Genomic DNA, 144,179 nt, shown 5'->3' with positions numbered 1-144,179 from the left:
GTTTCCTTCACCTATATGGGAAAGTGGCTCCCACTTTCTGTCCTCCTAGAAGTTTGGGCAGGTCTCCCCTGAAATCAGGAGCAGCCTGCCTGGAGGGGAGCTGTCTGTTGCACAAGAGGGGAAGGATAGGCAGAAAAGTGAGGCAGAGGAGAAGTTCATGGGAGGTAGCAGGAAGTCCCCCTTTCTGTTCCTCCAGCATTTTCTCGGTAGCTCCTCTTGAGCTGCTCATTTCTGGGAAGGGATTGTCCTGCTCTACTCTGTGCTGATACAGCCTCTCTTAGAGCCCTGTGTGCAGTTTGGGGCACCACAATATCAGAAGGACATAAAACTGTCAGAGAACACACAGAGGAGGTCTACGGAGATAGTGAAGGGTCTGGAGGAGCATCTGAGGTCCCTTGGTTCATTCAGCTCAGAGCAGAAGAGGCTGAGAGGAGAGCTCATGGCAGCATGCAGCTCCTCACAAGGAAGTGGAGTGGCAGTGCCGATCTCCGCTCTCTGGTGACAGTGACAGGACCTGAGGGAATGGCATGAAGCTGCATCATGGGAGGATCAAGTTGGGCGTTAGGGAAAGGTTCTTCATCAGAGGGTGGTTGATCATGGAGCAGGCTGCCCAAGGCAGGGAGCATGGCCCCAACCTGCCAGAGTTCAAGCACTGCTTGGACAGTGCACTCAGACATAGGGTTTGAATTTTGGGTATTGATCTATGGAGCAGAGTTGGACTTGATGATCCTTGAGGGCCTCTACCAAGTCGGGATCTTCTATTGTTCTGTAATTCCATTATTCTATGAAAGGCAGATCCAAAAAAAAAAAAAAAAAAAAAAGTCTTAAATGCTCCCTATGGACCATAAATGCTTAAGCTTAAAGATGCCACCCTGGATTCCTAAATAACAAGGTGCCTCAACAAAGAGATGCCCAAATTCTCTAGGACTGAGAGATTTTCACCTCAAAGCTTCTCCTTTGTGATCTGATGTTGTGATTTATATGCATGCTGTGCTTCCAAGCTCAAAACAGCCCTCATTGGACTCGCTGCAATCCCATCCTCATCTCTGTGTTTTCCCATATATTCTCTGTATTATGCTTCCTCCTTGGACAGGCACTGGTGTTTGTTTGACCTCACAGTAAGCTGGTTCAGGAGGTAAATGGGATGCACATTTCTTCATAGGATTAGTTTCTGCCAGCTTAACATCCTGAACCAGCTGACTGGCAGATCAGAAGAGACTTGGGCTGGGGAAGGAATAGGAATGGAAGTCTGGGGACAGACAAAGCAGCCAGGACCTGCAGGAATGCACAGCCTCAAGAGTCCAGCAAGAAATCACTCCTCAGCTTGGTACTCCAAGTATAAAAGTAATCTACTTTGGGCATGTGTAGAATGGAGATCACTAGATCTACTGCCAGATGACCAATGTTTCCCACTGACTCTTATGGCATGAGCAGAGTGAAGCCTGTACTGTTGGGATTGCTGTCACCATTGCATGGCACTAAAATGCCAGCAAAAGCAAAGGGAGCAATGGGCACCACGCCTTGCAGCTATGAACACCTTTCTCCTCCTCTGGTAATACTCTGAAATCTTTGCCTTAAGGTCAGCCCATGATCACTTCCAAGATTCCTGGGTGAATGGGGTTTCCTCTTTGAGTGTGAGTTGTGTGACACACACGCTTCATGTAGCATCAGTAGCATGATGTGTGGAGAGGACCCTATCTTTCAGCATCCAACCCAGCACAGGCAATTGGGGTGCCAGGAGGAGCTGTACTTCAGTACCAACCACTTTCAGAGCAGCTCGAACCCCATCTAAAATCATTCTTCCGAATAACTCAATACGGAGGGCTTATAATCAGACTGTGATCCAGAATATTCATTCTCCAGAAACCCACAACACCTCAGAAAGATTGTGTAACATCTGAAATGGAATGTGGTGTGTTCATCTGATTATACAGTGTGAATAATTTGCTTAAGTGTCGTCCACTGGGAGAGTAAGAAGGATGTCTTCGATAAGTTATACTGAAATTCCCTGAAAAAACTATGCCATTTCATATGAAGAAACACTCATTCCTCCTGTACACATGTGTAGGACCTCATTTTACATGCCAGGGTTGTATATGTATGATCTACTAAAATCACTTGCTATCTTCCATAATCTATGCTGCTGTTCAACCTTAGCAATGTGCATAAACTTCAGCAATGCACTGTCACTCCTCTCTACATCATTGTGAAAGATCACCTGAAGAGCAGCCCTGGTCGTGGGGCGTGATGCATGTGTCACCTGCTCTGCTTTGGAGAGGCCAGATCTGAAACAGAATGACACAGCAGAAGAGAAATCACAGTCAGCAAGGTGTGAAATTCCATGTGTGGCAGTAAGGCATAAAAATAGGTAATGGGCTGGCAGTTGGCACAGATATTCAACCTGGTGATATTATCCTGGGAGCAGTGTGTTCAAGGGGGACCCAGCTTTCTTGAAGGGAAATGTTCTCCTTTTTGTTCAGTCAGCCTTTTCACAAAAACTCACTATGGGCAAATATATACAATAGCAAGGGGAAGGTGCGATGGTTAGCCTTTAATTCACCAAGGGTTTAACATTTGCTATTGTCATGTGGTCCTGCACTGAACTTCTTTGTTTCCTATTGTATAATCCATTTATAACACAGGATGCTAATCCACAATTTGTAATATCACCCTTTGTTCTGCTATGAGGAGCTTCCTTAATTACCTGAGACTTTTTGCAGGTTTGAAAGGAGAATACTGCAGCACAACTGTGTAACTGTGCTGGCTTGATTATGCTTACCAAGATTAACCTTGTCCTTGGTTGCACGCAGTGTGCAGCCTCAGCCCTGGGGTCCACATTACCTGTATTCATTTATGACTGCTGTTTTGGAATAGGGAAGTTCTCTAGTCTTGGGAAACACCCTTGTTTTCTTATAGTAGAGTTTCATGTTCCTGCCAGCAGCTATATTCTGAAGTTCAGTTCCTTCTGAACGCTCCTGGATTACTTTTAACTTCATGAACTTGGTTTTCTCAACTTGATCCAGTACTTCATCTTCAGAAATATTTATCTTTATAATATCACACTCATAATTTCCATAAACTTCCAAATCTCCCACTACAGCGAAAACAAATGCAAATAATAAATTCAGCTTCTTGAAAATGTCTTAATCCTTGTTAATTGCCTCCTTAATTCCTTAGTGACCTGGAGGGCCTACAGAGACCCACATGCAGCTTTATTTATGTTTAGTCTATTTGAATAATTATGGATTGTTTATCTTAATATCTCTGGCTATTTGTTCTCTCTCCTCCCTCTGAATTGCTATCTATTTACAGTTTACTTGTGTCTTGTGCTGAGCTGGTTTGGGCAGAATTTCTAACATGTCTGTGTGAAAGCCCCTCTGGTGTTGTCCTGGAGGCAGCGTCTCTGAAGTTCACAGCAACACTCTCTGCTTTAGTTCAGAAACTCCTGCTTTGAAAGAGCCTTTAAGGCTCTGGAATTTCATACAGAGTTTCCCCTTGCCTTTGTCCGGTGTAATGATACACCTTTTTATTAGAGAAGGCATGTAATTTTTTTTTAATATAACATTATTATTAATGAAGATATTAGCCAGGAGAGCAACTTATGGTTGTCAGATACTGTGCGCAGTTTTAACCACTGCAGATGGTTTCTTCTGTGATCTGTTTCAAGCTCATCTATTAAAAATGTTTTTGTTTAAGAAGGGGACTGGGGAATTCTGAGGAGGATATGTGCTGGTGGGTGAAGGAGGGGTGAGAGCCTGCGGGAGCACTGAGCCTGCTGACCAATGACTGGAGCTGAAGCAAGACACCTGCCTTCCTCAGCTGCCTGCTTCAGTGGCTCATAGCATGCCATTATACAACTTGTGATTTCTACAAATGAGAATCAAGATGACCCCACAAGCTCAATTTATATATGTGTTGTGAACGAGAATTTAAGAAAACCCATAAAGGTTCAAGGCTGGTTCACTAACTTAGGCTCTAATTCCAAGCAATTTTCAAAATGAAACTTGCTGCTGAGAATGTCATGAGAGAAAAACCTTTTGACGAGGTTATCTTTGCCTTCTTATTACTGCTTTGGTTCAAAATGGATTAATTAAAAAGAAGAGAAAAGTAATCTCTTCCTTTCTCTCATCAGAAGAACCACATGTGCTGTGTAAAATAGAGAAAAAAGAAGTGCAGCAAGTACTGGACTATATTATGTACTTCATGAGAAAATATTAGATACCTCATTTCAAAGCAAACTATGCCTACAGTAGTTTAAAGGGAAGTAGGAAGAAATAATAATAATTATATCTGAGTTGGCTTAGGGCTAAATTCCGTAAATGAATATGGGTGTGACTGGGCAAAACATCTTGAAGTTAACCTGAAGGAAAAATGAGCCTATCAAAATCAGGTTTAATTGCAGAAAGTATTCTTTATGTTATTGTGTATCCGTGTGAGGATATTTGATACTTTATTTTCTTAGCTGAGTATGCAAATTAGCATACTCCTTATTAGTCTTTATAGGAACATGTTCATATAAAAAATGATGACAATTAAATTTCAGTGTTTCAATTTTCAAAACAAAAATGGCCAATGTAAATGGTAGCAAGAAATTAATTAAGTTTGTTTGTGGGTTTTGCTCCAAAGTAGGTAGGAGAATGACAAAGTGCCAAGGGATGGAATGAGGAATAAATTCAAATTTATCTTCCTAGTTAATGATATCTTTAGGGCAGAAGAGATTATATTATTGATTAATACCAGTAACCTGGGTCATAAGAAACAATAAATACAAAAGTTACTAAAGGGAGCTTATCATAGGAAAACTTTGGTAAGCAGGGCATCATAAATGTATGACTGAAAGGTAAAGAGGATATGGTCCCGTGTAGTGGAAAAGAGTTCTCTGCAGCCATCTTTTCTCTATTTGCCTAAATTACCCTCTGCAATGACCGCAGAAACTGGGTTGTCCAAAAGTGACTCCCTTTCTATCTCTCCATGAAAATCTCTCTGGGGAGGTAATGTGTTGTGAGACATCTTTGAGACTTTGCATCAGGGATTTCCCTGACTAGAACATCACGAAGGTTGGACGAAAACCTTGTGGGTTTACCTCTCCATCCTGTTCCCAGTGTTGACGATTCTGGAGAATAATATCCTCCAGGACGTCAGGAAGGAGTCCACATCTTTGGAGAGTCTCATCATGCCTGCCACCTCTCCTGTCTCCGTCAAGGCCAGCTGCAGTCTTGTCCCTCTTCATTGGCATTGCCCTGCTCGAGAGATGGCTGGTGTGTTTACAAACTTTTCCTGGTGAACAGTACATTGCACAGAAAGTAGCCCAAGTTTGCTCAAGGCCAGCAAGTTGTACAGTCCCAGCAGCAGATCTTATCATCTCCATGAACTTGCCATGAAGAAAAGAAAGCAAACTCTTGCAAAGGCACTGAATAAAACTACATTAATGATGGTCTCTAGAGAAACCTTTCTCTCACTGAGCAGGTAGGAAACTCCTGCACTGAGTTTCAAGACTGTCTACCTTCCCCAGGCTGCAACTGCTAAGGCAGCATAACTTGCTAATTAAGACACGTTGATCTGTTCCTTGTTCCCCCCTCAAGGATGGTGTACTAGAGAAGGCAGATCGAAGCCTGGGAAGTGTGGCTCATCCGTCTGACTGGTGGGTAGCCTTGAGCTATCACTTTTCCCTGGGAAGCAGTTACAGCAGTGGAGGGTTATTGCACTGCTTGGTGTTAGCAATCGCTGGCTGAGAGGTGAGGAGGTATATCTGTACTTCAGCTTCTCTTAGACAAAGTCCAGTATCTCACTGCATATCCACCATGAACAAAAGCTCAAGTTTAGATGCAAGATTTTGCACTGTACTTGTGGAGAAGCAGCTAAGTAAATTTTCTCTGTAATGGAAACTGCCTCCAATTCGACATGTACTGCTGGATAACGTCCTTTACAAGGATATTATTATATTATTACTTGTTAGTATTATCCAAGTCCTGGCACAGTGGGAAAAAATATAAGCTTGAAACACTTTAGATCTGGAAGTCAAAGCAAAATAATCTTTTTGCTTACCAAGAATAAACAAACTACCAAAAACCAGAAAAGGCAAGAGAATGCTTCAAGGTCTCATGATACACAGAAGTAGTTCTTTCAGCATCCAGAAACTTATGAGTTAAAAATTCTTTCTTACCTGACAACGGCTCAGCTAAACAGATCAAAAAGAGAAGGAAAACCAAAACAACAAGCTCAGAAGTTGCCTTTGCCGTGTACTGGGAGTCAGAAAGTGTCAAAAGATGTGTCATATCTTAAAAGGCTAAATGGAAAGTTATAGTCCCTCAGTACATGAAGAAAGAAAAGCTTTATTGGAATAGTTTCTTTGTCACATCCTATAAAAATATTATGAGGACAGCATGTTGAAGAGAGAAAAGCAGAGGTAAGTGGAAATTCATGTAAAGGCGAGTATCTCTGTTTTATAGTATAATGAAGAAGAGCAATTACTTCCATTACTAGAGTTTCTAATTATATTATTTTTTGTTGTTGTGGCTTCTAGCCTTTTCTTCCAAAATACTAAAGCACTTTCTGAAAACAGACTGAGGAATATTACCAGAATAGTCAGATAACATGGCTGTCTTTCCTAAATCAGAATAACAACTGGGAAAATTAATGTTCTCCAGAAATGAAAGAACTCATATTCTCTGGAAATGCATTCTCTGAAGTCAAGCACTGGGTTTTCTCTGATAGGTTTTGATAGAGCATCCAAGAGAGGTGACATGTTAGTTGGGCCACTCAATTCGAACACTACGTGAGCCTCCTCCTGTGCTGTGGTTGTGGCTGCAGAGCTGCAAGGATACTCATTTTTGCTGTGGCTGCTACTGTTGGACCAGTTTTCTGTCATGCCAGACCCTGAAAAAGACTGAAGGAAATGTGTTTGTTCTGGGATTTGCCGGCATTTGGAGGTCCTTGAGAATCTTTCTGCCAGCTGCAGAAAGCTGAAGTTTCAAAAGTTCCAGCAGATTTCTTTCTTTCCCATTCCCTGTGCTGATTTCTGCCGGATGCCAGGTCTGGATGAAAGTGGTTGATAGAGCAGGTACATAATTACTTCTATAAATCCTGGAGGTTTTCATACTCCACTCCTTGCCCTGATGGAAGTATGAGTACTTTTTCTGGAGCAGACATTGATGTATTCTCTGCTGAGACACAAGTTACAGGCGTAGGCTAGAACATCAACAAATGAACTTACCTTCGGTTGATTTAAAATGCAGTGAAATTCCTGATCTGTGACTATGCTATGGGGCTGAAAATGTCTCAGCTCAATTGCGCAGGGAGAAACTCTGTCTTTGATTAGATAATATTAACTTTCTTGGGGAAATTCTTCATAGCTTTTTGCATTGTGTGCTCACAGACAACAGCACAAATACAGTCTAAGTCACTTCTGAAAAGTGATTGATTTGTACCAGCCATGTGCCCACGGGAGACTACATCCTATCAATTTCACTGGCAATTATGTGACTGCCACTGAGACTGTTGCTGATCCCAGACAGGCTGGGGGACATCATCCATTTGCCCCATTGGCTGCTATGCTTTATTAGTATCTGAAGAAAATGGGATAGGTGTTCACAAAGCTGTATCCAAAATACCATGTTTCTCCTCCTTGTTCAGGCACCACAAGCTCTCGTTCTCTTCTTCTCAGCCAAGGAAATACTGCCAGAAGGCATAACTGAAACCAAGTATTTCTGCTATTTTTATGCTGCAGATATGTACTCAAGGAATAATTGCTGCATGTCTTTCTCACAGTTGAAAATCAAGTAAAAGAAAGCCTTGACCATAATCTTGATAAATAACTAGCTATGATTTCTGCTAACACTGCTTTTATCTCACACAGTGAAGAAGCAGCAAAGTAGGAGTGTTCTTAGCAACATATTGTGTTCTTACTATTGTTATAGTGGCATATCATCACCTCTTTCTTTTTTTTTTTTTTTTTTTCCATCTGTTTCATGTGGGGTTTGCTGCAATGCTACTTTGAGGATACTGTGATCATTTGTTTGCACTGGTATCAGAAACAAATATAAAATGTTTTTGAAGGCACCATACGGATGGAGAGTTTGATGGGATTATAGTAGAAGCAAGCAAGCTGTGAGCAGAGAGAATCTGTAGCGAGGTGCAGAATCCTTGGAAGAAATGAGTTAGAGGTTATTAAGGGAGAAGGAGAAGAAAGATGTTCTTGTGGCTAAGGCACTTGTCTGATACTAAAGAGATCTGGCCTTTATTCCTGGATGCATTATTGGATTCCTTTGCAACCTGTGACAAGTCACTTAATCTCTCATTGCCTCAGTACTTCACCAGTAAAATGGAAGCAAATAAAATTTCTTTACCTCACCAATCTGCTTCAGAGATAAATCCATCCAAAAGTTATGAAATGCTCAGCTGTTAAAGTGATGAGCACAGAGGAAAATGAGTAAATCAATGAATTCTAACTCACTGCCTGTGATGAGTTTCGCAAGTCATTTCTCTGGCCAGTAAACCTGATATGGTGACAAATGCTGGCTTACTCCTCATCAGAGAAACATCAGTGACCAATATTTTGTGTGGAGTTGTAATGAGGTCTGAGATATTTTTAATGATAATGTGTCAGTTAAAAAAAAAAAGAAGAAGAAAAAAAAGATGAGAAAGCCTTTTTTTCTTAGTACATCAAGGAAGGAAAGACCCAGGAGAGGAAATGATAGATGTCCTAACCACAGAAAATGAAAGCCTGAATAGAGAAAACGTACGGCTTTCCTATCAATGGGAAAGTTTTAAAGATTAAAACATGCATGAGCTTGACTTTTTACTGCTGGGTACCTTGCACAGTAAATTGCATCCATGAATAGTGAGAATAGAATGCTTCACATTTAGTTGGTCGCACTTCATATTCCCCTTTCACGTGTTTAAGCAACCACACAAGGCAGTAGCATGGAGAATCCTTTTCCCATACATTTATAGCATATGCTAACCTGACAATGTTGCTTTATTCTTTGGTACAATGTTTGTCACCAGTGCTACAGTGATATTATGTAAATGCTATCAGTGAATCACACCCAGAAAGCTTCCTAATCCTAGATAACTGCTGTGTGATGCTGTATGTGTGTGGAACTGATAAGGAAATCTTTTACATTTTCTATTATCTTTGATTAGATATGGATTTTGGTTTTGATTTAGTGTTAGGCACCTACCGTGAGGAACAAAGGGGGTGTCACAGAGAGCAGTGAGATAATTGTTTTAAAAAGCAAAATCCCTGAGAGAATAACAAGCAGGTTGTTGAATTTCTTCTCGTCTTATTGATTATCCTTTCACTACGATTATCCATCTGTGGAAACATATGCTTTCAAAGAAGTTAATCTTATCTGTGAGATGACTAACACGCATCTAAATTTTCTATTGTCGCACATTAGTGACATGTCTTTAAAACAGGCCCTTCTCCTGAATGTCAAACACCAGCAACACTTCTCCTTTAGGATCAGGACAAGCAGTTTCCTTTGAATCATTATGTTCTTCCTTCATGGCTCACATGTGGTTGAAAATTATTTGTAGGCAGATGCTGACAATTTCCTGAAGAAACTTCATGGTTCATTACCTCCCTTTATGATAGCAGCAAAATAAATTGCTGTAAAGTCAGTTAATGTGATAGAAAACGTTCCAATTTCCAATAATAATAATAATAAAATCTCAATCCCGCTTTCTAAACTCTTCCAAAATACTTTCCAAATCACCTCCTCTCTGCAATTGCACACAGATACTAAGCGGTACTTTGTGCTGGGTAGAACAAAGGTTGTCTCTGCAATGCAAATACTGCTGTTTTATGAAGCTGCTTAGAGATATTCTTCAGGAGAAACACAACGTGCATAACGGCGCAGCTGTGAAGTGATCAGGAAGAAATAAGAAATGGGGCTCATTGCTTCTGCTATGTGTTGCTTGCTAGGTCTAACATGTGTTAGCATTACAGTAAGCTACTATATGTTGGTTAAACACACACTCACATATTTCCATAGAGAAGGATGAAATATATATCATAAGAAGCATATTGCTCTTGTGCATATTCTGGTGATCATAAAAAGAGTAAAGGCAGTGAGGTGGGCATAAAAGCAGACAATCGGGAATTTCCAAAGTCCAGTGCCTTGCTATTAGCACTGTGCAGAAATATCTGTGCTGTTTTACATCTTGCTGAGTGGCCTGCTGACCAGGTTTCCAAAGAGGCTTTCACTGAGCTGGTTCCCATGCCCTCTGGGGAATAACAGCATGGGTGCTTTGGGGCTCTCTCCTGCCAATCAAAGGGAGATTTTCTCCACGACTAAGCTGGGATTCTAGGACCATGTTGGCACGGCCCCTGAGTATTATCATGGCACATGGCTCTCCAAAGGCCAAGATGAAACAAGGTGAACAAAAAATAGGAAGCTGCAAATGAGGGGATAACTAAAGTGGATTCTCTTGATCAGCACAGGACACGCTCCACAAACCTAAGGAAGAAGGTGGTGTAGCCAAATGTGTTCTGCCTGGAGGCAGCAGAAATGCCTTCGAATGCTAGCGCTAAAGAACTTGCTTAGGAATCAAACAAATGATGTTCCTTTGTTTCAAATGATTAAGCAGCAGATTCTATAAGTGACAGTGGCTGCACACGCGGTGGGCGGGTGGTTACAACCTTGATAACGTGTGTTTGTTTTGATAAGGCGCTAAGGTAGCAAATGGTAATCTCATAGCAAGCAAATCATTCTAAAGAGGAGATTTGCATCCTAAAAGTGTGCCCTAAGCCAGAAGATAAGTCTTCCAAAGCCTGTATTTACCACATGTAGCACATGTTTAACTCTGTGTGATGTGATTTCTCTTACAGTTGAAGTTAATGCCACAGCTCAAACTCCAGGGGTATGCGGAAAGGAGCAGTGTTTAAAAGTGCCCAACACTGGACAAACTAATGATTTCCAGTGCAAAAAAGAAATAGTTTCCAGGGACCGGGTGAAACTGGGGGTTGGATTGTGTCCTGTTTCTTATTTTCCCATTAAGCCTGATCAGTCAGTAAAAGAACAGAATCGAGATGCAGACCTATAAGTTCACTGCTGAGATGAAAGAAGACACTCGGCGTGAAGGCACAAAGGCACAAGAAAGAAAGGCAGAGAAGTAAAAGAGGGAGCAAAAGGGAAAACTACAGTAGAAAAATCCAAAGCAACGGAATGGCTGATTTCAGCTTCAGAGAGTCGCCCTGAGCATACATTAAACTGGGTTCAGCTGCTCCATGTACCATCAAATATTTCATATTAATAATTAACAAGTCACTGGCTGTCAGAGCAAGATTCAAATGGATGGAAGGGGAGTTTGGGTCACCTTTCTTAGAACTGAGAGTCTTAATGAAGGGATAGCTTTACTGCACTGTTGAGGAATGATGATATACTAGACAGAAGGATTAAGGGATATACATCTTGAAGGCTCCCTCTATGTTCACTCCCCCATAGGAGAGTATTTCGTTTCTTCATTTTATTCTTCTCCTTGTTGCAGTGCCACCTTGTATGCATGAAGGGCTTGATCTTGCCTGCCTCTGTGTGATGCATCCCAGTGTGCATTCCTGCAAAATTAGCTGGTGTATATGCAAACTCATCCACAAAGGTGCCATGTATCAGGGACATGACTGCATTCAATGACTGTTATAAATCAGAGTGCTTGGTGTGTCTTTGCTAGACATATCCTCATTTATCAAGGCAATTTCTAAACCTGTGCCTAATTCCCATTTGTGAGAAATGGGAATTCACTGAAATTTCTTGCAATTGCTCGCTGTGGATTTAGGTTTTCTTCTCAACCTTCCTGTTCACCTTCAAACCTACTAGACCATGAACACAAATGACACAGTATCAGGCACTGGGTTTACTGTCTTTCTGTTGAACTCTGATGACTGTTACAACTCATGCCATTAAGTGAAGAACTCAGAATAGCACAGACAAACCCCAGGTTTTATTTGCTGCTCTCATGAAGCGGAGAAGTGAAATAGGAGTTCAGAGAGGCACCAGAAGGCCTGAGCAGGGTTGCCTGCAGGACCACGAGAGACTGAAGCTAAAAAGAACAGCTCTACAGAAAGTGGCGAACGAGATTTAACAGAGAAATTGAGGAAACAACAGTCCCTCCAAGGTCAACTGGAAATGTTCGTGAAGTCAAGCTGCCATTTGTGTCTCTGGCTTCGGATTAAAAGCGAGCATAAAAGCTGTGCAAAACTGCAGTTGTTCTAGTCACACAGAAGGACAGACAGACACACTAACAAACTATGAAAGCCCAGAGAAAGAAGTGGCACATTTCAAAGGGCTAATTACGATTTTTTCCCTTGGAGATTAATCCACTGAGTGTAATTAAGCTCCTTCTATTTTTTGAGATCTTGGCAAGATCTAAGAAAAGAGCAAGAGAGTGAGACTGCCCTTGCTAGCCAAGCAGATTTTTTACTAAGCCCTATCAGCCCTAATTAGTAGACCTTTGTGTGAGACCAACAAGAAATCACATTTTCAGTGGTGCTGAATCAAATGGCCTTGGCTACCTCTGCACACATATTTGTTTGGAGCTAGTCTGTGGTCAGGATTTACACATGCCGAGGATGAAAGAGAGGCACAGAGGGGGACAGGATGAACAAGCTTTCACCCCCTAACTCCTGCTTCTCCTTTTCTGCTGCTTTGTTCTGTCTGTAATCTTACCAGATGGCTAAGGCAGCCTAGAGAAGAGATTGCCTGAAACAGGCAGGTGATGAGGCCAGCAGCAGGGACTCCAGCAGCAACTGAAGAAACTGATACAGCTCTCTAACCCTTGCTGTTAACAAAGTGCTTTGTTATTCTTCTTTTGCTCATGGCTACCTTGCATTTTATGCTTCTCTGATGACCATGAAAGATGCTATAAGCCAGATCCTCAGCAGGCACAAAAGAAGATAGTGTCACTAGCATCCCTAGAGCATTACTGATCTGTGCTGGCTGTGGATTCAGCTCTTAATTTCTGCACACCCCAGCTCTTCTTTTCTTATGGATTCTCCTGTGAGCGTATAGGCATGCTCTGCTCAGAGCAGGGAGAACTAGCCCTTTCCCACAGCTGTACCTGGCAGACAACATGTTTTTCTTTCCACCCACATCAGGGTAACGCTACGGGCAAATAGTGGTGCAACAGAGACAGTTTCAGGTCACAGAGATCCCCAGAAATTTCTAGAGAGATTAAATATCAACCATGCCAACATTACCCTCAAGAACAGACTTGACTGCTTTCCATCTTGCTAGTAAGAGCAATCCTTACCTGGGTTCAAGGTGCACACTTCAGCAGCAGCTGTGAGGACCACACTTGTCTGAGCTTGCTTCATAGGTCAGGATGCTCCCAGGTGCACTCAAACAACCCAAGGGCAAGCTATTCACAAGACAGCTCTATGGACTGAAAGTGGGTGGGATGGGGGCAAGTTATGCTCAGGGCTGTTCTGAGGTTTGTTTTCAAGCCTCTGGATCTGTTCATCTCCACTGGTCCATTGTAACTGGGATTAAAATGGTCCCAATTTCACTGCCAGGAAATGTTGAAGAAGTGCATCTTCTGGTTTGTTGCTGCTCCCAGCAAGTCCCTCTGAAGTCTGACAATTAAGAAAAAAGTATTTCATGTGTTTAATTCCATGCAATATGTAATATGATCCTATTCTCATAAAAGTCAGTAACAAAAATCCTGTTGAATGAAAAGGGAACAGAGCTGGGTCCTATTACTGCACCAATGAAACTATAATGACAGAAGAATGCTCACAACAGTTTCTTGCAATTGTACAGTGTAAGAATCCTGTTGAAGACTCAACTTCGTCAATTCTCTAGTATTATTTTGGTTTATGGTTTGTAACAACGTAAATTAAAGTACATTTTAAGTTCTAATATTCATTCACCATGATCTAAACAACAATAGTCTTTGTAGTAAAGAAATAAACAAAAAGCTACAGAACAAAAGTTGAAATACCATAAAAATAAACTAGATGTATTTTCCATGGTTAAACTTATACGCGCTATAAATAACTTTTTTCTCTTCTGCTCTCCTCTCCTCTCCTCTCCTCTCCTCTCCTCTCCTCTCCTCTCCTCTCCTCTCCTCTCCTCTCCTCTCCCCTCCCCCTAGTTTGTTTCATTTGAAGCAATAACTTTTGAAAATTTATAGTTAGCACACAGATATCTCATACAGATTTTTTTTTTCCCTGAGAATTTGAGAACTTTGATCTAAAAATGCAGCAATCAGGATCGGAAGAGTCTTACCAGTAATTTTGATCTGTGTCACATATTGCACATATTCTCTCCTGAATGAAATTGCTGTTGGTCTCCACGAAGTGGGAATATCAGACTTTCTACAGAATGTAGTCAAAAGTCTTATGGAAAAGCTGGCCATTTTCCTAAATAGGCTTTCTAAAAAACTTTCTCAGTTTGGCCAGTATTATGGCAGATCTTTTGAGCTTTGGCAGTGAAGTTGAGTTGCTGAGGGAACATTAGCAACAAAGAAAGAGGCTGGCAGTTTGTCAGAAGAACTGGAATGTTATCTTCACATCTGGAGGTATCAAATCACCACCAGGTGCTAGCTGAATCAGACATCTCAGATGGAGAACCTGCAAGAATCAACTGGAGTAGAAGACACACAAATGGTGCTTGTCTCAAATGGGAAAATCTCAGAAAATTCCTTAAGGGCCTCGCAGCTGGTCCAGGTAGTCCACATAGATGGTGCAGCTGGTCATCTCTGTGATACCAACCAAGAGGTATGGATCTTGGAAGTATAGGTGGGTACTGTGGAATTCCTCTGGTTTTCAGAAGAGAGAGTGAAGGTCATCAACACAGCAACAAAGGACACTCATACGCAGGAACCATGTACATATGCTGGAGATCTACATTAGTTTCACCCAAGGTACTGTCCATTAAGGACATTACTACTTTCTAAGTGGTTATAGATTATCACAGGCTCTCTGAACGTTTAGAAGTTAGACTTCCAAGTGGTAAGTTAAAGAGGTGTTAGCGTTCGTATTTATTAAAGTGCATCTCATCTTATTTGCCCTTAATCTTTCTCTACAATGTGCAGTAAAACTGTATTATTATGTACATCTTTCTCTCTGCACTGGCTAGACTCCTTTAGCCAATAGCAACATTTCCTGAGTTTCCAGAAATGACGAATGCTTTTTTAATGCATAAGTGCCATGGCTTTACTGCAGTCACAAAAACAAATTAAATTAGTATTGACCTCCATGCTGCAGTAGCTGTGCGGTATTAGTAGAACATATGACAACTCTGCGTACTGGTTCGCATTCAGCTTGACAAAGATGAGATCATCACTGACCTAAAAATTGGCAGCTACCTCTGCACCAGGGAAATCAGCCTAGTTTCATTGACCTTGTAAAGAAAGTACCAACATCTATCTGCACATTTGGAACTTCAAAAGGGAGACTTCTCCAAAACCTCAAACTTTTTGCTGACATAACTGATTTGTAATGTGGGAAGCATTACGTCAAACTGAGAACTGTTCGGTGCTGTCCTACTGGTGTTCCTCAGCCTTGCTTCTGCAATCACAGAGGGAAGCTGAGCTGCAGGAAAGATTTCCAGGCTAAGGGATGGAAGGACAGTGAAACAAATAACTGTAAATAATGCTCAGTGATGAGGAGAGCTAAAAAGTAATCATTCACACAGCTTTGGATTTAATGGTTAAAGGCAGTAAGAAGATATTTTTGTCCTAGATCCAATAAGGGCTCACTGCTGCTTGCAAAAGGTAGGTGTACGAAGAGGATGTAGACAAGGCAGATGCTTTCAGGGATTTCTATTCTGTAGGCAGAAAGGGGCAGGTTAGCCAGAAGCAGAAAACTTTCATGTACAGAAAAATATGCATGTAGCAGCATCTGCAAAAGATCAAAATTTTCAAATGAACTTATTCAGATTACTCCTAGCAAAGAGACTGAAAGGAATGAGTCAAGAGTCCTCAAATCTTTTAAAACTTGGATCTACAGTCAATGAGTGAATGGTGTGATTTAGGGAGGTATAAGACCCTAATGAAGATCTTGGTCAACAGTAGAACAGTGAACTCAGGATTCTATGAAGAATAAACTCAGCTGTAACTGACAGCTAAAATTGTAACAACTGTCATCCAGAATTGTTTCAGGAATGGTTTCAGGCATGGTTTCATCACACAAACCTCTTGTCTTTTTTTGTCAGGAATACTTTGCTTGCAGGTTTGCAATGATATGTACACTTACACTTCTCAAAGCCATTTGACTTAATACCACATCACCTTTGATTGAAAAACTTGCACAGAAAGAGGAGCACTTTCTTGAAAAGTGGTACTGAACAGAAGGACACAGAGGTCATTGCAAATAATTACCCAACCACAAGCACTTAATGCAGTGCTGTGGGAAAAATTGGCCAATGCAACACATAGAAGTATAATAATGGAACATGAAGGAAAAGAAGGAAAGTGATTTTGAATTAATGACTGCTACTGTGATACTTTGTCCACTTCTCATTTTCATGCTTCAAGAAAAATGTGAAATACTGCAGAGAATTCAAAGGAGAACTACAAAAGTGACCCAAGCAATGTAAAGAGAGCCCCAAAGAAAAGTCTTATGTAGAATGAGAAGTGACTTGATCTGCATTTATAGATATTTACACAGACGAACAAGATCTGGGACAATGTTTTAATGCCATATATGAAGACATAACAAGATCTAAGGTCTATTAGCTGAAGTTAAATGAACTGAACCTTGAAATAAAACCATCTTTCTAGCTATGGTGGTAAATGAGTATTGAAATAGGTTACCCTATGCTGGTGGGTTTGAAATTACTTCTTGTCTTTAGGGTGAAATCAGTTGCCTTTCTGAGTGGTATGCCTTTACCCCATTACTGCCAAAAAGTCTGCAGAGATAGGACTATTTCTAGCTTTGGAAATGAGGAACCTGGGACCCACAATTCTCTAAGTCCTTCATGGACCAGTGGCAGAAATGCAGAACTGCCTACCTTGTCCTCAGGTGCTTTTGTATGTGCAGGTCCCTGATAAGGCAGTGATTACAGCACATTCTGAGTTCTTCAAGGAATGTCTTCATACACTAGAAAATAATTTTTTTGTTTCTGCACAATTTATCTGTGTTCCTCTCTAGGCAACCTGAGACCAACAGGAGTCGGAATGGAGGCAGGGCAAGGGAGGGATGTAACTCTTGGGTTTCTTAAGAATCAGGTGTAGGTTGGAGCTGTGCACCAAGGTTTGCTGCTGGGTATATCTGGGCATTTTCCCCCTTTCCACAGCAGTGGCCACAGGCATTGTGGCAATCTTTAGTTCTCCTGCTTGGGCCTGTGGCTACACAGGGGCTGTGTACTTATCTTACCTACCTTTAAATTATCTTCCCGCCTCTAGACCTGGCCTTGTAGTTCCACTGCTCTGCACACCATTACTGAGGGAATTTTGCTGACCTGACCAAGACAGAGAGCCTGTAGGATTGTAAACACACACAACTAAGTAAGTTCTTATCTAATGGCTCAGCTCCTGAACTGGTGAGCCCTGAGCTCAAATAAATGTTAGTGCCATTAAGAAGTACACAAATAAGTCATGTCAATGAAAGCGAGGTGAAGGAAAAGGGTTACTTGTTTTGGTGGCAGTTTGGCTTAGATATGGCATCAATTATTCTCAAAAGCAACCCAAGTTCACCCATCAGAAAATCCCAGATCTTGTTATAATGGGAAAGAATGTCAAGACCCCCCCGTCCAAGGAAGGGTGAAGATAACTGGACAAAGCAATATTTTCTTTGTCCTTTCCAATCTGACTTGGTGTGTTTCTACAGTTATGACACTAAAAATCAGGCAACAGAGGGAACATGGAAGCAGAGGCAAGTACAAATTATGATAGTGCCACATCAAATACTGAACTGGTTGTCTCTGGCAGTGGGGAAATGGTAGCAAATACCATTTGTCCCAGTCCCCATTGGCCAGCATGTTGTGACAGTGCTGGCTCAGTTAACTACATTTCTTTTTTTTTTTTTTTCTTTTTTTTTTTTTTCTTTTTTTTTCTTTTTTTTTTTCTTTTTAACCACTTGTTCTATGAGTAATGAAAAAATATAATTTTAAATTAAAATGACTGTTGAATAATTTGTTATACAAGTAGCTGGTGTTTTTACAGGCTGCATTCTCTAATCCTGACATAGCCAGATTATTGTCACAAAATTTTAGAAAAGGCAAATATTAGAAGCCTACGGTATACAAGAAACATTGTATACAAGAAACACGATATTATCACTTAAAAACCATTAAGATTGGCATTAAAATTAAGAATAACAAGTCACCAAGTTCAGGATTGGCCACCTTTCGGAACAGTCAATGTACAAATCTTTATCTTCCTCTATTCCAAGTACGTATGTATTGTAGGTGTGCATATAGATTATGTGAGGAGAGAACCTAATGATCCTATCAGCCACATAGGCTGTTAGATATATCCATGGTTGGATCTGCTCTGTTTGTCAGCAATACCTATGTACACATAAAAAAACAAAGACATTTTTTCTATTGGGACCATAAATTTATATTAGAGTACTTTTAATACAGTCTGCTTTTCTTGGCTTGAAAATATCAGAGTATAATACAACTCTCCACACTTGCTGCCCATGTTTTCTGCACCTCCCCTGAGGAGGCTGCTGAAGGGAGGGAGCTTGCAATAAGTGGTGGGCAGGAGATGCCTCGAGGAAAACAAGGTGCTTATGAATAGGAAATGAAACACAAAGTTGCAACCATGAAAGAAGAGCCTATGAGAGATTTTAATAACATTCTTCAAAAGGTGTCTTGTGAACACTCACCAGCATTTACTGCTCAAATGATTAAGTACTCCAGAAACCTACGTATTTTAAAGGGGGAAAAAACATCATCTAGTGTTTCTAAGCTCCATCATTTTTCAGTGCACTGTCTCATACAGCAAGAACATTTAAAAGGGAAAGCAGTTCTTTCTCCTTGCTAAAGCAGGTACAGTTATATTTTAGTGTGATTTGCATTGCCACCGGCCCGTGCTGCTGGTGTTGTTGTTGTTAGTGCTGCTTTCCTGCAGGCAGGCAGAGCTGCCCTGGAGCAGCAGCTGCTCCTCTCCAAAGGGCTGACTGGGACACATTTAGTCGGTATTTCAACGCAAATGCTGCAGGTCTGGCTGTTTTACGATTTGCTACTAAAGCTGCACAGCCACATTTTGCCTCCAAATACAACTGGACTTGCTGAGTAAAGGCTTACTGTCTGAAAAATTAACTTCTAACTCTGATCTTGCTGCTCCCAAGGACAGCACATGCTCTGGGAAGTCAGTGGATCTTTCCCAGCTCCAAAACACCCAGGGTTTTGAGATGGGAATCGCCTCGAGAGATGGACTCCCCAGTTCTTCCACCCCACAGGCTGCAGGACAGAACAGCCCTCTCATGGGAGGTGTGCAGTGAACTATCTGACTGCAGAAAGCTACTCCAAAGTGCAGGAAGCAAGCATGTACTGGTCAAGGAATTAAATTACTTAAGGCGATGACTCATCCAATAACTATTCAGTGTTTGCAGTTAAAAGAGAAACCTCTGCCAGGGAATGACTAAAATCCATTGGCATGAGCTTTAAAGGAATCATGACTGGGCCTAAACGACCATATACGCAAGTGAATTATTTTTCCACCCCTTTCTACTGAAGTGAGGATAAAGAAAACACACCGTCCCTGTGTGCGCAGGTTACTGCCGTGCCAGAGCAGCCCCAGGGCCTTTCCAGCAGCCGTTCTGCACAGGGCCAGACCCAGGCTTACATTCCCGTGTTCAGTCTGGACTGTGTTTTTGTGCTGTTTTGAAGGCTCAAGCTGGCAGCATGCAGCTAGCTGCAGGGCACTCATTCGTGCTTGGTTGAAGGGTGGATTGAAGGGGAATGAGTGAATTCCAGGATCTTACAGTTTGGCCCCAGAAACGCAAAAAAAAAAAAAAAAAAAAAAAAAAGCAAACAAACAACCGAAAACCAACAGTGTGACTGGTTTGTGTGGGCTGTGCTGGGATAACCTGGGCCAGATCTCAGCCTCTTTGCTGCAAGTGCCTGTCACTCGGCAGCTGACAGGATCATAGGATCCTAGAATCATCTGGGTTGTAAGAAACCTTCAAGATCACCTAGTGCAACCCTCAGCCTGACCGAGTTCTGCTTCTAAACCGCGTCCCTTAGTGCCACTCACACACTTCTCTTAAGTACTTCCAGTGATGGGGACTCCTCCACTTCTCTGCGCAGCCCATTCCAATGCTTGACCACATTCTCAGTAAAGAAATTCTTCCTAATATCCAATCTAAACATTCCCTGACACAACGTGAATCTGTTTCCTTGTATATCCCATCACTTCACCTGACAAAAGAGGCTGACATCCATCTCGCTGCAGCCTCTTTTCAGGTAGAGGCAGAGAGCAGTGAGATCTTTCCTTGGCTTTCTCGCTTCCAGAACAAACAATTCCAGTTCCTTCAACCACTTGTCATATATCCTATTTTCTAGTGCCTACAGAGAAGCATTCTCGAGTAACTCAGAGAAATGTGTTGTTAAAGTATGCAAAAAGCAGGAAGGATTCAGTGCAATTGATAGACAAACAAGATGCCAAGTTTTGTTCCCACTGGCCTCCAAATTGGTTTTTAAATGAAAAATGCCCTGTGATGTTTTTGGTTTTTTGTTTGTTTGTTTGTTTCCCTACTGTCTTGCAAGCCACTGTTATTGCCTTTCAAAGGTCAGCAAAATATTTCAGTGGCATGAGCTGTCAGCAAACACACTTAGAAGAAACTGAGAATATTTTGCTACTTTTTTCAGGTTTCTGTGGCTGTAAGGAAGCAATGTAGTAAGGGAATAGCCTGGCATGCACACGTGTATTTCCCTCCAGTAAAGGTTAAAACACAGCCCTGGCATCATTCAGAAAAGCCTTCCTACACCTGCTTTTCATTTCCTCTTGCTATTTCTGGTAATGAAAATTGGAACTATTACTATAGATTTGGAGCATAGAAGGCCTTGTATATATTTCTTTTTTCTTAAAAGCAAGCCTGGCAGTAAATGAATGTCTGAGACTCTAAAAGATTAAACCAGAGAATTTCTAGAAGGAGGAGAAGAAAAGGAAAAAGCTTCCCCTTCATTATTATTTTTTACTTCCCATCCAGCTGGGAAGCTCAAGTTGCCTTTCGTCCTTTTCAAATCTTTACTGTTTCTGCACCAGACAATCCGCAGCTTGCAGGAGCTGCCCTCTTTGAAGGTTTAACATGGAAACAACAGAACTGCAGTCTGTTTTATAGAAAGTCATTGAGCTTCCTGTAGAAATAAATTCCTTTCCAGCACTTTCTTCTCCTGATCACCAGTCAGCCTTTTGTTCCCTGCCTTTGCAAAAGCTTGGCTGTGTTGCCTTGAGGAAAGGAGTTTTCGTGGCCAAATGCACTTTTTTTTCTTCTCCCTCCACCCCAAGTACTACTGAGACACCACCAAAGTCCTTCTCCCCCAGTAGATGCTGGCAGCAGCTGGGGTGCTCTAAATCCTCCGGGAAATCCTTGCTCATGTTTCACACACTGCTGTCATCACTTGGCTTCAGTATGACCTCTGGGTGTGCTCTGTTTTTCTGGGTGGGATTTCAAACCTCCCCAAGGGAGCTGAAGTACTAAATTCCCACTGGCCCTGACAAGAGAAGCTGCTGCCTTAATAGCTTTGTAAACAGTGTGGACAAAACCCTCAGAGCAGACAGTAAGTTCATATCTCATCCAAGTGTTCAGAGTCCCCAAAGCACACAAAGCCTGGGCTTCACTTTTGCTGCTTAATTTGGAGAAAGCACTCTGAATGCTGCCTTGCCCCAGGCCCTATCCAAACTTACTCCACCCTACCCTACCATACCCTATGTTAGAACAACTGGAATGTCCCTAATAGAAAAGTCTTTCAAGTTTAAACTAGAGAATTATCTGAGGTGGTCATAGTTTGGTAATGAGGGTAGTCTGTACTTAGTGGGAGTCTCTCGATTCATAACCTGTTCCCATCTGATTTGCAGAGCTGTGAGCGCAGCTGCTTCCCCAGCTGGTGCTCTGTTTGCATGCTAATGAGTGTACAAGGCTGGGACAGAGCAGGAAAGCTCTTTGCCTCATCTAAACAATGCCTGGGCAAGTTTTGGTAGCCAGTTCCAGGAGAAAACACAAAGGACTTCCCTTCTTGGAGGGTCTTTGTTTAGTCTGCTCTCAGCAATAACGGAACCCTAGGTTCACACAGCTGGTTGCTAACTCCTCTCACCTCACCAGCTTTTCAAGACCCCACCGTCCTGGTTTCTGATCCTCTGCGGGCACTGAGTGGAGAATATGTGTTTCTGCCCTGGAGCTATGTTTCCTACTGATCTGAACCACTAAATCGTGCAGCACTGAGTCACTGGGGAGATTTAGCCCTGGGTGCTCCAACACCCTAAGGCATGTTTGCACATCTCAGGCTGTGACTCCAGTCTCCTTTTTTCCTGACAGTGCTTTTGCTCCCTCAGGAGGTTTGGTCAAATGATAAGGATGTTGTTAGTGCCTGTTAATGCCATTTTGAGCATATGGGAACGTGTAGATCCAAGTGTTTTGCTTTGAGATTTGCCAGACTATCTCCAGAGATTGCTTGGTGTGTGTAACCTTACACACACAGTGACATTCCTACCCTTCCCTCTCTCCCAAATTTTAAATCCCTTTTGCTGCCTCTCCCTGCTTTTGCATCCCATTAAAGTAATTAGCAGATACTTAGGCGAAGCATAGTTTGCCCTACTCACTCTGAAATCATCTCTCTAAATGGAAGCTTTATAGGCAGGTTTCAAACCTCATAGGACAGTTGAGTGTTTTCCATGCATTGTACGTTCCTTTTTTAGCATTCATCATGCAGGCTGACTCCATCACTATCTCACAGCTCAGGAAGACAATCTCTCTGCTTGCTGATATGTGGATTTTAGCAGATAGGACAGAATCCCAATTGCTATATACAAAAACTGAGACTGAAGATGATGGACTTTGAAAAAAAAAACGAGCAGGATCTGCTCCTCAGTTGAGTGCAGCACTCAGAGCTTAGCTCCAGGGAGAGCAGGGAGGATGCAGGAGAGCAATTTCCACTAAGATATTCCCTTACTTAGCATTTTGTATCTCATCATTATTCTCCATCAGAATTTCATCTGTGTTCTATAAACCACAGTGGAACAAGCGTACTTTTTGGGAAGATGTAATTGTTAATTGGTGTAATTGTTAATTGGTGTATGTTACTCATAAAGAAATGTAATAGCTCTAGACTTTCACATTGGCAGTATTAAAGTTTGCTGGCTTACCCATCATCTTGTATATTTTTTAGCAATATATGCTGAAAGTGCTCTAACATCCCCCGTTACCTTGAATATTCCTTAAAACAGTAATCTTACCCTTTCTGCTTTTGGGATTATTTGCTGATTAACCACTCACTACCATCGAAGTCCTAGTGAAGAAATGAGCATGTGGATACAGGGCTCAGTGAGCAAGTGATGTTCGAAAATATGCAGACATACCAGAAAAAACATCCCTGGAAAGACCACCATCCCATGCTTTGTGATGCAGGCTGAGCAGAAGCACCTAAACTCTGTGAGCTGCAAACAGCAATGATGAGCACCACCACCACCATCAACCTCAGCTTCATAGATAAAATGTCTTCCTCACTGTGGGGCACCTTATGTAATTGGTTTTGCTAAGGTTCAAATATCTTCAAGTACATTGGTTATTTATTTCCACTGAAACTACAACAGGTATAAAGAGCACAATAATAGTATTAGATGTAGCAAATTTTTAGCTACAAAACACTACTTTTCAACATAGTCACCACCATTAGCTGTGCATTTTCATCAGTGATGAACAAGAGCCTACACTCTGCACTCATAAAACCTGCACCGGTGGAGGTGACCTACTGTTTCACAGCTGTATGACAGCATCACTGCTAGGAAGTCGTTGCCCATGCAGTTGATTTTTCATTGGCCCAAACAGATAAAAGTCAGAAGATGCCAAGTTCAGACTATTTGGTAGATGTGGTAGGACAGTCCAGCCAAGATTGACAATGTGCTCCATGGTCTTCAAGCTGGTATGGGGCCTGGTATTACTGTGCTGCAAGAGAGAGGTTGTCTTCTTCTGTGGCCTGACTCTGTCCTTCAGCTTAGTCAGTGTCATGATATAGCAGTCAAAGTTGATGATTTGTCTGGGAAATCCAGAAGGATCACCTCTTTCCTATCCCAAAAGACAATGCATATCACTTTATCCACACAGGGCTCTGTCTTGAACATTTTCTTTGATGGGGAATTCAGATGTAGTGACCATGAATGGTCATTTTCACTCTGGCTCATAATGGTGATGCCACATTGCCAATAATGATGCAGTCCAGGTCACTGTCACTTTCAACCTCATATTGGTTCAGTGGGTCTTGACAAACTTGCATGTGGTGTTCTTTCTGCTCCTGTGTGAGCATTCGTGGAACTCATCTGATATAAACTTTGCTACCCTTGTTCTCAATGCACTGAAGCTGATATTGAGTTCTGTACACAGTTCCCTAGTTGTAATCCACTGATTCATGTGGATGAGCTGATGGAGATGCTCTTCATTTCGTGGTGAAACAAATTTACATGGCCATCCAGTGTCACTTATCTTTCATATCACTGTCAACTCTGCTGAAACGCATCACCGCCCCACTGTGCTCACATCCACTGGTCTCTGATGGATGTTGGTTTCCATCAGCGTTCAACAAGCAGCAATGAATGTCAATGGATGCCACTTTTTCCACGTGGATGAATTCAATTCCACATCTTTGCTTCAAATGCACTTTCATATCAGATGCCATTTTGTCAGGCTGCCACTCTGCTGCTATCTGTAGCACAACAATAAGATGTAATGGCATACTGGATGCATATTAGATGTAACCTCTACTGCCATACCACCAACATCCACCTTTGACACTTTGGGCCAACAAAATAAAACAGGAGGCATTACTTTCAGAGCAGCAACTGTATTAAAAGAAGCTTCTGTATTCTGCTTTTGAAATCAATAATATTTGCAGGAAAAGATTGATATGAATATAAATGATCTGCTCTAAATTTTTAGGAGGAGGGATGACTGAACAATCAGGAAGGGCTACTTGGTCAAGAACACTTGTGCAAACAAAGATGTGCCCTGTTTGAAAGAGAGCTGATCTTCTGCAGAACATTGTTAATGCTCATTTACTTTAGGTTCTTGCTGGTGTTTATCTGCTATGAAGCTCTTGTTATTTGCTGCAAGGAAATAACTGTTTGTCTGCCTAGTGATGATACTCTGGGTATGATGTAATAACAGCAAAAACTCCAGCACCTCAGAATGAATAAAGACTCTATCATTGGGGACAGTGACTGTTTTTGCCCCACTTATGCAGAACGTGGATAGAGCTTGGCATTTTGGATTCCTTCTTACACATGTTGCTTTTCCTGCTTCAGAGTTAGGGAGGGTGGAGGCAGCCTGTTGAAGCAACCACATTTTGAGACTAAAAGCCATAAGCAACTTCCCATTTGAGGCTCAATCTGGATGCAGCTGGCTTTGGATTGAACTGTGGCAGCAATATTCGGATGTGCAGCAGTCATGTAGCAAACTGGGACAGGGAGGGGGACCCCTGCACCCACCTGAAATTACTGTGAGAAGTCTAGTCGTTGTGCTTGAGCATAGCATTTAAACTTGCTACTGAAAGGGAACCTGGAGCCCCTATTTCAGTTGCTTGTTGGCTCTTAACAAAATAAGTGTTGCCTCCCCTGTCCTTCACAAAACAAGAAAACAGAAATCAAAACAAAGCAGGTAGAAGACAGCAACAACAAAAATTCCCCATGAAGTGATTAGATAAAGATAGATCCCTGGAACACATGGGCAATGACAAAAACTCAGCACACGCCCTAAGTCTGCAGAAGTGGGCTCATGAATTTTAAACAATCCTCCAGTGCTTTCAGTACTTCTACCTGAGACTGACGCTTTATTTCACACAGATAAAAGCCATGCTTATAGCATGGCTGGGTGACAGTACAGCAGCCAAGCAGTAGAGACAGTTTTTACATTGCTATACACAATAGTTATTGCCATTATGGGATAAAAAGACACAACAATTGCCCTTAATTTAGAAACAAAGATCAGAGGGATGCTTAGCAGCTGCAGGAATCATATATGCACATGCTCTAACAGAGAATCTGTACAGCAGGAGCAAGAGGGTACGTTTTCAAGATGACATGGAAGAAGCCTACTTTGAAGTTCCCAGGCTGAGTAAAATCAATATCTAAACACTTCAGTGAAATGTGTTTGATGTTGTCTACATGTAGAAGCCCAGTAGAGGCCACTTATTATTGAATAGTACTAGACTGAGCAAAGTAGGTCATATTACAGCTTTGTTTGGGAAGCTATACTGTATTTGCCAGAACAGCATCCTTAATGCATAGTGTCTGGCACTGGAGGTAGGTAGGTATGCACCCAAGCCACCTGCAGGACTGAGTACGCAGACAAACAGATTGCACTGATGTTTGTTCTCTGAAACATTCATTGGTTCAATTGCCAGATTCTGTCAAGTGTCTGCTTGAACCCATCTCGCATGCCAGACATTTTGCAAAGTCTATTTATAAAGTCACTGTGACTGTGGTGGTGCTGAAGGTCTGTCAGCATTTCCATTACGAGTTCCTGTAACTTGGCAGTGTGATATCCACTCCAGGCTAGAGTCTGATTTGAAGGGGAATTTTGTTTTAAAACAAACAGTACTCCTCCTTGCTCTAGGGTTCCTTTCCAATATCAAATACTGCTGGTACCTAATGGATTTTTGAGTTCTTCTTGCTTTAAAAAAAAAAGAAGCTTAAAATTTCCTAATTTTTAAATTTTATTTTTATTTTAAACGAACAGAATATATTTTTCTGTAAGAAAAGCAAATATCTAGAGAACTAGAAATAGCAAGTATTTACCCCCGTGCATTATTTGCAGCCTCGTTGGCTGGTGGCTGGATGTGATGTTAGACACAGGGATGTGGTATCCTGATGAATGTGTGTAATGCTGCTCTAGCCACAAAGAGAACTCTCAGGTGTTTCTCATAAGAGCTGCAGAGCTGCCCTGCTGTTATTGAATCACAGAATCTTTAGAGTTGGAAGGAACCATTAAAGACCATCTAGTACAACTCCCCTGCAGTGAACAGGGACACCACAGCTACATCAGCTTGCCCAGGGCCTGATCCAGCCTCACCTTGAAAGTCTCCAGGGACGGTACATCCACCACCTCTCTGGGCAACCTGTTCCACTGCCTCACCACCCTCACTGTAAAAGACTTTTTCCTTATGTCTAACCTGAATCTACCCTTTTTAAGCTTGAAACCATTTCCCCCTTATTCTATCTCCACAGACCCTGCTAAAGGGTCTGTTCCCTTCTTTCCTGTAGCTCCCCTTTAGATGCTGAAAGGCCATTGTGCCTGACACCAGCGAACACTGTCAAACATTTCCAGGCACATTCATTCACAAACAGTAGTCTGCCCACATATGGGTGCTGGATAGTGTCAAGAGAAAAGCTTGTCACTGCTCCTCTCATTTCTTAAGACCCCTCTGGACCCCTTCAGACAGAGTCTGGGAAGGCGAAGGCCCAGTTAGCTCAGTGTTTTTGTGCTAGGCTGGTTCCATGCATATGAATGTGGATGACCTCAGCTGTGGCTTAAGTGCTGTACTCACGAGCAGGATGGAAACATCCTATACTCACATGTTTGGCAGCTGCTCTGCCTCTGAGCCTGTACATGAAGCATGGTGGAGTCATCTTCTTTGCAACTGGGGCTCAACTCCAATGGGAGGTGGGATTTCAGAGCAGAGAGTACATGACACCTGGTGCTGCTGCCCTTCACCACTGCACATGGGGTGAGGGAAGAGGCATTCTGCAGATATGCCCTTCCTTGCCCTCCTCCTTGCTCCCATCCTATGCTTGCAGCAAGGCTCAAGAAGAGCACAGTGCCTGGCAGCCACAGCTTCTTACTGCCCTAATACAGAGTCTGAACGTGCATTGATTTTTCAGTTTTTCTCAGACTGCACTCATCCGTCATTTTATATTACTGGAGATGCCATTAGCAATAAAATAGAGGATGAAAGGTACAGAACCCATTAGAGTGCTTACTTCATGTGTATGAGAGAGTGAGTGAAACAATTAAAAGCACATCAGCTTATAAACATGCTGATACAGTTATTAGCGCAGTGAATAACATTCAGAGCATGATACCAAGACATGTAGATGAAATCTCTCCTTTCCTTTCTTCTTCTCTTCCTAGGATGCAGAAAGGGGGATAGGATATTTCATAACTGTGCCCAGTGTGTGCAGCCCTAGATATTGTGCATGAGCAAGATGAAAAGAAGATTAAATAATAAAATCAAGGAGCACTGCACAACAGCCACTCCGCAGTTGGCTTATACTTGAGTGAATTTCAGTCCAGTGTTAAAACCAGAGTGAACAGGGAGGTTAAATGTAAAAGGAGAGTTGTACAGTCCTGAACCTATCTTACAGTAAGCTGGGAAAAGCAGAAGTGTTCAGCACAAGAAAAAAAATGAGTTTTTCTCTTTCATGGAAATATTCAGACAAAATCCTTCTGAGATCTTGACACTCTGTGAGAATGGTGTGAATAAGAATAAAATATATATAAATATTTGGTGATTAGCAGTCACTCACCTTCTTGAACACTCAAGTGTCATTTGTAAGGAAAAATATTTGATGTTTGTCTTAGGCAGGTTTTTTTCTATTATTATGTGTGTTTTTAAGATAGCAGTCTTGGGAGATGCGCCTGGTTTCTGGAGCCCCAGGTACTTTCACTCCCATCAGCAGAAATGAGCACATCTTGCTCATGACATTAGGCCTCTTCCTGCAGGTTTTAGACTCACTTACTCCAAAAGTTAGTGCGGTTGATGCCTCTGTGGTTTCCTTTGTGAATGGCTTCTAGCTCTTCTAGGCAGTGTCCCAGGAAAAGAGCTCCTCCTGCTCCACTCGTGAGCTCTAAACAGTCACTTTGTTTTCTATCAGAGAGAAAAATGAGCTCTGGAGGGGTCTCTGGGGATGCTAAAACCCAGCACTTGGGTCTGGGATGCAGAGGTCCATGACGATGAATGTGGCTCTAGTTTATCTCCCTCTGGCAGCTGAGGATGGTGTTATGACTGCAGGGAGAAGCAGTCCTTATTAAAATACATTGGTCATAGGTCCAAGAAGGCAGAAGTAAACAATAACAAAGAGAATGAAAAAAGTGATCTTATAAGCATGGCCAATTCTTCTATGTCAAGAACTTTAAAGGAAGAACTTGGATTAATCTACACCTGTTTAAGAGAGCCTCAGGCTATATGTAACAGCAAGGGTTGTGTACCTTCTATTAGGATGTTTTTGCCCTTATAGGACTCTTCTATCTTCTCTGCTATCAGAAAACCACTGCCATGATACATGCCTCCTAGCTGGGCATGATAATGTCCCAGTGTAGGGTGGGCAAGTCAAGTATGAGGAGGGTGAAGAGGTGGCACAATTAGCCCAGCCCTGCCATGGGACTTGCTCTCCATGGTCTCCACATGGCCCTAGGTCCTGTTGATTGCCATTGCTACATGCAAAACAGCCAAGTCAGCCAAGGTGAACTCACTGAAGTGTAGCACTGTTCATAAAGTGCTATCTGGAGTAACCAGCTTCTTTCTTTCTAGAAAACGGTGCCTATGAGAACAGAGCTTAGCTCTGTGGACAGACTGTTGCTAGAGCTCAACTGCATTGTGTGTGAAGTTAGGGAACTTGTCTATACCTGTACTTCCTCTAGTTTGCTTGTATCAGTGCAAATCTTTGGACTGATTTGGGTTGTGGCTATCTGTGCCCACTGACCTGGTTATATGTGCAGGACATATATGTCTGAAAGACATTCATGAACAAAAATCTACACTAGGTTCAGTGACAATATGTATTCATTCAGCCTGTTCAAAATCTGCTTAATATGTCACCTTTGAACTAAATGAAAACAACAGAGTGTTTACATCAGGCTTAATAGTTCCCCTTGGAGTAAAACTGTGGTGCTGTGATGCATGAGCTCAGTCATGTTTGTGTTTGACTAGGATATGGATATCAGAAGTTGAAGGTGAAATAAAAGAGAACAAAATTGCCCTCGATCAAAGTTGTTAGTTTGGTAAAAGTGGATCAAGGGGGGGGGGGGGGGGGGAGAAGAAAATGGAAGTGATCTTCTCATTTTTTCTTCTGTAGTTTTCTAATTCTGCTTTGAACAACTTTGAAACACTGCAGTACTTGAGCTTTTGATTCAACACCAAGTTTAGAGCTCAGGTAAGAAAATGCAAGATGGATTCTACGAGCCTGAGCATGCTATAAAGAGACATGTGGTGTCAGGGCATTTCCATGGCCAGGGGGCAGACGGCAGGGTTACAAGCACACGTTTGGGCAGCATGAAGGCTTTCTCCTTCCCCGGTGAGCAGGGGGTAAGTGTGCATAGGGAGGGCTGAGTGCAGCACTGTCGTACACACCCCTCCTGTCGTGGGATCAGGAAGGAAATGCTGACTAACAGAAAAGCTCTTAACTGTTTTGTGTTGTTTTTTTTTTTTTTTTCTTTTCTGTTTTTCTTTTTCTTCTTTCTTTCTTTTATTTTTATTTATTTATTTATTTATTTTGCCACTGATCCCCTAGCATTAAGCAATAGTAACTTTGCATTGACTCATTTCAGATATTCCAACTACGGAAAAATAACTGAAAGATCCCAGATCTGTCAGAAAGCTTGCTTTGATTCAGGTCTTTGCTTACCCAAATATGTAACTAGATCACATCAGAAACTAGATCACATCAGAACAGCAACGTACCCATTCTGGATGCCTCAGCTTGTGCTCTAAGGGAAACTGCCAAATGAGATTATGATTTCCCTTTCTTGTGTAAAGCACCAGTGCCCAAACTTTTTAGGTCAGTGCACCACGTGACTTACCACGGTGACAGTCAAAGCTGTGCCGTGTGCTGCCTCTGGCCGAGCACAGCCCAGGCAAGCTCCTGGAGGCCCAAGTCCTGGGAGCTAGCAGCTTGTATCTGAGCAGCTCATGCAGTTGTACCTAGACTCAGGCAGTGGGTGAGATAGATGATTTTGGGGGTTCAAGAGCCTGATTTATCTCCTGGAGAGTCTGGGCCCACAGGAAAGGTGCAGGTCAGGAGCTGGCTGTTGTCCCTATAGAATTTGGATGAATCTTTAGGTTTCTGAAAAGAGGCTATGTAATGTAAAATGAAGCTGTGGCCAGCCAACTGCTGCTAAGCGAACTGAGCAGTGAACAACCTATAGGTCTGGTTAAAATGAATTCTTCAGCACAGATTTTAAGAGTGGATTTCTGTGGTTCCTAAATCCCAAGGGCTGGGAGACATTTTTGTGACTGAGAAGATCCTTTATTTGCTTCATTTCCTTCTTCTTCCAAACAAATGAGGTTGTTGGAAGTAGAAGACTTCCAAAGATAAAACCTTGTGAGTGTGAAAAGATAGCTTAAGAAATGATTAGAACAAATGTATGAGAATGAATTAAAGACACTCAGCTCTTTGCTTTGCCACAACTATTTCCTGGTCTGTTTATTGCAGTAAGTGCCTGTTAATGAGTTGACTTGAGCTCTCAGATACATATGAGCTCTTACCCCAAAAGCTATGTCCTGGTAAAAACAAAGTGCTAACAACAACCCCAAGCCCTGCTCAACCAATTCTTGGCGCTGAAAGTGTTAGTAAGAGCTAATGTAGTAATTAAATGTACCCAATGCTTTCTTACTTCACAGATGACAGTCTGTGGTTTGTCTGCCCACCCAAAACGCGTGGGAGGGCAAACCCAAGCCTTAGAGCTATAGCTGCACTGAGTGTCTCGTCACTTTCCTTATCAAGATTTTCACAGTCACTGGGAAAGGGTTGCACCCATCAGCATGAGACATTCCAGCCCAGGAGATGAGATGACTTTCCTACAATTCCAGTTGCACAGGATTCCTGCATAATCATCCTCCATATCTCATCTCCTTCTGCTGTGCACCTTTTCCCTCCTGTGAAATTTCACATCGCTTCTTCATCTGAATCTTCATCTGAAGCATGCAAGCTGCAGGAGAAAGCAGGAGTTTAAATCAAAAGTTTAAAAAATTGCCTTTCCCCAAAGACCTTAGAGGTATGGACAAGGTTGTTCTGCAGTGACCCAGGCAAAACTGAACACCTGGACTTCCAGAAAGTCCACGACAAATACCTGACAAAAATTCCTTGACAAAAAGCTATTACATCAAATAGCTGTAGGAAGAAAGGAAACACAGTTGAGGGCTGAGAAGCACAGGGCATCCAATAGGCTGGCAGTTCTCAGCACGGCTAAGTGCTAGCAAGAAGAAGTTCCAAGCACCTTATCTAGAGCAAGTATTTGAAGTATGTCAGGATGGAAAGAGGGGAAAACCACTGTGGCCACAAAAGTGTACGCAATCTGTAATTGGTTCGTGAGACAAGAAGGAGCTGTGATGAGCAACTAAGAGACTGAGCAAGATGGAGTGAGCTGGCAGGAGGGAAGCTGCTGTTGGCAAAGGTGCAATGTTAGAGGCTTGGGTCTGTTGCCCTTGAAAAGTGTTTGCTTGACAGCTGCATGGGGAGGTGAATGTTCTTCATCCATGTCCTTAGCTTTTATAGGTCAAGTAATTTAAATACTGTTCTAGCCCTGGTGTTATAGGCATGCAATGTCACAAACGTGCAGATACATATAATTTGAATTTCTTTACCTCTATTGTTTTGTTCTCTATTGTCTTGATGCTACTGATAGATACCATCACATTCCATTTATCCTGTCTCTCCCTTCCTCCTCTTGCTCTTGCTGCTGTCTGGGACTCTCACCCTCTCTGAAAAGAGCTGCCTCAAGGGAATGTCAGGTTGGGTGTTAGGAAAAGGTTCTTCCCCAGAGGGTAGTAAGGCTTGGAACAGGCTCCCAAAGTCATGGGATCAATCTGCCAGAGTTCAAGGAGCATTTGGACACTGCCTTCAGACTTAGGGTTTGAAATTTGGGTGGTGATGTGTGGAGCTGGGAGTTGGACTTGTTGGTCCTTGTGGGTCCCTTCCAAGTCAGAATATCATGTGATTCAACAAAAAGAACTGGAAGGATTTGTGAGCATCTTTTTAAATGGCAGCATCAATGCACCACACAAAATACCATAGCTATTAGAAAACAATCAAGATACTTCAGATGAATACAAAATGAGTAAGAGGATACTGTTTACATCTACAGAGGCATTATAAGGTAATATATAATGCTCACTTTAGTAGTAGACCACTCTTTCTAAAGAGGATAGAGAAATCTGTTGATAAAACGCCGAAGTGAGGGAGGGCTGGGGGGGCTTCTCAGTGGAAAGTCAGCAAGTGGGCTGGGCTTGCTCATTTAGACAGAAGGTGAATAAAAGGGAGCACAGAAGAGCATCCTCTGGCACACAAGCGATGAATATTGCACTGAGTTAAAAATGAAGTGAAACTGAAAGCTAACAATTTCCAGTAAATGGTAAACATTTTTTCAAAAATCTGACAAGTTAGTTTCCACAAGGTATGAAAAAAGCAAAGGTATTATTTGGCATTTAATCATTTACATCAATAAAAGTATATCTATTGTTATTCCGTGTAGGAAAACCAGAAAATCAAATCGCCTAATATTACAGGTTATAAGCCACTTTCTTTTCATGCTGCAGGTAAACTGAAAACTATTCTGGAGATCACGCTGCTCCACAATTACTTAACAAGATCTTGGCACCTTTCTCAGAAACATCTATAGTTGGCCAGCCTCAGGCAGGGCGCAGAATGCTTTACCCTTCTATGGAAATCCTGTTATTCCTAGCACAATAAGGAAATCCCATGTGAACACAAATGCACTGGACGTTGGTAGCTCATTTTTCTGACACTAAGAATCAGGAATGTTTGAAGGAATGGGTAATGGTGTGACCCCATGTGCCTATCTCTGTCTCCAAAAAAGGCTATTGCAGGGTGCAGAAACAGCCTCTGAATAGCCATATAAAGGCCTCCAGGGCAGGGAGCAAGAGCCACCCTTCTTCTTCTCAGCTTTTACTCAAGAAATATTCAGCAAATCATATAACCCAGAACTATAACAGATTGTCTCAACAAATGGTACCATGGGCCTGTGTAAAGATCTTCTTGTGTGTGTCACTGTGGAGGCTAAGAGAAGAACAGCATCTACACATAAACAGGGTGAACCAGGAAATCAAAATTAAGAAGCTTGTTTCACATTAGATTAACAGCTCTTAATGGCTTTTTGATCTGTAATTCTGTATGAATTTATAGTAAAGAAACAGATTTGTTTTGGACCAGATAATCTTGCTCCTCCACATACATGAGGATTTTGCAAACCTTTCATAAACATCACGTCTTGTTGCATTTGGGCACAGAAATTAAAGTTGCCTAGAGGCAGCTTTGACTTGTATGACCGACACTTACAAAGCAAATCACAGTAGGTTTTACTGACCTTGGCAGAATCAGAGGTCACATTTTCACAGATATAAGCCCAGTTAGATATATTCCCCTGACATATTCATTGCAAAAAGGTTTCTTTCTCTACCTCTACAGAATGTAATGCGTGTCCTCACCTTCATTCTTCTCTCTTCAAAGTATTACTGAGGCTATCGAGAAGGAAATTGAGTTCCTTTTAGAACATTTCAGAACAATTATTCAGGGCAGGATTTTCTGCCATGCTCTTGAGTATTTTTAAATTTATGAGTTCTCTTTAAGGCTTATTAAAGCCCCCCATTAGGTGCAGCAGCTGAAGCAAGATGAACCAAACAGGATTCTTAAAGAAAGACTTGATACATTAGGGGCAGATTCTTGCTCTCATTAGCCTAATAATTTTTAATCCTGTAGGCAAGCTGCAGTTATTTGAGTGAGATACGATGTAGGGTGAATCCAGTTGCCATCATATGACCCTTCCTTATTCCACTAGAAAATCTAAAATCAAACGTCAGTAAATTCCTACTGAAGAATAGCTAATGGAAGAGAAAGGCTGTAAAGTCAATATCTTCATTTTCCCAGTGAAGGAAGCATCGCTGCTGACATTTGAGGTAAAACATATAAAAAGACAAAGCATGGAAAAAGAATACGGTTCAGAGGATTTGTAAAAGCCTAAGACCAAGTACTCTGCTTCCCTTCATGCATACGGTGAATCATCTCTTCTATTTCAAAGTGAGCTATTATAAAATTATGGTAGATCTGAAGCAGCTGATGCAGATTAGCACTCAGTGAAAAACAACTTTACATTTAACACAGCCTGAGAGTTGTTCCTGTGGTTCAAATTCTGCAGTATGAGAGGGGTCTACCACCCAGACCAAAGGCCCAGCTAGCTCAGCTACCAACAGCTATCTGCAGTAGATAGGGAAACACAAACAAGATGACAGTGATGTAGATACATACACAGATCCTGGCCATCTCTAAACTAGATATTTCCTGAGCCAGAGGTGGTATCTTTGAGCACAGCAGCTCATGATGATGTTTCCTTATGACTTTGTCTACTTGTCCTTGGGAAACCACTGAAGGTTTTGGGACAAAAAATCCTGTGGCAGTTCCTCAGTGTGATCTTTGCTTTGCAAAAAAAGTGCCACAATTATGTTGAAACAAAGTTAGAATCATAGAATCATAGAACCCTTAGAGTTGGAAGGAACCTTTAAAGGCCATCTAGTACAACTCCCCTGCAGTGAACAGGGACACCACAGCTACATCAGCTTGCCCAGGGCTTGATCCAGCCTCGCCTTGAAAGTCTCCAGGGATGGTACATCCACCACCTCTCTGGGCAACCTGTTCCACTGCTTCACCACCCTCACTGTGAAAGACTTTTTCCTTATGTCTAACCTGAATCTACCCTCTTTAAGCTTGAAATCATTTCCCCCTTATTCTATCTCCACAGTCCCTGCTAAAGGGTCTGTTCCCTTCTTTCCTGTAGCTCCCCTTTAGATGCTGAAAGGGCCTACTTCTGGTAGGTTAAAAATTTGATACTGTATACATCCTGTAGTATAGGAAGAGCAAATAATCATTCCCTTTCCTGCTCCTCCATGCTATTCAAGATTTCCTAGATACCCGGCACCTGACTGCTTAGTCAACTTTCTGTCTAGAAGAAAGACTTCTGGGTTGCTTACTTGCTTCTTGAGTCTTTTTCTAGACTTGTAATCACTTGTGTTGCATTTTTTTGTCCTTTTTCTGTTATTTCACTACTATTTTATTTTATTTTATTTTATTCTTTAAAGATGGGAAGACCCACAGAGGATTCAAGATATGGGAATAACAATAATTTTTGACCTCTGTTCCTTTCCTGAGATGCTATTTGCCCTTTTTGGTGTTGTTAAACCTGAAGCTAATGTGCTTGTAGAAAGCTTAATTTTAACACCAGGATAAATTATCTGAGGGCTAAGAGCTAGCTCAAAACCCACCACACACCACTGTGCCTCTGAAATTAGGGTTGCCTTTCCCTGAACACAAAGATATTGTGTTCACAGGCACTGAATTTTGCCTGACATCTTATTACCCTGCTGTTTTGTAGCACAGAACTAAATTGTGATTCTACACAGTCATCATTCATTTTTACAGCTTCAACAGCTTAGTATCATCGATAAACCTCATCAGCTTCTCTCCATTGCCTTCTCTAGGTGGTTAATGAATATGCTTAACAAGAGAGAAGCAGAACAGACCTCCACAGGACCTTAACATTTATCTGTCCTCTTTGTTTCATTTAACTTTAATCCCTGAAAAACTTTCTCTCTAGTTTAACATCTTAAAGACTCCTTAGTAAGCATGATTGTGAAAACTGCTTTCATATCCACTCCTACTTCATCAACCAAATGAATTATGTCTACATGCTCATTGCCTTCTCTAGCAAACAAGTAAATGTGTGAGAAATGGTTTCCCTGTACAACAGCTATTATGAGTCTTCTCCATTATATCATATTTTTTTTCCCACGCATTTACTTGATCTGTGCTTTTACAAAAGTTTCTATTGATTTGCCCAGTCCAGCTGCCACTCCTGCTGATAGGGCAGCTCCCTGCTTGCTCTGCCCTCACTTCTTAGAGCCCTGTGCCAGGCCATGATACCCAAGCTTGTAGGAAGAGAAGCCTATGAAGCAGAGTATTTCTGAAATGTCCAAGGGATGCAAAGACTGTTACACAGACATTTTCAGGCCTCCTTCCTGGAACTGCCATCTGCTAGCAGATATGTTAGCATCAGTTGCTATGGTAGCACACAAAATACTTTGTTCAAACTCTGGAAACACAGAGTATAGGTCTAGAGCTGGGCTATGAACCAAGAATCTCTGTAAGGGCTGCAGGAGGAGAGTTTTATCCTCTTTCTAGCCTGTGCAAAGAAATCTTCCTACAGTTATACAGACTTAAGGCTGACATGGCTTCAGTGGCAAAGGGACCTCCTGTTGGCATGTGACAGTATGCAGGGCTCCTTGCAGCACAAGCCTTACCTTTGTTTTACAGATCTCCCAGCAGAGTGGCCTGCATGGAGCAGCAACAGGCTGCGGAGGGACATCGGAGTGGCTGTTTCCTAGTGAACATACGTAGCATCCATTGTGCTTGTGCAGCCTGTTGCAAAAAGATGGATGCCATCCCCAGAATGTCAGCTGAATATTGATTTTGTGAATGGGGGTGGAGGGAAAGGGAATGAAATAAAAGGCCATTGTTGTCGGTACTGCATATAAATAGCTGGGAGGTTAATTTATGTTATTTATGGAAATTTGGAATACTGGGAATGCTCTAATGCTTATTCCAGCTAGACTATTAGTGCAGCTTGAGTTCTTATAGGCATGCATCACTGTGTTATCTGGATGTCTCCAGGCCCTCTTTAAAGGCAGCCAGGCAAGGCTTTAAACAGAATGGAAAGGGGACTGTGGAAGAAAGTATCATTTCTGCAACTATTTATAACCCTGAAAGGATGAGTGCAATACAAGCGAATGTAAGAAATGCTTTTGTTTACCAAACGCTGGAGAAAACTACAATAAAAGTAGGGAAAAAAAGGAAACCTCCTCCAAAAGGACAACTTTTAAGGATGATTTAAAAAGAAAAAAACAAAACAAAACAAAAAAACACAACAACAACAAAAAAACAATATAAAGCTCTTTCATATTTTGTTCTTCCAAAGATACATACATGACTACCAGAATCTCCCTTAACCAAAGAAAACACTCCAGGCCAATTTATGTTTGACACCTCACAACCTTGCACAAAACACACACTTATCACCCACTGGTGTGTGCAAACTAACACAAATTAAGAAAAGGAAAAAAGCGAAATGTCTCATCTTTTAAGGGGATGATGAGGGGACAAGGAGGATGACTGTGACGTGCTCGCAAACCTTCCGTTGTGATGGCTTGTGCAAAAGGTGTGACAAGGAGACCCGGTGGTGGAAGGCCTGTGCTCTATCAGCTGAACATACTCCCGTGGCTGAAGCAGAGAGCAAATGAGAGTGTGCCAGAGGTGGGGCGGGGGGTGAGCCCGGTGCTGATAAACAAATGCCCCAGAGCCAGCGGGACTGTAAGCAGAGCCATTGTCTGTCATTTCCTACGCCTTTGGGGGCTCATTCTTCTGCTGAGATGCACAAACATAGATGCTTTTTTTTTTTTTTTTGACAGTGTATCGCAAAGAGTGTAAAAGCAAAAGCCACCGCTAAATATAGAAGGCTGTCACATGCTGTGTTTAGTCACAGCGCGATTCACTGCGAGCTGCAACGTGCCTTGCGCCGCAGCGCTTTTACCTTGGTTGTATGTGTTTGAGGCACTTATTGTTGGTGCGCATCCCTTCCCCCTCCCTCTAATTCGGAAGTGCAAATGTGGATGAGCAGTCAACAAGAGGCAGTTCTGGTGGTCCTGCTCGGCTCTGAAGTGTACAGGCATGTCTGAAACAGCATGGAAAGAACTGGTGTAGGGGGAGCGGATGAGTCACTGTTAAAGCAAAGCAGCAAACTGGAAAAAGAAAAGAAAAAGAAAAAGATCTATGTCTTGACTCAGTGCCCAAAAACCTTCAGCTGATGCTTCGTTGCAGACTCTGAAGTTCAGCTCATTTTTCCTCTCATTTGTTCTCTTATTTTTATGCCTTACATAATGGAGCTTTGATTCATAGAAATCTATTTATATAGTCTAGGATTTGGGCCAAATTCTGGAGTCCTAACTCTGTCCTTACTCAGGCAAGATGGCCATTGTGGTTACTGGTATGAATGAGGTTTACTAACCATATTTGTTCAGGGGTGGATTCCTGGGGGCAAAGCTGGATAACCCTACAATTCCTTGTATTCTTGCCAGGGAATTGATTTAGTGTGAGGAAAGCTGGTCAGCACTGCAGCCACAGGGGAAAGTGCACCTTTTGCTCTGGGTGGGTGGGTATGATGGGGCAAAGTGTGCCAGGTCTGTCTGAGGAGCTCACTGACCTTTATCTGACAGGCTGGTAGAGAGGGGACAGCTGCCAGTGAGAGAGCTCCCCGCTGACATCAGAGCTATTCCTGGGGCTAGCTGCAAAACAGCATGGGAGCGTGCACTGCTGCAGTGCTGAGGCTGGTTTCAAATCCTCCCCATTTAGCAGCTCAAGCCCTGCTAAATTAGTTAGAAGAGCAGACCTGAGGCAGACCCCCGGGGGCTGGGAGCTTTTCACCCAGATAAAAATGTGAACCCCAAAAGAAGCTCCTCCTGAGACTGGATGTGCCCAGGTATATTTTGGGCAGTCTGCTGATGCATCAGCTCACTGGCCACTCTTATTTCAGTGCAAATGCTCTTATAATCCTGTTTTTCACGGCTGCACATGACAGTGTAGTATCTCTGAGACTGCTGCCTCTTGGTCGTGTTTGATGACACCATGTTTGTATTTTTAGCCAAACTGAAAGAGATCGCTGTAATGATTCAGGGGGAACTAGAGGAAGTGCTTTCACTTTATGCTAAAACACATATATGCATACATACTTATATATAGCTATAGATATATTTGCCTACTCGCTGATTTCTCACAGTTCAGCATACAAGCGCCATAGATAAGGTGCTCCAGTTTTGGGCAATGAAATAGCCACGCATGCACACTCTCCCTTTCCCTCCCTCAGCTATTATTCTGTGAATGTCGGAGATAAATGTCATTTGTAAATCCCACTCACTGCTAACATTAGTACTATGCATATGTACTTCCTTTGACAAGTAACCCTACCAGTAAAATCTTGCAAGGCAGCAAACTACAAGCAATTTCTTTTAAGCATGGATAATCAGTAACTGGGGGCATCATCTGTCTCTGCTGAGCACCCACACCTGCTCTTCTTCTAGGTGTTTCAGGTTGGGGTAAGATATGCAGTCAAGGTAGAAGAGCCTTGAAATATTTGATACTCTTTCTCCTTGTTATAAACTCCATTATCAACCTTCTCTCTGCTTTTCCTTTCTTTCCCTTTCTCCTTCTTTTTCCAGAGTTGACCCATGTAGAACACAGCACAGCCAAGCACGCACTCTGTAGAGCATTGGCTCCTATTGCTAGGGGCTGCTAAGCCGTCCCTACAGATGGGAGCTGCGTGCTGGGCTTCTGCTCCTTTTCACCTGCACCTCAGCTTCTGCTGTGCTGGACGCTCTCCAGATGTGAAGTCTGTTAAGGTCTCCGCCCAGCTGCCTTTTAGAGGTGCCTCTTCCTCCTGTATCTCTAGGGCAGGCCCTAAGAACACTCACCTTTGAAATCAGGCCTGGGAGATGGTGAGAACTGGTATCTGCGAACACCTTTGTCCTTTGTCTGTCCCTTCCATCTTATCCAGGTATCTTGAAACCTTGAAGCCATCACCCGTGAAAAAAGGATGGAACAGAACACCTGAAAGATAAAAAAACATTTCACTTAAAAACCAAAACCAAAACAAACAAACAAACCCGAAAAATGAACAGCTTTTGAAATGACAATGCTAAAGCACAGACTTCAGGAAATAAATATGCTTCCAGGCTGAGATTTTTATAAGTCAGCCTTAAAAACTTTGCTAATAGTGCCATGGTTGCCAAGCTATAAACTTCTAAGACCAAAAGTTAATAACAAAGACACTGTCACTAATAGACATTTAACTGCAATGACACTAGTAGGTGATACAGCAATAACAAAATAATGGTCCCTTGCAAATAAAGGAGGGATGATGCCTTTCTATGATCGCTCTGCACCACACTGAGCGCAATCACTTTCCCAGGGTTTTATGAGGAGCAGGCAGCAACTCACCAGTCATTATGTCTAGGTTTGTCTACCAAGGCTGCAAAGGATTCAGGTACATCTGAAAACCCTGAGAAAACTGGACTTTCTCAACAACAGCCTTGCATTGTGGACTGGTGTATTGGCCAGGCTGCTTGTACACCTTGCCCCACAAGCAAGCTCCTCACCGTCCTGTCAGCCTGGGCATGGGGAGCATGGAGGCACAGAGATGGGATCCCTGTGCCACACAGACCTTGCATGTCCCACATCAGCCTCTTCCAGGCTCTTCTTGCAAATGACACAGCACCAGCACAATCTACCCTTGTAGATCTCCCATAGATGATTCCTCCCAGTCTGGCACAGTGCCTTTGTATCATCCTGGAGATGGACTGAAGAAGAGAGCTTCCAAGAAAACAGACTTTCCAGAGTTAAGCCAGGAGGAGAGAGCAAGGTAAGAAGAACCCTATGCTGCTCTATCTTGCAATAATATGCCTGGCCCAAATAGTAACCCACATGTACACTGAATGCATATGCACAAGATGGAAAGGCTGCAAAAAGGTCTGCATCCTTCAAGCTTGGTGGAACCTGAGAGCAACAAAAAACTGCCTCCTTCACCCCAAAGTGTAACCATTGTCACAGGCAACTTTGCTTTTGTTTTTAGCAAATGAGGTTGGTCCTATGGTGTGCTGCAACTGGATACTGGTGTTAGAGCTCTTTTGGGAGCATGACTTCTCAAGAAAATAATGTCTGAAGTGAAGACTTGTGAAGCAATGACTTATATTTTCTTCTTATGAATGCTTGTACATATTGTTAAAATGTGGCCACAAGGGTTGGCGGAAGACAAAACCAATAGGAATATAAACATAGCTTTTAGATAACTATTCTAAAATATACACCTAATAGCCACAAAGTGTTTTGCAACTTTCTCCTCTGGTCCAAAACAGATACTCACTGACATCAGCAGGATGGGCTTGGCCTTATAAAAATCCACAGCCATGTACATACTTGGCTTTGCTTTTCCATTTATCCCTCACCACTGTTACACTCATGTTTTATCAGTAGCAATCACCCCAAGCTAGGCCATGGCCCTACTATATATTTTTTCCCAACAGGGAGGAGTCTTTTGATGATTCCAGGAGGAGATGAGTGTTAAGTAGCTTTCGGGGATGGCAGAGGAATTCCTGCTGGGTATTTAACCTACATTTGTTTTCAGCTTACTGAAAGCATCTGGATCTAAGTCTGCTGTTAAAGATGAAAAGGAAGTAACTCCAGTAATTCAGTAGGATTTATCTGAATTACTGAAAGGACTATAGGAGCAATCTTTGTAGTGTCTTTTCACTGAGACCACAAAGTCTTGAAAGAGGAAGGAGATTACTGGACAAGTCAGATTTCCTCACAGCTGACAGCCTACCTTCCCCAGCCAGCAGCTCATTTTAATTGTACAAGATGTTCTCTGTTCTATGCTCAGCATTGGGCTGACGAATTCAGCACCATGAGGGCAATGTTAGCCCCTGGCAGCCCTCAGCAGGTTGATGAGAGAAGCAAATTCTGCAAAACAAGGAAACAAAGGCAAGCAGCAAGCTGCACAATGCATTTTTTGTCTGCACGTATGTGAAGTTCATTGTCAGAAGGCACCCTTTCCTTCACCCGCAGCAGCAGAAGGCTGGGACTGTGACTGTTGCCAGCCATGGTTTTGAAGTGACTGGGGCTCCAGCACAGCCAGGCGGAGCACTGGATGTTCAGAGGACAAAAGAGAAGGCCCCCTAAAGCCCAAGAAACTGGAGCAAGGCAGGGGAAAGGGAAACACACCGTTTGTCTTTAAAAAGCCAGCTACTGAGCATCTGCATTTCCCTCGTCATCCCCAGTGCTGTGAACTGCTGTGGGAGCTGCTGCATTTTAAATTCAGTGCTGATCTTGTAACCACGATCTGGTTAAATCTGCAGCAGCATTTTAAAATTCTGCTAAAGGATTTTGCCCAGAAGTTCTCTGCTTAGGAGCATGTTTTCATACTCTGGTCCTGTCTGTGCTCTTAGTGTGAGTCTGCAGTTTCGCATACAGAGCATACAGCGAGGCATGTGTAGGCAGTGAAGCTGACAGCAGACACAGCAGTTGCTTGGGTGAATCAGGTAATTGCTGGGCGAGTTACCCAAAAGCTGACCTTTCTTTCTTGACAAGGGCAAAACAGTCCTGGCACAAGGATTTTCAGATGTTATTGTAAAGACTTATTTCTGGTAACCCAAGTAGTCAGTATTTTCTCTTTACGTACACATGCCTAGTTTATGTCTTGTAGATTTCTTGTTCATACTCCATTGATGTGTAACCTTTCCAGGCTGCCTGTATAGCTCCTTAGCACTCAGCAACTTAACATTTTTATGGCAGCAGGAGCTTTGCTGCAATGGTCATTTCCTTCTCCTGTCGCTTGGATTATTCCATCATGACTTTTTCACTGCCAGCTCTTTTCTCTTTGTGTTGATCACATCCCTGTGCTGGCTCTCATCTCTGTGATATCAGGCAGAAATAATTTCTCTTCACTTGCAAGCTCTATTGGAGCCTATCCCAACCCTGTCCATAAACCTTCATTCACAGTCAGGAGGTTGAAATTCCCTCTCCTCAGCCATAAGCAGCACCTCTGCTATTTTCTCCCCGGGCTTGGGAGGAACCGCTCATTAGAAGTGTGCAATGCTCTCTCCCTTTTCTTCCAGCCTTTGTTTTAAGAAAGAATTTGTTTTGTACGGGGCAGAGCAAAACCTTGCAGTTACTTTGTCTGACCTGCTTTCCACCAGGATGGCTGAAACTCCCATGTGCTTGCTTGTGCACTCTGTTTCTGGTTCTAGTTTTCATGTCTGAGTTGAAAACAAGGACTGTGATCTGGTGTGCTGAACAATACAGTGGGGATCCTAAGCCTGTGACAACCACCAGTGACTCATTGTGCTGGAGCGTGCTTGGGCAGAAGGAGATGAAGGGAGGGGAAGGTACATGGCGTTTTAAAGCTCCTTTCCCTCCCTTCACACACTTTCTTTGATACACCTTGCACTGTCCCTACAGGGGAATGCTGTGCAAACCTCCTGGGCCTGTACCCAACCTCCAGCTACCATTTTGAAGGGTGTGCTCCAGTTTGGCTTTCTCCAGGAATGCGAGCTACACAGGATGCTTTCAAATACTGCATTATGGTCTGAAGCCAAGGGAGTGCTTTTGAATGGAAAACCCAAGTCAGCCTCAAAGAATTGGGAATTTGGTTGACATCCAAGTCCTTCTGTGCAGTTCTGCTTTTCACATTGTCCTGCCCTCTCTTTTCTTCTGCACTGAATTGAAAGTTAGGTTCTTGCTTTCCCCAAGCTTTTTGCTATTCTGCACAGTGCTGTGTTTTGCCATCAGATGTGTCCTCCCTCTGAGATTACCCACAAGAAGAGAAGCATCGCACATAGGAGAGAAAAGAGCGTTGTAAAGGACAGCTTACAAATGACTTCAGTGAGGCAGAGTGATGTGTCACGGCACATGGCAGAGAGCCCTTTAAAGAGGAAGCGTTGCTCTTAAATACATTCAGCTGGGGTTTCTGAGAACTCCTTTGTACCCAGTCATTATCCATTTCACATTCTGGAAGTGGATGGTTATGTTTGCCTATGTGACGCAGATCTTAATAGTTTTCTGCAGTACTACATCATTTAGCTCTCTGCTAATGCAAAGCCAAGCTAGTAATTAACATTAAATGCTGAGAAACAGATGATATGATGAACATTCAGAACATAATGAGAACACAGAGATTTCAAACTTGGAAGCCGTAGTGGTCTTACAACATAACCAATGGTTTCAAATGCCCTGACAGAGCTGGGATTAACAATAGGATATGGTTACACTTGCAAACCCAATTGTTGCTCGTCTGGTAGAAGTGGCACTTTCGGGCTCCACTTCAACAGTGGATAACAGCTCTGGCATCTTTTGTCATTTCATAATGGTGTCATGCTATTTATTCCACAGAAATCCCAGCTGAGCCATGAATTATACGCAGATCAGGCACACCACTGAAAATGCACTGAAAATTCAGCTGCGTCTGGGGATGAGGCTTGCAAGGAACTGCTCTGCAAGGCCAATTCATGCGCTATGGAGTAGGACAATGCAAGTCAACCAGAATAATTAATAATTAAATGATTTGTTAGGACAGTGAAAAAAGGGCCACCAGACTGGAGCCAGACACTGCAAAACCAGCAGCTGGTTCCTTCTGGACAATAAGACAGATAGAACAAAGCAAAGTTTAAGAAAATAGCACAGTAGGATGGCCTCTTTTGCCAAAATGTCTTCACCTGGCTGTGGACCTGGGTAGAATTGGAAATGCAAGACAACATTCACTCATACAAAATAATATGAAGGCAGTGAAGACAAGAGTAATTGCATGTTTCCCGTGTAATTCTTCTTGTATTTTGTGTGGGTTTTTTTTGAGGAAAAGGTTGTCTCTTGTAGGCTTGTATATCCAGTTAGGAAGAGGCAATCCAAGTAGAAATAAAAGGTGAGCAGGAGGATAAGGTAAGGAATGAGAATAGGGGAGATATGGGCAAGGAGAGAAGCGCAGAGTGAACCCAAGGTGAAGAGATTGAAAATGATTTACATAGATTTGACACAAAGAGCTGATGAACCCAAGGCAGAGAAAACTCAGGCTGTGCTGTGGAAAAATGTGACTGCACTGTATCAGACTTTATCCTCACCCTGACAAAGAAGTTCCTCATCTGTATCAAGCATATAATAATGAAAGTTCCTGTAAGAGTTCACATAGAATAGTGGCTTGGAAAATTCAGCACTCTGAATCTTGGAAGTGTGAAAATAGGTAGAGGACTGACAGGTATTCGCTAGATTTATCTTGGAAAATTATGTGTGTTATGCAGATTCTACTAAAGTTTGAACTTAACTTAAACCTGAAGGCTGGATCACAAAGTGTGCAGCCCTGGCAAGCACACAGCTCTTCCTCGCAAGTAGCCACTAACCTGTGGCTTACTGTGAAATATTTTATTTTGCCCTTTCTGATAGAAGTATATTTTTAAACTGCCTTTAATGGAGCTGAATAGAAACTTTTCTACCAAAACAGGATGTTTGGCACTGAGCTTTTTACTTCATGTCCATCTCCCTTGGGCTTATTCTTTTGCTTTGTGTATTTTTAAGGTCTTTAGAATAGCCTACAGTTGAAACAGCAGGCAATTCTAACTTAGCCACAGTCACCTCCTTGACTAGACTAATCTCAGATTACACAGAGACGGGTTATCAAGGAGGAATTTTTCACATACCTTTCAGTCAGTCCTTCTTTTCTCTCTGCTTTTATTTATTTATGCATTTTTGTGTAAAAATGCCACAGTCACAATCTTGTGTGGTGGCAGTTTCATTTCCTAGCTTTGTTCATCTCCCTTTACGCTCTTGGATCTAAAATCTGCAAAGGAAAAATAAATATATTTGAGTATAGTGAGATAGGATCAGCACTGGGCCTGCAGTAGAAATGAGGAAAGAGTAATCTCTATGAATGCATCTTCATATGCACATTCTGCAATGGCATACATTAATTTTTAATCTATTAATTTTCTAAATTATTCATATTAGAGAAATAGAATAAAGAAAGGAAAAGGAATGACAGTTGGTACTTAAAATCTATGTTCCTGTGCATCTAATGTCTTTTTCCTCATTTTGTATGCTCTAATTCTCCTTCTCTCCACTCTGGTTCTCTTGCAGACACAGCTTTGAGTGGGAGCGAGTTAGCTGGCAGCAGCAAGGGTGCCCACACTGATGCTCCTGAGGCTGAGCTTTACATACACCCCAGTGCTGATGTCAGGGCCAGCTTCAGAAGTCTCTGCCCAACGGACCCCCATGCAGGGCTCCTTCCCTGCTTGCAATGGTTGTGGGTTCACACTGTGAATTACATCAGGCATCTCTCCTGTTCAAAAAAGAAAAATTATAGAATCATGGAATCAGAATTGCTTATGTTGGAAGGGTCCTTAGAGCCCATCTGGTTCCAGTGCCCTTGCTATGGCCAAAGTTGCAACCTACTAGATCAGGCTGCATAGGGTCCCATCCCATGTTTTTTTTTCCACAAAAGAAGCAGACATATATTACAGAATCACAGAAGTGTAGATGTTGGAATGGACCTCTGGAGATCACCTAGTCCAACTCCCCCTCTAAACCGGGTTCTGTAGATTAGGTTGCATATTTTGGGGTTCCTAGGTCTAGAAAAGGACACATGCTATGATGTGAGAGTGGGAATAAAGTCTGAAGACGGAGCAGGGCTGCCCTGTAGCAGCATTGCTCTTGAAGCCTCAGCCTGAGTCCTTCCCTGCATGAAAAGTGTGAAGCACCTGAGCTCTGAGGGATTTGAGTAGACTCCATGTTTTGCAGCTTTCTTACATGCTCCTTGGTGGCTGGCTCATGGCTCAGATGCCTCCCCGGTAGAAATGATCAAGGTCACGTCTTGACGTGTTACATGTGGGCTGAGCAATTTGAGAATCAGTTTGGAAACAAGCCACAGTTTAGCTGAAAGTGCTTTCAGAATGGGTGTGACACATGGACAAGTCTCTGATTTGGAGAATCAGATGAAGTTTTTCTTCAACATTCCGTTGTTTTACTGGTATCAATTGTGCACACGCCTGTGGATAACAGTGGGCAGACCTGGCCTCTGGTTTTTTGGTCTGCTCCAGCTGTCATGTGAAAGCTGCTGTTACCTCAAGACACTCTACAAATCAAAAGCAGCTCATGAAATATGCCTGCAGGTTTTCAGACTCTCTGAGTATTTGCGCCACACACAACACAATTGAGGTTGATCTTGATTGCACCTTTTTTGCATTACTGTCAAACAAACAATGAAAAAGCTCTCAGCAGCATCCTCCAAGGTATTGCTGTCTGTGTGTCATCTCCTCACTTGATTTCTTCAGGTCGGCAAGACTGTACAAGCAATCCTCTGCAGTAGCTTTTGTTTTAAATTAAAGATGCTACAAGACTATTATGTCATGAGGCATCATGAAAAGTACCCTTTCAGGAGATCAGATTGACACTTCCCCCCTGCAAGTGCACAGTGCCACAGCTCCATGCACTGCTGATATTTGTGTAGGCACTGCATGAGGTCTTCAAGGGCAGGCAGGGATGTACTGCTTTGTTCTCTCACCTGCACTGAGTAAAGGCTGTTATCAGTGCTCAGTTTTTGTTACGCTTGGAAGGAAATTAACACGATGCATTACAAGTCTGCTAGGTGATAAGAAAAGAAAATGGTTGTGTTCCTTTGTTTTAAATAGGAGTTGTTTTGTTGTGTCTGTGTCAGGGCATGCAAAAGGGATGAATGTAGCCTGATAGTGTGTAACTGTAGTGTTTAGGGGCCGTAATTCCAATGACATTCTCTACCACTTTAACATGATCTTTGGATAAACACCACTGAACAAATAGTACTGCTGGTGGCAAATTCAGGGCCACTTTTCTTCATTGAGACCTATCTGTCAAAACAAGATCCAGCAAGCAGGTAGTAGGTAGTATCTCTGGGGCTGAGACTTAAAGGAACCTGGCCTTCACAGCATCTATTCTTGGAAATGTATGGTTTTCTGCAGCATCTTTTCCTGAGATTGTTCAGAGTTCTCCCATGCACAGCCATGAATCACAGAATTACAGAATCACAGAACTGTAGGGGTTGGAAGGGACCTCCAGAGATCATCGAGACCAACCCCCCTGCCAAAGCAGGTTCCCTACACCAGGTCACATAGGTAGGCGTCCAGGCAGGTCTTGAACATCTCCAGAGAAGGAGACTCCACCACCTCCCTGGGCAGCCTGTTCCAGTGCTCCGTCACCTCACTGTAAAAAAGTTCTTGCGCACATTCATGAGAAACTTCCTATGCTGCAGCTTATGTCCATTTCCCTTTGTCCTGTCTCCACGTACCACTGAAAAGAGACTGGCCTCACCACTATGGCCCCCACACCTCAGATATTTATAGACCTGGATTAGATCCCCTCTCAGTTGTCTTTTCTCAAGGCTAAATAGACCCAGTTCACTCAGCCTTTCCTCGTAGGAGAGATGCTCCAGGCCCTTCACCATCTTTGTGGCCCTCCACTGGACTCTTTCCAAGAGATCCCTGTCTTTTTTGTACTGGGGAGCCCAAACTGGATGCAGTACTCCAGATGAGGCCTTACCAGAGCAAAGTAGAGGGTGAGGATCTCTCCCTTGACCTGCTGGCCACGCTCTTTTTAATGCACCCCAGGATGCCATTGGCCTTTTTGGCCAGGAGGGCACACTGCTGGCTCATGGCCAACCTGTCATCCACCAGGACGCCCAGTGAAGCCATTGGGAAAGTATGTGACAAGATCAATTGCATCCTCATGCATCTTCTTATAGTTTGCCTCTGAGGTGTGAACTGAAGGTATGACCTGGCTGGAGTCCTGTGTTCTCCTATTCATACTGTAGGATTACTAGGTTTACTGCTTTGGTACACCTATTGTTGTATGGCAAATGGGGCTATGGGTAAATTCACACCACAACCAGTACCACAGAAAAAGGGAAAAACTAAGAACAGCTAACTACAAATCCAGAGATTAGAAGAGCCATAGGAATGAAGTAATGATGTGGGTAGGTAATTCTGCTTCAGCTGTGGGGTGTTCCAGATAGCATAGAGTTCTAACTGCACATAGCTCTGGTTAGAGTGAGTGGCACAGCTGACTTATCTGCAGGGTTGCAGTCCATCTTCTGTTACAGCAGCACCACTACTTCCCAGAGATCTCCAACAGCCAGTGCCACATATCCGTCTTGGTGAGGTTACCTACTCATCAGGAACAGGATGTCTTCTGACTATCTCGAAAGGTCAGGTCAAATGCACAGAATAAAAGTCCTCCTGGCATTGCTGAGAAGATCTGGAAGGAGTTTCATTTGGAAGAGATCTCCTGAAAGTCAAACATGGGCTGCATCTGGACAATTAGCCTGCTCAGTAAGACTACATCAGAGGTGGTTAGACAGGCTGCTCATGGTACCCCAGCTTGAGGCCTTTGTCTGTGGGATGATGACCTCTGAGAGGCACGAGTAAGCTGGCAATGATGGACTAGAGTAGTGAAGGACAACATGAAAAATAAGAACAGAACCTAGGGGAAGGCCACCAGGCTTTTTTTCCCCTGGATTTTCCATTCGTTTGGTTTTCTTTTGATAGAGTAAACTGTCTTGTCTCTGTTCTTTTATAGACGATGATAACAGATCCCCTTTAACAAGAAGATGGATGGATAGCTCATAATCTGGTTTTGAGACCTGACACTGTAAGCCAGAAAGAGCTAGTGGCTCTAATTTTTTATTTATTGCACTTCTGCAGACCCCATATAACTGCTGAAAGGGCAGACCATATTTCTTTTCTTTAATGTTTTCTCCACATTATGTTTTTATTCTTTCTGTTTTTCTGCAGTAACCTCTTCTGGCCATAAACCAGCAATAGTCTGGGCACATTTAATCTAAGGAGGTTGAGAGTAACCAGCATTTCAGTGCTTAATCTGAGCTGGCCTAAGTAAGAAGGCGATATGAAAATGCCTCTATATCTGTGGATTCCCCAGTGAGGAAATTTGGAAATTCTAAAAAGGTTTTATTGTATTCTTACTAATCAATGAAACAGTTATTAAATGTGGGCTGGCTTTCACATTTTCCCTTTGCCCACTGCCTTTCTGCAGGAAATCATTAAAATTTTCTTGCATCTGAGATCAGAGGAAGTTCTTGCATTTGGCAATTGCAGAAGATTTTTGCTCTTTACAACATCCGCTTGTCATTTTGACTAAGGCCTTGAGCAAACTCTTAGTTTACTCTGTCTTCTACCTCATCTTTGCAAAAGGAAATAAAATTCATGATAGGTGCCTTGAACATAATAGGTCCAAGTTTTGTAGAAGAAGCATCTAGAGATTTTCAGAGCCCTTGGCACAGGGGAGATTGGCCTGCTTGTGCCTGTAGGATAACCAGGGCACAGTGATCCTCTGAGACAAACCAGGTGTGTCTGATCACAGCACAGGTGGTGTTACTACTTCCTTTTCTAAAAACTCTCTTTCTGCTCACACTTATCAGACTACCACAGCGCTGCGATGAGGGGAAAGGTGAACATTGCTGAGGTTGGCTCCTGGCTTGTCTGCTTTGTTTACACTGATCCTTCTCAATAAAGGGGTTGATATCAGAGGGTGTAAGCAATGCGGGCAGGACAGGTGAGGGGCAAGTGTGAGAAAGACCCTTTGAGGCTGGCTGTTTGGTCAACCATATGCTTGTGCTGATGGCAGCTGGCATGTTCTGGAGTTTTGCACCATGGTGGTGGCCTTTAGGAGTGACCTTACCAAACTCTGGGTGCTGTCTTTATTTCCTGGGACCTCTGTTCTGAGCACAATGGCAGGCAACAATGCTTTTGTGTTTGTAGGGTTTTCTACAATGGCAGATAAGTAATTATCTGAATTATTCTAAGGGAAACTAATATATCTGACATAAGTAGATGAATCTTCTCATTTGGTTTGCTTCATCTCTAGCTGGACTGACTCCAATCTCCAATTGCAATTCCCCCGCTCCTTAAAAAAAATCAATACTCCACTAAATCATTGTCTTTTTCAACTCCAAACATGAACATTTTATTGCATGATAACATCTATCTCAAATCCAGGAAGTCATTCACCCTGGATGCCCATGAATTTTAGGGGCCAATTTTTGATGATGTAGAAAATGAGCATAAATGAGTTACTTTATGTATTTTGCTCTAGGAGTTCTGAAAAACTCACTGTTTTCAATAAACTTGAAATAAATATTTTGTCAAATGTAGCAGGGAGAATACAGTAACATGACATAAACACACCTCCTACTCTCACTGGAAGTACGACATGACAGTTTAATAGACTAGCATAAGATCTTTTCATATAACCAGTCAGTCTGGACTGTATAGGAGCCACCTGTCTATATTTTAATTACATCTTCTAATCTGGCACCAGAGCCAACATCATTGTGCGTCAGTAAGCAGCTCATTTTCCTGTGTTGTCAGACCTTATCTGTAGAAAGGAGGAAGTGGTGGAAAGTATGTGCTATGTACTGGCAAAAGATGCCAGAAAGCCGTGATGGGGACTTGTGGGAATGTTGCTGGCAGACTTCCACGCTCACAGTCCTGTATAGTTAAACTCCAAACAAACCAGGTTGGATGGGACTTTAGGCAACCTGGTCTACTGGAAGAGGTCCCTGTCCATAGCAGGCAGGTTGAAACTAGGTAATCTTTAATATCTTTTCCAACCCAGGCCATGATATGATTCTATGATTCTACGTCACAGGGTGGGACAGAGGCAATCACAGGATGGGCAACAAGGGCACTAAAGCAAATGCCAGAAATTCATTCAGACATGCAAGCTTGAGTTGGATAGTCATCTGCCTCTGTGTGACCACCATGTTAGTGCAGAGTGATCTGAGAATCACTTTAAGTGGTTCCCCTCAAAGATAGAAATGTACAGAAAGTGGAAGCAGGGTTGTGTATCCTGGGAGGAATACAGGGCTATTGTCCGTGTGTATGGAGATAGGATTATGAAAGCCAAGGCGCAGACGGAGCTGAACTTGGCAGGGGATGTGAAAGATAACAAGAAGGGCTTCTACAGGTACATAGGCAAGAGGAAATAAACCAAGAGAGTGTTCCCCCTCTGATGAAAGGTAATGGGGAGTTGGCTTCCTCAGACATAGACAAAGCTGAGGTACTCAATGAGTGCCTTGCTTCAGTCTTCACGGGTGGGGAGGCTTCCCTTATCTGCCAGGACCATGAGCCTCTAGGTGAGGATGTGGGGAGTGGTTTCTGTCCCATTGTAGCAGTGGAACAAGTCTGAGCCCTCCTCATGAAATTGGACGTGTATAAGTCCATGGGGCCAGATTATTTCCATCCTACGGTTCTGAAAGAGATGGCCGATGTGGTTGCCAAGCCACTCTCCATCATACTTGAAAAATCATGGCTGTCTGGTGAAGTCCCTGGTAACTGGAAAAAGGGAAACTTTACTCCCATTTTTAAGAAAGGGAGAAAGGAAGACCCAGGAAACTACAGACCAGTGAGCCTCACTTGTGTGCTTGGGAGGATCATGGAGCAGATCCTCCTAGAAGCTATGTTAGGGCAGATCTTGCCTGACCAATCTGGTGGCCTTCTATGATGGAGTGAAGGCATCAGTGGATGGGGGAAGGATGGTGGATATCATCTACCTGGACTGGACTTCTGCAAAGCCTTTGATATGGTTCCTCACCACAACTTTCTCTCTAAATTGGAGAAGTGTGGATTTGAAGGAATTGGCTGGCTGGTCGCAGCCAAAGGGTTGCGATCAATGGCTCTGTGTCAGGGTGGAGGCTGGTCACAAGTGGTGTCCCTCAACAGTCAGTCTTGGGACTGGTGCTCTTCAACATCTTCATCAGTGACATAGATGATGGCAACAAGAGCACCCTCAGCAAGTTTGCAGATGACACCAAGCTGAGTGGTGCAGTTGATACATTGGAAGCCATCCAGAGGGACATGGACAGGCTGGAGAAGTGGGCCCATGAAAACCTAATGAGGTTCAATAAGGCCAAGTGCAGGGTGCTGCACTTGGGTCGAGGCAATCCCAGGTATTTATACAAACTGGGGGAAGATCTCCCTGAGAGCAGCCCTGCAGAGAAGGACTTGTGGGTCCTGGTGGACGAGAAGCAGGACATGAGCCAGCAGTGTGCGCTTGCTGCCCAAAAGACCAACTGTGTTCTGGGCTGCATCAAAAAAGGGGTGGCCAGCAGGGAGAGGGAGGTGATTGTCCCCCTCTACTCGGCTCTTGTGAGGGCCCATCTGGAGTACTGCATCCAGACCTGGGGCCTCCAGTACAGGAAGGATGTGGAGCTCTTGGAGCGGGTCCAGAGGAGGGCCACTAAGATGAACAGAGGGCTGGAGCAACTCTCCTATGAGGAAAGGTTGAGGGAACTGGGATTGTTTAACTTGGAGAAGAGGCTCTGGGGGGGACTTCATTGTGGCCTTCCAGTACTTGAAAGGAGCATATAAACAGGAGGAAGAACGGCTGTTTATGAGGGTGGATAGTGATAGGACAAGGGGGAATGGTTTTAAAATGAGACAGGGGAGGTTTAGGTTAGATATTAGGAGGAAGTTTTTCACACAGAGGGTGGTGACGCACTGGAACAGGTTGCCCAAGGAGGTTGTGGATGCCCCATCCCTGGAGGCATTCAAAGCCAGACTGGATGTGGCTCTGGGCAGCCTGGTCTGGTGGTTGGCGACCCTGCACATAGCAGGGGGTTGAAACTCGATGATTACTGTGGTCCTTTTTAACCAGGCCATTCTATGATTCTATGATTCTGAGTCTGTCACAATGAAAGGTTTAAACTTAGGCTATATATTTGGACAGTACTGACTGCTGCTGGCTTTAGTCCAATGGCCCAGTGAGAGTCTGAATGAAGTGCCCTTCCTATAAGCTATGTGACATGCCAGGACAATGGCTTATTTGCATTTTTATCCATTTCTTTACTTATAGATGAAAACTGTATTCAGTCAAACTATTAAGCTTTTGTTCAGAGTGGTGTTGTCTCTACTTGACTTAAGGGAAGCTTTGCCAGAATAAATCCTGAATGAAAAAGGAAGAATGGCTTCATATTTTGATGGTATGTTTTAACCGACACTTTATGTTAAAGCACATTTGCAAGAGGACTATGAGCATAAGAAAGTTTTTGTGGTAAACACTGCAATTTTGGTTTCAAACAAAATTGCAAAATTGGTGCCATGTGTGCAACATCAGATGATCGTATCCTCTGATGGAAGCCTTCATATAGGCTCTGCCTGGTAGTGTGGGTGAGATTAATAATGATTTGAGTAATCTTTTTGTGGAGTTTCTGTACATCCTACAGATATTTCAGCTGGACTTTTAGCTGTGGTGTCTTGCAGTTCTGAATACATGATTTTACATGCATGAACTTGAAACAACTATGAGATACTTTTTCATGTTCTTCACCCATTAGGATGCATCCACTATAATTTAAACTCAGGGCACACGGCCTCCTTTCATAAAATGTCCAGTGCAAATATCTTATGAAAATAAAGACATAGTGAAGGCTCTATTATTTTCTCTTCACATCATTTGAAAATGCTACAGATACAGAATGGAGGAATATTTACCAAATAAGAGGGAAAAGGGAAAGTTCTGGGTAGGTCCCAAGTGGGTTTCTTTTTCAAATGGAACTCATTTCTCAGCGCATTAACATAGAAAGAGAGAGCAAGGTGGGATCACGGGGCAGCCCTGCCTCTGGGCATTTCTCCAGTTAGAACTGCCACAGTCCATCTTTGGGCTACATGTGCAGCAGTAGGTGGAGGATGTGGTACTGACACAGACTCAGCCTGAAAAGGTGAGAGGAAAGCCTGAGCCAACCACAGACACTCCGATGGCTCACACCATCCATCCAGATGGACCACTTCAGGGCTCTGGGCTTTCTACTTGTGCTGCTCACAGAGACTGCCACAAAGTGGCACGTGTGTTGCTTTCACCTCCTGTTTCCCATCAGATGCTTAAGATCTTTGAAAGAGGAATGTGTTTCTTCTCTGTTACACGAGTGTAGTGTCTCATCGTGTTATGCTGTGGTTCTCATTAGCCCATACAAATCCAACTGCAACACAAGTAAATCTTCCTACTGCTGTGCATGAGAACTCCAGCACAGAATCTCAAGTCAAAAAGGTAAAGGTTAGATGTGGGCCACTTAAACAACATCTCAGACATCAGAAAATATCTAGAGAAATGAAGGCTGCTGCATCCCTGTGAGAAAGCTTTGTCCCTTCCCATCTTCCTTGAGTCCTGGACTGGGGGGGACTCTAAAAGACCTACAAGAAAGGGTTCAGTGAAAATAAGCAAACATCATTAAAATTATTGAGTAAAAACGTACAGAGCTGTCCTGGCTGAGAGAGACATTTTTCACACTGTAATAGCCACACTACTCCCTAAGTGGAAAAAAGAAGGTCATTTACTTCACAGGAAAAAAAAAAAAAAAAAAAAAAAAAGTCTATGAGATCATTTATAATATTACTCACAACCATTATCTATCCCAAATCATTCTTATGCCTTGTCTGATATTGGCTGCCTTGCAGTGCTTTGAGTCTCTCTTAACATAAAACTCCTTCTTATTCTTTAATGGCATACCAGCTGAAATATTTAAAGCATTTGCAGACAAATGTACCTAATTGTATCCTAGATGCACGAAGGCTCCTGGGAACACTAACTGCTACCACAGTCACATTTACTTACCCTCAGGGAGTCTGTTGTTTCAGTAAAAAACCCTGTCAAATACAGGTTGGTTAATAAGAAAATGCTTTTCCACAAACAGAGTGTATTTGGGCTCACATCCTGTACTGACTCATTCCTTCACCTGATAAAAGCTTCCTGACCTCTCTTACAACCCACAGTTCACTAGACTCCACTTTGAGGGCCTTGCTGCCCAGGGGCTGCAGAATCTTGCATACCAGTTCTTTCCTCTTTGCCTGAGGAAAGGTGGGCTCTGGATTGTGCTCTGCTTGCCAGAGGCCTCCACCTTCACAGCTGCCTCAAGTGCATGCTCACACCCACGTGCAGAAAGGAAGAACTAAACTTGTTCAGGAAGGTTAGGCAAGGGAAGAAAATAGATTCTGCTCAGCCTTGTGCCATGCAGGTTCTTCTTTGGTTTATGCTAGCGTTGTTTGTTATCCCAGCCCACATGTGTGGGGCAATGTGTTTTTGTACACCAGCCTTACAGAAATCTCCTGTTTCCAGCCTCAAGATCTAGCAAACACCTTGAACCGTTTCTTCTCTGTGTGTGGTTTTCATCAGCCAGACAATTGCAGAAAGATGCCCAGACCACATTGTGAAGGGCTGATATCGACCGTTCTCCTGAATACATTTTTACATACTGCCTTTATGTGTCTGGGAATCCTACTCTGCACTTTCTGAAAACATTAGTTTTCCTTCTGAGGTCCTGCAGAAGCGCATGACTGATGCATTGCAGAGCCCCGTGGAAGCATTTGGGGCCTCCTGCAGGATCATCACTGCACTGACTTCAAGGATCTGACTCAGTTGCTTCCTCTGACTTGGGCTAGTGAGTGGCTCCTATGTGCTCTTGATAGAAATGCAAGGAAAGATGATTTACCTTTGTGAGGCAGGGCATCTAGGAAGGAAAACGTTCTTTGGTGTGTCTCAGCACTGAAGAAACTACAGCTATTGCTCAAGATCTCTACAAGCAGCCTGTGAGCCCTTGCTCATTCCTTAGCATATTCAACATGACCAATGTGTTAGTAAGACGTTATTTGAATAGCAGATAACTGTGGAAACATTTGGCAAGAAAACTTATGAGAGATGACAAAACAATTGCAACCTTTGGCTGCCACAAATTGAATTGTTTGAAAGTCCTGCCCAGAAAGTTCTGAGGGGAAAACGTTACATGCGGTGCCCCAGATTATTTCATATGAGACATTAACATTTTTGCTGGTAAAGACTATCAATTTTCCCATGCTACTGACAGTTCTCTGAACTGATGCAAGGGCAAAAATAAATTGTCTCACCCTGATCTTATACATGCGAAACAGCACACCCTATTCCCCGAAGCCAAAGCAGTGGAATGATCTACTCTAAGAAACATGACTCCAAGTATTTAGCGGCAGCCATCTCAGATCACCGTTGCACAGCCGCAATAAAAATGTGAGAGGTGGGTGGAGAGCAGCGGAGAGCAGCTGAGAGCACTATGAATGAGAGTAGCTAGTCCTAAACCTGTGCTAGGGCTAATAGCCAAAGAATAAAGGAGCTGGTGAGAGGGGAACACGTTGTTCTCATTACCTGCCATTGGTTGTACATCTGCACTACACATCAACGAAAGGGCACTTTTCGTACGATTGTACACTGTGTAATTAAGATAAGAATAAAACTAATTCACTTTTATCTGGAATTCCTCAGAATTGTTGTAGTTCCTGTAGACATAGCTGACTTCATAAAATGTGAACGTCTGAGTCACACCAGTAGATTGTACACGGCAGAAAAACTAATCTGATGTAATAGAAATGTTTACAAGCCCAGTAACCCTTCTCCCTCCACCCCCCCTCCACTTTATAAAGCCACACAAGGCCATGGATCAAAGCAGTGAAGTGGCAGCACGCTGAAACAATGACACCCCTGACTTCCTTCAACGTCAATAGAGCAAGTTACCAGAGGAGTTTTGCATTCACTGATGAAGAAGGTAATATAATCATATGCATCAAAGACTGGAAGCTATAATATCACCAACTCTTATCACTAAAATATTGTTAAACATGATTAAGCACGGTTCAGTGGAAATATCAGAAGCTGACTACCCACTGGGATCAAAAAAACAGCAAAGAGTTCAGAAATGTGTACTCATTTAATGCTTACCAGATGCAATCAATTTAGTGTAATAGTCAGTTCCAGTCCTTAATTCATATCTTTATGAAATGAGTACAGATACACTCCTCTTATGTCTAACAGGTTTCCTGCCTTTATTTTTTTCCCCTTTTACAAGCAACACATCATCTTTTTTTCTTGAACTCTCTGTCTCTCCCTTAAAAGCTGGAGGTTCCCTACAGATAACAAACCTGTCATTGCTTCCTGAGCAGATCTCAGGTTTGTTAAGGGTAAATGCAATGACACAACATGTTTAGGATTTTGTAAGACATGTGACTTCACTGCGGAAAATAAATGAGAAGTGCAAAGTCAAAAGAACTTGCACTGAACAGATTTAATGTTGCTTGTAAACGTGAATTTCTCACTCTGAAGAATGTACCTTGCAGGGTCCCACAGGGTTCCTTTCTGGTCCTGGAGGAAGGTCTGTAGATAACAAAAAAAGTGGTACAGACTTGTGAGAGATAGGTCAACTAGAAAAACTGATCTGGATTACTTGTTAAAGAAAGGTCAGTTGAATAGCATCTATTTTGACAACCAAATGAAAAACCATGAAGCTAGGGACAAACAAAAGCAGCTTTCCTACAGGAATGGGGGCTTTATTTTCAAAAGTGATGGTTTAGTAAAGGATTTAGGTGAATAAGCTGGTAATCAATCCTATAGGCACTCTCAGGATAGTTCATACCATAATGGCCAATCTGAACCTGGAAGAAGGGCAGTGATATATTTAGCTGCTGTACTTAAGTACTGGAGAAAACTCAGATGAAAGCAACAAGAATGATCACAAGCTTAGAAAATATGATCTCAGGGAAAAATTGGAAGATCAGAACATGTCTTGTTTGGGAAAGAGAAGACGAGACAACAGCCAGCCTTCAAATATGTAAAAGGTAGCAGCAGCAGAGACTGTGACAAAATCTTGTCCAGATCTGCTAGTGATAGCACAAGAAGTAATGGGCTTAAATTGCAGCAAGGAAGATTTATGTCAGCCATCAGGAACGTTTTCTAATGATAACTGAGCACCGGAACATATTACAGGTTACCATAGGATTAAGAATTGTTTAGGCCAATGGTTCCCAATTTTTATTTTGTACTAACTTCAACTGAGAAAACTGGCAGTGTTCCGCCTCCCATTGTGAAATGGTAAAATCGTTTTATCTTCAAACACAGAGCCTGAAAGTCTTCTTGAGTATCAGAAATAGTGATGATGGTGACAAAGCACAAAAAGCATCACACGAGGGATGCACCAACTCTATTAAAAACAAATGAAAATTTACCCTGGGGGGGAGCTGCATTTCAGTACAACCTTTAAGAGCAGGAAAATGCTGGCAACCTGGTTGGGATATGTTGGGGGGAACACAGGAGCTGCCATACTGGTGAAGGTTGGGAAGCTGTGCAAGAGGAGTCATTGCAGACAGCTGCAGTGAATCAGTCTTAAAGTAAGCAAGGCGTAACTGGATTTGGGGATGAGTGGGGATGAACTGGGGGTGCTTGTGGGTGGTTGTGGAGTTACTGGAAGGCCACAGTGATGGGAGCAAAGCTCAAGGTAAGGGACACAAAATGGGAAAGAGGTGGAGGACACAGTCTGAGGCAAGTCTCAGGGTGAGAGTACTCAGGTAAATATTTTTATGACTACAAACACCCACTGAGCAAAATTTGTCAGATATACTGCACTTGCCAGTGAAAAAAGATACAGAACTGCTGACAAAAGAAGGGGACAACTTTCAGTTTCCCGTGATTCTTGTGTTACTTAAGCTGTCTGAAGTGTAAGAATACGTGCACTGAAGAAGATATGCTTATGAAATGGGGGAGTCCCTGCTCCACTGGATATTAAAGGGTTGTGAGGATAGTGCCCTTTTGTATCCATTTTTCAAGAAACTGAGGATGTGTTCCTTACTGCTCTTGTTTGGGAACTAGAGTCACGATCTCAAATGTCACAGTAGCTTGAGCAGAGAATTGCCAGGCCTCCCACTACTGTACGCGTGGGCACAACTTTGATTAGTTCAGAATACTTTCTAACAGAAGTCAGGCTTCATGATACACTTGGCAGACTGGCCTGCTCTGATTAATCTTAATATTGCTGTCTTACTAAAACTTACTCAACATCATTCTCTGTATCATTGCTTGGGGCTGGAAAAGAGCATATTTTTCCCCTCCCACTCCTTTCTTCTCCCCCCCCCCTTTTTTTTTTTTTTTTGCTCTAAACGTTAAAGTGCACTGCTAGATATAGAGAGGAAGCCACTGTGGAATTGCAGTTGCTTAATAGTCTCTGTACATTACTGATGCCTTACTGATATTAGAAGTCCCTGGATGGAACCCTAAGTGCTATCACAGTTCCTTGCCCAATGGGGACTTGACGTGTGTCAGGTCAGTCACAAAGCTCCAGTACTGCTCCAGCACTGTATGTACCAGAACTCCTCATGGAGGGAGTCCCAGCCCACACTTAACGCTCTGAGGTTAAATGCACAGAACTGTAAAAACACAAATCACAAACAAGCTCAGTGAATTCTGAAGAGAAGTTTTGAACACCCCAGTGTGGACGGTAAACCACAACAACAGTAACAGGAAAAGCAGCACCACAAACGAAAACCCAGTACTCCATTTGAAACTAAACTCATTTAATAAACTAGAAGAAATTGCTCAGCAATGAAAAACTGCAGCACCACCACCCTGACCACATAAGATACATGAAAATAAATAGACTTGTGGGTACACCTCAAGAAAGCTTAAAACTGCAACCTGCTCTGAAACAGACTCCACACTAGCAAGGTGATCTCACCGTCTGGTAGAAATAACGCTCATCAGCCAACTGTAATCAATCAATTTCTCAGGACTGCTTGCTATATATAAAAATTGAGGTTGGTAAAATGTACAGGACGTTTGTTCCAGACCACGGTCTTCTGACCTTGATGAGTGAACAAACTGAAAATATTTCTCACAGAAACTAGTTTTGGGTTACAGGTCAGGTAATAACTTGGGAACTTCAGCAAAGGACAAACAGAAGCAAAGCCTCCAGAGAGCACTTGCTTTTAATTTGGCAGTGAAACATAACTTGAGGTCTGCTTTTGCAGAGGAGTCTTGGATATTGGTTTTATTCTTTCTGGTGCCCAGGCAAAATGGCTTTGGAAGCTGAGGGCCTCGTGCTGGAGAGGCAGATGGGGAAGGAGAGGAAGGAAGGACTGCTTGCTGCTGTGGATAACAGGTGACCATCAGCTTCCTGATGCTTGGGCAAAGATTAGTTGATCAAAGAGGGAAAACATTTGACTTTTCTGTCACAAACAAGACCGTATACATCAACACACACTTATTCCATATCAGCCAGTGGTAAATTACAACCTTTCTTATTCACTTTTTCCATGAATTGTATCAAGCAGTTACTGAGTGGAAGTAGGAAGTCAATTAAAAGTACACAGATCTTTTATCATCATTTGATAATAATAATAGTAATAATAACCTGTTTTGTGGGGAAGGTTGGATAGAAGATGTGTCAAAACAAGCTTTGTACTTGCATCTAACAGATAATAAATAAGGGAAGTAGCAAACGTAGCTAATGAGAGGACAAGCTGCTTCTGGTCACTGTGAACTAGATATTCAAAGATACAAGCGTTCTTAAAGATACACATAAGTGCTCTGGGGTGTGTTCCAAACTGTCTCACTGCTACCTCCTATGGAAATTAGTGACAGTCGTGTGAAATGGGAACGGTACCTGGTTGAGCGGTGTGGAAAATCTCACCCCACATCATTCACATTTCTAAAATGAGTGTCTTGACCTTGCCCACCTGTTTCTATTTACAGGCTGGAAGAGGAAATGAGCTCTGCTGCTTCTTCCACTCCTGACTGATTTTATAACTGTGAATGAACTTGGTCCAAATGAAGAAAGTGCTCTCGTCACACCTGTTAGCTAAACTGAAACCAAAAGTCGCTACTTGAAGCACTTTTCTGCATAACAGAAACCAAAACCTTTCACATTTTAAGACGGCAAATTCCCAACATAAAATAATATGATATGTGTTGTTTCAAACCAGTCTAAAGAGTTAAGACTGTTTCCTCTTTTTCCTGTGACTTTGCAGCTTGCCTTAAAAGTGGCTGTAGTCAAACTGATAAATCAAGGGCAGCAGTTGCTAGAGCTGAGGAGAAAGGTAAGCCTGAAAGTCTGAGGTCTCTGACTTCCCTGACTTCACAGTGTGACCTCTTCTGCTGGGTAGGGAGATTGGTCTTGTCCTGAGACTGGGGCCTGATGGCACTAAGTCTTCTCTGTACATGTAATGGGGAGTATAATATAAATAGTAGAATATAATAATTCAAGTAATGGAGAGTACAGGAGGAAAGGATGGAAAGCAGAGGGAGTGAAGTAAAGACAGAGTTTTTTTGACATGCTGGGAGATGAGATGCCTCGTCCAGGACCACACAAGAAATGTGTGGCAGGCAGGTGAGCCAGCTGCAGGCGCCAAGAAGGGTGTGCGAGGGGTTCAATGTCTATTCTCTGAACAGCTGCCAGGAGAATAACATGTGCATAATCACCTGTCACTCAGTGTTTTTTTCAGAGCGACGCTATCATCCATCAGCTCCTGAGATAAGACAGACAGATGGCATGATCTGCCCTATGGAGGTATCTGCTGTTCTTTGAGTATAGAGAGCCTTGGGTGACCAGCTTGGACTTATTGGCCACCTTCTCAGTGAGGAGACATAAATTTCCCCCCCCCCCCGCTAGCATGGACACTTTTCCACATATCGGGATGTGGGATGGAGGGGTGAGAGATGCCAGTGACCAGCAGTGTTAGCTTGAGCTCTGCTGGACGCTGCCTGCAAAGAACTGTCCCATCTGAACACAGTCCCTGGTCCTCTCTCTGGCTTCACCCAATTGAATGTGCCTGTAAGTAAAACATAGTCTTTTATAGTAAATGATGTTCTGCTGTATTTTACACAATGTAGGAGGTACCAGCACATAAAGCAAAAACTGGAGCAACTGGAAGTCAACTAGTGATACCATCAGGCTACATTTAAGCCATATGCATTCCTGTCAGACTAACTCAGCCCAAACCAGGCGCACGTAAGCTGCCAGACTGCATCAGATATTGCAATACTGATGCTTAACATGGTTGACAACTTAGTGTTTATGTTAGCAATCATTTGGCAGAAGACACTGTAAATTACTGTATCTCGTAGCACCTGGTTAGAAAGGATTCTTTATTTTGACTGCAATTCTACTGTCAAGAGGGAGCACTATAAACGTTGGTGTAAGCACAGTCTACAAGTGAATAGCCCTAAATGAGTTTCACCATACTCAAAATGCTCATAATCCTAACTACCCCTAGGCATTTATCATAAGATGGAGAAAATGAGGTGTAGAGTTACCTGGCTTTACTAAAGCCATGACTGTGGCAGTCCAACCAAATGCCTGTGCCTGCAGGGATCCCTTCTCCCCCCCCCCCCCCCCCCCCCCCCCCCCCGTCTTCCTCATACAGACTCCACAGAATCAAAGTTGGGCACTGGGTCAATCCTATAGGTGAACTTTGGAAAAGAGTGAGCTTCAGGCATTATTTAAATGTTACCATCTTTGGGGAGGGGAAACAGGATGAAACAAAACACTACATATTTTTTTCCCCAGAGAAACAGGGCAGTGCCTACAAATGGAAAATGGTGGGTTTCCTTTTGAAACATGTATACATCTGGACTTCCTTCCCCCCTGTGAACTTCTGCTGCTTTGTAACTCCCTTGACATGTCCCTCAGAAAAGTGTGTGTCTTTCAGCCGCAGTATTTCTAGCTCTCTTTGGGATAAATACTTTGGGCTTCATTCAAGAAAGCACTTAAGCATGTGTAATTCCTTAAATTTCAACATGACTATTCATGAGCATAGAGTTAGCACATATTTAATTGCCTTCCTGAATGGGGGCCAAAATAGAGACTATCTCAGGAGTGCATGGGAAAAAGGCTTACTTTTCATTATTTTAATAAAGATAGCTGCTCCACTCAGAAGAATTTCACAAAAGGCTTGGAAAGATTTGGGTCTTCTTGCTAGCACATCACTGGAGGGTGAAGCTATTACAAACAAGACAAGGATTGCCTGTGCCTGCACCACGCAAAGGGAGAGAAATGACATGAGAATTGATCCTTTCATGTTGATTTTTTTTCTAGATGTGAGCCCCAGAAGTGCTCAGTTCTAATGTCCTTCCTATCCATTTGTGAACATATCAGTTTTTGTTAATGTCATTTGGGAAAGAGCTCTGGATTGAGAGTATTCAATTGTGCAGGTCAAAATTGTGGAGAAACATTTTTCAAGTGTCTTTAGAAATCTGCTTTCCATTTTGAAAAGAAGTTCAGGTTAGTAGGCCTTTTAATGTTAACTCTGGTAACAAACTGGAGGTTAACTTGTGGTACATTTCAATAGTCTAATTCAAATTGCCTCTCAGATCCCACAGACCTTCACAGCATTTGAATGAAATTGTTATAAAATGTGAAAACCACAAAAAATCTTTAGCATTTACAGCCATTTCTTGACTAAACGGTGCAGACACTCTCTTTAGTTTTCAAAACAACTTTAAAATTTTCAGTGGATTGTTTGTTAGTACCACCAGAATTAATTTATCTTTTCAGTTGCAAATAATTAACATCTGAAATGATGCTGGATTTTAAAACTTTGGCCCAAGACCCTCATTTGTTTATCCACTTGCAGATAGTTACAGTGGAGGCCTCCACATCTTTGATGAGATTCATCTAATCTTAAAATAGATGTCTTTTTAAAAGAAGGGAAAGCAATATGTATTTGAGAACTGTACTATCTGGGGAGTTCAGTTGTGCACACCCATACTTCTTACCTCACTGCAGAGGTGATAGGAGCCCTACCTCACATGGCTGCTTTCTTCACCAACCTAGCAATAGCTAATGGACACAGCAGAGCCAATGCAGCTGCATTACAGTAGTACAGATGGAGATTTCTTCCTCCTATGAACAACTCTGCCATTTATTTATTTATTTATTTTTGGCTTGAGCAAAGCTATGAATGGGGAGAAGGCAGAGACTGAGAAATCATCACTTAATTTTCACGCCCCAGTTTGCAACACTGGCAGCTAGCAAAAAAAGCCTGCCTTTTTTTTTCATGGTCAGTTTCAATGGTAACTTGGCCTGTTACAGCCATGACCCATATATAGAGCAAGCCAGTGCTAAAGATCAGTGCTAAATATTAGCACGCTGACTGCTGCTGCGAACTTAGTGGCTTGGAGCTGAGTCGTGTGGCTGGGGGTAAGGCTCTCTCCTTCCCAACCAACATTATTTTCACTGACAACCTGGGCAAGATGGGGGAGGAAGGGGTTTAATGAAACAGCATGCCTATCCTGCTTGTGACACCGTCAAATGCTGCTGCTCAGCATACTGGTGTTGAGAGGGGGAACACAGTTTCCGCAGAGGAGACATGCTGGGTGCTGGCTGCCTGGCCTGTGCTCCATTCCTGATTTTATTTTGGGCAGAGCTGCTTTGGTTTGTACGGTGAAAGTAGCTTAAACCAAATCCTGTCCCTGCAGCATTGGCAATGGGGTCAGTGTGCTCAGCAGCATGTGGCTGACGATGCTATACGGCAGGATACATTGCTGACACTGCAAAATGCTTCTCTGCCAGAGGTGACACATGAACATCTCCCTGATGGAGGTGAGGGAAGTGCTTTTGAAAGACAGGTCAGAAAACGCCAGTGATAATTTCTCATTTGTTCCTGAGGACAGTGGCCTAGGAAAGGCAAAATACAAAGGGATGCAAACATTTACATGCAAGCACTCACATTCTTAAATATCTTCTATAAAGATAGTGATCATATACATGAAAACATGTAACAGAAAATTTACCCAATAAAAATGTGATTCCATGGCAATGCTGGCCTGTACAAAGATAGGGCACTTGCACTAAAAGGACTATTTTAAAATCAGCAAAAATTTGACTGTTCACTTTGCTTGTTTTTTAGTGTATTTCAAATATAAGGCCGTGCTTATGCTGGCATCTAGTGGCTGTTGTGTTTATGGAGATTTCCTCCCCAGAACCGTTGTGCCAAGCACGGGGAGCTATGATCAGTTGTTTGGCTTTTCATCTAAGACTGACTTTCCAGAAATATTTTTCTTTTGTAGGTTTTTGTCTTAGAGAAATGTCTCATGGATTACTGCAGAGGTCAATATTGAGGTCAGAGGAGTCCCAGACATTAGGGTGAGTGTGATTTTCCCCTTATAAATAGGTAAAATTCTGAGCTCAGGGCTTCATTTTATTTAAGAATTGTAGAAATAGGATTTGAAAAGGCTAAAATTTAGGATGGTTCGGACTGACAAAGGCTAGAGGTAGCTCAAACCCAAGTATCATTCATGTGAAGTTTTTGTTTTTCAGGCTTCGCAGAAAGGAAATGCACTCATCCAGGTTTAACAAAAGAGCAAGAGAGGAAGGCCATGTCTCTGGCTGGCTCAGTGTGCTCACCTGGTGGGACAAAGTCAGAGCAATTGCTGAAAAAGAGCCATGCCTTCCGTTAGCGAATGTCTTGAAAGGGGACATGGAGATACAGGTTACTGATAAGGTGACCCAGTAAGTGCTCTTCTTCTCAAGAGAATGAACTGACAGGAGTGCACTTTCCTACAGGAGAATGAGGACCCACTGTTGCTAAAGAAAAAGAAGGAATTTGCTGCCAGTGGCAGCTGTGAGGTCATTCCAAATAAAGGGCAGTGCAACAGCTGGCCTTCTGCTCATTCCACCCACAGTTCCCTCCCGCTGAGGGGAGCTCTAGGCTCCTCTTAGTTCTGTTATGGCCTTGGCTCCCTTTCCTCTTCTCACAGCTTTACTAGTGACCCCAGTTCTCCTGGTTCCCTACACCCCATCCTTCCACATCCTTGCAGTCTACCAAGGCCTGCCAGCCCAGCTGGTCACTGCCCCAGCTCCCTACTAAGCCTGCTCCCTGGCCTTGGCTCAGTCCTTCCCATGCTGTGGACGCTATTGATGAAAATCTTAGCACGATGCAGAGTTTTTTGCCTCATCTGCCTTTGTGCTAGTTGATCTCTTCACATCTGTTGATTCCTACACAAGGAATTTATTTTCCTTCTCATCTGATTTGGCCCCTGACAAGTTCTCTCTCTGCCACATTCCCTGCTGCAGAACCCCTTTTCTGCAGAACCATGTGGGTTTTGCTAAGAAAAACAGTGAGCTCTGCTGTGACCTCTCTCTTCCGTTTGACCCACTCTTTCCTTTAGTCACACACACAGCTCTGACTAACAGTATTATTCTGAGGACTGTGGCCTCTTCTTCTGTGAAATTCAAACACAACAGCTATGTTCTGCTTCAAGAACCAACAGACCAAGTGAGGGGCCCTGAGCAGTGGCATGGCATTTTCCATGCAGTTAATTAGCAAGGTCTGGGCATACTGGTAGTCTCTCATAAATGTTGAGACGCTGCCTGGGACTGCTTCCCGACAGGCTGCAGAAAGACAGTAGTTACCTATATGGTGTGAACAACATCCTGCAGGTTTGTGTCAACCCTAAAAATCTGAGGCCCACGTTATTTACAAAGGTGTGATTAGCATCAAAGCTGTCATGAAGAGTGACTCACTGGCCAGAAGACAACACCTATGTGTTTGAATAGCTTCCTGGACCTTTCCCCCAGAAAACAAGGACTGAAGCCCAGCAGTTGCACCAGCACTACCGCATTCCTCCCATGAGGTCTGCTCTTCCTTACTGTGTCTATGGGAAATGTGTAATGGATTTGGGAAGCACTGAGATAAACTTCTGGCAAAAAGATCCACCAAGGACCTTCAGACCCTTCAGAGACACCTCAGCATTTCCTCATTGCCTGCTCTCCAGAATGGGCTGGATCTGCCCTTAGTGCAAGCCAGAGTGGATGTTCCTCTCTGAGTGCCCTGGACATAGAAACAAAAGTGAATTCAAGCCCAGGATCTAATGGTAGTGCTTTCTTTAGTGTGAGGGCAGCCAGATTTACATACCGAATTGCTGTGTTAAGACAATTCAGGCAACAATATGGGGGAAGACCTAGAGAGCTCGTGATCCACAAAAACCCAAGGGAATCTTTTCTTAAATGCATACCTTAGATTGTAATATATGAAATATTGTAGCTAATGAGTCCCATTTACCTGAGATGTTAGTACATCCACATCCTGTATCACTTTTATCTTTTGACATTTTAGAACTTCTTTTTTTGAAGTGATAATTTCCTTAACTATATTATTGTGAATTCATTTAAACTCCTAAAAGCTTAGCTATAGTCTAATTGGGACATAGATATTGATATAATGAAATCTGCTTTTGGAAAGCAAATGCCTGTCTATTAGCAGAATCTTGTATAATTGATTTTTAGTTGAGAGCAGCAGCTGTTTATTCAGTTCGCAGGTTTCTTGTGGTTTGTGGTTTCTTGTGGTTTAAGCATTTGCAGGGTGTAGACACTAATGAGAGCACTGAATTGTTTATGGTGATCTTTGAAGGAGCACTGCAGATTTGTTACGAACTTTTGCCAGCCCAGCAGAAATATATTAGTGCCTCCTTATGCAAAGTCCCACGTGCAGAGTAACCTCACTAATCCAATGCCTTGGGACTGTGCCACCATGCAGGGTAGTGAAAGTTTACCCTGCCATCAAATGGCAGTTGATTACAAGCTTTCTTCAGATCTATTATGTGGAGGATTGCCTCTTTCCCAAAATAGGTCTCTCAGGCGTAAAGCAAAACAAAAAGAAAATTCATTTTAAGGCTCTTGCAGCAAAAGCCAGTGTAAGAGCAATGGACTAGGCATTAGCTTAGGATTTACCTCCTCAACTGCTGAACTAGTCCTGTAAGGCTAGCTCTGCACCAGGAGTGCATGGATAGCTGCCCTAGTTGGAAATCTGTCTCTTACAACAACAATCTCCTGCCAGAAACTGTGAGGTAGAGCTCCTCTTTTTTCTTCTTTTCGTGGCTTTTCACTTTCACAAGTACTTCCATACCTATTCCACCATTGCACATTTTCCACTGGATAGTTCATATTGGTATTTATGAGCTACAGTGAGAATGGTCTGGTTCTCCCAAACTCAGAATGTGACCAAATTTCTCCTAATAACTCATAACTTAATAAGTACTGACTGCACAGTGGTCTACTAGATAGTTATCAGCTCTATAGGGAAGGAGAGGAAGTTTATTTGAAGTAGGCTTTCCAAACCTTTGAAAAAATACACCTGCAGAAACAATATTAAACCATGGAGGAATAGAAAAATTGATCTCACAATTCTTTCTCCATAAATATTCTTCATGACAGATCATCTTCCTTAAGTACATGGCAAAAGGGAGCCCTCAAGGGTAAGTAATATGTGGGAAGATCATTTTCAAGGTGCAGCACAACTGGTTTCATTTTGTGCTTCAGCAGCAAGGAAACGCATGTTCATGAAACAAGATAACTTATGTTGCAACCTCTACATCTAGGAAAACCTAAATTGCTGCTTATCCAAGCCCAGGAGACTTTGCCAGCAGAAACATCTCTGTACATATTCCCTGTGTCTCCAAGCATCTGTCAAAGAGCAGGTGGAAGAGATGAAAGTTCCTTGCAAAAGCTCATACTGTTCATTCTCATACTTCCTAAAATAGAGCATGAAGAGGTGAGTGGAGGCCACCTCTTTTACCAAAGTCACATTCTGGCCTTCACTTCTTTTCACAGCTGCCAAAGCCTCGTGTATTGCTGCTCCTTTTCCCAAGGCTTTCTGCCACCACACCAATGCTTCCACTCTCTGCTACCTATGTGCTGCCAGTATCAACAGCCATCGTGTCCTATCTGTATACTTTTCCTGTAATTATGATATCACGTCTTGTCCTTCTACTGCTCTCAGACTTCTTCAACAAACAATCACATGCATTCTGCTAAGCTTGTACATGCTGCAGTGGGGTGAGGAGTACAGAAGGGCAGGAAGAGGAAAGCAGTGGTGGTGTGGTGAAATAGAAGAGTGACAAAAGGAGACAGCTGGAAGGAGTGGGATTGGTTGTGATATTTAAGAATACAAAATCTTGGTGTGAGTAAGGTAAGTGGCTTTTGTGGTCTGTTTTATGCAGTCTCTTCCTTGCATTTGACTGAATGCAAGACTCAGAGCCACTCTAGTCTTCTGGCAGCCCTGTGGATGTTAGGGTGCCATCTTTGGTTCAGGTGGGGTGGAAGTCCTCTAAGTTGGTTACAGCAGACCCCAACCAGCTCAGCTCTCCCCTTGCACGCCTTGGAAGCACTGCATCTACTAGGCATCATAGTCTCATACTGTTCTGTCAGTGAGGATTTACTGCTGTTTCAGATCTAATGAAACTCTTTCTATTCTTCCTGATGTTTTGCTAAAGCACATGGCTGTAGCTCAGGTAAATTACAGGCTTGTAAAAGAAATGACTGGGTGTTACCACCTGGCCTGCATTGAAGGGATGATAGACCCAGAGACTGCAGAGACTCCTCCTGAGCCTGAGAAATAATGAATTGCCTTGCAGAGCTGTGGCTTTGCAAAATCCTACAAAGGCTTCTCTTTTTTTTTCCATTCCCTTTTGTTTAACACCCCAATGTTGGTGCTTTTACTGCGATGGTACAACTATATATTGTCTGGCCTTTCCTTCTAATCCAAAAATACTACAGGCAGTAAAAAAAACTTGCCCAGAAATTCCTGTCAGGCAAAAAGTATAAAACATTTTTATTTTCAATGGGATTTCATGTTTCTTCTTTTTCAATTCATAGAAGAAATTCATTGAAGAAATAGAAACAATCAATTTTGCCTTGAGTGATAGACTATGCCTGTTTCCTCTGCCACATGTGGGAGCTCAGCCTTGAGCTTCCATTGGGGCTGTCTTTCATGTATAGCTCCTGACTTCAGGCAATGAAACACAAGGTGAGAAAAGTTAAGCTGGTTGGTTGGGTGAGAAAAGCACCAAACCTGATGTTTTGCTGTGCCCGTGCCTGTTAACATAGGCCTAGAACGAAAATAACAACATCAGAATTCATGTGTTTCTTTCCTAATCAGGTGCCACGATGCAATTAGGAATATAGTTATCATAGAAGCATTAAGTTTGGAAAAGACTATCAAGATCATCTAGTCCAATCACTGACCTATCACCACCGTGCCCATTAACCTACTCCTTTTTGAAAACAAAAAAGCATCTTTTCAGACTTCACTGCTGACCTGGACTGAGCTTTAGATTCTTGTTTTAGATTTTCAAATTCTTCTCCACAAGGTTTGTCCCAGCTTTGAATTGGCTTTGCATGGAGGACATTCCTGTATTAGTGAGCTCCTCTGCCATCTGCTGGAATGTCTGATGAGCACTGTGAGCTAAGTGCTTCATGCTTTGCAATGATGCTTTGTTTTCCCTGCCTGGACCACAGCCTCTATTATTTCTCCCATCTGACTGAATTTCTAAGGCAGATCCTGGTAACAACAGAAGCACAGAGAGTCTCCAGGTGTGCAAACATAACTCTTGGGAGCATTATGGTAGGTGCAGCTCACAGGGGAACTCCAGCTGGAAGAGAAGGCAAATGGAGCACTCACTAGCAGAGCAAAACATTTGCAAGAGCTATCTGACACACTGGCCTTACCTTTCCTCAATAGGCAGAACCCATCTTCATCAGAGAGGCATGAAGGTTTTGTCCTGAGTCACCAAACTGCATCAGACTCCAAATCTACCTTCCTGCTTCTAGACCAGATCTGGTTATTGAGCCAAGTACGCTTAATACCCAATAAATAGTAAAAACAGAGTTCAGCTGTGAGACATGATGGTTGTAAAATCCTTACCTGCTGAAGAACATTTCAATTAGTCCATTCACTGTTCTAAGAAAGAGTATGGCGGAAGGCCAGATCTAGGGCACTGACTGCTTCCTCTGGAGCCACAGACCAGAATTTAAAATGTAGTACAGGGTGTGTCGTGTTTCCAGCCAGCATCCTGGGTTACTGAACTAACAAGTGAAAGTACCATGAGCTTTGCTGCTGCAGAACAGAAGGACTGCAGCTCCCTCAGGACATTTCTGATGCCTCTTGAACTTGGGAGATTCAGATCCCATTGTGAAGGGTCTAGGTAGCAATGATGTTCCCTGATCATCTGCTGTGTTACAAAGATTGACTCTTCAGCTCATGCAGATGCTGTAGCTCCAGAGCATTTACAAGAGGCAAGGAGTAACCTAACAGCTCCCAATAGCTTTTCGGAAAGAATACACGGTGCTGAAGTTATGCCAGAAGGATCAGCATGTGACTCCTTTGACAAAAGCAATGCTGCTATTCCTTGTGATGCTTTAACCTCCTGCAGTGCCAGATGTAGCTAGTGTTTTACTATTTCTTTCTTCAAATAGCAGTGCTCAGGGGGGATAAACTTTACTTAACCTAATTAATTTTAATCACAGCTTTCAAATCTCATACTGTGCAAAGAATTACAAATTGGAATACATTAATAGAAGCCGTGGTGTATGCTGCAAGCTAATCAGGAAGTGTGCATTTACATTTTCTGCATGAGTTTGCAATTGCCATTAAAATAAAATTCAGTTATGTCCTTTTATATTACTAAAATGTGACGAACAGGTTGAGCTGGTCTGATTTGTTGTAGAAAATGACTTGAAAACGGCCCACATTTCAAAGAATTAAATGATTCTTACTGAGTAAGAGGTTTTAGAAATGACTTCCAGTTGTCTAGAGTTAAGGTCCTTCCAGGCATTCTGGTTTAAACAATCTTTCTTTTACAATAATGGATTGCCTAATATTTCCTACCTGCTTCAGTGCTGATCCACAGAGGGAACAAAGAGAGTTCTTTCACAAAGTCAGTGATGCTTTGCTGAGGGAGTAAGTTGGAGAAATAGCATCTCAAAAGACCTCATCCAAAACCCAGTGCTGAGGTACCACAGCACTCAGAAGCAGTCCAGAAAATCGCCCACCCAGTGAAAGGGTTCTTATCTGATGAATAATTTGGGGAGGGCTAGAATACCCCCAAATCCTACAGTCCAGCCAATTTGGGGTTTCACTACAAACACAAAACTCCTTCATATAATTTTGAAATCGTAATTCTAGTAGGACCACACTGCAAATTTTACTTGCACCCAATGATTTTGGAACCTATGTCTCTAGTATGAGTACCTGAACGCATGTGGAAGATCAGTCTCTTCAGTTCACCCCCCAGCACCTGATTTTGAATAGAAGCCCGCTTTCGTATCCATGTGATTATATAGGAAGGCTGAGTGTCAGGTTTCTCTAGACTGTATCACTATAAGGCTGAGAGCCTCTGTTTTTAGAGTACCGGTGGCTGAAGTAGTTGAAAAGAGAAGAGGAAAGAGAAGAATGGTCTTGGTGGCCTTGCTGACATAAAACGAAACAGCAGAATTTTTTTTTAACAGAGCTGTAATGCCAGATCAAAGTGACTTGGCTGTGTAATGCCTATTCTCAAAAGCAACTTGGACTTTTAGGAAACTAAGTCCCATTCATTTCAATGGACACCCAGCATCACTCTAACCACGTAACTAAAACCCCTCAGGTCACTTTGGCACATCTGAAAACATGCCATGTCTGGGGAAACAGCTTCATTTTGAGGAAAAAGTGAATTGCTCCCAAAGGTATAATTATCCTCAGGAGCACAGTGTTACGCTGTGACAGGGCTCCAAAACATTTTTAGTATGAAATTTTACACTGTAGTATAACACACTGTTCAAGAGAGGACAGTAGGGCTTGTATTTGTTTCCCAGCATAAACACCTTGTAACTTAATGTTTTTTGTTTTGTTTTGTTTTTTTTTCTTTTTTAAATTCAAGATTATGCAATGCTTGCAGTGCAAAACGAAGAGGAAAACCACAGCCTCACCATGCAGAAACAGCTTACTCCTTTGTATAGCAAAAGGTCAAATTGCACTGCTTCTGGGAAAACGCAAGCAGATGTATACATTATAGATGATAACTTTTAGCTAAGTTGTAAGCCTTGCGCTTGGTAAATTATTGATAGCACATCAGAGGTTTATGAAAGCCATGTTTAACATGCTGAATTCAAATAAAAAGGTTTGTGAAAATGGTTTTTGTAAAACGTAATACAAAGTACAAATATTGATACAGAGACCAAGAAGATGGAACATCCCTTTCACTGAAGCTCACCGAAAGCTCTGGAAGAAGAAAATTAACTACATTATTGCTGTGAAATATCACTTCAAACTTGTATTTGCATCAGAAAGTTCATTGAGGGTTTCTTCTCTTTAAAAATTCAGTTGAAATGCTGCTTAGAGAGCTCCTAACCACAGAATGAGTAGCTTTAAAGGAAATGATGAGCTGATTCTTGACTGATGTAAGTCACCAGAGCTCTGCTAGAGTAAGTGGAAATCTGTTTAATGGACACTTCTAACAGACTGCAGATCCACCAAAATAGTTTCTATGCACTTTCTTTAAGCCACAGTGAAAATAGGAATGTTGGCTTTTCCATCCCTCTCCGTGCGTGCCTCTGGCGAGATAGCACACTGATGGGGCAGAACAAAATGTGAAAAACCACGTCTCACCTTCCTTTTTGTCACACACACACAGGTAAATCACCAGCAGATTACAAATGGCTGCACTGTCACAGAAAAGCAGAGGGAGCACATGGCTGCAAGCAAATCTGCCTCATTACTGGGTGGTTTGCCAGCATCTTTTGTGCCAGGCAGGAGGTCTACCTGGTTTGATAATTCATCTGTGAGGTTTAGCCATTAGTTTCCTTTATATTCTGTCCAATTAATCTGTGTTCTGGGCAAGTAAATCAAGGCTGATTTCTGACAGCCCTAGGATGACTTGTTGCTAACAGCCAAAATCCAGCTTCTCTGGGGCTAAGCCTGTCCAGCTGCCATCTGGGTCAGCCTGGGTTTTATGGTAGCTCTTTGCAGCAGCTAGAAGCTCCAGCCTCCCCCCAGGTGGACTTTATGTGCTCCTAAATTATTAACAGCACCAAATTTCAGACACAAAACCACTTTGCACCCATTAGAGCATCTCTGTGCATTTAACAGATATCTGCATGATGCTCCTTCCCAACAAGTCTGTATGTAAATGAGGAAACCACTGCAATTCTCAACGCCAAGTCATAGAACAGCCTTCAGCACCAGCAGCTGATGACTTAGCACAGTTTAATCAGCTCAGGATCATTCCGAGGCAGCTGCTGAAATGAACTATGTGCACAACTTCAGGCTCGCTCAATGGCAACCACAGTTTTTAGGTTGCCAGGCCTGGGGAGATCTCTCTGCAGAGCAGGGATGCTTCTTCAAAAGCAGTGATGTTCTTCTGGAGGCTAGAGAAAAAAAAAATTTAAAAAAGTCATTTTTTTTGCATAATAACAGCTTTCAGTAGAACAAAATTCATGGCTCTGTGGGAAATCACAAAACAAGAAGCCTTAGCAAGCATGAAGTCCTCAGTGCACTGACATGTTAATATAAGAGAAAAATTGCCTTGCACAAAAGGGACCATGAGGGCTGCTGGCATCATTTTTCTCTTGCTGGGTCTTTATTCAAGTACTTGTCACAGTTACCACGTTTTGAATATCTCTGTGAACAACTCAGCTCAAAACCCTGCCTCCTCGTGCTGCTCAGCCCTCCTCCAGCAGAGGCCTCTCACCTGCTGGGAATCCAAGACTCACCTCTTGTCTACCGAGCAGCAAACTGCCGCACTCTTCCTATCCAACTGAATAGCTGTCCAGAGAAGTGGTGGATGCCCTGTCCCTAGAGGCATTCAAGGTCAGGCTGGATGGGGCTCTGAGCAACCTGATCTAGTTGCAGGTGTCCCCAGTCATTGCAGGGGAGTTGGACTAGATAACCTTTAAAGGTCCCCTCCAACTCAAACAATTTTATGATTCTATCATATACAAATAAATGGGCTCATGAAAAAAAAAAAAAAAAAGTGTAAGAGCCTGAGTGCTGAGAGCAGGCAGAAAAAAAAAAAAAGAAAAGAAAATGAACTGCCAGCGATGAAAAATGAAATAGCCAAACTTCATACTGAAGATAAGCTCAAAAGAAGTCAAAAATGTTGTTCTTGCTTGCCTGCTTTAAGTTCACAACAGAGAAAAAATGAATGAGAAGTAATGCACATGGGAAAGCACTAAAAGGAAAAGAAGATTTATCTGCCATATGACCACTGAAGCACACTGGTAGGATCAAAACTACACTGTGTGCGCCAAGCCACTTGGGTACTTGACAGGCCGCCTATCTTCCAACATCTGCAGTAGATATTCTCCTCCATGTGCTGCAGAAGCCTTTCATTTGCTTAAAACTTGAAGTCCCCAGTCTCAGTAGCTCATGCTCTCCCTCTCCTAGATAAGAGGAGAATCCTAACATAGCTTTTTATATAAGTCACTTTCAGTACTGAGGAGTGTAAAATGTAAAAAAAAAAAAAAAAACACACACACAAAAAACCTTTTAAAATGAGGATTTCTCTTGTTGTTATTCATATCAGAACAGCAGCATTTTACATCTCCAGTGATATGTGTAATCCATTTATAGCTGGCATAGAGGGTAATTACAACACGATTTCGCCTATGCTAGCATTTTCCACGTTGCTTAATTAACTTTTCAAATTTATTGTAGTTTCTTGTAGATCCAGCCCTACACCTAAAAGCACAAGCTTCATGTTTTGTCTGTTGCATAGCTGACACTGAAGAGCTGCAGAAAAACTGCATGTATTTATTACCACTCTTGTGGTGAAAACATAGTGCTTTTCACTACAAGTAGGCACAGCAAAGAGCAGAAACACCTACTTTCTTTTTTCCTCTTGCTTAAACTTAGAGGATAATCTGTATATGTCAGACACATATTGATATAGAAATAAATATGTATCTCTCAAAATCATATATTCAGGAAAATCAGAAGATGAGGTCAATAATTAGTTTAAAGCACATCCATGGATGCAATCAGTCTTATTGGTGCATAATTTAGGGTACTGTTGACCCAGGAAATAGGAGTTCCTCTGTTAGGATGCTGGCTTTGGTAGTTCCCTGACTGGGGCTGGGTGAGAGTTCCCATTAGGGATAGGCACTCAAGTTGAGCAGCTCAGGTTTCTGCAGAAGACAATGGGGGTCACTCTCTACCAAGAGAAAACAAAATCAGATCTTCAGTAAAACAGCAGCGGTATGCGGAGAGCAAACACAGAAAATGATGCCTTTCTGTTCTGTGCTAGCTTCTGGTTTTGCCATTCTGAATGCAGCTGTATTTTCTGGATCACTGTAGGTTAAAGAGAACTTTGCCTGCTTTCTCAAATAAAGAGGTGTATAATCAACAAACACACAGAGTGGTTAGGCTGCATTTACAGAGCATATAGCTAGAAAGATTATCATGATGGAGAGGGATAATAAAAAAATAAATGAAAATGCTTACCTGTGGCCTAGGCTCACAAGAAAACTCCCAAGGGAACAATCTTCAGGAAGAGATCCTTCCTCGGAGGCAGTCAGCCATTAAATAGGGTCTAGGAGAGGTGCAGCCAGGCTCCACCCCTTCCAGTCACACAGGCAAATTGCCTTCACCTGTGCTCCCGCAGCTGACTCAGTGCTTTCCTCAGATGATCAGTCAGAGGTTCAGGCTATGATTCTGAAGTTCCCATACAAGTGGGTTCTAGCTTTCTTAAAATGGTGGGACTCTGGGGAGCTGAGAATAACTGAGCCGAGTCAGGAGATCAACAAAATTCACTATTTCATAGAGATTTTCTCTAGGCATCAAGTGAAACAAATGTTTGTTTTTCCTTTGCTCTGTTAATGCTGCCACAAGAAAGTAATGTATTTTATTTATGTCTTTGCAGGCAGTACTGGATTTCATAAAAGGAAGATGAACTTGCATTTCCTATGTCCTAAATAGCAGAGAAAAAAACTTGAGAAGTTCTTTCTTCAAACGTGCATTACATGTGGAGATGCAGCTTTAGGCAATTTCTTCAATAACTCCACTGAATCTTGATGTAATGAAATGCAATCACTTGTAAGGAGAGTCTTGAAGTGTGTAAGGAAAACTGATCGCTGACAAACTCCTACTTCAACCACACGAAAAAAACAACCAGAATTTTCAATGATTTTACAGAATTTTTAGCAAGTAACAATTCATTTGAATTAGAATATTTTCCTCTCTCCTTGAATTGTAAAGCTCTTTTGGGTATTACCAGAAAGGTGTCTCTTAGACTGCTTTATTTCATTAATAGTTATTCTAAGCAGGATTCAGCAGAGTTAGCTGGTATGCAGCAGGCCCCAAAGCCATTGTCTGTTAAGACCTTGTTACGCAGGAGACGTATCTCACATGAAGATGTAATTTCATCAACCTGCTGTGTCTCCCAGTGATGTACCCTTCATGCATTGTTATCCGTCTTTCACAACAGTCGGACTGTATTGCAAGTGGCTGATAAACTTCCAGTCATACCAGTCCAATCAACTTAGCAAACAGAAGCAAAAAGTGCCTCAGTCTTTTCTGGCCTAGAGGTTAAACACTCTCCAGATGTAGGAAATACCCCCAGTTTGTGCTGCTTACTTGCATCTTCACCAGGAACAGGATCGTTGGAACCCATTGGAGAAAATCCCAGATGAACAGGCAGGAAAGACAGACCTGACTCCCGAATCAGGTAAGGACATTTTGGAAGGTCAGCTACTCTCCCTCAGACCTCTGTGTCTCTGTTACCGTGCTTACAAGGTTTTGGGGAAGTGTCTCGGGTAAGAACTACTCTGCCAGCAGGACATACTGTCGATTAAAGCCCACCTGATGGCTACATACACATCCTTTTCCCCTAAAAGCTTCAGTGTGCCCAGCATCACACACAGTCCTTGTGTTGCATCCTTGTTCTGTTGTTATAACCTTACAAATTGTTGTGAGATATTTGCTATTATAGGCCTTTGCTAAGAGTTGTGCACCCAGGTTTATAAATATCTGAGGTGTGGGGGCCATAATGGTGAGGCCAGTCTCTTTTCAGTGGTACGTGGAGACAGGACAAGGGGAAACGGACATAAGCTGCAGCATAGGAAGTTCCACACAAATGTGCGCAAGAACTTCTTTATGGTGAGGTGACGGAGCACTGGAACAGGCTGCCCAGGGAGGTGGCGGAGTCTCCTTCTCTGGAGATTTTCAAGTCTCATCTGGACGCCTACCTGTGCGACCTGGTGTAGGGAACCTGCTTTGGCAGGGGGGTTGGTCTCAATGATCTCTGGAGGTCCCTTCCAACCCCTACAGTTCTGTGATTCTGTGATCTAAATAAGCAGTGAAAACCCAGTCACTCCTGTCAGTCTTCTTATTACTGATGCTCTATATGCTGCCAAATAAGCTCTTGCCTTCTGGTCACTGCAATTTTTACAAGACACTGCTGCCTGTGAGACCAGATGACTGATACTGACCCACGTCCTTGTTCCTTGCTTCTCTCACACCTCTTGTTTCTCCACACTCAATTAGGGAAGGAAATTGAGGTTAATATTCCTGTCCTTGAAATTCAATCTATCCTTGTCCCACGGTGCCATTAAAGAAAAGAATTTGGATACAGAGCCTCTAGGTCACAGGCTTATGTAGGAGGTGCTGGTAATGATTCACTCACTCATTTGTCTGCTGGGTGGCAAACACCAAGCAAATTGGTGACGTTAGCCTACATCAGAGATGTTTCCCTTGCAAAACCACAGCCACAGTTTAGCATCCCCTTCTGCTCTGAGGTGAAGTTGTGGTGACTGCATGACTTGTGCTGCAGTTCTGCTGGAAACGTGCCAAGGGCACACGTGGGTCTGCTGCTCGTGGTACTGCTATTTACAACCATGATTTGAACACTGGCTCTTGCATCTCAAAACATTATCTGTGGTCAGAATTGTAGGGCAAGTTTTACTGTGTACTCTTAATGTGAGAGCTGCAGGTCAGTTACATGATTGGCAGTTTTCAGGCTCAGAATATATTCAGCATCACAAACACAGTAGTGGGGTCAAGATGGGTGTATGTATCATTTTGGGTTTTGTTCATTGGTGGACGCTGACAGATGGGGAGCTGTGAGGGTTTTCACAAATGCTTACATCAGACAGCTGACAATCCCTCCCATGCCCGTTCGTACTGTCTCTGGGGAGGCTGATGCACAAGGCAGGATGCTATCTGCTTTGCATCATCCACTTCAATGGTCTAAATCAGGGTTGTTATTTGAGCTGCTGTGGAAAAGCACCCCATTCCCTTACTTATAAAGCTGATGGGAACTAGTGCTGTGGTGAATACTCCCACTGTCTCTCTGGATGCCTGCTCCAAGGCTGAGGGTACATCTTCAAACTCACTGCAATAGGGGCTTCTCCTACTGACTGCTGTCCTAGATACCCTGGAATAAGACTTCCAACCCTGACAAGAACACACAGCTCTTGAAAATAAAGAATGACTTGCTGTTTTCTTTTCCTTCATCTCAATGGAACAAAACAAAAATGATCCCTAGAGCTACTGCTTGCTTTTAATCATGCTGAAAATTTTTGTACTTTGCTGTGGCTGAAAGCAAGCAAGCCAGCATTGGTGCACTACCATCACTCACTCTGCAGTAATTAGGTCTGAGCTGCTACCATGGGGAACATTAGCCTAACACCAGACATTGGATCATAAAGGTTGAGGAGAGCTCAAAGTACTTAGCATTCATCATCTGATTCTTAAGGGATTTGTATCCATGCCAAGTTAAGAAGTGAACAGCATAGCTTGCAATCCATTGCCATACCGTACAGTAATATTTTATGCAACTAGCCCCAGCAACACTGATTGAACTCAGCTTCTGACCTGCCTGGGGGTGCAGATGCTCCTCTGAGCGCTCTTGGTTGGGCAGCAGGTCACACCATAGAGCTGACAGCAAGCAGGTTTGGAGAGCTTGCAAAAACCTTCACCATGTGGAGTGCCACTGGGGTGGCTTGAGCACAGAGCTAAGAATGTCTCTCCTGAGTACCTCTGTACTTCAAGTGGATTTAAGAACCAGCACATACTTTTCCATTACACAGCTGGAGGGACCACAGCATAATCACTCGGCACTTTTAAGCTTCTTTTAAAACATTCAGCTCATTCTCTCATCCTGCTATAGCTGAAACACTCTCAGGAGCTGGCAGGACTGGCTGATTTTAGAGAGCTATGGAGTAATTATACAGTACACTGCCAGCATGGAGAGCTCTGCTTTTTTTTGTTTAACAAGTGATCTAAATTTCAGATTTCTAAAATGTATACAAATTCCTTCTTTTTTTTTCTTTTCTTTTTTTCTTCTTTTTTTTAAGAGGAAAAACAAGAAGCAGTTATGAAATAAGCCCTCTTGTGAGCACACAACAGTGCTCCATCTGACGCCTCTGCAGCAACATCCACACAGAGCAGGTGAAGGTCAAGGACTTGGGCAGGTGATCATATGCTCCTAAAACATCAGAACTGAAACAGCTGTGACTGTAGACTCACTTTGACCTATGGAGCTTTTTTCAGGAGGGCCAACACATCTCCCCCAGCTGTGGTTATGAAGCTTTTTAGTTTTCTTCCTTAAGACCTGTGAGGTTTGAGCACTCCAGAAAGCAACCATGAAATAGTCTCCATCGTGCCCCTTCTTGTTTCCCCATGCTGTCCCTTCAGCACTGCACACAGACCATACTTTATGCTAGAGCTACAGGTGTTTCCCTGTCGAAAAAGCAGGATATAATGTACTCATCTTTTTTTTTTCTTTTCCCCTCCATCTAAACAAAATCCCGCATTGCTCTTCAGGCATCTCCTTGTACATAGAGTTTTAGATAACTATAAGCAGATTGACCTAATCCTCAGACATCATTACAACTTCAGTGTTTCCCAGCACTCATGGACACCTGGAGTGGTTGTTAAACCCCCTATGACAACAGCACTCTCTGCTCCCAGGCTGCCACTCTCAGCTGCTGAGCTTCACTTTTATTTTAAGCACAGCTGCACTCATCAACATGGCTCCTTCTGCTACCTCTTAGGCCTCGTCTGTGGCCTGCAGTGACAGAAATACTTTGTGTCTGGAGCATGCAACCCCAGGCTGAGCTCAGAGGACGAGCTAAATTAGCTGCCTCTCCTCACCTCCCCAACCATTCGCGACTCTGCTCTAGCCTGGTTGCCACTGATGATGTAAGAAACTTTAATAAGAGTCTGATTTGCACGTACCAGGTTTAACTTTTGGGAGGCAGCTGTTTTGAAGAGTCCTCCGAGGTCTGGCACAAGCACAGCCCCCTGGGGCCTCTCGAGAAGCCTCAGCATCACTCCTGCTGTGACGGTCAGGCAAACACAGGCATCCTCACATCACGGGATGACTTATTCCCTCTTTTAGAAAGAAATTTGTAGCTGCCTGTCTTCAGAAGGAAATCTGAGCAGTCTTAGATTTGTGTAGTGTTGGCACTAGCTATGCAGCTTAAAGGGCTCAGTGTGAGCAGCTCTCTTCCTTTTCTCACGCTGTATTTTGCCTGCTCCTCTTCTTACTCGGGGGAGCTGCCAGGGCCATCATAGAGGTTCGGCAGATCACTCAGAGTTGGCCCAACTGCTCTAAGCCCAGCTACCCGACCACATCATCATTTTCAAGACTCCTAGAACCAGGGATTCTTTTTTTCTGACTTTCCATTATAAGCTATACTTGTGACCTAGCCCATGTGCTGAGCCCATATGCTATATGAATGGGAGTCAATCCTTGGTCTTCTGCCTAAATACCAGAGGAGAGCAGCCTACGTGCAGCTGCTCTGCTGCCTCTTGCCCTTGACAACAGTGGGAGGGAAAAGGGAAGAACCCTGCATTTTCCTGGTTTGTATGCCAGTGTTCAGGGATTAGTATTTACACTGAGACCATCAGCTGCACAGTACCATAGGGAGAGGTCTGAGTGAAGACAGGGCTCAGAGCTGCAGTTTAGCATGGGGAAACGTGGTTAGGGTGTACAGCACCACCCTCATTGTCCCCCAGCACCAACCAGGAGCCACACTTTCAACCCCAGGAGACAGAGCTCACTTGCTGTTAGTGCTTGTTCAGGTTAAAGTTCTGGGATTATAGTGCTCTTAAAGAATTTTAAGACAGTATTTTATTAATAAATTATCTGGCTTAAAGTTAGTTCAGCTTTTTCATGAAGTACACCCTGTGTCTAGAGTCAGAGTGCAGGTATGAAGCTGAAAAACTCATAGCAAAACTCTCAAAATTTGAACTGTTCCCACAAGCAGGAAAGGACCAAGCAGGCACAGTTCTTCAGTGCATTCTTCCAGACAGACATCCATATGAATCTGTCTTTATGGAACTTTACCTCAGATGCTTAAAGCACTGCCCATTTAACAGCATTTTACAGGAAACAAAAGCTTTCTACAGAGCTTATCCCCCTCAGCTCAGCAGGTTCTGGAAATGGAAGTAAATGTAAAAATTCTGATTGAATGCAACTCTCCATATCTATACACGTTAAGCAGATAAAAGGAGATGTATATGTGTCCATAAACATGTACATGGATTGTTACTTTTTTTCCCAAGATTACTCTCCTTGTGCAGTATTCTGAGGCATCAAATGCACAGCTGTAGTGGCCAAGTTGTTCAAAATAGTTCAGAACTGATCTGATGCAAGATTTTGTGTTCTTCACAGGCAAGGAGACAGTTAAAGGTTGCATCCACGTGTGATATGTCAAAGTAAGCACTCAGACACTCAAATCCATTACAAATAGGACAGAAAAGTTCTAGGAAAAGGAATCTGTAAGAACAACACAAGAAGAGCGCTCATCTTTTCACAGAACCAGTATGAAAGATGTGGCATTCTTAAGATATCTCCATAGTCAGCTATGACCAGGAATATTCATCCCACGCCCCACTTCTGCACACAGGAAGGGAAGAGCTAATAGCAGAAGAATTTTCTTTCGGTGGCGGGAACAACTGTGTGATGATCATCCCCCACCCAGTGTGGGATTCCAGCAGAGATCAAGGATGCCCTGGCAAGAGCATTATTATCGGTTTGTGGAAGTCGCACAGCTTTTATTAATGAGATTCCTAATAAAGTATTAAAACCCTGTAGGCAGAAAGCCACACTGCTCATTCCTGAATCATATGAAATCATTCACCATTTTATATACAAGTTTTGAATTACAATCTTCAGCTTCTCATCAGAAAAAAAAAAACAAAACAAAACAAACAAGCCTAAAAAAAAAGCATTTTTTGGTAGAACTGCACAGTGTACAGAAGCATACTTTCAGTTACACAGTATCTTACAGAACACATACTTGAACAAAAAGCAGAGCCTGTTATCTTTCCTAGAAGGCCCTGCCCAGACAAAACTAGATGTGTCACCTCCATTACCAGAAGAACGGCTTTAACTGGACAAAAGAGTACATGAAAAACCTCCTGAACACTCCAGATAGTTTAACAAAAGGAGAAAAGTACATTTGTAAACAACTTTAAAACAAGAGCCTTATGGAAATAGTCACTAGAAAGTTAAGCTATTGAACTCTTCATAGCCCAAATTGGTACGTTTTACCGTTTTTTTGGGTGGTTTTTTTTTCTTCCTTTTTTTAACACAAATTTTGCCACACAGAACACTTCACTGAAAAATATAGGCAAATAATTAAAAAAAAAAAAAAGAAAAAAAAAAAAAAGGTGCATTTAAGAAAGAGACAGTTTGAAAGCCAAAGGCCAAACTTCAAGTTCCCATTGTATGTTACAAGAACAGCGCTATAACCCAGCTGTTGAATGGAGCACAGCACTTGTTTTACGATCTGAGATTCTTTCTAATGTAAACTCCGAAAAGTCAAGAGCTACTGTTAGAACTGACTTTTGTATTACGTACCATGAAGCACTGTTTTCACTTTTCATTATTCAAATTTTGCCGTGAATTGACTTTTTGTAGACAGTATCAATTTAAGCAAATCTGTTTTACGATGAGGCAACCAGATAAAAACTGTTCAGAGAAATGATTTTGTATGTGTAATTATCTACCATGCATCTCAAGTCTAGCATTAGTATTTATGTGCTCTACTTGATGCTTAAGCACATGTTAAGCATTCTGTTGAGAACGGAGTAAGTCCATTTTGGTAGATGGACAGATGTATGTGAACAGCAGTGCTTTGGATAACTTGTGCTATTCCTAATACTACAGTTATTTTCTCCACCAATTACATTTTACTATAAATATGTGTGCCCTTAAGTTGATCCCAATATCAGTTTCATCTAACTAATCAAATTATCTGCTAAGGTTTTTGGAACGATTGCCCTTCCCTTATTTAAGTAAAAGTGGGACATGTTTCTTATTCCTAAAAATTTGCCAACAGTGGATTTATTTTCAAGACAGAGTGACACTGTTCAGTAAACTATTGGTCATTTTTGTTGTTCACAAATAAGCAGAAGAGTATTGATGTTTATTATCAGGTATGCAGGAAGGGGAATAGAAAATGCTGTGATATTTCTACCATTAATGTTTTTCTAATTTCTGCCCATGGGTTCCCATAAAATAATTATTAATTTGAAATAAACATAAACCAAAGTTCCTATTACCTCTCATATTTCGAGGGCTCAGCAGCTAAATTTCAAATTTTTATTTTCCCTCTGCAACATAATGTTGTTAAAGCCCTGCCAACACCTGAGTGTGCCAAGAGCTCATGTGAGGACTAATTTCTATTTCTATACCTAATTTCTGTACCAGCTAAAAGTTAACTCATAGACCAAATAATAAATGTGCAATGTAAACAAGTAGTTGTAGTTGTTTTCTCCCATGTAATAAAGATAAATAATGACACTGAAAATTATCTATCCTGCTTGAGTACATTAAATGCAATTCTTCACTCACAAAGGCAGCAGCAGGCATTCTGAGATGGACTTCCTTTGAGCTATGCTCAAATGAGTGGAATAACTGAGATTCCTGATGGAGATCTAAGCCTTTTCCCTCATTTTCTTAACAGTTTCCTCAGTTTTCATACTCAATTGTATTTCATAATTTGCTACTTGAAATAAATTCATTTCCCCGAGCGTTTGTCTTCCTATCCAGAACAAACTTATTTGCATTTATGGCAAGTGCTGTTCAGCAAGTAAGTTGTAAAGAAAAAAAAAATTCACGTGAAGTGGTATGAAGGGAGAATTTAAAATTGCGTTCATTTACTTTCTGAATTTCATTTTCAGAAAGCTTCAGAGAAAAAAAGCTTAAAGGCTTAAAACATGTTTTTGTACATTTTTGTTTCTTCTAAACAAAGGATCAATTTTACTCAGTGAATCACTTTCATAACTGCTGCCCAGTAACTACATGAAACTGCATGTCATTCCCCCCAAGAAAGTAAAGAAAATACAGTGTTTTACTTCAAATATTTTATGAATGCAAGATTACAACAAATATATTAGTCAAAATGCAGGGCTATCAAGCACTGAACCAAGGATGCTGGCATCAGTCTGACTACCATTTTGCAGGTGGAAAAAATATACTACGACTACAGATAAAAGGCATCACTAATGCATCATGAATTACTCTGGTCAGCCAACATCACCTCTGCAGCTTGATGCATGTTTATGTCCTGAAAATAATAATGATAAATTTGTTTGAGATGAGACACTGGAATAAAGCCATTCTTAAACAGGAAAGTTTTTGTTTTGCTCTTATCGAGGTAACACCAAACACTAAAACCAAGATCTTACAATTTAGCAGCCACTTTAACACTTGTTAGGCTAGCCTTCACACAAGGAGCATGCATACAGCCACTGTTCTTGCTTTATACTGTGGGCTGTTGGTTAATTCAAGTCACTGTTTTCTCACCTTATCTCATTAACCTGTTGAATCAGATGTCCACCGTAGGAAAAGGAAAAATTAAATGATGTTAAGTGTAGCAGACAAATACAGATCACACCGAGAAGCTAACACTCATGAGTTGTCATAATAAGGGATAATAATAACAATTAAAAAAAAAAAATCAGTCTTTTCTGTGCATATATTTTTTTTTCATTCAAAAGGTCCCAGGAAATCATGATGTGCCTGGCCGTTTCTGTTGCTGATTTCTGATGACCTCTAACTGTTTTTTGCATTGCTGATAATAAGTTGAGAGACTTTTATTTTCATCTAACAGCTTTTTATGTTCTTGTACCAGACGGGATGTATTTTGCTGGTCTTTTTCATCCTGGTCCAGTTCTGCTATTAATTCTTGCCTGAAATAAAAAGGGGAAAAAAAACAACAACAAACCCATCAATTATAATCTACGTCCATTTGAGCAGAAATGCATCACAGAATCAAGGAATCACTAAGTTTGGAGAAGACCTCTCAGATCATTAAGTCCAGCCATTAACTCATCCCCATGCCCAGTAAACAGTGTCCCTCAAGATGAACTCATACGTTTCAAATACTTGTTTGATTAAATTTATGGCTGTTGACATTTTGTGCAAAAAATTAAGTTGATGAAAATCTTATTCTTTATAATAGTTTGGGGGGAAATTCTCTTCCAAATTAAATCCACATTCAAACATTAAAACAGCTGGAAACCAGCCTCAATCTCTTCTCTTGTCCTTTTAATAATAGCTTTCAGATGTAGAACATGTAAGAATCCACAGAGAAATTCATAAATTTAATACTAATTTTGCTTATGTATATGCACATCTAACAATGCAGTAAGAGGCAAAACCAAAATAATTTAGATCAGTTTTTAGTGAAATGCTGTTTTGCTGTTTTCTATTTGCAATTGACCTTCCTAAAGCTGTGGAAAGCAGAATCAGGCAGAATATTTTTACAATTGTTACTAGAGCTAATTTATGCAATAAACATCTAAAATGTTTTTTAGCAACTACTGTTAGAGGAACAAATTCTCTGCAATTGTATCTGTTAATTTCTGTAATGCAGTTTTCCACAAAACATAACGTTGTGACTTGTTTCTTTCCCCAGCATCCTAATTATTTACAGACAGCACTAAAACAAAGCCACATTTGGAATTACCTGAATGATTCAGTTAAGATTTCATCACGAAAGTTTAAAGCTGTAAGAACAGTATTCTGTGCTTTACATGCCCTTATGACATCATTCATGCTAAAGTTTGGGGTTTTTTTTTTTGATCTTCAGAAAAACAGCACAGCAACTGGCAACTTTGCACTGAAATGCTGTTTTGTACTTTGAACTGTACATTTTAAAGTAGTGGAAAGCAAAATATCAGGCAGATTATTTGTGCAGCTGTGATTTCACTTAATTAATGCATTAAGGATTCAATACGTTTTTTAAGCAACAATTTTAGAGGAACAAATGCACTGATAAACTTGCTAAAATTATCCTACAAAATGGATGTAGTTAAATAGAATGCAGTTTGTTTTACTATTTGTTTATGAGGTGACAAGCAGGCAAGCTGCCAATAGTAATCTAGCAACAAAATAGTAGAGGAGAAAGTTCATGTTGTTAATTAATTGTTGCCATGTGGTTTGTAATTACAGTTAAAAAAAAATTTATTAGTTCAACCTTTATAGAATAATTATTATCTCAAACAACATTAAATACATCAATCACAGCACTATTTTTTGTTTCACACCTAAGGGCAATTATGTTCTGATTAAGAAAATACAACTGGGGAGAAATCTCTATACAGACAGTATGGGGAAAAAAGGAAAAAGGAGAAATCAAAAGGTAGGAATTAGTTTTGAAACAGAAGCCCATTTTTATATTGCCAATCAGTCCTGAGGGACAATGGAAATAAAAACAAAATTAAGATCTTCACTGCAGATTCAACATTTCTTCATGAGCTATGTAAATTCTAACAGTACTTGGAAAAAAAAAATGTTCTCAAGATGCTAAGTCAGAAGTGAATGCACATTTTTTTGTTCTTCAGCTATTCCACAAACACCAAGGCAAGCTCCGCTTACATAACACTTTGTCTGCCATGGCTTAGACCCTTGTGGGTAGCAAGCTGGTTACTTGGTTTATTAAGTATGTATGACCTCTAAGAACTGCCCCCCAGCACCAGGAAAGAGAAATGATGAGAAACAAAACATAACAGACTGCATTGCAAATGGACATTCTGAGTCAGCAATAACTTTGGCTCCAATCCAACTGTACATGCAAGCAGTTTCTTCACGTATACATGTACACCATAAGAAAGTACATAATGGCTTTCACGTATTAGGTCCTAAACACCTACTAGAAAAACATGATATTTGACTTGGTAATACTGATTGACAAATGCCGGATATAACATAAAAACTAACTGTTAAATAAGTAACACTGAGCTGTTATCTACAATTCTAAAAGGCAACTGAAGGTCTTTTACTGGACAGAGAGTGAAATAAAATTCCAAGGTTCCTCAACAGTCCAGATCTTTTATTTGCAATGATGCAAACAACATAACTACTGTGGTACATAGATTGATGTCCCATAAAGTGTCCCATTAAAGTGGACTTGTCCAGAAGAAAAGCCTTGATACCGATTAAAACTTTAGTTACCTCTCCGAATATCTCACCTGTGGAGAGTAGTTCAGTACTTCTAAGAGATTAGGCCTGAAAAATGATCATGGTCTATGAAATTTTATTTTGTAAAGCCTGAAATAGCAGTCACAGATCACTTACTTCCTCTGCAACAGCAATGCAATTTCTGTCTGAACTTTCATATACTCTTGTGCCATTTTGCAGTGCTGTTCGAACACAGCCATAGATTCTTTGGAGTTCGGGCATGGTGCTAGAGGCTGAAAATAAATCAGACATGTTAAAAACTAATGAACTGATATGTCAGTGTACAGCATGTTAGAACGTCTCCACAGAGTATTTATAACATCTTTTAAAAAACAGTAAGCTTTTAAAAATAAGTGTTAAACCATGCACTGGAAAATTTTACTGCACTGATGTCAAAGTCGACTCAAACCTCCAACCTGCAGTTATTAATCTGACAGTCTCTTCATCAAAAGGAACAAAAATCAAAGTAGTTTTTAATCACACACATAACAAATGCAGTGAATGCAACAATTTGATTCAGTAAAACTCAAGCAAGGAATGTCTTATTTTGACAGTCACTCAGATTACATTTGGTTTTACGGATCATGTTTCCCAGAGGCTGTTTTTAATAGCTTGATCAAATCTGAGTCAACCAATCTCAGATTACATAATACATTTTTTTTAGCCTTGGTCAAAAGTTAGACAGAATAGAAACACAGGTAAATACGTGGCACTATATTTTAAAGTCCCAAATTCACACATTAGAACAAAGCATATATTTGTTACCTGTAACTGATGATCTAATGTAAGATACGCCATTGGGATGGAGTTATCTGACCCATTGGTCTCTGTAACAATAATAACAATAAGATTTTAATGCATTTTTAAATGGAGTTCTATTTTTATAGGACAAAAACCATAACACTACATCATTTCACAATACACAATCTGAAGATGAAAAAGCAAATGGAAATAGCAGGAAATAGCAGTGTTCCAATCCCAAGGCAGGTGATTTTTTTTTTTTTTCTGATAAAGTTAAGAACTTCAAAATTATTGTCTATCTAATCAAGAAGAAATAAAGATTAATGTGATCATCCTCCGTTTCTAGAAGTCATTTATCAGCATACAGACTTTAAAAATACTATTTTGCACAGTTTTTCATCATGTTCTCTGCTTACAAAAAAAACTGCCATTTCATTCTTGTTTATGAAGGATCAGCCAGCCAGCCATGCATCTAATGATTTTAAAATTAGAAGCTGTGCAAACCAACTCTGCCAAAATAAAAAAAAAGCACAACCTCCTGCTCAGTATTGAAAACAACTCCTGGTGAGGAGTTAGTATCTTCCTTACAACATGCTCTAGGGCATCCATCTCCTTTGCTCTGTAGAAACACTTTGTGGACAGCAAGGAACCCAATAATCAGCCTATCTCGTGGGTCTGGCTGCTCTCTTCTTACACTGCATTTGCTCTGACTTTCTCTAGTTCTTTCATTCTATATTTAACATGGTTCTCAATTCTTAAAGGTTGCATCTTTTGGAAGCCCAGAATTTGGGGAGCACAAAGTTACCGTTATGCTTTAAGAGACATAGGAGTAAAGACACATTGAGAAACTACTGATTTTACAGCTGCATTATTGCTACTAGAGAATTATATGGAGGAGGGTAGGTGGGGAAAAAAAAGGGGCTGCTTACCCATACCCCAAAAGCACCTGCCACAGAGTAGTCGTGGTAGAGAAACTAAGGTGTTGCCCTCAAAGACTACGCTATCTCCAAGAGCAGCTTCAAAAGGAAACAGAAATAAGAGGGTGGGAATGGAGAAAAAGTGGTTAAGTCTATGCTTGTAAGGAAACTAGAAGGTGGTAAAAATAAATGAAAATAACAAAACAAAACAAAAATCAGAGACTTAATCACCACAGTGTCTTAGATAAGAACAATATTAAAGGCCTTCCCTGCATTTGACTACTGCCATATATGGAATACTGCTACAGCAAGGGAGTTATTGCAATGTTTCAAATACATCAATGCATGCAAAAAACTTCAGATTACATTCCTGAGCTTCTGGTCATGTGTCACAGAGCTGTAACTTTTCCTGTGGTTGATCAGATTTGGCTGTGTCCTTATTTTATCACTTTGCCTCATTTACTTAATAACGCACTCACTTTTATAGAAAACTGATTTATCTGTTTAAAAATGTAAACCTTTGTTTATGGACTGGATAGACCTAATGTGAAAAAATACACATGGTACATTCTGTATTTACCTGAGTATAAGGTGAGTGATTTCTGTGAGCAAGAAAGTCACCAAGTAATAGACCTAACTTTAGCTCCAGCTGTGTGTTGCATTTATGGCCAAACATTTAGGACAAACTGTCTCTGCGCTGGCATAAGATAAGCAACTTTTGGTTCCCAGAAAACTGCCTATTAAACTAATGGTAAGAGATTGCTTCCATGTCAAACAGCAATTCCTGTAAACGCTCACTGTCCAAAGCAACTTGGAAGCACAAAGGAAGGCACAGGGTGGGCTATGGTGGAAAGCAAGGGCTTTGGGAATTATATGCTACTAGGCATAGTGTGTGATTAGGCAAAGTGATAATGGACAGAAAGAAGAAAGCAAAGAGGCAAAGTACAAGAGTATGCTACTCTCCTCCTACTAAAACAGGGGAAAGAAGTACACATCTTACATTCAGAATCACCTTATATTTGGTAAAATACGAGTACGCATATATATGTATGCTGGCACAAAATCAGTCCATGTGTGAATTTCCATTTTGCAGTTGGTTACAGGAAAATAATGACAGAATCTGATCAGCCAAAGATGAAACAGATCACAAGTGAAAGGCTTCAGAATTTAAAGCACTACGAAATCACAGAATCAAGAATCATAGAATCGTCTTGACTTTAAGCCTAAGATTCAACAGGTGTGTTCCAGTAATGAAAATGTAAATCTTATTTGTATCCTAGAAAGGAATTTGTGGGGATCCATCATTTCCACGTAGTCTAATATTGGTTCTTTTTGTGATGGCATGCATTATTATCTTTAAGATCAAATTCAGTTATTTTGTATAGTCTTAATCACCTTTCATAACAAAAGAACAGTGATGCTACAGTAGATTACTTAGATTAGTTCATTTAAGAACAGTACATTTTATGTGCACATTGTGCATGAGCAAAATTTCAACACATAGATTAAAAAAAATATAAAATTAATGTATTCCAGCTGGTACTCACCTAAGTAGCATTTCTTTCCAGAAGTCAGAGCAATGAAAGCTTTATCTGTGCATTCATAATACAAATGCACAACACTAAAATGCTGCAAGATGTCCATTCCCCTCACTCCACAATAACACATTACAACCAAAACTGGTGCTCAAAGATCTTTGTTAAATAGTCACATCGCTGCATATGTACAATACTTTGTAACAAGCATAATTCCTACAAGCTTATGTAATTTAACAATACCTTTATAAAAAGTTTTCATATCTGATGTCCGAAACAAAGCAACAATAAAATGATTTAACCTATGCAACATTAAAATGGACTGTCACTTTCACTGCCTAATTCTATACATAGGCACATACCCTATGCCATAATCAATTGTTTCTCTTCTAAAACGTTTCACTAATGAACTACCTGCATCATCAGGTGTCCATGGATTACGGGTTGGCTTTTCAGAGGTTGGTCCCGAGGTAGTGATCATTCTCACACTAGGACTAGATGATCTACTGCTGTTTCTACTCTCCTGAAATGATAAAACAAAGCGACAAGGAAAGTCAAAAGATGATTTTTCAAAACATTTATTTTACAAAATGGTATTAAAATAAAAAATCAATGTGAAGAAACCTTAATACATATTCCTCCTGACCTCTTGCAAATCTTTTACCCTGAAAGCTTTCCAGACAGCTTCATATACCTTACATGTATTGCATGAATTTAATCATAATTTCTTCTTCATCTTAATCATACAAAAAGAAAAGGATGTAATTTTGCTACTCAGCATAGCAAAAAGGACTGTTGAACAATGCACTAAAAATCTTTATATAAAAGCACTATACTACACAGACTAGTTTTCACAATGCTGTTTGGTGAATTCCATCAGCTCTATAAAATAAAGAAAGAATAAAGTTTTATTCCTGCATTCATTGATTAAGCATCAACTATGTTCAAATAAAGGAATGAACTTCAGTAATTGCACTTCACTGCAAAGTATTAATCTACAGTTTTTATTGTGATTCCTGTGTAAACTTGGAACTTAAATGATTAATCCTCAGGAAGCATGAAAAAGTGTTTAATTAAAGCAATCCATTTGAACGATTGATTAAACTAAATTAGAAATTGAGGAAATTCTCTCTTTCAAAGCAAATTAAAAACCAAAGCAAAATTCTGTATTAATAGAAAGCTTGACTATTTAAAACCTTCTGTTTACCAAAGCACAGAAACTAACACTGATATCATTACTCTACCTAGCTTCTCTTTCAGAATTCCAATTTAAATACATACTATTGTATTTCATATATCTTCTCACTGACACAAAATAAACACAGTATAGTACTTAAAAGTACAGACCCCACCATCTTTTGCAGGAAAACACTTCTGTCAAATGAAAAAATGCTATTAAAAGACAATTATTTTCAATACAGCGCACTGTTAACAAAATGATTAACTAGCTGTCCCTGTATTTCAAAAGGAGCACTGAAATGCACATTACCTGGAAGCTGCAGTTCTTTATGATTCCAATTTCCTAGTATCATATCTTAAATTAATTTTTAAAAGCCAGGATTTCAGTCAGTCAAGCTACACTCCGAAGAGTAGCAAGATTCTACAGTGAAATACCCATTATTTCAACTGCCTTACAATATGTTTCTCTGGTAATTGCTCCAGTTTAAGAGCCTAGCTAAACATGCTATTAAACAGCACACATGAGACCTATAACAGTAAATGCCCATACTTTCTAAAATGAAACATCTTTAAAAGAACAATAATTTAAGTCCACTGGGTAAAACAGGGAAGTCAGAAACACGGCTCAATTATTACCTTCTCAGAGCTTTAAAAATTGTTTCAAATGCAAAACTTATATTGCAGCAGTTAACGCTGTCCCTGTGCCAACCCTGAACACTTTGGTTTTGCTTGCTTATGCAATGGAAAAATGTTTGCAAGGTATGCAGCTTCAGTAGAAATAGTTGTTAAAAAAAATGAAATTATTTGTAATGCCCTTAAGTATTTGCTTAAGCTACCTAATTTTCTTCAAATTATTTCAGTCTTCAGATGCTGAGGAAACTCATATCTGATTGTTTTCTGCCATATCATATCAAGGGAAATAAATTCATAGAATGATGTGAAACTCAATTAAAAATTAAGGAATTGGCAAACGGGGATGGAAATTTATCCATTAGCTGTGCATTCCTCCTTTGACAGACACATGATAAGCAACATGAAGAGTGGTTTCATTGTTATTAACCATTTAATGTTTTATGTTAGTAGCCAGAAACTATTGTAGAAATAATCCAATGGGATGATACTATCAGGATGACTTCATTAGAAATTTTGAAAAAGCTTTTCTGTTGAAGTATTTGCTGACATTAGAAAGCCTGGTGTCTACTGGTAATGTGCTCAGATATGAATGATAAACACGCACAAGAAGATAGAACAATCTTTTGTAGTGAAGTGTAAGTGAAATGTGTTGAGTATTTAGGTTGTAGCAAAGGGGACCTGAAAAGTACACTAGCAAGCTAAATTACAAGCTATGCTATACTGCACTGCGTGCTGTAGCAGATTGTTTAGATCTGTGAGATACTAGAGATAGGAGTAAGGGATTTTTATCTGAAGTGTATTTAAAAAGCATCACAAAAACCCACGAGAAGTTCCCAAATCTGAACATGTTAGATTACAGTGTTTGAGTGTGCTGAGTAAGATGCTTCAGCTTTCCTGGCATAACACCAGACTGCAGCTACCTTCCTTGACACCAGCCTCTCTAAAGGTAAGCCAATGGCTGTTTTTCAGCAGACAGTTCCTGTTACTCCTTCACGGATCTCCTTTCATCCTTGCCTCCTCCAGACATCACAGTATGCCAAGTATGCCAGACTTTTTGGAGGGTTACCCTTATACTAGGCCAACATATCTTGGGATGCAGCAAGCATGGCATTGCTAGCTAGTTGAGGGAAGGGCATCCTGAAGGGGGACCTACAGGAAAGTTGGAGAGGGACTTTTCATAATGGCATGTAGCAACAGGACAAGGGGAATGGCTTTAAACTGAAAAAGAGGGTAGATTTAGACTAGATATTAGGGAGAAATTCTTTACTGTGAGGGTGGTGAGACACTGGAACAGGTTGCCCAGAGAGGCTGTGAATGCCCCCACTCTCATTCAAGGCCAAGCTGAATGGGGCTGTGAGCAACCTGGTCTCAAGGGAAGTGTCACTGCCTATAGCGGGAGGGTTGGAACTAGATGATCTTAAGGTCTCTTCCAACTCACACCATTCTTTGATTGCATAATTGCCCCGCTCTACACTGCACTGGTGCAGCCTCACCTTGAGCACTATGTGCAGCTTTGGGTGCCACAGTACAAAAAAGACACAAAATTATTAGAAAGTGTCCTAAGGAGTACTACAAAGGTGGTGAAGGACCTATAGGAGAAGACATATGAGGAGCAATTGAGGTCCCCTAGTTTGTCCGGCCCAGAGCAGAGCAGGCTGAAGGTGGTTTGCAGCTCCTCACAGGGACTGGAGGGGTATTGTTGTGCTCTGCTCTCTGATGACAGCAACAGGGCCCGAGGGAACGGCATGGAGTTGTGTCAGTGTGTCAAGTTGATACCAAGAAAAGGTTCTTCATCAGATCGTGGTCAGGCCTTGGAAAAGGCTGCGCAGGGCAGTGATCAGGGCCACAAGCTGCCAGAGCTCAAAAAATGTTTGGACAATGCTCTCAGATATAAGGTTTGAGTTTTGAGTGGTGCTGTGAGGAGTCAGAAGTTGGACTCAGTGACCATTGGGGGTCCCTTCCAATGTGAAATTCTATGATTGTATCTTTGTCAGGTGGCTACAGTCACACTAGTTTTTCAGTTTCTCAGTTTCTCAAAGTTTTACAGTCTTGATAACCTCGCTTGCTCTGAGGTATAATTCTCCCTCTAGGAACTGCACAATTTTTTCAAGTTTAATTTAAGCAGGAAACCAGACTTAAAGAAGTCAGTGGCACTGGCCCTTTCTCCTCATCTCCTGTGGATTTTATCACCCTACAAAATAGGAGAAAATAAAAATGTGCATCTGTGACCAATTGCACAGTCTCATGGACAGAATGATTCATCTGCACAGTATCAGCTCCCACAGATTCTCATACTCGACTTGTGCACGTGTGGGTCTGTATGCTCAATCCTTACTTCTCAACTGTTCAATACCATATATGCATTACTTTTTTTTCCCACCTCAAAGTAAACTGAGAAATACTAAGATTCAGCAAGAACTATTAAAAAAAAAAGTTTAAGAAGATTTCTGATATCATCATGGCACTGTATAGAATGATCTATCCAATAAAAACATAGGTGGGGGCACAGGTACCTCACTGTCTATCTAATTGCAATCTGCAGTTCTTTAATAATTACGCCAAATGTGTTCCAAATCTATTTGTGCAAATTACCAATTTTTTCCAAGGAGACTATCCAGTTTAAGCAGCAGGATTTTTGTGCTCCATCAAGCCTTTCTAAGTTTTATTGTGGCTGCAGTTCAGTGCACATCTATTTCTGTGTTACAAAGCTTAGGAAAGAACAGTAGTTAATGGACAGCCACAGACATCACAGTTCAATGAGGTCTTAAAATGATCAGCTCAGTGAAAAAAAAATTGCATGGAAAAATGAGTAGGCCATCGCGATAAATGGATGAAAACAGATGAGACTGCAGACTATAACTGCAGGAAAAAGGTTACATCAGTGCTGCTCATGTAACTTGTCCAGTCTAAGGTCACCAAGCACTAGAACATATGACTTTTCACCAAGTCCTGTGACTTAATGCATGGGTTCTCATCAGCAAGCCCCTCCAATGGCTGGCTCAGCCACTGAGATCCTTTGTTGTAGCACATTTTCCTATCTAAGCTCTCAGTGTAAAAAGGTCAACTGAGCAGTAAAGCACTATTACTGTCTGATGTTTTGATAGTACCAGTACTCAGGCATTAGTGGAAAATGTCTTAAGACTCTGAAGACAATTAAAAAAAATAAATTAATAATCATAATCAAAACCACTCAAAGAATCCCATGCAATACACAAGAAATCACAACACATACATCAATTTCAGATTAAAACAACCAAAGCTAAGCAGGCAGTCATAAGCCTTGGTCTACCCTTGTCAGGTAAGTACCGCAAACTTCGGCATACTTGTCCTGTGTTTTGCTCCACCTCAACAGAAAAATCCATTCTGAGTAGGAAAAACCTTGATAAAAACAAACTCCAAAATACTGCAGTATAAATTTATATTTGCATGTTGGCGATTTCCAGAAAAAAACATGTTTATTATGATTTCTGATCAGCTTTACTATTCAGTCAAATGGTTTTAAATAAGAAAAAAAAAACAAACGAACAAAAAGTACAGCATAATTTTGAGTGGGGTAGGGGCTTAAAAGGACTGGGTATGGGAGAGGAAGCACACAGTGCTATGGCAGTTCAATAAAGAAGCCAATGCAAAAGGGTGGGTTTAAGAGAGAATGGTATGCAGGAAAGAAGGATGTTTGCAATGAAGAGAGGGAGGGGGAAGGGGACTTTCAAATTAGAGAAGATAACCCATATAGAGTATGGTGCATGCTATAAACTGACCAGAACTACGCTAGTTACAGATGTTTTTTCTGCTTTGGCTGGTAGATTCCTTATATAGATAGCAGTTCAAGATTTTAAATACACATTCAGATAGCAAAATCCAGAGCTTATAGAAACCTATATAGAACAATCTTAAGTATTATGTTGCTTTCTTAATTTACTGTTTTTTTAAAATAAGTACATACATATATGTGTCAAAAGTTAGCACTAGTTTCAGCTATCTTTTCCATTATTTTTCTTGCCCATGCCCAAAAAAAGGGTGAAAATTCATGATTTATTTATATGGACAGTGCATAAACTTCTTCCAAAGAACATTCTTATTATTACGTTTCCCAAAACTGCAAGACAAAAAAAGCAGGTAATTTTAATACTGCCACTTACATTTCCAGTATATATGCTATCAGAAAGAAAAAGGGTAAAATGTGATTCTAGCACTTCTACAGACTCACACCAGTCTGGCATAATTTCTGTTCTACTGTTAACCAAATAGGCTAATCTGTTTGTCTGCTATATTTTGCAGATTCATTTCTTTCTGCCTTCTTTGAAGATATTAAAGTATACTTAAGAGTTATTTCATTATGCTCTGATAGTTGTATGTAGCAAATTCTAGTAATAATACCCAGGGGATTCATGAGATTTCTGTGACTATCACACTCTACAGAATTAAAGAAGGATTAAATGTTGATCTCCCTGATAACCACACACCCCTAAAATTACCACCTATTTTAGATTATTGCTGTAGGTTGTTTTTTATGGAAACTTGATTAACCTGACAAACATGTTAAGATCTCAATTTCCAAACATACGAATAATAATAGGTACCTAAAAATTCCTAATTCACACTAGTGATAAAATGCCCTCTCTGAATTACTTCAACAGGCCTGGTAATAATTAAAACACAAAATAAAGACATTTGAATGAAGCATTAGCTGTACTTTTCTCATTTAAGATGTTCTTAGTTTAATTTCAGCTTTATATAGCATAACAGTGTCTGTTACCATGACATTCATAATACCATCTACAAAGCTATTAAATTAAAAAGCATCTTAATGCAATAGCTGTATTTTTTTTGTAAAATATCCTTGTGATAGCTCCTTATTGTAAAACTCTCACAAGAAATGATAGTACTGTAAGATATGTTTAGAGTATAGAGATTCATTAATAAATAAATACACATAACATTGATTTTTTTTTTATTTTATGCAATATGTGAGTCTAATGTGTGTCTAACTGCTTCAGACAATTATAAGTAGTTATTTCAATTGTTTCCTATACAGAATGAGGTGAAAAGTCTTTCTGACATAACATCTGAGCCAAATGAAGTGGTACACACAAACTGTTTGTACATAAAAATGATAAATATTAGATAAGCTATAGAGAAATCACTTATCATCTAGAGCTCATTCACGAGTATCCTCATGGTATCTAATTTAAACACAATGCAAATGACATTGCATTCTGTCGAGCCTCCATAAGTATCAAAAGTGAAGATTTGCAGATCAGTTTCGCTATACACATACACACTGACTTTATTGAAACATAATGAAGGGATGAGAAAGAGCTTACCTGACTGGACTCTGTTCCAGCAACAGTAAGATCTTGAATGGATCTGCGCCTCTGCTGTCCGTTTCCTGCTGGGAAAAAAGCAAAACAAAACAAAACAAAAAGAAAACAGTGAAATCTATTCCGAACAAAATAAGAAGGGTGAGACTGTTGCAGAGGAGCTTGGAATTTGTACAAATCCACAGAGAGAAAGGGAGAGAGGGGGAGAGAGAGACAGCTGCAGAATTTTAACTCAAAACATGCTGGCCTGTCAACAAAAAGTATCCCCTAATACAACAACCACTCCTACCACATGAATAGCTGCTGCCCTCCACTCCACCATCTTCTGACACATGTATTTAAACAGGCTTAGGACTCGGGGCAGGAGCTGATGACGACATCTATTTCAAGTGCGTTACGTTATGGGGATTTCTAAAAGCTAGACTGCAAAGATAACATGCTGCCAGCTTTAACCTGTTGCTCTTTGGTATGCTCAAGTAACATAGCAAGGACTTCTGTCTGTGTTTCGTTTCCCTCACCAAAACCAATAAGTGAGAGTACTTCCTTCTGGTCAAAGTGAAAGCACTTTTTCACCTTCAGATGAAGGAAAATGTGTCCCATTCTCATGCTCTAAGAACTGTGAAAAGGGGACCGTTCAGCTAAACCACATCTTGCTAATAACCTACTGAACATAGTGCGGTAATCTTTTCCTTTTCTCCTTCCACCTGTTAGCAATTATCCACTTGTGACAGCTACGTAAAACAGTTTAAATTCTAACAGTGACACTCAAAGACATTACTGGGAAACAAAGTCTCCTCAAAAGGATTGGAGATTATGCAACGGAATCTCCCCGACTACTTTGATTTTTATTGCTGTGATTGTTTATATTGTCTCTTGAGAGCAGGTCAGCTGTCCAAAAGGAAACACCAAAACGTTCTGAGTAACAGCTGACAATGCTCAAAATTCTTGATCTGCATTACGTAACTTTTCTACTCAAGGGTAGCATCTCAAACATGTACTACAGCAGTGGCAGCCCCTAACCCATCAACCATGAACTCAGCAGCCAGCCCAACTCTAAGCCCTTTAACAGGCATCTAATCTTTTTTTAACCTTTTAGATATTTATTCAGCACCATTTCAGTACTACTTCCCTGCCTATCTTGATGAGCAAATTTTGATTCATAACTGTTACTACAAAAATATAAGACTATCTATGCAATATTGATCAATACATTTAATGGAATCCCAATTTAAATTCTTAAATAGTGACTAGAAGAATATGTAAGAATACATTAACACAGAGCAGCCACAGAGAACTCTTAGTGTCACCTTACCAATCTGACACGACATTTTACGTTCTAAAATTTCTAAGAAGTTCTATGAGAAAGAAGTACATCAGAAAATCAGGAGTTTCAGAATGAGAAGTCTTTGAAAAGTCTTGTAGTCTTTGCTGTGACTACAAAAGAATTTAAGTCACAGCTTTTTTGAGGTCTTGATCTTTTGCTTCTGAAATTCAGAGGAAGTATATACTTACCTAAGCATCACAACTATATTGTTTAATATATTTCTACTAAGATACTGCAGATTGAGTGAATGATGAATCTATATCAAATTTTTGATCTTATTCATTCACGGTGAATTTTTTCACTAAATGGCCATTTACAAACACAATTATACATTTAATAGAATTATGTATGCTAGATACTTCATCTGGCTGTCACAGCTAATCTCAATATTCAAGATACAGATGATCCACCCATGACTGACACAAAATTATGTGCACGTTTCATTCAACAACACTGTTCTAAAATTAGCCCAGCTGAAATAAGCTTGCAAAAATATCTGAAATTCTCATTTCAGATTAGCAACATTTGTGAATTTAAAGAACCTGGCACATGTGTTGCTGAAACATTAGAACATGGCTGCCAAAAAAGTTAAAATAATCAGGGTGGCGTGCAAGAAAAGAAAATGCTTTGAAGGAGGGTGGAAGGAGGGGCCAAAACTACCATGTTGTAATAAATGAACATCTTTAAATGAAAAATATCTTTGAGTTAGTAGCATGAGAGAAGAGCAAGCTCTACTGGGCAATGCCATTTTAATTAGTGTAACTGCTGCAGACATCTGGCAAATAGCTTAACAAAGCAGAAATAGACTACAAATCAACAAATACTTATTGCTCCAGATTCAAGACAAGTTTCAATTGAAAAAATACAACACAACATTTTTATTCAAAATCTTCACAGCTATGTCTTTATATCTTCTTTCCTTTCCTTCCTTAACATGTTTCACCTCTACACCCATTTAAAACTCCTAATTTTTCCTCCCCATACAACTAATCATGTTGTAAATGTGCAGAAGTTAGTCAACAGTAGCTTGGTGTTCTATGTCAGGATTTTAACAATTTACAGGGCTTTAAGATTAGAAATTAATGAGCATCCAAGTACGTACCTGTTTTGAGAGTTTTAGTGAAAAAAGCTCTGAGTGCCCGATCGCTACGTGGAATGATGAAAGACTTTTATTTAATTTACTGTACTAAAAGGGAAATAGACCCACAAAATCATATGCCACTTCAAGCAATTACTGTAATATAGTTGTAGAAATTCCATACACTATCTGGGGATTCATGCTTTCAAGGTTTCTTAATACACAGAGCTTGCATATGAGAGAGCTACAATTACTGAAATATTCAAGTTCTGTGCTGTTTAATAACATATGAGTACACAAATTAAAAGGGCAAAATGAAAGCAAAAAAACTGAGGAGAGAAGAGGAAAGAGCAAAAACTTGCTCAGAGGAAAGTAACATTAATTGCTGAAATACCGGAGAGAAAAACTGAAGCAATCATTAGTCTCAAATGAGCTTGATGCTGCAAAGCATTTCGTATAAATAGGAATGTAAAATTTGTTCACGAAGTATTTGCATTGGTAAGGTATACAATTCTCTTCCACTCATTTCCTTTGTTCCATTTATGTTTTTCTATTTCTTCCTCCAGCTCTTCCCTCCTTCTCTCTATGTTATTCTCATTCTTGACTCATACTCACTTCACCCCTTGTATTCTCCTTCCTCAATCCACTCCTCCCTCCAACCTGCTCCAGTATTTCTTATTAGTCTCCCCCCACAAATATCCTAAATATACTTCTTGCCCTAAAAAAAAAACAAAACACAAAAAGAAAAAGAAAAAAAATGTACACACTGTTATTTCCTAAAATGAAATTCAAAAAGTACAGAAAACTTCTGGTATGTGCCACTCCACATACTGCAGTGAAGCAAATGACACAGCTTCCTGTTAAGGCTTTTGAACAACCCTCAAAAATTCAGAGCAGCCATGCAGTCCTCTCCCTTCCCTATAGCAGATGCTCGCTGTCTCCTTTTACACTTACACAAGCTGCTTGCTTTCCTCTCATTAAGGCAAAAGTATTTTGTTTGTATCCTTCCAGCCAAGTGCAATCTCACTCTTACTCTTCTTCCAGGTCTCCTGTTCCTGCTTTCAAACTCACTTGAGTACTCTCTGATTTTGTGGTAGGGAGTTTACCTCTTTGTTCCTCCATTATCATGTTCTCCCATCCTTATTCATGTACAGTACTTTCAAGTGCTTTCTTACACACAAAGCATCAAATGTCCCTTATGGTACAAGGCAATTAGTAAATATACTAATTTTAGAAGACATGGTCAGGAATTTAAGCCATTCATCTGGAATCCAGAATCATGAACTGATTTGAAGAGACAAGAGTAGGATTTCTGGCCTATACTGGTTTTAAAAGTTAGATGGAAAAATTACCAGCTAAACCATCTACGATTCTTGTACGTTTTCTAAAGATACTTAACAAAACGTGTCTATCCTGAGTAATGCAGTTTATGCAGTGCCAATGTTATAAAATTACTTGAATGCTGTGGCACAGAGTTTTGCATGACAAAATTAGAAAGCAAAGTGCACGCATGCTATATGCATAAGCTGTTTAACATTGCCAGAGAAGAAAAGGTTGCACTTCAATGTATATTTTGTCAGATGCCTCTTGACTGGTTAGTATACAGAAGGTGTCTGGGTTATTCTCCTTAATCATATGACAAACTATAACTGGATTTTACTTTTTCCTTTAAACATACGGCTATTTAAGCTTTTTGTACTTGTAAGGAATTTTATTTCTCATATACAAATAAGAAAAAAAAACACCTACATGGAGATGTTGGTGCCTATTATCCATATTATATTGCATATCAAGTGAAAGAAAGGGATACTCCACATGGCTATCTGGTTGTGGTTTATCACCTCTGAAAATCCATTTGCCAATGGAACTTGCTGATGTATTATTTTCAGTTTTTATTTTTGTAAACTAATAACAAAATAGCACCTTAAATGAAAGTAAGTTTATTTACACCTATTGGAAAACATTTAGGAAGAAGAGCAAATTCCACTTCTTCAAACATGTAATCATCAACCGATGAAAAAATAAACTTTATAACTTCACTATCACAATCAGTTCATTGATAAAAAGTGACCAAGGCAGAACCCATTATAAAAAAAACAAACAACCCAATGGTGGCAGATGTAGTACTCATGCTTCTAAAATAGCCCTGCCCAAAAGCAGCTGACTCATGGTAACACGCCTGCCCAGTGCCCTCCCCTCTGCGGGAAGCAGCTGCTTTGCCATGTACTCAGCAGCAGGCCAGCAGCAGTGTGGACAAGGTCAGTGCTCTCTTCCCACGGATGGACGTGCCCAGGGAAGGCTGGAGGAGCTGGGTATGTGCAGAAGTGCTGAGGAACGTACCAGGGTGGGATTTAGACAGCGGTGCCACTCTGGGGAGCTAGGACGTGTAACTGGAAGGGGAAAAGTGTTAAGAGGATAGGATTGAAAGCCATGTACTGAAGGAGTAAGGAAAGGAATGTGGTGAGAAACATAATGTGAGGGCACATTATGCTGTCCTAAAAACAGAGCAAGATGCTTTTGAGAAACTGCTTTAAGGATACAGATAAATATAGTTAGTTTACTGGGCAGCTGGTTTCATCTCTGTCACGTAATGATTAAGCTCTATTTTAATAGAGCTGGGTACATATTCTTTTTTCCTGGCACCGTGATTCTTACCAGGAAGGTGTTCTGACTATTTGAAACCTTTTATTATGTAGCCCAGACATCTGCATAGTTACACCCTTTGCCTTAGTGCCGCTACTGCGCCTTTTAGCTTGAGCAATTCTCTTTTCCTAGTCTTTAGCTGCAAATTCATCTACAGAAAATAATTACTCATTTCTCAGCTTTCACTCTGAGAACTAAAAAAACCATGCTCTTCCACTTTCTTCTTCACACTCTACATACCATTCTAGTAGCTTTTCTTGTTACTATTTCAGAGCGTACTTATGATTAGCTCAACATACTTCTTTGGCTGCCCAGAATACTATGTTGATTTCCTGATCAAACCTCAACAATGGCCTGTAAATTAGCTTTTTTTTTTTTTTTTTAGTTTTTTTCCAATCTATCCTGGAAATATTCTTTTCAAAATGAACCCTAAAGACTGGTATCTATCTATCACTTATATATATATATGTATGTATTTTAACAACTACTTCAGATTAGCTGCTTAGACTGCCTAGGATTAATCTTTATGTATCTGCTATGGTGCCTTGCAGTCCACTAATGAGTTCTCTTCATAATTAAAAGAAATTGTTACCACTGGTTCCTCAGTGTATGATGTTAAATTTTACTCTATTTCTTATCCACCAATCACCCTCCATCACACCACAATTCATCCTATGTGATACTTGAATCCTTCTTTATATTGTCACACCTGATAACACTTCATCACTCACTTGAGGCTTAAAAAATGGCTTAAGAGTAAACTCTGAGAAAATTTATTCCTATGCTTGCTTCAAACCTATATTTCATTTGAAATGAAGTCTTATATTTCATTTCTACAGGTTACTATTTCTCTTTTATTTGTCCCAAATTTACCTTAGAATTCCAGTCTTGTCAAGTTCAATTAAAATAGTTCAGGTGAAGGGTATCTAACTGACTTCCTTTGCCTAAGTAAGCAAAACCTCAAAAAGGTATCCGATGTGTTTGGCACAATCTACTTTGGGAAAGCCACATGATATATTATTTCACTGACCTTTTAATTATTCTTCTCTAAAAGATTCAAAGTTTTTTTTTGAAGCAGACAGACAGTACGTGCAGACAACAGGTGCCTAGTTAACTTTTAGAGCAAACTTGTTGGGCTTCCATCACTTGTTGACATTGTAAAACTTGGCAGATCTTTTCAGAATGTAGCTTCACTTCCTCTTTCCTTGCTCTTTCAAGATTTTCTTTGCATCACAGAAGGCCAGGAGTGTTTGAAAACTACAGTGGAATACCAGTAAATATTCTGTCTGATCTGCTAGTCTCTGTGCCAAATAGGTTTTATTTTCATCAACTGTGCAATTTTCCTCTGGAAGCTACATTTTGACATACTGTATTTTTGTAAGTACACTTCAATAAAGGTATTTAGAGTTTTTGAACAGAACTGTATCTTCTGTTTTCAACTTTAAAATACAACAATCCTCAAGATCTACAAGGAAGCTTCCTCAAATGACACATATTTCGAGTCAAGGTCCAGAGTTTTTAATGGATCTTTTGATTAGCAACATATACTATTACTTGCATCTCCTAACAAATAATTTTGAGGTGATTGGTATACTAATCATGGTATACCTATCACAGTTTGGGATTGATTAAATTTACTTTTAATCTTTGAGAAGTATGAAAGAAAATAGGTGGGAAGATGGGAAAGAAAAATATATTATTTCCTACTGAATATAAATATGAAATAGATGAGTCTCAACAGAAAATAGCTGCTAGGTGCTGAATATGCTGATTCTCTTCCTGTCAGAAGCCTGTCCTAATAATTTTAGTTTGTCTTAAGTTAAACACAACAGAAATACTAACGCAAATACATTTTAGATCTAGAAAACTGTAGTCAAATATAAAAACTACAGATTAAGCTTTAATCTTGTTTAATCACAAGCATTACACAGATTTGAAGTCCTGTACATAGCGTATTTAAGTCTTTTGTTCTACTAATATTTGATTAGATTAGAAATGGGTGCTTAAACACTGCACAGATCAGGGCACTGTAATTATCTAAATGGGAATTTTTCAACTGAGGTTCATTTTTGCCAAATGAAGTACTGTAATAAAATAATGCCTGCCTTATAATGAGAATCTTACACCAAGATCATAAAAGGAAATAGCCCGTAATTACTAAAAGTAAGTTAGACCAAGAAGATCACATCCTTTACTGATAAAAGTTAGTACTGAAACATCATGCTCCTTTTTACTTAAACACTTAAAAAAAAATGCATTGGGACATTTCTAGCTCTGTTCTAGCGCAGCTGGAGCAAGAAGTATTTTTTAGCAGTCTGATCATTATTCCAGCATCTTAACCAATTGACCCGTTCACATGGTCTGCGATACCTGGTATGATGATCTCAGGGACATCCAGAATGTTGCCAAATGAAGCAGTTTTACGATGGCCTCGTTTAGGCTTGGAATAGGCTGAAAAAATACACACATACAATACACATGCAAAACACTAAAAAGGCAATAGCAAAATTATTAAATTTGTCATATTGCATTTTTCATAAAATTTGTTAAACTGTAGTTCATGCAAAAATATTTCATGCAGAATAAACTGCATTGCCTTTCACTCATGCTTACACATAGTAAAGCAACTGTTAAAAAGCAAAAATGCAGAACTAGCCGTCAATACAACACTGTGTAATTAGTTTTAGTTAGCAACACAAAAGTCAAACACAGAAAGCAGCACGGCAACAAAGAAGGGAAAACCAAATGTAATTATCCAAACAGAGAATAAAATAAATTGCTTCAGATCACCTGTATATTCAGAGTAAATTCTTGATTGCCTGAACTTATATAACACTTCCTCTTTAGTGCTGGGCACAAACTATTTTATGAACAAGATTAAAAGTTGGATACTTTTTTCTTTGAATCATCTCCTGTTAAAGCAAAGGTAATCTGTCCCTGAAAAGTGCTTACTCTTACTACATTAGACAATTGTTCCTGCTTTCCGTCATTTTGCCCTACTAGGGAAGATGTTTCTTGTTTTAAAAAGTGGCTGTCACCACTAATGTCTTCATCCTGAAGGATATTCAAGAAGCATTATATATTTTGCAATAAAAACTTTTTAAAACTTTTTTATTTTGCCACTTGTGTAGTTACCCATTTAGAGAAAAAAAAATAGTTCCCATTTAGAGAAAAGCCCAAATACAGCTCCCAAAGATAGAACACTGCAGCAAATTTATCTTAATGTGAAATGGTGGCGTGTATGATGCAATTTCCACTTAACACTTAAATCTAGCAGTAGGCGGAACAAGAAGATTAAATATTCTTGACTTTATTTATGCTAACAGCCTGATTCTTATCCAGCCACAATTCTATTTCAGTTTACAGCATATTATTTCTGTCACAAATTCAACAGCATTAAAAAACAAAGCAAAAACAACACAGTGCTGTTTCAGCTCTTATTGAAAAACATATGGCCAGATGGGTTTGACCTGATTTCTAGTGGTCAGTTAATTCCTGAAATAACTAAAAAAAACAAAACAACCAAACAAAAAAACCCAACAACCCACAAAACAAAAAACACCAAACCAAACCAAAACACAAAACTCCAGAATATTCAACATATTCTTTTGCGTCAATAAAAAGAAACCCTCCAGTCATAATAAACAAACAAAAAATCCTTACAATATGCTGAAATAACAATTACTATTCAAAACAGTGTACTTATGGAAGACAAACCAGGAAAATTAAAAACTCGCACAAAGGAAGTCCACAGTTATCTCCACTAATGTCAAAACCTTACATTGACTTTAGAGGGTCAGTGAGTCCTGATGTTTTAAAGTAAAAACAAGTTATTATTATCAGGTAAGTACATAGTTGCCTTCCATGTTAGGAAACCTTTAGAAATATTCAGGGTGAAGTGCTACACAATCAATCAGTCAAAGATTGACGATACAAAAGACAAAATTTTGGTGTAAGGCTTTAAGATAAGTACATAAAAGTAAAAGCGTTTAGGGCAAGATAATATTATCCCACAAATACCTTCAGTATTTAGCAAAACAAGATCCTAAAAAAATCATCATACAACAAAGAACAAAAATAAAGCAGTCATGGTTGAAAAGAGTCAGAATATGATGCTTATTTCCTTACTTCTTACAGTTTCTTGGGTTACCCTAATTATCAGATTTGTGCAGAAATAACTGTATCAACTAAATAACCCTGAATTGAACCCTAAAATGAAAAGTAATTTTGTCTGCTAATTAAATCTATAGCTACATACCATTAAAAAAAGTTTCAGATGTCAAACTTAATAATTGATGTTTGCATAGATCAACAAACAATATCTTTGATGAAGAAAAGAGACAAGAAAGTGTTTGCCAAGTATAAACATTTTTATTAAATTGATCTTCTGGGAAGACTGAAGATTGTTTTCACCATAAAGTTATTTATGCTTATGAATAATTTCCAATCCACTCACAGACTCAGTGTTTAAACATAACAGTTTATGGCTACCTGAAGCAAAGCACCTGAAGCTAGTTTACTTTTTAAACAAAAGATATTATGCTGTGTTCGTCTGATGAATAAAATATGCTTATGTTTCTGAAATATGACAAAATTGAGTTTAAAACTTATTTGGGAACATGCTGACCGTTAAAACCAACTATCCACTTTTATATATTAGAGGAATAACTGCAAATAAAATGCTATTTTAGAGATAATTAAGATAAGTACAAAGATAAAGCTTGTGCATCTGGAATAGGACTGATATTTAGAAGTCTCAGCATGATTTTAGAAAGGTGAAAGTCTAATTGAACAGAAGTAATCTCTCTGTGACCTTAAAAGTACCTAATTAAAGTACCTGCCTTGCAGTTGAATGTACAATATTCCACCTCAGCTAATAAAGGATGAGAAAGATTACATGAAAAGTTAAAATATTTTCACATGGCTAATTTTATTAACCTGCCGTAAGACTTCATTTTTTTCTCTCTTCTCTTATTTATTTATTTTTTAAAATAATCTTCCCTCCTACCAGTTCCTTACTCTACCCCACGAACATAATTTTACCTGTGGTAGAAGGTATTCTTGCTTCCATTTCGGACATGTCAGCACTCATCCTTTTGGCTTCTCCGGAAACAAGGGCTGACTGAGGTCGCCCACGAACATCTGACAAGCTCTCCACACTGCTTCCACGAGACGGTGGTAAACTCAAACGGCCAGGATCACCCTGATTCAAGGGTTAGAATTTTAAAAAGAAGGGAATCAGATCTGCAGAAAGTTCCCTATAATATACTCAGTATGTGGAACAAAATATATTTCTACAGAAGATTTAAAAATTAGGCAAATTTTTAAAATGGTAAAAATTTAAACTACTATTGGCACTTAAGAGTCAAATATCTTGTAACCTTCAAAGAATTAAATTTACTCTAATTCAAATCGTTTAGAATTAGGTCAATACTGTCAGAAGAGAATATTTGTATTTTTCCATCCCACTTGAAATAAAACAGTGTTTTCAAAAGTCACATAAATGTATAATCCTTCCATGTTATACTGAACTTGTAGCTTTAAATTAAGGTAATGATATTTGAATTCAATTTTTTTAAACCTACTGAATCCCCCTAAATCAAATGAACTCTTTTTTGATTTCACTGAAGGTAACTTTTGATAGCCTTCCAATTTATCTTTTTGGGATCATTCAGTGCTTTTCCATCCACTTTCATGCTCCTTTCTTATAAGTAACTGAAACCAATTTTGTTCTATTTTTTAAAGAAAAGACACTAATGTTTCTAGTAGTTGCAGGCACGCTTTTGTCCATTTCATCCTTTTCATTATTATGATTCAAAATTACAGGCATTTACTTACCGGCTGCTTGGCCGTATTTTTCATTTGCTGTGCCAATTTTGATTCTAAACGTTTAATAGTGTCATTGGTAGAAGCTCCTTGGAAGTCATTTGGTTCCATGTTTGCATCGCTTTTGTTACTTGTATTTGTAGAAGTGATGTCCATAAATGAACCTGGAAATTCAAAGGAAAAACAAATTTTCATTAAAAACCCTAAAGTGTATTTCTTCTCCTTCTCAGAAGCTTTACTTTGCTTTAAGGTAACTTTTAATGAAAGGAAAGCTGCCAAACTGGAACAGATTTCTCTTTATAAAATGTGAAGAGCAGTGGGTGGAAGACGGAATATACGACTAACTACCACAATGACATTTGAAGTCATTCTTTAATTTGCTCTGAAACTGCTGGAGTAGTTGGGAAATTAACAATACAGCTGGCAATATAATTCACAATTAATGATAAGGTCCATCGTTTAATACAGAGGAGAACAAATACCTGAAAAAATAGAAATCAGCATATATTCATAGTTGAAAGGTATAAATCTTATCTTATAATCATGTGCTGAGAAGCGGAGACACCTTGTAAGGTTAGTAAAAATATAATTTGCAGGTCATTAAGCGGCCAAGTAGCGAAAGAAACGTCATTCAAAGTAAAATAAATTTGGAGGTAGAAAAAAACAAATCAGATAGCAGAAGGTGAAGACAATTTCTACTGAAGTGGGAAAACTTGTCTGTAAAATCAGAGGACAGAACAATCTTTGTTTGCTATTAGTAAAATTGTTTCAGTAGGGGAAGCACTACCTGAAAGCCTAGCCTACATTTTGTTCTACTCCCCTTTCTAGTGTTTTCCTTGTGCTTCATTTAAATTGTTGTACTTACTGCAGTTTAACATAGAACTACTGCAAGTTTAAACTGTGGAGATGTGTATGCCCATTTTTCATTAAAGACATAATTCAGCAAAACTATTTGTCTAAGAACAATAAATATGTTGTGGTATGAGGTCTTAACAAAAATTGGATTCCTGCCAATACATAAGTTTGTGAAAGATTATCTTTTCAAATTTGAGTTCAAAACAAACAAGAAACTGTATTTTATAACCCTTGTGTATCACTTCATGTTTCCATTGTATTCTCTTATTTATAGAAGAGTACCTGTACTAGTGGCAGAATTGCTTTGCCCTTCATCTGAATACTGGCAAGGATACTGCAGAGGTTCATCAGCTCCTGGAAAGTACTGTGAAAAAAAGCGGTGTTTTAATTGTAATAAAAAGTAATTGCTTTAAAATAGTATGAATAATACTTTAAATAAATAAAATAATTCATAAATATAATAAATTCTATATCATACAAAAGACTTTATTTAGAAAAAGAAGTCAGATTATTTTAAATAATACATTAAAATATGACTCCTTTTATTAATTTCTCCATGTTTGTTATAAATGAAACATTCTATTCCTCCCAAAAAGAAAGAAATTACTCCCCTTCTTTACAGCAATAACTTGATACATATGTATTTTTTTCTCAAATAAAAAGAGGAGAGAGGAACACATTTGTCTATCTTTAAAGTGTGATAAAAGGCATACCTACTGTAATTCAATTTCTCAACTAAATAAGTAAAGAAATGATTAAGAAACTAAAAGAAATTTAATACCCGCATCAAGTGTGTCATTATCTTAACAATTTCCTCCATGGAAGGTCGTTGTGAGGGATCCTTGGACCAACAACGGGTCATTAAACTCTCAATTGGTTTAGGTAAGTTTTTGATCAGTGGCGGTCGAGTACCTAAAATTGAAATTAGAAGAAAATTTAAGCAAACTTTAAGAAGACTGACAGTGACTGATCTCTTTCTGATATTTTGCTAAACAGGTATAGGAAAACATGTAGTCTGAAAAAGTTGGCCCATATTTCATGTTCTCTTTTAAGCAAACAACTGACAATGTTCCTTTGCACTACAAATGAGTTACAGGTACATTAAAAAAAAAAAAAAGAAGAAATAAAATGAATTTTTTCCTTCAGAAGTCATTTGCATAAATTCAGTGACTGACAAAATACAATGTATCAAAATGGTACTTAAAATGGCTAATGATTATGTTATAGCTTTCTGAAGAACAAAGCCCTATGCTGGGAAGTGCCAGAAGCCTTTGATATCTACTGTTGAAGTCACACACAAAAATGTATTTTTGAAGTTGCTTTTGTTCTTCCTGAAAGACTACTAATCGCTAAAAGTATCAATTCTGGATGGCTTTTTCATGGACTCTAGGTATTTTCAATTATGTACTTTACTTCAACTGTAGTATAACCTCATTTGATTTTGTTCCATTTTCTACTCATTTTATTATTTTAACAACAAATACAGTTAATAGACATCCAGTTGTGCTTAACACATGAGAAGTAGAGACGTTTTGCAAAGAAAGCAGTGAGTACTTAAAAATGTATTAGCTGTAACTTATGTAAATAATACATAAATTGTATTATGTATACGTATTAAATTGTAATTTATGTAAACAATACATAAATTAAGACAGTTTAGAGAAGTGAACCAAAAAACACTTTAAAAATCAAAGTGGACTTTTTCTTCCCCTATGAGCTTTTTCTGCAACTTAGCAAGGCCTTCTGACTTATTACATTCACATTTATAGCTATTGCTTTTATTAAGTCTCCCATCAGTCCTGACTGTTGCATTGCTGACAACACCTGACTCAATGACTTGCACCCTTGAAAAACTGAAATGGAGAACTTCTCTCTTCACTCAAAAATGCTATTTGCAAACATCTTTCCTTGTGTATTACTGACTGTAACACTCATCCATCCTATCAATGCCTGCCATCTTTACATACTTGATCAAACAAGATTCCTATTCTCACCTTGAGCTCCTATCATTCAGTACTGAAACTACGATTCTCAGGCACAGTGCCAGCCATCATTGCTTGCTTGTTAATTAGATCATCCAAACAAGTTCATTCTTTCTTTGATGGTGCTTTTCACAAATGGTAGAAACTTTTTGCAGACATTCACTGGAAGTACTCTGTTAAAGCAGTTATACTACTACAATTAAGATACTACAGTCTATTATTTTGACTGATACTGTACCATTGCTTCATCTGTCTTAATATAATCATTTTTCTTGTTCATTATCCTAAAGTGTTTGGGATATGGCTCTGTTCTCTGTTGTACCTAGCACAGTAAAGTCCTGCTCCATGTCTGCAGGACCCTAGATAAAACAATTTAAACAGCAGAATAAAAAAAATCAACAGATAAAAAACAAAGTAACATTTTTAATGCCCTATGCTCCTGCAGAGTTTGACAGTTTTTACATTTTAAAATGTAGGTTAAATTACTTGAACTTATGCATTCATGGTGTAAATGCCCATTTTTTTAAAAGATAAAGGGGCTATTTTTTTTAAAGTACACGACTCAGACCACTGTCAAATCTTCTAAAATGGGGAGCTGTAATAAATGTACAGCTTTTCTCCCTTGTTTATTTATACAGTGGTTATATGCAGCAGGAAATGCAAACAATGTAGCAGTCAAATAAAACAAAAACCACACTAACATAGAAGTGTTAGTGTCTTATTATTTATTCTTTATGACACAAGCCCTTATTAAATGAAGAACAGAACCAAAAAAACTAATAATTTAAAAATGTATGCTTCGGAATGTTCAGCAAATTTATAGGTGAAATATACAACTTAAAATGCAGTTAAACATTTTCAACTCACCATTGTGAACTGCCCACATTATGCGGAAAGCTGGACCACCAATCTCATCAAAAGGTTTCCTGCGGGTGATTACCTCCCAGAGAATAATACCCCAACTGAAAACATCACATTTTTCACTGTAATTGCTACCTAGAAGAAATCAGAAATATACTATTTCTTTTCTACGTAACTTTTCTATAACTCACTTATAATAGGTACAGTTCCCTATGAAAAATTGCGCTATATACTTCCTTTCATCTCATATTTGCTTTCTTTAAAAAATAAGGTTTTCTAAAGCTGTTTGATTCAAGCTAACTTAAGTCTGAAATCATGTGATAGTATGATCATTAAGAATGCCTCTCTCTGGAAATCAGTCCATTTCACTTGGAGTCATCCTGGAATGATAAACGGAGTCAGTTTGATTTTATATCAAATGCAGCTTAGTGCATTTCAAAGATCTTTTGAATTCAGAGCTTAACCTTGCTTCATCTAAATATTCTTGTTGAGCTCGCTTTTTTCATATCAATCACAGTACGTTAGCCATCACTGTCATATCTCTTGCACTCAATTAATGGCAGGTCTTCAGCAGAATCATAAATATAAAACATCACCATCTTATTTCTACTCTGTTTATCTTTCTTATTGTTTTTTGTCATGCCATTACTTAAATCAAGTTCTCTAGTCACAGGTTAAATATTTCTAAGTCTAAGTTACAGGTGCAGAAGACATACAGGTGATAAATAATAACATTCAGAGACTACAAGAGGAAGACTGTATGTTCTGCTGCCCTAACTCATGCAAATACTGAAAGAAGTGTGAATGATTAGTAACACGATAATGATAGCATAACTATAAATAACAGATTTTTTAAACTAATATGTAATAAGAAAGTGTTACTGAGACGAGTCATTTCATAAGTAGGAATTAATGAAGCCTAGTTTTATGCTAACATTTATCTTATAACACCCAGTTGCAACAGGCTCCATGTTTCGTATAAGCCATCCTCTTCTGGCCCCCAGTACCTCTGACAAACTGCAAGGAAAGCAGCATACCCTAAGACCAGTTCTTGCAGGTTGGACAGTCTGAAAGTCAAATTGAATAAACAGGATGCAGCCATGTACTGGAATCCTTTCTAAGCAAGGGCACTCATTTGAACTTCTCGCATCTATTGATTTTACAAAGCTTGTAAGAACTTGGTATCTGTGAAACCCTTTATACTTGTATCAAAGTAACTGAATGCGGCTAACGAATTAAAAAAATTCTGAAGGTGAATAACAAAGTCAGCTTTCCCTTCAAAAGGCAGCTGTTAACGATGGCAGATTAAAAGGGAAGTAAAACAATCTTTCAGTCTATCCAGCGACAACATTTCTAGCTACGCATTCACCCCATCTTAGGCATTCCACTTTCCTCCCAACAATGGCAAGACAGGAGCCCAACAAGAGCTTTAATGCTGTTGCTTGGAGCAAAGCACTAAAGAACTGCATCTCTCTCCCTTTTGTCAAAACTCCTGCATGGAAAGAAGCAACAACCTTAAGGCCTGTTGCCTCTGCCAGATCTGAAGATCCGAAGTGACTTTTCAGTGGACAAAGCTGCCTAAAAATGATACTTGGTACCAAAGGGAGTGAAGACTCTATGGTGCACAGTGGCAGACAGACAGCTGTGATGGGAAAGTAGTGTTATACTCCTGTTTGAGCAAGGAAATTCTATTTTGAAGCTGAAAACTAGTGATAGTTCAAAGACAGTATCTAACATAAGGAGGATATCCTATTGTTTCATTACTTAACAGACGTAGGTAGGATAGCAGATGCATCACTTTTCAATATCCAATTATCTCAAAGCATTTAAAAAATAATTTTGACAAAGGGAGCTCAGAGCTTATAGTGATTTCTTCTTTTCCATTTTATTGTATCTAAATGATATTTTTTTCATTTAGACAAGGGTCTAAATGCCATAATACTTAAAACTCAGAGAAAGTAATAATATTAGGAAAATTACATCAATAATCACTTTTTAAGTATGTCACCTATAAGAGATAGTTCTTAAGCCTTTTTAGTTCTCAACTAAAACTGAGTTCTAAAACAGTACCAAAATAATATTACTGCTTATCCCACTGTTAATTTCTGATGCAGTAGTAGATGCAAATAAGTTTAACAATTTTGACATAATTTCAATACTCTTTTAATACATTAATACTTTAATGACTGTCCCAAGAGTAATTTGATATACTGCATCACAGAACATATTGAAACCCTTGATCTTTCCTTTATACTGATTCTTGCATAAAAGACTTGTGGCATCACCACTCAAAGCTTTCAGAAAAAGGTCCATAAAGCCAACTGCAAAGTGAAAGCTTTTGCTGCCATCTAACAATAAATTTGCAATACAATATTTCTTTGTTCTGTGCTGCTGAATTTATGTAGCATAGAAATTAAGCAAAACACTGTAAATCCCCACTACAGTGCTCTTATTTAAAAATTAGTTTTTATTTTTTTCACTCAAAACCAAAAATTTTGCTTTAACACTGATAGTGCAATGGATAACTTCTAAAGGAGAAAGACATCTCTAATTTACACAGTTTCATTTAATAGTAAATAAAAGTTAAGAAAGCATGCACTCCTAGCTGAAGTTAAAGAAACAAAGTAGCTCCAATATAAAGTGACACAATGGAAAATGTTTAGGCACCAGAGTAAAACTGGGAATCATCCTTAGGTGATTCCCCAAAGTGACAAGCAGAAGAATGAGGTACCTTCAAAATAAAAGCTCCAAAGGTGGTGCCCAGGAGGAAACCCCTCGCAAGAATATTGACTGTGGACATGGCAAAACAGAACACCTGCTTTCCGAAGCAGGAAGATGACACCTCCAGACCTGTCTACTAATCACGATCAATGCTAAAATGTGTTTAATTTGCAATCTAATGACAACTACATTATTTCTCTAGTAATAATAAAGCAATTATACCTATCTAATTATCAACTGTCATCAGCCTTTCCCAGCTCTGCTCAGAGAAATAGCTTATTTTCTTACTTAACTAAATTAACTGTTAATAACAAGTTTCTCAGAATGCAGGGAAGAGGAAGTACATCAAACCTCTAGAGATGAAGAAAACTAAGAAAGAGAGACAAAGAAAACCAGACAAAAGTGAAATTACAAGAAAGTGGAGGTTTCAAAATGAAGGCAATTATGTTCAATTTAGTGACACTAACTCGCAAATTCTAAAGATAAAAGCTGATCAAAATTGGGAGTGAAAGTAATAACAGTATATTTAAATGTCAGGAGAATTTGAAATTACTTAAGAATCTCAGAAATAGCACAATACTTGTGAAATAGCCCTCTATTACTTAGTTTTATTTGGTTTTAAATAAGAAACAGCAGCTGTCAAAAGGTATCCCTTTAGAGGAAGGAAACCTTGGAAATGACACAAAGGTCCCACATCTTCCAGTAATTAATGGTATAACACTAACATGATACAGTCTGTTTGGTGCTGCTCTTTGAAACTTTGCACACTTATTTGGTAATATACAAACATGCAGGTTTTAAAATAAAAGTTAGGATTCTGCCAAGACACTTTCAATTGCTATCTCAAAATTTAATATGATGATTGAAATAGAAGTATAATTAAATGATGCTTTTATTTCCTATACAAATACATTCAAAGTTGCATCCCTAAAAAGAATGTGCAATAACAACACCATAAATTATTGTTACCTTCAAAAACTTCAGGTGCCATCCAAGCAGCACTTCCCTTATTGTTGGTCATGTGTGTTTGAATATCACAGGCTGTACCAAAATCACAGATTTTTAAAACTGTCCCCCCAGCTACCAAGAGCAAACTGTCAAGGAAACAAAATAAATAAAAAAAAATCAAAGCTGTAGGATGAAATAGCCCGGTGATAAAACAAGGAATTTTTTATCCTAACAATTATTCTAATATAAATGAGTATCTGGGGCTTTGTTTCTCTGTGCTTTAGTTTTGTAATCTAAGAAATAACTAAGAACACTTGTGTCTAATCTGAGCATACAAAATAGTTTTAAAATCAAATATATTCCATTATTTATTCATGCTTCTACACCATATATATTTCTTCCATGCTAGATTTAAATATTCTCAGGCATAGCAATCCACTAAGCATATATTGATAAAATTTAGTCTTTCAGATGGGAGAGAATGAAAAATAAGTGCTGCAAAAATTTTTGCCAAAAGAACGATGATTAAGACTCCCATTAATGTCAATCAGTGTAGTTATTTAAATCTTAATCAAAACTGGTGATACAAGAAAGAATTCAAGATTCAAAGTGTGATTTCACACTGTCATTTTATCTGGTAGAAGCGCTGGCACCCACCAAAAGTGGGTGATCCTGCAAATCTCTGTTTCCAGCAAACCTATGGAACCAGATCTGAAGGTTGTACGGTTCTAAGATGAGTAAGATCAACAAACTGCCTGGACAGAATAGATACTCATTTTTATTTAACTGGAAAGAGATGAGAAATTTTGGCTATGGGTAGTGGAACAGACAAGAGGAGGTAGAATAAGATGATCATATCAGATTAAATATGACAATATCAAATTAAATACAACATTAAAACCAACCAACCCAATATTCTCTTATCAAATACCACTACCCGTCGTAAAATTGGGATGCTTTACATGCCTCTGATTAGGAGCCCTATCCCTATGAAAATCCTCTCCTGTGAGAAAGGGCAACAGCAAGATGTTTTTCTGGTTTAACAGAAATATAGTGACTACAGATTGTTTCCTGTACCATGCACCATCGCTCTGTAACTGAAGCTTCAAACACACAGTTTCCATTTAAAATACAGTACCTCCAATAAATGTATTATCAATTAAAGGTATTTGTGTCAAATACAGTGAAATTATTAAAATTGATCTTCAATTCAAAGTGCAAGAAAAAATGGAATAGGTGCAATAAACCTACTTTGGTGGTTTCAGGTCTCTGTGAATTAGGGCCTTTGGTTTCATACTGTGAAGATATGCCACTCCTTGGGAACACTGTAAACACCAACTCATCGCGTGTGCAGCAGTATAATGAGGCAGAGGTTCAGCACCATGCAGCACTGCAAAACAAAGGCACAAACTAAAAAGAACTTTATTGTATATTACAACAGATACAATGGAGTTAACAACATACCAGTCAGAAAGCTGTACAGAACCTACGTACTTATCACTGCAACTTAAAATGTCCTTTTGCAAATTGTTAAATTAATGGAAATGTCAAAATGGTATCTAAGTTTTAGCATGTTCTTCCTAATACTTTTATTAGAATTCTGCCAACCAGTGATTAACAATATGAAAGAAGTTACTTTTTTCAAGAAGAGATAAAGTCTGTGTTAAACAACTATAATGGGAATTTACATGTAAGTAAGAGCTTTTTCAGATGTTTTCCAAAGAAAAACCTTAAAATGACTTTTACAAATATTACCAAGCTGATATCAATAAACAAATTAATAGGCTTAAAAGTAATTTTTAGAAGCACACATCTTTCTCTTCAAAATTCGTTTAAGACATATATATGAAGTGACATTATATTTAAGATGTTTTTCCTAGCACCGGCACTTCAGCTCCAGGAAGACATGTTAAAATGATGCTCACCATTGTATAGAGAACCTCCTTCAGCATACTCCATAACAAGACACACCTTTGAGGAGAGGAGACAGAAAATATGGATGTTTTAAATGGAGGAACAGAAAACAGATTTTGTAAACCAAAAGTTCTTTGAGAGGATCTGCAATGTTCCACACTAAGCTAACAGAAACATTTAACTGTGAGGTACACAGTAAGTCAGGCTTAATATAAATACAATTTAGCTTAACATTTAATTTGCACTGTAAGTTAGGAAATAAGGGAATGCACTTTCTCCCTTTCCTATCTCATCTTGAAAATCGAACACTGTCTTCATACTGCAATTAATTTGCCTTTACTATTTCCTCAGAATGGCTTTCAATAGTTTTAAATACTATGTCAAAAGAATGTAATCAGTTCCAAGAAAAAAGTGATCCAGCGTTTTAACCAATTGTAAATTCCTCATTAGAATTAGTTAAGGACGTATTTTTCCTGTGACTGTACTTTCTCTTCTGCTTTCAGAATTTGTGAGACTGTTTGCAGCTGTGGCAAGAAGACAGCAAATCCTGAAAAGTGCATATACGAGAACAGGATCTGATTTCTAAGCTATGATTAATGTGTTGCTAATATATATAATTTCTGCTTGCTGATTTGCAATTAATGGGACTACACATCTGAATGACTCTGCATATGTAATACGCTAGATGCCATTTTGACAAATTGAAATATAAACAGTGTTTAAAAATGTTTTTGGGGGGATTACCCTGAAAAAATTTATTTCTCCTAACAGAGGAAGAAAGCAACAACAGAAAACATATCTGAAAATATCAAACAACCTATACACCTCTATCTATATCTGCACCAATAAGCCTTATTGCGGCTTAACCATATTAAATTTATATAAAGCACACTTTTTTGTATATAGATTACACATTTGTGGTTGATGCTTGCATATGGTAAGCTAGTTACCTTTTGTTGCACTGACAAAGCTATAACTTACTGGGTTTAGACAGGCTCCATATAACTTGACAATATTGGGATGGTTTACTCGTGACAGTTGACGAAGCTGCAATACAAATCACACTTAATTTCAAACCATGGGAAAAAAAAATGCTGTATAGTTCATACACAACAACAGCAACTGAAGTTTTATGTGTCTGCCTAAAAAAACCTCAATGGTGATTTGAGAAATTACAAGGCTAGGGCCATTTTTTACATTTTAATTTATATAATTAGAACTGTATCTAATTTAAACTGAATTTAAAAGAAATTTTCAAGAAATGAAATGTAAAGTTTTCTTTTCTGGAGTAGTAAGAACATGAAAATCATAAGCACTGTGTAACTTTGGCTTTTTAAAGGTTTTGCAGTCTTGTATCCTTCCTTCAAGTCAGACTGCCTAATCTTGAAAGTAACCTGAATCATAATGGCTTTATAAGCAATAAAGCAAGCTACTCCTCTGTGAAAAAAAATGCCACAAGCCTATAAAATATACTACTGGGTTTGATATTAATGTGACACAGTTCCAAGAGCCTACTGCTGCTTGTTTTGATAGTTTTTAGAAACATGCCTACTACAGAGAGGAAACTATTTTGCACTGAATTTTTCTTCACCTTTAGACAGAAGGAAAGGCAAAAGGAATTTTTCTTTTCCTTTTCCATAGACTTCTAAGGCAGTTTATGCTTTTTGCTATTTGGTCTAGGGATCTAACGGTACTTTTTCTGCGTACTTTGGAAGTTCTAATAAAACTGGAATATTACATCTGATGTTTGCATGTGTAGGTCTTCTTGAATCCCAGTAATTATTAAAAATTTCTGGGATTCTCAGATTTCCTTCTAACACAAAAATGCTAAGAGACTCATCCGATGTACTCAGTACTAAATTAGACTCAGATTAGAAACACTGAAAACTTATAATGGTAATGAACAGCATTTTTACATAGAGACCTGTAACAAATATGCTTCCTTTTGTCCTTAAATATGTTACATTTGTAGTTTAGTGTCTGAGAGATTTAATAAGTTTTGTCTTTCTTGAAAATTGTAGGTTCTTACTAAGCAACATGACATTCTTTACATCTCATTTAAAATACCTAGAACTCAAATCTAGAAAATATTATATATCTTGGGAAGTTTATCAGTATATCTGAGCTACTCAAAATCTTTCTAAGGAAATAAACATTGAATGGACAAGTGACTTGTCCTCAGTGGTTCCATGTATCAACAAATCTACACACAAAAATGACAGCATGATTCAAGCTGCTGAATGAAGATTCTAGCTCAAGCACCTGGAAGTAATCAGCTCCAGGATGCTAATGGGTATTTCAGCTGTCACTTGATGTCACACTGGGACAGAATCCAAAAAGTGGTGTTTCCCCTGCCTCTCTTTTCTTCTTTCCTCCCAGTTTTTATGGGAGTGAGCTAAAGGAGGTGCAGTACACTCTAACTGTCCTAACTAGCACTGTACTGGATACCATAGGCCACAGGGACTTTGTAAAACAGACATCTTAATACTCAAATTTAACACATAAAGAAAACAAGCTCTGCCAAAACCCGTGATTGCCAAAAAATTTACTGTACCTCTACAATGAAGGCTTTTCTTTCAGATTCACTTTCTATCTGTTTAATGGCTACATCCTTAGCTCGCCATTTTGCCTTGCAGACCACACCAAAGGCTCCTCTTCCAACAACCTAGAGCAAGATGATATGAAACACTTCAGTTAAAACTTGATATGGTTTAATTTTCTGCTCAGATATTTCACAAATAGAATAGAAATTTAACTTATCTATCTTCTCTATTATGCTATGCTAGCTATTAATAGAGAAATTCAAACCTCTCAAATTAAAATGCACATGCAAAAAAATATACAGAACTATCCTGAAGTCTGGATGAGATGTTCATTATGATCACAATTATCTTTCCACTTTCTCGCAGGTGCCACAATAATGTGAGAAACATAAAATTTTGCTGTGAGTCCTGCAGGTAAGCATAGTGTCTGTATAATTATGCTTTCTCCATTGTTTTTCATGTCTGTTGGAATCACATTTCTTGAAGTTAATACAGAGCCAGACAGGAACTATAATCTCCAATGCAATTTCACAGAAGCTGCAGTAGCCACTTCACTATACTGTGTTATCTAAGAAGCCTTTCAAAATAGAAAACATTTGTGAAGCAGCTCATTATTTAGATAATTTAGATTCTAGCTCATTATTTTTTACAAACTCAGCATGAGAATTAAAGCAGGATAGAGAGAAATGTACTTTCTCTGTGAGGTTTACTTTCAGTTATGGGTGAGTTATAAAATATTGGAAACTGAAATTTCACTTCTTCTACTGCGCTTTTTCAGGGGGAAAAGAGCAACACACAGGAACAAAACCAAAACATGCTTATGCAGTTTAAAACTGAAACAAGACCATCACCAACAGTGACTCTAGCTTCTACAGGAAAGCACAGACAAGTAGGTGTTTTGTATATATATATGCGTGTGTGTGTACGCCTGAAAGAGGTGTAGAGGATAGGAGAAAATAAAGGTACAGAAAGACATAAAAGAAGCTAAGGGATAGGAGTTCCTCAAAAAGACTATGAGGTAAAGCAGGTATGAAAGATGGGGAAAGAGGAAAGGTACAAGGGGCTGGATATGCTGGTATCAGATTTAGTAGTTGGCTATAGCCTTCCTGTGTCGTTGGTTTTAATGGCATTCTATGCTTGTGCTTGTGCTATTAGTCCTTGATTTTAAGTAATTACATATGTATCTTTGTTATGCAATAAAGCAGACACATAAAATCCAATGAATGCTTTTTTGGGGGGAGGGAGGAGGAGAGCTGGGTAAAGGAGAAGAAGAGTGGGCAGAGAAAATAGCTAGGGTGGAGTGGAAGCATTTAGAAATGTGATTATAATAACAGTGTATTATGGCAGAGTTTAATTTTCCTGAAATGGGTAATGCACACCCACATGAATATTATTTTAGTTCGAAAACCAGACTTCCCAAAATTACATTTACTCTTCACTAAAGTCATATTTATTTATAACTTTATTGAAAAAAAAAAAATAAAAAAAAAAAAAGTGAAAAGATGCTCTGGAAAAAAAAGAAGAGAATAAAGAGAATATTCAAAATTTTAAAATAGAATAAAAGGCAAAAAAGAGATGACAATTAAAAGACAGACAAAATGTTTAAACCAGAAAATCTGAAACAGCATCCACATAAACATTACAGTGATTCTTACAGGATTGTTAGTGAAGTCACTTAACAATTACTTAAGAATGTAAGAATGGCTTCTTACAAGTAAAACGTAGTTTGGAGGAGTTCATTGAGTAACTGCACATTCCCAACGCATAAACAATGCAAAGCACCGGCTGCGTGAAAGCTCATCCTTTGAGGCAGTAACATTTTATGGTTTCACCTCAAAATATTGAGATGCCCCACTTGTACAGTACTAGCTTGGAATGCAAAGTAGATGTGGAAGCAGCATAGTGACCAGGAATGTACAAGTGCCAGACTGAACCTGCCAAGGCCCTATGTCGCAATGGCCTGTGACTATCAGGAATGAAAACTACGCTCTGGTGAAGTTCAGCCTTCTAGATTTCACAATGTAGTGAAGCTGATTTCTCCTGAGAACAGGGCAACAGAGGCAGGGATAGCCATAGCTGCAGGTAGATAGTTCAAGACCTGCTACGATTCCATGCTAAGCATCACAGAATCTCCAATCAAAGGCCCAATCTGAAGAGAAAAACAAAACAACCAAAATTTTCATATTAAGAAAAGGAGAAGTATGTGAGATCTTTTTGACAGGTCATTTATGGGTATGAAAGACAGCTGCCCTGGAATGGTGATCAATGGCATTTTTCTTTTCTGGTTTCCTTAATACGCTCAAAAATATATCTTCTACATCATAGCACACACACCTAGCCTTCTCACCTTCACCCACCACAGGCTGAATCTACCAGATGAGAACTGCAGCATGGCCACCATCTACTGCATTCTGTCCCTCAAAAAGGGGACACACTGACTATAACGCTTTTCTCCAGCTACAATATATAAGACCAAGATTCTTCTTGTGAAACGACAGACACCAACTATTTTCTTGTAGCCCACAAGAGTTTGGAAATCTGGAGTCAAACAAACAATCATTTACCACAGAAAAATAAATGGGAAACAGTGAGTCATCTGAAGACCTCAAGACCCCAAAGTCTATTTTGATACCTCCTCTTCTCACTTAGACCACATTTCAATAGAAAAAAAACCCAAGTTATTGACCTTGGTAGTTCCCCACCAGATGGACATCTAGTGAAAACTCTCAATCTGTTGGTGCACTGTAAGTTTGTGCTTTTATAAATACATAAATCCTTTATCCGTTATAAATCCTTTATAAAGTGCTGATTTACTCAACACATTGAGATCAAGATCATCTACTGAGCAAGCACACCTAATAGCCTGCTTACAGCACAGCAGTTCTAAGGAAATGCTGTTAAATAGAGCAACTCGTGCATGAACTGCACTGCCACTAGCAACTCAGTTTCAACTCTGCTGTTATTCTACAACTAAAAGAAACCTAAACTGAGGGAGTAACTGAGAACTTTGTCCTCTGCTTAGGGAAAGAGAGCTGTGCACATAATGATTTATCCTAACTGGAGACAATTGACATTAATGCTGAGTGAGTCTCCATTTCTAAATGTATCCTTACATTTAGATCCTTACATCCTTAATGTTTTTTGACTGTAGCTTATAGCTCTGTTCTATTCAATGCAGTGATGTGGAGAATCCATTCAAAGATACTTCAAAAGGTATTGAAGATATCACATACAATCCAAAGACACCAGATAAAATCCAATGAAACAATTTGACCTTTTTTTTCTTTTCTTTAAACTTAGCTTACATCATTTACAACAACATCTGACAAACAAAGTTTACTTTTTGAGAGGATAGTTGTATCTTTCCTTGCTGAAAAGATTTGTGTATCACTATGTTTCACTCTAACAAGTATCTGAAAGTAAGTGGGAATCGGCCTGTTCTCCCAAGTAACAGCAACAGGACAAGAGTTAATGGCCTTAAGTTGTGTCAGCAGAGGTTCAGGTTAAATATCAGAAAAAATTTATTCTCAGAAAGAATAGTGAGGTATTGGAATAGGCTGCTCAGGGAGGCAGTGAAGTAATTGTCCTTGGAGGTATTCAAGAAATGTGTAGATGTGGCACTGTGGGTTAGTGAGTACAGTGGTGATGAGTTGACAGTTGGCCCAGATGATCTTAGAGGTCTTTTCCAACTTCAGCGATGCTATAATTCTATGAGATTTACAAGTATATATACATATTAGTAACAAATATCTCTTGCATTTGATTTTACAGCCAAATCCAGCCCATAAGTCAATACAATAGTATACTCTGCCCTGAAGATTAATCTATGACCGTCTGCAGATTTAACATGAAATAAATACTAATAATCAGATGTACTTGAGGTTGTCCTATCAATGCCTGCTAAAAAAAAAAGTTAAAAAATCAGTGTCAAGTGCAAAAGAGGAAGAGTTTACCAAGAGTTTACCATACAGTGCAGTCAAGGTTTCATATCAATTTGTCAGTGACTTTGTGCCTGCTTGTGCAAAGGCTTAAACTTCAGGGAAGGACATGAATGCAATAAATATTTATCTGGGATACAGGGACAACAGAGAAGAAAGAGCAAACAGCAAGAGCAAAGATGGATCCAATACAAACTTGAAGTTTACTATATATGGTATCCCACAGTATGTTTTCTTACATAATGGGGAAAAAATATTAATTGTAAAAGACATTCTTTATAAACAACAGAATTAATCTAGTGGTGGAATCCACTTTCTTTTTATTTTCTTCCTTTTAGGTTTTCACCAAACTTATTATTTAAAGGACTAAGTGTTGGAATCTGTCAGAACAGTTCAACAAAGGCACTATGTAAAGTTTCCTTCAACACCGTGTGCTGGAACTAAGTAACTTAATAGCATATGAGGGAAGCGCTGTCTGAACTTTAATTTCTTCGTGCTCATTCCTTCTTGTCCCCTGCTGTTGGTGCCACACCATATGTTTGGGCAGTAGCGCATATTCTGAATTATATGAAGCACAGTTAATGGAATTATTGACACAACAAATCAATAAACAGCAGTTGATCCGTGGCACCGTGTATGTTTGGAAAATGATCTAAAAATAAACACATTCTTTTGGTAAAAGACTTTGGCCCTTTAAATATCTTAGAAGATAGAAAAGGAAAATACAAGGCAGATTATAGGTTTAGAAGTAGAACACTGGTGCTTCTACTAATCCACATAATAGTTTCTCGAGAATCACTGAGTTAATACTTGACACAGACATTTTAAACTATCAGAAATGCTTGAAGAGCTTTACAGACCAAAAAGACTGTACCTGAATATATTCTTCTCTCTATAAAACTCATACCAGTAAAAAGTTATGTTTTAATGTGTGACAAAACAACATAGCAAAAGAGTGCCATTTGCATGTTTTCCAGATAGTGTATTTAGAGTCTTATTTAAAGAATATGAACCATACAAGATCCATGGAACAAATATTACCTCTGCCTCTGTGTACAAATAGTATCAAATGCTGTACGTAAACAAAGATACATGATACTGACTGGTAAGTATGTAGACCATACCCACTGCTAAGAATGTAGACTAGAAATCATGGAGGAAGAAACTGCAGATATATTAAGGATGTGTTTTGTACCAGGGGACATGAAAAGTGCAGTGTTCCCTAAATGAATAAGAAAATTGCATCAATGAAACTACATGTATTCAGAAGCACTATTCTCCTATCAGATGTCAAAACCTTACAAAGATTAACTTCAATTTTATATCAGCTGTTTTCTATTCATATAAAAGTACAAAAAAAAAAAACAGAAATAGTTTTTATTCCTACCCATGAAATTTCCACATCATTTACCTCTGTATGTTGGATGCTTGGTGCTTTTCTTTCTAAAAAGTCATTGCTGAATATGCCAGACAGCAATAAAATATAATAACTCCCTAGTTAGCATACAGAGTATTCCTTGGAGAACTGTCTTCATCATTTGCAGCATCTACACTACACTTTTGTTTATGATTATGGGAAGCAAGACAGGCATTTACAAATTAACAAAATGGAACAAAACTCATGCTTCCAGACAAACAGCAGTCTCTAAAGTATCTTTAATGTCTGTCCATCTTTTTTATTGCTGGCATATTTGGAAACGAAAGATTCAGTGAAACATTTGGAACCCTCAAGCTTCATACACAATAAAAGATGGAGAAAAAAAATTAGACAATGCAAAAAAAGCTACAAAAGATCCCACAAAACCCAGTGTAGAGGCCCTGGAATGCATACCTAAGTTTTCTATCATTCATTTAGGCAGCATCAAATTCCAACTTCTGTTCCCCTGTGTTTGTTATGCTTTATTAAGCAGGTTGAAACAAATCGGCCCCGTGCCATGAATGACTGTGGCCAGTACTCTGGCAGCACTATTATGAGGGAACTCAGATCTGCCAATTCTTACAGACAAGTTCTTTGATGGGCTGAGTTTATTTGTATTAGTGCCCAACTCCAAAGATTTCTTGTCCTTTTTGGGATTGATACAGCAAACAACAACAACAAAGTCACACTACTCCAAAATAAAAAAAAAACAAAACATGAGCAATCCTACTGACATGTAGATGTTGTATCTAGCTTAAGTTATGCAAAACATTATAAGAAAAAAGGTTACTTAAGGAAAAAGCAGTGAATAAAAAAACAGTTTGCACTCTTAACAAATATACTTAATATGTGTTTGCCACAAAGTGACACAGGCAGTCCTTGTTTACTAAGGCATCATCTATTGGAGTTGGCCAACACTGTACAGCCGTTATTTAGCAATTTGGCTAAATTGAGTTCAGTTCCGTTGTAAGAAATCACCCTCTTTTCAGCTTCTTTAGAACATGCTTATGGAATATCAAAATACCATTATGGTTCTTTCTAATGTTATTAGTTCCTCCAGAAATTCTTCTCTTTTTTTTTTTTTTTTCTTAAATATGCAACTCCCTGCACGTAGATAGCTCACTCATTCTAAGAAACATGTTCACCTTATGCAAAGATAACAGTTTATCAGGTTATACTTTCATTCCAACTTTCTACATACTGACAGCCTCAAGAACTGAAATAATTACAATTAGCAGTAATTTTAAAATATTAATAAAATATCTGTCCCATGTTCTAGTATTACTCATTTTGTTCTGTTACAGCAGCATAGATGGGAGATCCTAGTTTTAGACAAAATGCTGCGTAAAGCAGCACTCAAGGTAAAAGACTCCAACATGAGTTTGCTGGTTTGCTGGTCCAGTACAGCCTGGTACAGTAACGGTCTTTGAAATAATCATCATGCAGTCAGTAAAGCAGTTCTAGAATCCAAAAGGTGGGACAAGTAAGGGTTACATGAAGATTGCTTCATTGTTCTATTTTTCCTAGGGAAAGACTCTTCCCCCAAGATTCTGACAGCAGTTACACTGTCATTCAGTTGTGACATTACCTGCTACATTAAGCACAGATGTTTATTATTATCTCATAAATAAAGCTTGCTTTTGCTACTGGCATACAAGAGCCTGCAAAGTTTCTTTCCCAAGCATTCTTCCTGAGAGTGAAATAGCACTATATTTTAAAGGATGCAAATCGATCCATTGAAAACAGATACCTGCGTAGAAAAAGATGTGAAGTCTTACATTAATGCTTTAACACACTGTTAGCAGCTTTCTAACACTTTATTTCAAGCTAGATTTCATCCACACGAAACTGATGCTCTGTAGCTTCACCTATCAATTCACACTCCAGTTTTCACTTCAGTTATTTTCTCATGTAGATGAACGATAAGAATCTTTATGGATATTAAAAAAAATAAAATAGTCCTATGAATTACATCAGAAATACATTTAGACTGAATCACAGGAATCCTGTCTTATGCTTTCACCACCTACTCATTTTTCAGCTTTGCTTTGGGACACCCACCTTTGCACCTTAAAGGCTTACTTTCTGGAAAAGGTGAGATGTTGCAGATGTGAGTAACTTCAAATGGATTCCTAATGACTACCCTGAACTCTCTAGAACCAATCCTTTTTTAATTAAATCAGATATCCAAGAGTATAGATCAGATCTCAGCTCACACCTGCAGTCATGCTCCTTCCAGTTGTGAAGATTTCTGGAACAAGTATTCTATAACCAAACACAATCCTCCAGGGTCCATTTTTATAAAAACAACAAGTATTACACAGATGTAGTGACAGTTTTAGTAACAGTAATTTACACAATCCAATGTTGCCTTGCAAATCAAGGAATACACCTGGTCATTGCATCTCATTAACTTTCTAAAGTTAACTACTATAAAGGAGAGTAAAAATGATTTGTCTCACTGAATTCCTTCTACATATGTCTCTAAAGTGCTCTGCTCCCAGATTTCAAGGATCACAACAGAATTTTCAGCACACTTCTCAGATAGCTGATGAAATTATTCACCTATTTCAAAAATATCTAATGAAGGTAAACCGACTCCTCAGCTGCTAGCACCTTAATTAGGTTTGCTAAAATCACTATTTAGAAAGCTTACCTCTTCATCTTACAGAAAATATTCCCCTACACTCCCTTTGAATTAACTACCGTTCAATCAGATCACTGAATGCAAACTTCAATACTTTTCCTTCAACACGAGAGCATTCAAAACACTTTAAAATAGTTTTGAACTAATGGAGGTGTAAATTAACTTGCAACTGAATAAACACGGTGATGATTTTCAACAGGCAGTGCCTGGGCAGGACCACAGCATACATGACCAGATGTGCACCTTCTGGTTGTGCAATCTAAATCATACACGTCATGTGATGAAGAGGTTTGCATTTTGGTCATCTGTGACACTGTCATCAAGTTACACGATGGAGGAAGGGCTGTGGATTTTCAGAAAAGAGTGGCAGGGAGCAGCTTGTCAGAATGATTCAGACCCAAAGTCCGGGCACTGCTTAGATGTGACTTCTTCTAAGAAGAGCAGAAAACATTACTTCAGCTATATACAAATCATATATTTTAAAAACAGACTAACTTGGCTTTTTCTTGTAAACTTGATTTCCTTTATATTAAGTTTTCAGATAAATTGTGTAGTTTTACTTGCTCAGTTTGTAGTGATTTGTCTATATAATAGATGAAAACTTGAAAGGATGTTCACACAGTAAAAAAAACAAAACAAAACAAAAAACTGCATGGTAAAGTAGGGAACATTTCTGCTGCGCCTAAGTTTTGAATTGGTTTTCCCCTTCTACTTTTGAACATGCTTCCACTGTGACGCATCAATTTTGATTTAACTCCAACTCATTCTTAATAATTATGTCCGTATTTTGCTTTGGTCTAAGCTCTTTTAACAATGAAAAGACTGCTTCGTTGGAGACATGTTTGACTTATGGGAAGTAACACTGCAGGATAGCTGCATTATATAGTCACACGTGTGGCAGATAAAACAAAATATGGTATATTCTTGATAGGATCAGCTAAACCTAAATGGAAGTGCACTTATAGATCTCACGTTTATTAGCAAGGACTCAGTGCCTACAAGTATTTCAGAACTTCCATATCTATTAATAAACCCGTGGCAGAGTGGAACTGCTATCTGCTGACAAGACAGCCTTGATAATACAACAGCAAAGCTATGATTATACAAGCATTCATTTGAGTTTCCACTGTAGATCTGTTGACACTCCATTTCAAAACATCTGAAGTTCAGCAGGTACATAAAAAATAGACCATTTTGAGTACTTATAGCCAGATAAAAACCTTTGAAACCTGCAGTGAGAGGACTGAAATTTTTCATCAGCAGTGTATGTTTTGTTATGACTGTAAAGCTGTTGGAAACTGCACCATGAATTGCACCTGTGAAAAACCACAGGTAAGAACCATGCTTAGACCTCGCTTTCGTTAATCCACCTGTTTTATTGTAAGGTAGATCTTAATTCTTTCACTGTGCAATGACATTTAGACTGTGTTCAGCGCTATGGTAGCCCCGCTGCCAAATAAGTGTTTCTTGTAGGACAGGTATAAAAAGCATAACTCAAAATGTTACAACAGCTGTCAGCAGCCTTCCTCATGACAAGAACACTTCATCAAGGCTCCCTTGCTTATATTACATGAGATATGTCACCTCCAACAGAGATACTACTTTGAGGATAATGCAACAATCACATTAAATAAAGCACAAACTGCTGCTTAAGCATCATCTCTACATACATTTTTGTAGATGCATTCCTGTCTCCACAGGTGCTAGTATGGCAAGTACGTAGGGCATATCCATGCCCTGAATGCTGAAACTCAGAATGGTAAATTCCAGTTACACCAATTACACACTATGCAAGTCCGCATTTCCTACAAGTAAATGGAAATATATCCCTTGATAATAGTCTTCCCAAGGATGCTGTGAGGATTAAAGGCTTGCACAATGTTTTACTCATTCAAAGTGTTACGTGTAAGGCATTATTTGTGCTACTCACTTTCAGGAGCCATCACCGGACACCTTTTCAGGCTGGCTAAATTCCTATCAACTTTATTTTCTTCTTTAGGTGAGGAAAGCAATTTCTCCTGAAAAAATGTGATTTGATCCCTGTCCATTAGAAAGCGATGTACAAACATCAACATATTATCAAATGAAAAAATACTTTCGGATCCCAAACAACACAAAACACTCTCATTTTACAACAGTTAAACTGAGGAGAGAAATCCAATGGGAATATTCTGTGTGTTTCTGAGATTTGAACACTCCTGCAACAGATGTATATGTTTGAGTAAAGGAGTCAAGCTTTTCCAGCTCCCACACATTTTGCTTCTACAAGAAATCCAGGAGACAAAACAGCAGGTATGAAATTCTGCACTGTACCACGGTTACAACTTCAAAGAACTTCAGAGAGTCACTTTACTGTGAAGCTTTGTACAGAAGAGGGAGATATACTATGCTACCAGGTAACCCAGTGCCACTTCCTGGGTAACAGTGACAAGTCACAGATGAAATGTTACAGATCCGCAAGTGCAACATAGTCAGTGTACATTAAAAACTAAAAGATGTTTGTCCTTATGACTGTTGGAGTTGTAACTTTGGGAAATCGCTGGCACTGATGGGATGAACATACACACAGCGATGCAGTGAAGTGACAAAAAGAGAATGCAGAGACAGACATTAGAAAGGAACAACGAAAATAACAGTTCCCCCTTGTGACAGTGCTTGACAACTCTCCGTACCAAAACGGGTGACGTTCCGGGAATTTTGAAGCCCGGAACGAACAAACCCTGCTAAAATAAAAGCCCACATTGCAGCCCCTCGCTTTCATGTTCGCAATAAGCGAGGGACCTGGCACCTGCACACCTTTTCCTGCCCAGCGCCAAAGCCTCTGGCTCTCAGACAGGCACACAGGTACGCGCCGGGAGCTCCGCAGTGCCGCGGCCCCTTCCGAGCACGGAGCGCGGCGCGGACAGGCGGCCCCGCAGCGGGCGGCCCTGAGGCCGTTCCGCGAGGCCGCGCCGGGAGGGGCCGGGCTGCCACTCACCTCTTCCACTTCGATCTCTTTGTAGTCGATTTCTTCGAAGTTGAGGACGGGGGGGGTTTCAATCATTTCAGCGGAGGCGGCAGCGGACATCCCTCCTCTTTCAGCTGGGGGAGGAGAGGCCAGGGCAGGCCGGGGGCCGCGCTCGGCGGGCCGGGCCGGCTCTAGTCGGGGCGAGGCGGCGGCTCCCGCCCTCCGCGCGGGCGCAGGTCGGCGAGGGCCTGGCCGAGGCGCCGCCGCGCGGGGCGAGGCCGCATCCGCGGCGGCCGCGGGCCTCAGTGGCAGCGGGCGGGGGCCCCGCCGGCGGCGGCGCCGCCGCTCTGCATCCCGCGCCCTCCCGCACCGCGCCGCGCTGCGCCGGCCGCCCTAGGCCGCGGCCTCTCCGGCGCCCGGGAGCCGCCTCGGCCGCGCGTCCCCGGCGGAGGGAAGGGGGCGCCCCTGGGGCCGAAGCCGGCCGCCTCCGCCCGCCCCGGCGGCAGCAGCGGGCGAGGGGCCGCGGCGGGGGTGGGGGAGCCGCTCAGAGCCGCGCCGCGGCCGCCGCTGCTGACATCAGAGCCGCTTCCTGCCGCCCCGGCCTGGGGACGCGGGGGAGGGAGCGCAGGGGGAGGGGGCGGGAAGTGGAAGCGCGCCGGCAGCCACTGCTACTCAGGCGGCCGCGGAGGGGCCATGGCCTGGCGGCGGTGCCGCCGCTCCGCCCCCCGTCCCGCCGCCCGGCTCCGCCAGGGGGAGCTCAGCCGGCCCCGCTTCCTCTTCCTGCAGCGCTGGCGCCGCGAGGGGCGGGCGGGGGTGGGGTGACTCTGTCCCGGTTCCCGTCCCGGAGCCGGCAGGGAGAAGTGCGGGTTGTCTGGGGGACGCGGAGGGCTGGGGGCCGAGGTAGGCGCCGCCATCTTAGCAGCTGGGCAGTGAGAGGCGGCCCTTGGGGGGCGCACGGATCGGCGTCGTTTCACCTCTACAAAGTTCTGAAATTTTGAGCGTGCCTGTTCCTGACGTGTATGTGTGCGCGTTTATTTATGAAGGAGGTATACGCGTGGTAGACGTGCATCTTGGGACTTGTGTGTTTTTCTGAAGGCAGAAGCGCAGTGCGGTACCCGTGCTGTACAGCAGTGCTTTCTCACGAAAATATGTGTGTAGGAGGGCGGCTGGGGAGCAGACGGTAATTTACTGGTGTAAACACATAGCAGAAAAGGGATAGGACTCGGGAATGAACGCACACCTCCACCACTCCCTTTCCTGTCCACAGGAAATCCGAGCCTGCCCTCCCAGCAGCGATTGCCTGCTTGCACTGCAGGCTTGAGCAAGGCATCCATATCTTGGTGACAAATCTCCCAAGGTTAGCGTTTAGAGCTACCTACAGTGTGAAACCAATGGTGAGATGAAGCGAGTGTGACTCCTGTGTCTCACTGAAATAACTATGCTCCAATGTCATGTGTTTAGCCTCTGTTCTATGTGTAGAAGTTATGCTACTGTAAAATACTGTTAATAACATGTAATTTTAGTAGATTTGGTGAGCTTTCATGGCTTTCTTGCTAAAATGCTAATAAATGTTTGTACCTCACAGTGATGTCAGTAAATGGGACGGGGAGCAGATTTACAGAATGAGCCTGAAAAAGCTGTTTAAGCAATTAACTAGGAAAGAGATGATCGAGGAGGAATATGTGCAATAACCTACCATCATGGTGACTCAGATGTTGTTAGAAGTGAAATAAAAGCACTCTTGTCACAGTTATTGCTTTTTGTGTGTGTGTTGCCATTTTAGGTTGTTTGCTCCCCTCATGACTTTTTTTTATCAGCTTTAGTGACTTGTCCAGCAGCCCGTAAATCCCCTGATAAACTGTTGGGGTGCATGCACCAATTGACTATGTTGCAGACGTGATCAAACTTGTCTCTGGAACAGGCTGGATTGGTGTGATTGTATCGTGCAAGTAACATTTGTCTACATGGGGAACAGACTCACGTCCTGATTACATTGAATTCTTGTTACTTCTTGATTTTTCAATGTATTTTTCTCTAGAAAGATCTAAAGATGTATGGGTTAGAAATGGAAAGGTTTATCACAAAATCTAATTAATATCTGCTTCATCCAGAAATGGGATTTTTCAGAGCTCCTAGTTTCTTGGGGATTATAGTCAGGTTTACTTGTAGTCTCTGGATAATTAAGAACTAGCACTTGCTTATACTCAGATGGTTTTTTTTTTTTTTTTTGTTTTGTTTTTGGGTTTTTTTTTTTTTTTTTTTTTTTCAGTTTTGCCTGTATGAAAGGCACTGTTAGTGCCAATCTTTATCACCATGTCACATGGAGTTCTCTGCAGGAGGGTTAGAACTAGATGATCTTTAAAGTCCCTTCCAACCCGATGCCATTCCATGATTCTGTGGCGTTGCATCATAGAATTTGAAGAGATCCCTTAGAAGAGATCCACGAGGATCACTGAGTCCAACTCCTGATTCTACACAGAACAATGCCAAAATCAAGCTGGATGTCTGATAGTGTTCAAATGCTTCTCAAACTCTGTGAGCTTGGGACCATGACTACACCATAAGGGGGCCTGTTCCATACCCACCATCCAGTGGCAAAATGCCTTTTCCTATTACCCAACCTGGCCCTCATGACACATGAACACATTTGTACCTGTTCCTGACAACTTAACGAAAAGTACACCACTAGTGTATGGGCAGCTACTGTTACTATCTTAGGTACTCAGTGTGCAATCTATCGGCTTTTGGAAAATTAAGAATGAGTTTCACAGAATCACAGAATGGCCTGGATTCGAAGAGACCTCAAGGATCATGAATCTCCAACCCCCCTGCCACATGCAGGGACACCAACCTCCACGTTTAATACAAGACCAGGCTGCCCAGGGCCCCATCCAATTTGGCCTTGAACACTTCCAGGGACGGGGCATCCACAAAGTCTCTGGGCACCTGTTCCAGCACCTCACCACTGTCTCTGTAAAGAACTTCCCTCTGACATCCAACCTAAATCTTCCCTCCCTCAACTTTAAAACCATTTCCCCTCGTCCTGCTTTTCTCTACCATTTCAAAGAGTTGATTTCCCTCCTGTTTGTAGGCTCCCTTTAGGTATTGAAAGGCTGCAATGAGGTCACCATGCAGCCTTCTTTTCTCCAGGCTGAACAAACCCAGCTCCCTCAGCCTATCCTCAGAGGGGAGGTGCTCCAGTCCCCTGGTCATCTTCGTGGCTCTCTTCTGGACTCTCTCCAACAGCTCTCTGTCTTTATTTTACTGGGGCTCCAGACCTGGACACAGTACTCCAGATGCGGCCTCACAAGGGTGGAGTAGAGAGGGACAATCACCTCCCTGTCCCTGCTGGCCACCCCTCTTCTGATGGAGCCCAGGATACCATTTGCATTCCTAGCTGCAACGGCACGTTGCTGTCTCATGTTAAGTTTTTCATCTGTCAAGACCTCCAGGTCCTTCTCTGCAGGACTGCTCTCAAGGACTGCTCCTTCCAGTCTGCATGGATGCCTGGGATTCCTCCGGCCCAAGTGCAAAACTCTGCACTTTGCCACGTTGAACCCCATCAGGTTCACCTGGGCCCACCTTCCCAGCATGTCAAAGTCCCTCTGAATGAAACCCCTTCCTTCCACCATGTCAACCGCCCCACTCAGTTTGGCGTCATCAGCAAACTTGCTGAAGGTGCACTTGATTCCATCATTGATGTCACTGATGAAGGTGTTAAAGAGCACCGGTCCCAAGACAGACCCCTGGGGGATGCTGCTCGTTACCAGCCTTCACCTGGACATATAGCCATTGATAGCCACCCTCTGTCTGCGGCCTTTCAACCAGTTTCTTATCCATTGAGTGGTCCACCCATCAAATCCACATCCCTCCAGTTTGGAGATAAGGATGTGGTGGGGGACCATGTCAAAGGCCTTGCTCAAGTCCAGGTAAATGACATCAGTCGCCTTCCCTTCGTTCACCAATGCCATCTCTCCATCTCTTTTCTGAGGTTTTTAGAGATTAGGTCAGGTCGAAAACAGGTTCCTAACATTTAGACATCTCTCAGATAAGTGATGGATGGATCTCCTTAGTACTTTTATCACCCTTAAGACTGAGATTCAGGACAATACATAGAGTCAATCAGAGACAAAAATGGGACTGAATGAAGAAAATGATGTGTGTACATCTAACTGCTGTTCTCAATGCCTAGTTACAGTCTTCAGTGTGGTATTAGATACAATTCTGTACTTAAAACCTTTTTTGTTGGATTTGGGCTCACATGTTATGCACTGGGGAAAGAGAACTACATCAATGCTTTTTGGAAAGATGTCTAAGTGTGTGGTGGTACTTTAGATGGTGGTTGAGGTCTCTGGTAATAGTAACTGACTTTCTGTTAGTTTCATAGACCTCTCTTGAGGGTATACATCAGGCAAATGATAGTTTCTGTCTTTTATATTTTAGTAGTTTGACTCTTCTATAACTTTGTGTGTGTGTGTGTGTGTGTGTGTGTGTGTGGATGAGAATTAAAAGCACAGAGGAAAGCATTCCAATTACAGTTGTTTGTAAGGTTCATTTCCTTTCTGAAATTGATGTAGAAATATGTATCTTGAAAATAATGAGTTCTCTCTTTTGTGAAAGTGGAGTCATCATTATCAAAATGTCAGTGTTGTGAAGATCAGATAGGATTTTAAGAAAGCAGAAATTTTGCTGTTACTTCTTTTTCTTTTCTGATTGACACAGTCTTAATTAGCCGTATGTTGGGTTTGAGGACTGAGTATAACCTGTGCACTCCCAAATAGAACAGTTTTTAAAGATTTACTCAACAAACACATCTGAATGTTGAAGGAAAAAGAACTCTTGAGTTGCACCCATCACAGGCATTGTTCATCTGTCAGAAAAGCTTTGGTAGAAGAGAAAATCTAGAACTGGGTAAGACTGTGTTCTGTCTCAATAGTCCACGTCTAATGTTTGAAAGAAATTACATTTCATGGAAGGTCATCACTTGCAGATTGTTTTAAATCTCAGGATAATATGGGTGGAGTACAGAAAAATGCTCAAACCTGAGTTAGCTGCAGTAGAGCTGCTTGTTCTTGTTGTGGAACAGAATTAAGAACTACGTTTAAGATAGGCAGTAGGTCATATGCTAAGCAAGAAGTAAATCTTTGTGACCAGATGAATGGACATGAGATGTTTAGTACTAATGTCTGGGTATCTTACCTAAAATTTAATGAGCTCATACGGCTTAGAATTCAGGCAGGTTTGTTAAGGACAGACAGAAGTGTGCATTCATTATCATAGCCCTCTGCCAAATTTTGGGTTCCAGCTCTCTTAAAGTTGTCCAATGTGGCAACAGTAGGAGTTCTTTTTTTTTTTAAGAAGAGCGCAAGCTATCAGTATTTTCCTCTGACCTAATTAAGAAAAAAAGCCAGGTTATTTTTTTTTGAAAGGGGAAACTTCATATTGTGTCATACTTTCAATACGTGGGTTTTTTTTGTTTGTTTGTTTGGTTGGTTGGTTTTTTTTTTTTTTTTTTTTTTTGTTAAAATATCTAAGTTTAAGCAATGGAAGAATGATGATAGAAAGAAGTAGTGGAAGGTGTTGGATGTTCTCAACAATTACTATCTACAATATCTACAAGTAGAATGCTTGCTTCGGTAGCACATATACTAAAATTGTAATGATAGAGAGAAGATTAGCATGGCCCGTGCACAAGGATGACATGCAAATTTGTGAAGCGTTCCATATTTTTTTTTTTGAGGTTCAACAAGTCCAAGTGTTGGGTCCTGCGCTTTGGCCACAACAACAACATGCAGCATTGTAGGCTTGGGGACAAGTGGCTGGATGATTGTGAAGGGGAATGGGACCAGGGGGTGTTGGTTGATCATGACCTGGGGGTGTTGGCTGAACGTGAGCCAACAGTGTGCCCAGGTGGCCAAGAGGGCCAACGGCATCCTGGCCTGCATTAGAAATAGTGTGGCCAGCAGGAGCAGAGAGGTGATCATCCCCCTGTACTCAGCACTGGTGAGGCCGCACCTCAAGGACTGTGTTCAGTTCTGGGCTCCTCACTACAAGAAAGACATTGAGGCCCTGGAGCATCTCCAGAGAAGGGCAAAGAAGCTGGTGAGGGATGTGGAGCACAGATGTTATGAGGAGCGGCTGAGGGAGCTGGGATTGTTCAGTGTGGAGAAGAGGAGGCTCAGGGGAGACCTCATTGCACTCTACAGCTTCCTGAAGGAAAGTTATGATGAGGAGGGATTTGGCTTCTTCTCCCAGGCAACGAACTGGACCCGGGGAAGTGGCCACAAGTTGTACCAGAGGGGGTTTAGGTTAGACATGAGGAAGAACTTTTTCTCTCAGAGAGTGGTCAGGCACTGGAATGGCTGCCCAGGGAGGTGGTGGAGTCACCATCCCTGACAGTGTTCAAGAGGCATCTGGATGAGGAGCTACGAGATATGGTTTAGTGCTTGTGGTAGCAAAGGTAATGAGAAGACAGTTGGACTAGATGATCTTACAGGTTGTTTTCAACCTTGTGATTCTATGATTCTATGATAAGAATCCCTTCTAGCTGTAAATGCAGGGATAGTTTATATTTTTTACAAGGCTGATTATTATTTTTTTGGTGAAATATTGTCTTGTAAATGCGAGTTTTTGTCATTTCACCTCATAGAAATCATGTGTGATTAAAGTCCATCACACGAGATGTAGATCTGACTGTGAATCATTTGCCTTGTCTCATTTGTGTGTTGGAAAGTGGATGCGTACTGTATTTAGGAAAACTTCAGGAATTAAAAGGAGAGGATTTAGCCTGGGTTACTGAATGACAAGAGCTTGTAGATGAGCTGTAGTGTCCTTTGCATTGCAGATTATAGGCCAGAGCATGTCGCTGGCAGCCAGTAGTATGGGACACACAAAAAAATGCATCAAAACATAACATGATTTGGGTTGCAAGGAACCTTAAAAAATCCTCGAGTTCTGTCTCCCTGCCATGTGCAGACTTTCCCCCCTCCAGACTGGGCTTCCCAGGGCCCATCAAATTTGGCCAGTGTCTCCAGGGATGAGGAATCCACAGCTTCTCTGGGCAATCTATTTCAGTGCCTCATCACCCTTTGAGTGAAAAAATTCCACCTAATATTTTATCTAAATCTCCCCTCTTTTAGTTTAAGACTATTTTCACTTGTCCTACCACTACCAGACTGTGTAAATGGTCAGGGTCCCTCTTGTTAATAAGCTTCCTTTAATGACTGAAAGGCTGTAATGGCATCTCCCAGGAACCTTTTCTTCTCTGAACTGAACAACCTCAGTTTGTCAGCCTGTATTTGTAGGAGAGATTCTCCAACCCTTTAATAATCTTCATGTCCCTGTCTGTACCCGCTCCAGCAGTTCCACATCTTTCTTGTACTGGGAACCCAGGCTTGGAGGAGTCCTCACGAGTGCATACTAGAGGGATACAATCACTTCACTTTCTCTGCAGACCACCTCTTTTTTCATGCAGCCCAGGACGATGTTGGCTTTCCAGGCTGCAAGAACACACTGCTTGCTCACGTCTAGTTTTTTGTCCACCAGGACCTTCAAGTCCTTTTCCACAGGGCTGCTCTCAATGTATATCTGGAACTACACCAACACAAGTGCAATGCCTTGCACTTGGGCTTGTTGATCTGCATTAGGTTCATGTGAGCCAACTTCTCAAGCTTGTCCCCTTGCCATCTCTTTGGATGGCATCTCTTTCTTCCAATGTATCAGCTGTGCCACTCAGGTTAGTGCCAGCAAATGTGCTGAGAGTATGCTTGGTCTCACTGTCTAGTTCATTGGTAAAGACATTAAAGAGCACTGATATTAACGTGGACCCTTGGGGGACACATCTCATCAGTGGTCTTTACCTGGGCATATTGACCTACATTTTCACCTACAAATGTTTTCCACAACCCTCTGGCTGTGACCATCCAACCTTCTTGCTCCTCTGAGAGTACTATGCAAATTCTCTGGGCAATCTGTTACATTTCTTGGTTAGTTCTGCTGTTGAAAAGTGTTTCATGATATTCAGATGGAACCTGAACCTCACTCCTCCTATGTTTCTGTTTATTCCCATTGCCTCTTATTCTGTCACTGGGCACCACTAAGACTATTCTTTTTGTATTTTGGCAACTTTTGCAATGCAGCACAGAGATGTCTTCTGCTGAATACTTCATGATAGCACCCCCAGTGTGCTTCATATTTTCTCTTTTTCCTTTCTGCAAAGACTTTCCCACTCTACATAAAATCTTCTGAAAGGCTGTGAATTTATTCAAATTCCCTGAATTGAGGTATGCCTTTCATTCATAAAGAAAAGTATGCTTTAAGAAATAAAAAAGCTTTGCAGAATAAATGCATAAGTGCAAGTATATGCAAGGAACTATGTTCACTTTGGTAAAAGGAAAAAAAAAGTTCTCTTATATGAATGTTACAGGAGCTCAGGTAGTCTCATTTGTTCTTGAAGTGTATTCTGCCTCTTAATCTGCAGCATGTTAGATCTCAAAGCTTTTCAGCAGCTTAAACCACCCAGAGAGTAAGGAAAGAGTTGTAATGTATCCACTGTACACTAAGGGTTATATAAAGGTGAGAAATTATCTAGATAGAGTCCCACAACTAAATTAACAGTTTCCCAGAAGCTGGGATGGCTGACTGGCTAAGTGTTGAAGGAAAAAGGATGCTAAAGAATTAGCATGCACGGGATGAAAGTCTCATGGCAATAGACTGGCTGATCTTCATTTAAGAAGTCTGAAAGACATGGTACAAATTTCTAATAGCAGATGATTTAGAGAAAGGCAGAAGTGTTATCAGGTAACTATAAAATAAAGAAGGTATTTTTGAAAGGTGCAAAGTAATCCAGATACTAAAATACATGGTCTGCTCTCAGAGAGTTTTAAAGCAAGGCTTTAAAACAAAGCTTGTAGGAGGGCATAATAAAGAGCATGGAGGTACGTAGGATAAAATGTCACATCTTTTTTAATCAAGGGTGTATTATCTCAGATTAACAGAATACCATTTTTGATAAATTCTGTGATATTTTTAGGCATGAGGAATGGAATAGAACTATTCTATCTTGGTTATATTTGATTTATTGCCTTGTGGGAAATTATTAATTAAGCTGAGAATGATAAGAATCATTAAAAGAACTGAAAGTAGGTAAGGAGACTATAGGAACAATCAGAGGACAGTGGGGACTATAAAATGGGGAGTACTGGAATGGAAAGAAGTTACTAATAGATTTTTTTAAGATTGAATTTTGAGATCAACCTTGTTAATCTTAATAATTTCATTAGTGATGTTGACAAAAGAATTAGAAGAGTGACATACTTTCTGGTGACACAAGTTTAGACAGCAGAGTTAATGAAGGGGAGGATAAGAATATCAAATGGGAAAAATTAGATGACTCCAAGGACAAGAGAAATGGAAGTGACTAATATTTAAAATATTGGAGTACAACTTTATGAATTGACTTGAGGACTCATAGCATCTAGTTATCGTGTAAGAGACATACTGAGAAAAGATGAAGAGTACAACTCGCACATTTTAACACATTTTAGGAGGACTATGAGTACTGTAAGTAATGTGTGTAGAAAAAAAGCATATATATATCTTGTTTAATATACCCGATAAAGCTATACGAGGTTATATGAGACCTCATTTCAAAGCCTCTACAGTACTGGTTGTCTGCATTCCAAGAAAAATGCATTATGGCCAAAGCAGTTGAAGAGAAAAGCTACTAAGATGGCCAAGATAAGAGAGGGCTTACCACGGAAGGGGAAATAAAACAACTTGGCATGCTTAACCCTGCAAAATAGAGAGGATATATGTTGCCTCTTTTGAAAGAGACTGGAACGATAAACATATTGGGAAGGTAAACAGCACTGATGGAAAAATGATGTTCAGGCAACAGGAAACTTTCTTTGGCACAAGAATGCTGTTAATGCTTCTAAATTAGAAAGCTGAAACAGCTTTCTAGCCATCAGGGCCAAAGTTGCTTATCTGTCTGGTGCCTGCTCAGTGAAATCATTTACTTGACATAACTACCTGTGAGAGCAGCAAGCAGTATTCATTGCCTAGGGAGGTCTTTTTCAATCTTACGTTGGCCAAATTAATGCTATTAAAAGTATAAATAATGTAATGAATTCTAATCATGGTCTCTCTCTTTTTTTTTTTTTTTTTTTTTGTCTGAGTGTACATTGAAATGAACTGCTAGATTCATAATTTGAAAAAAATACATTTTAGATAGATGTATGAGAATAAGTCCTTGTTTTGAAGTGCAAGATGTTTAGAGAGAGGACTTTAATGTTTTGGGTTTTTTTCATCCCGAAGAAGGAGTATCGATCTCTTTTTTCCATCTCTTTAAACTTCGGACTACTGAGTTGGGAGAAGAGGAGGAAGTACTTGCAAGTATGACTTTTAATTCATATTACAATAGAGAGATGAGCCCTCCGTGTTTCGGGCAAGACCTGTGAGTGTATG

General features: G+C 40.4%; 1 protein-coding gene across 2 annotated transcripts; it reads right to left on the bottom strand.

The window, feature by feature from the left end:
* Positions 1-87,289: 87,289 nt before the first annotated feature.
* Positions 87,290-133,832, bottom strand: MAP3K7 (mitogen-activated protein kinase kinase kinase 7; the record flags this gene model as incomplete). Of its 2 annotated transcripts, XM_079532970.1 has the most annotated exons (17): positions 87,290-87,470; positions 89,860-89,975; positions 90,508-90,569; positions 93,347-93,458; positions 100,072-100,136; positions 107,484-107,564; positions 110,157-110,316; positions 110,952-111,103; positions 112,077-112,158; positions 112,576-112,706; positions 114,644-114,772; positions 118,328-118,452; positions 119,558-119,696; positions 120,232-120,277; positions 121,202-121,267; positions 122,775-122,885; positions 133,743-133,832. In XM_079532970.1, 17 exons carry the CDS (start codon positions 133,830-133,832, stop codon positions 87,290-87,292), a joined length of 1,848 nt encoding a protein of 615 aa, XP_079389096.1. The 2 variants fall into 2 exon arrangements, with proteins under 2 accessions (XP_079389096.1, XP_079389097.1); XM_079532971.1 differs by lacking the exon at positions 107,484-107,564.
* Positions 133,833-144,179: the final 10,347 nt, after the last annotated feature.

This window comes from Tetrao urogallus (genome assembly GCF_951394365.1).
Source record: "Tetrao urogallus genome assembly, chromosome: 2".
NCBI classification, from domain to species: Eukaryota; Metazoa; Chordata; class Aves; order Galliformes; family Phasianidae; genus Tetrao; species Tetrao urogallus.
The sequence above is the reverse complement of the archived record's forward strand: the minus strand, read 5'-3'. Positions and strand labels throughout refer to the sequence as shown.